Source organism: Lepidochelys kempii, chromosome 1, assembly GCF_965140265.1.
Source record: "Lepidochelys kempii isolate rLepKem1 chromosome 1, rLepKem1.hap2, whole genome shotgun sequence".
Lineage (NCBI taxonomy): Eukaryota > Metazoa > Chordata > Testudines > Cheloniidae > Lepidochelys > Lepidochelys kempii.
The window spans coordinates 301958398-302102576 of record NC_133256.1 but is presented as its reverse complement, the minus strand read 5'-3'; positions in this window follow the sequence as shown (position 1 = coordinate 302102576).

The window sequence follows — 144179 nt, the reverse complement described above, 5'->3', positions numbered from 1 at the left end:
TGAGAGTGCAATCCACACCATCCTCCAGATCATTTATGAAGATATTGAACAAAACCAGCCCCAGGACCAACCTTTGGGGCACTCCACTTGATACCGGCTGCCATCTAGAGATGGAGCCATTGAGCCCTACAATCTAGCCATTGAGCCCGACAATCTAGCCAACTTTTTACCCACCTTATAGTGCATTCATCCATCCCATACTTCTTTAACTTGCTGACAAGAATACTGTGGGAGACTGTGTCAAAAGCTTTGCTAAAGTCAAGAAACAATACATCCATTGCTTTCCCTTCATCCACAGAACCAGTAATCTCATCATAGAAGGCGATTAGATTAGTGAGGCATGACCTTCCCTTGGTGAATCCATGCTGACTGTTCCTGATCACTTTCTTCTCGTGTAAGTGCTTCAGGATTGATTCCTTGAGGACCTTCTCCATGATTTTTCCGGGGCCTGAGGTGAGGCTGACTGGCCTGTAGTCCCAGGATCCTCCTTCTTCCCTTTTTTAAAGATGGGCACTACATTAGCCTTTTTCCAGTCGTCCGGGACTTTCCCCGATCGCCATGAGTTTTCAAAGATAATGGCCAATGGCTCTGCAATCACAGCCGCCAACTCCTTTAGCATTGTCGGATGCAATGCATCCGGCCCCATGGACTTGTGCACGTCCAGCTTTTCTAAATAGTCCCTAACCACTTCTTTCTCCACAGAGGGCTGGCCACCTACTCCCCATGCTGTGTTGCCCAGCGCAGCAGTCTGGGAGCTGACCTTGTTCGTGAAGACAGAGGCAAAAAAAGCATTAGCTTTTTCCACATCCTCTGTCACTACGTTGCCTCCCTCATTCAGTAAGGGGCCCACACTTTCCTTGGCTTTCTTCTTGTTGCCAACATACCTGAAGAAACCCTTCTTGTTACTCTTAATATCTCTTGCTAGCTGCAGCTCCAGGTGCGATTTGGCCCTCCTGATTTCATTCCTACATGCCCGAGCAACATTTTTATACTCTTCCCTAGTCATTTGTCCAATCTTCCACTTCTTGTAAGCTTCTTTTTTATGTTTAAGACCTGCAAGGATTTCACTGTTAAGTCAAGCTGGTCGCCTGCCATATTTACTATTCTTTCGACACATCGGGATGGTTTGTCCTGTAACCTCAATAGGGATTCTTTGAAATACAGCCAGCTCTCCTGGTCTCCTTTCCCCCTCATGTTATTCCCCCAGGTGATCCTACCCATCAGTTCCCTGAGGGAGTCGAAGTCTGGCTTTCCTGAAGTCCAGGGTCCGTATTCTGGTGCTTACCTTTCTTCCCTGTGTCAGGATCCTGAACTTGACCAACTCATGGTCACTGCCTCCCAGATTCCCATCCACTTTTGCTTCCCCTACTAATTCTTCCCGGTTTGTGAGCAGCAGGTCAAGAAAAGCTCTCCCCCTAGTTGGCTCTTCCAGCACTTGCACCAGGAAATTGTCCCCTACATTTTCCAAAAACTTCCTGATTGTCTGTGCACTGCTGTAGTGCTCTCCCAGCAGATATCAGGATGATTAAAGTCACCCATGAGAACCAGGGCGTGCGATCTAGTAGCTTCTGCGAGTTGCTGGAAGAAAGCCTCATCCACCTCATCCCCCTGGTCCAGTGGTCTATAGCAGACTCCCACCACTACATCACTCTTGTTGCTCACACTTCTAAACTTAATCCAGAGACACTCACGTTTTTCTGCAGTTTCATACTGGAGCTCTGAGCAGTCATACTGCTCCCTTACATACAGTGCTACTCCCCCACCTTTTCTGCCCTGCCTGTCCTTCCTGAACAGTTTATAACCACCCATGACAGTACTCCAGTCATGTGAGTTATCCCACCAAGTCTCTGTTATTCCAATGACGTCATAATTCCTAGCCTTCACCAGGACCTCCAGTTCTCCCTGCTTGTTTCCAAGGCTTTGTGCATTTGTATATAGGCACTTGAGATAACCTGCTGATCGCCCCTCATTCTCAGTATGAGGTAGGAGCCCTCCCCTCACAGACGTTCCTGCCTGTGCTTCCTCCCGGTATCCTGCTTGCCCACTTACCTCAGGGCTTTGGTCTCCTTCCCCCGGTGAACCTAGTTTAAAGCCCTCCTCACTAGGTTAGCCAGCCTGCTCGCAAAGATGATCTTCCCTCTCTTCATTAGGTCGAGCCCGTCTCTGCCCAGCACTCCTCCTTCATGGAACACCATCCCATGGTCAAAGAATCCAAAGCCTTCTCTCCGACACCACCTGCATAGCCATTCGTTGACTTCCACGATTCGACGGTCCCTACCCCGGCCTTTTCCTTCCATGGGGAGGATGGATGAGAACACCACTTGCGCCTCAAACCCCTTTATCCTTCTTCCCAGAGCCACGTAGTCCGCAGTGATCCACTCAAGGTCATTCTTGGCAGTATCATTGGTGCCCACATGGAGAAGCAGGAAGGGGTAGCGATCCAAGGGCTTGATGAGTCTCGGCAGTCTCTCCATCACATCGCGCATCTTAGCCCCTGGCAAGTAGCAGACTTCTCTGTTTTCCCGGTCAGGGCGGCAGATAGATGACTCAGTCCCCCTGAGGAGAGAGTCCCCGACCACCACCACCTGCCTCCTTCTCTTGGGAGTGGTGGTCGTGGAATCCCCAACCTCAGGACATCGCATCTCATGCCTTCCAACCAGCAGAGTCTCCTTCTAGCTTTAATCCTTGAGAGTGAAAACGTATCTTAAAATGTTTTGACTCTGTGGTTGATCATTATTAATTTTCTCTATGGTTGGTCATTATGGTGGATGGGGGCACCTGGCAGCTCTTTGAGTTGAGCTTTCTGTATCAAATTACTGTAAGAGATGTTTCTCACAAAATTTCAGCATTATCCCATTTTTCTAAAATAAGGGAAAACCCTTTTAAAAAATCAACACTGATTTCAGAAAGCATCAGAGGACAGTCATGCCTGACTAATCTAATTGCCTTCTATGACGAGATAACTGGCTCTGTGGATGAGGGGAAAGCACTGGACGTGTTGTTCCTTGACTTTAGCAAAGCTTTTGACATGGTCTCCTGCAGTATTCTTGCCAGCAAGTTAAAGAAGTATGGGCTGGATGAATGGACTATAAGGTGGATAGAAAGTTGGCTAGATTGTCGGGCTCAACGGGTAGTGATCAATGGCTCCATGACTAGTTGGCAGATGGTATCAAGTGGAGTGCCCCAAGGGTCAGTCCTGGGGCCGGTTTTGTTCAATATCTTCATAAATGATCTGGAGGATGGTGTGGATTGCACCCTCAGGAAGTTTGCAGATGACACTAAACTGGGAGGAGAGGTAGATACGCTGGAGGGTAGGGATAGGATACACAGGGCCCTTGACAAATTAGAGGATTGGGCCAAAAGAAATCTGATGAGGTTCAACAAGGACAAGTGCAGAGTCCTGCACTTAGGACGGAAGACTCCCATGCACCGCTACAGACTAGGGACCGAATGGCTCAGCAGCAGTTCGGCAGAAAAGGACCTAGGGGTGACAGTGGACGAGAAGCTTGATATGAGTCAACAGTGTGCCCTTGTTGCCAAGAAGGCCAATGGCATTTTGGGATGTATAGGTAGGGGCATTGCCAGCAGATCGAGAGACGTGGTCGTTCTCCTCTTTTCAACATTGGTGAGGCCTCATCTGGAGTACTGTGTCCAGTTTTGGGCCCCACACTTCAAGAAGAATGTAGATAAATTGGAGAGAGTCCAGCGAAGGGCAACAAAAATGATTAGGGGACTGGAACACATGACTTATGAGGAGAGGCTGAGGGAGCTGGGATTGTTTAGGCTGCAGAAGAGAAGAATGAGGGGGGATTTGATAGCTGCTTTCAACTACCTGAAAGGGGGTTCCAAAGAGGATGGCTCTAGACTGTTCTCAATGGTAGCAGATGACAGAACGAGGAGTAATGGTCTCAAGTTGCAGTGGGGGAGGTTTAGATTGGATATTAGGAAAAACTTTTTCACTAAGAGGGTGGTGAAACACTGGAATGAGTTACCTAGGGAGGTGGTAGAATCTCCTTCCTTAGAGGTTTTTAAGGTCAGGCTTGACAAAGCCCTGACTCGGATGATTTAACTGGGAATTGGTCCTGCTTTGAGCAGGGAGTTGGACTAGATGACCTTCTGGGGTCCCTTCCAACCCTGATATTCTATGATTCTATGATTCTATGAACACATGACTTATGAAGAGAGGCTGAGGGAACTGGGATTGTTCAGTCTGCAGAAGAGAAGAATGAGGGCGGATTTGATAGCTGCTTTCAACTACATATAAGGGGTTCCAAAGGGGATGGCTCTAGACTGTTCTCAGTGGTAGCTGATGACAGAACAAGGAGTAATGGTCTCAAGTTGCAGTGGGGGAGGTTTAGGTTGGATATTAGGAAAAACTTTTTTTACTAGGGGGATGGTGAAACACTGAAATGCGTTACCTAGGGAGGTGGTGGAAACTGCTTCCAAAGATATTTTTAAGGTCAGGCTTGACAAAGCCCTGGCTGGGATGATTTAGTTGGGAATTGGTCCTGCTTTGAGCAGGGGGTTGGACTAGATGATCTCCTGAGGTCCCTTCCAACCCTGATATTCTATGATTCAACTGATGTAAATCAACACATCACAGTAGATAGGGTGCATACATTGCATAATGGTGCACTGCATCACGATCTTCTTGTCCTTCAAAGCACTACCAAGCAATGCACTGAAGACATCAGAATGTGAAGTGATAGGTGTCCTGGTCTTCAGGGACATCACTTTTTGTTACAGATCCAGGCTTTCTCACACACACCCCCCCCGGGAACACACACATAAACTCACTCTCCTGCAGGCAATAGCTCATCCAAACTGACTGGTTAAACTTGGATTTAATCTTGGAGAGTGGTCAGTTTGGATGAGCTATTGCCTGCAGGAGAGTGAGTTTATGGGGTGTGTGTGTGTGTCCCCGGGGGGGGGGTGAGAAAGCCTGGATCTGTGCTGGAAATGACCCACCTTGATTACCATGCACATTGTAGGGAGAGTGGTCACTTTGGATGAGCTATTACCAGCAGGAGAGTGAGTTGGTGTGTGTATGGGGGTGGGGGGGTGAGAAAACCTGGATTTATGCTGGAAATGGCCCACCTTGATTATCATGCACATTGTAGGGAGAGTGGTCACTTTGGATAAGCTATTACCAGCAGGAGATTGAGTTTGTGTGTGTGGTTTTTGGAGGGGGGTGAGGGGGTGAGAGAACCTGGATTTGTGCAGGAAATGGCACACCTTGATTATCATACACATTGTGAAGAGATTTCAGAGCAACAGCCGTGTTAGTCTGTATTCGCAAAAAGAAAAGGAGGACTTGTGGCACCTTAGAGACTAACCAATTTATTTGAGCATGAGCTTTCGTGAGCTACAGCTCACTTCATCGGATGCATACCGTGGAAACTGCAGGATAGTGAGTTTGTGTGTGTGGTTTTTGGAGGGGGGTGAGGGGGTGAGAGAACCTGGATTTGTGCAGGAAATGGCCCACCTTGATTATTATGCACATTGTGAAGAGAGTTGTCACTTTGGATGGGCTATTACCAGCAGGAGAGTGAGTTTGTGTTGGGGGGTGGAGGGTGAGAAAATCTGGATTTGTGCTGGAAATGGCCCAACTTGATGATCACTTTAGATAAGCTATTACCAGCAGGACAGTGGGGTGGGAGGAGGTATTGTTTCATGATCTCTGTGTGTGTATATAATGTCTGCTGCAGTTTCCATGGTATGCATCCAATGAAGTGAGCTGTAGCTCACGAAAGCTCATGCTCAAATAAATTGGTTAGTCTCTAAGGTGCCACAAGTACTCCTTTTCTTATTGTGACGAGAGCGGTCACTTTGGATGGGCTATTACCAGCAGGAGAGTGAGTTTGTGGGGGGGTGGGGGGGGCGGAGGGTGAGAAAACCTGGATTTGTGCTAGAAATGGCCCAACTTAATGATCACTTTAGATAAGCTATTACCAGCAGGAGAGTGAGTTTGTGTGTGTATGGGGGTGAGGGGGTGAGAAAACCTGGATTTGTGCTGGAAATGGCCCACCTTGATTATCATGCACATTGTAGGGAGAGTGATCACTTTTGATAAGCTATTACCAGCAGGAGAGTGAGTTTGTGTGTGTGGTTTTTGGAGGGGGGTGAGGGAGTGAGAGAACCTGGATTTGTGCTGGAAATGGCCCAACTTGATGATCACTTTAGATAAGCTATTACCAGCAGGACAGTGGGGTGGGAGGAGGTATTGTTTCATGGTCTCTGTGTGTATATAATGTCTACTGCAGTTTCCACGGTATGCATCCGATGAAGTGAGCTGTAGCTCATGAAAGCTCATGCTCAAATAAATTGGTTAGTCTCTAAGGTGCCACAAGTACTCCTTTTCTTTTTGCAAAGACAGACTAACACTGCTGTTACTCTGAAATGAGAGGAGGAGGGATCCTGGCACTAAAGGAAGAGCTGTCCTAACATCCTAACAGCTTTTGACACGGTCTCCCATAGTATTCTTGTCAGCAAGTTAAGGAAGTATGGGCTGGATGAATGCACCATAAGGTGGGTAGAAAGCTGGCTAAATTGTCGGGCTCAACGGGTAGTGATCAATGGCTCCATGTCTAGTTGGCAGCCGGTATCAAGTGGAGTGCCCCAGGGGTCGGTCCTGGGGCCGGTTTTATTCAATATCTTCATAAATGATCTGGAGGATGGTGTGGATTGCACTCTCAGCAAATTTGCGGATGATACTAAACTGGGAGGAGTGGTAGATACGCTGGAGGGGAGGGATAGGATACAGAAGGACCTAGACCAATTGGAAGATTGGGCCAAAAGGAATCTGATGAGGTTCAATAAGGATAAGTGCAGGGTCCTGCACTTAGGACGGAAGAACCCAATGCACAGCTACAGACTAGGGACCGAATGGCTAGGCAGCAGTTCTGCAGAAAAGGACCTAGGGGTGACAGTGGACGAGAAGCTGGATATGAGTCAGCAGTGTGCCCTTGTTGCCAAGAAGGCCAATGGCATTTTGGGATGTATAAGTAGGGGCATAGCGAGCAGATCGAGGGACGTGATCGTTCCCCTCTATTCGACATTGGTGAGGCCTCATCTGGAGTACTGTGTCCAGTTTTGGGCCCCACACTTCAAGAAGGATGTGGATAAATTGGAGAGAGTCCAGCGAAGGGCAACAAAAATGATTAGGGGACTGGAACACATGAGTTATGAGGAGAGGCTGAGGGAGCTGGGATTGTTTAGCCTGCAGAAGAGAAGAATGAGGGGGGATTTGATAGCTGCTTTCAACTACCTGAAAGGGGGTTCCAAAGAGGATGGCTCTAGACTGTTCTCAATGGTAGCAGATGACAGAACGAGGAGTAATGGTCTCAAGTTGCAGTGGGGGAGGTTTAGATTGGATATTAGGAAAAACTTTTTCACTAAGAGGGTGGTGAAACACTGGAATGCGTTACCTAGGGAGGTGGTAGAATCTCCTTCCTTAGAGGTTTTTAAGGTCAGGCTTGACAAAGCCCTGGCTGGGATGATTTAACTGGGAATTGGTCCTGCTTTGAGCAGGGGGTTGGACTAGATGACCTTCTGGGGTCCCTTCCAACCCTGATATTCTATGATTCTATGATTCTATGATCAAGAGGGATAGATCTAAACAAACACTGTGAGGGTCCCTTGCAGAATTTGACACAATGAGAAGAGACCTACAGAAACAGCATAGTGAAGATAACTCCTGAGTTACTTGTGAGGATCATGTGTAATGCCAGGCATAGCAATCAAACCCAAGTAGATCAACTTAGATGAGAGGGTTCGGAGCCAACTTTATTCATTGTTACTTTTTTACTTACCACATGAAGTCAAACAATTGATTTAATTTGCTGTGCAGCATTTTATTGCTTTCTGAATAATTTGCCATGTAATAAGTTAATGTTTTTCATATGTTTTAAGTGCCTCGCTTTTAAACTGGACAAAGAACAATTCATCACTCTTGACTCTATTCATCTGTATATGCAATTTTGCAAAGCACAGAAATGACACATTTAAAGAAAGATAACAATGAAAGAGATGAGCAAGACTGAGTATTAACCTCATTCTTTGTTGTTATGGTTTATGAAAATCACTACATCTAACTGCATATAACTGGCACTTTTCACACATAAAATTTTCACATGTAGTTTGAATGCTGTTTTCAGTATCAGAAATGCTAAAAAGACATATGCATTTTTCAATTTTATTTCTTCATTATGAAGCCTAATAGCATATTTTCCAGCCTTATTTGCATGTGTAGCTATGAATGATGTTCTCAAATAATGTTTTATTTTTTTTTAAATAGATCATTGACTCTGAGAAGGTAATGTTGTAGGAGTTAAGGGATTTTCTGTGGAATTGTAGCCTGTGGAAAATTACATCAAATCCGCTAATACGTAATGGCATACACTTCAATGAAAACCCAGTAAATAGAATATATGTGTTAGAAAATTCACTTTCTGTGCATGAAACCAAAGATGCCATCACAAAAAGAAAACACATTTAAGTTACATTAACATTATGAAATAAGTCAGGGTGTGCAATTAAAGCATGTTCTTTTTCTTTATTTTATTAATTTTTCTATTTTTGACAATGAGCAATCACAAATGAGTGCATTTATATATTTGAAAAGAGGCAGTACATAATTAGGTGAATTCGTCAACTAATGTTAATGCAACGGTGCACTCTACCCAACAAATCAGACACAGTACTAGATATAACATCGGTATCTGGAGTTATACCAGTGACTGAGAGAGTACATGGGCTTCATACTATACCCAGAAGACTATGTCTACCATTGTCAGACTAATACAAAAGTGAATTTCTGAGTCAATGGCCCTCCACTGACAACACCCTGCCACCTGCTTTTCAGCAATCATATATAGGGATTATTTGCTTGAGGACAACAGCTTTCTCAGCTGCTTTGACAGTGCACAGAAAAAGAAGAGGCTGCTCAGGTAGTAAAGACCAAAACCATACAGAACTTTAGTGATCAATATAAACAGCTTGAACTGCAGCTAGGAGCACACAGAAAAGAAGAACGGGCTTTGTAGCACTCGGAAAATGTGCTCCCTTACTACCAACTCTGCTAAGCAAGCTGGGAACCTCATTCTGTGCCAGCTGTAGCTTCCAAGTGGCCTGCAGATGCAACATATGGTCTACAATACACAAATCAGTAGACTAATATTATGACTGCACCCTATTGTACTTAAGTATTTGAGGATGTACGTTAGGCAGAGTGCATTACTTAGCTCTGCATTTCCTTGCACCTGCAGACATTATTCCACAAGTTTTTGCTTCTTTTTATAACAAAAAGTGGGATTTTAATACATCCAAAATTTTCTATCGAGTCACTTTAGAACTGAATTCAGCCATGTATTTTATCAAAACTCAATATCAGGGCTTAAGTTGTTCTTAACATAATTCAGTGTGCAAAGCCAGATGCAGGTTGTTGGTTTTTTGCCATTGTGTTACATTGGGATACAGCTCCCAGATTCATTGACATTAACAGGAGTAGGAGTCAGTTCATTCAGAGCTTAAAGTGGGCTGCTATATGACATGCACAAGCCATATTTTGGATCATAGTCTCTTCTGATGCCTGGGTTGAACTGCTGTCTCCTGCGTTCTGGGTCCTGGTAAGAAAGAGAAACTTACTGGGCAGATACCTGATCTCTGAAGGAGTCATGCAATGCAGAGATCAAGAATCTAGAGGAGAAGGAGGTGAAGAGCACAGAACAATGAAGGTGAAGCAGAAAGGAAGGCAGAAAAGATGTCATCATGCAAACCCTGATCCTCATAACGGGCTGAATCTCCAAGCCCCGTCTAATCAGTAGTGAAATGGACTTCTGGGTATACGGTTGGTAGTAGAGCTGTGCCAGAAAATTCTCAAAAGTTAGTGAGGAAAAATTGATTTCTGCTCTTGCTGCTCCAATAATCTCAGGTTCAGTCACAGAGACCTCTTGGGGCTGTCACCTGATGTGCTGAAACTACCTCTGAGCCCCTTTTCCCTGTCAGTTTGGGACTCCAGAACCCTGCCTTGTTGAGCCAGACACGCTTCTCCGCTGCAAAACAGACCTAGGGTCTGAACCATGGCCCCAAAGCTGCAGGCTTTAACTGAAAACCACTCAGCAGGTACTCTTGTCTCCAGCACACAGACACCCAGCTCCCAGTGGGATCCAAACAGCTCAGGTGGTAACTAGGGGATTTCTCATGCTGCAGCCCCCTTTGTTCTGTTCCACCCCATTTTATAGCTTTGGCACAAGGCGAGAATCTTTTGTCTCTCTGGGTCCCCACCTCTCCTTCTAAATGGAAAAGCACCAGGTGATATGGTCACATGTCCTGTGAGACCCCAAGCCTCCATTCTTCCCAGCCTGACTTACAGGAACACAGGAAGACTTACAAGTAAACAGAGCCATTTACAACCAATTTTCCTGGTTAATGGGAGCTATCACAATTCCAAGCCATTATTAATGGCCCACACTTTGCGTAGTTACAATAGGACTTCAGAGTAATATTTCACATTTCCAGATTCAGTTACAGGAATGATACATACGTACAAATAGGATGAACACACTCAATAGATTATAAGCTTTGTAATGATACCTTACAAGAGACCTTTTTCATGAAGCATATTCCAGTTACATTATATTCACACTCATTAGCATATTTCCATAAAATATATGGAGTGTAACATCACACCGACATCTTTGCTTAATCAGGGAGCTCCATAGTCATCCCTTGAGAACCAGAATATTTAGGGCAGTAGATCAGATTTCAGTAACATCTAAATTGATTGATTGTCAGTCACTGAAATCAAAATGAAAAGGAGTACTTGTGGCACCTTAGAGACTAACCAATTTATTTGAGCATAAGCTTTCGTGAGCTACAGCTCACTTCATCTCATGAAAGCTTATGCTCAAATAAATTGGTTAGTCTCTAAGGTGCCACAAGTACTCCTTTTCTTTTTGCGAATACAGACTAACACGGCTGCTACTCTGAAACCTGAAATCAAAATGTGGTTCTTCATAGGCTCTGTACTTGCCCCTTCTGAGGTCCTGGCATTGCAATCCTTATTTAAGGTATGAATAGAAGTGACTTTTTTGGGGCCATTCTCTTCATATGGAGAGCAGATTAGCTAGAAGCTGTCTCCTGCCAGTTCTTCTTCCTGGCTTTCCACAGTAATAAAACAGCTTGTGGTCTGGTTCCAAGTTTTATCCCGAAGACTAATTCCAATTTCCAAAGAAATCTGGACATTAATCTCCCTTCCTTTTCACATTGGATCGCTTCAGGTAGACAAAAAAATTGGCGTTTTGGGATGTTTTTAGGACCCTAAAGTTTTACCTACATAGAGTTGCGGAAATCAAGATCTCAGACGCCTTGTTTATCCTATATTATGGCCTCAAAAAAGGTCAGTCCACTTCCTGACTGGCTATTGCTAATTAAATTTGGGTATGAGGGAAACCTAGTTTCTGATCGTTGACCTCCTACAACAGGAAGGGGAAGCCTATCTCTTATCTAGGTTGGAAAAAAATAACCTCCAAAATTCTTCAATGTTTACACATTTCTTCATCTGTTCTATGTTGAGCTAAAGCTGTAACCTCCAAGTAGAAAGTGAAAACAATAAGCTCCAGACCTTCAAAGGTATTTAGGTGCCTAACGCCTACTGACATCAGTAGGATTTAGGGTCCTAAGTATCTTTGAGGATTTGGGCTTAAATTCTAATGCATTGAGATGAGAATTAACTCTACTGTTTAATCCAGTTTCACAAGCTTTGGTATGCCTATAGCACTCTACATTCAATAGTTTGTTATTTAACCTAAAAAGAACAAGTGCTTACATTTGAATTTAAACCATCATGGTGCATCAGGTCATGGACATTCCACTTTTACATTGCATCACACAGTGTAACACAATAGCATGTGAACAATCAAATACAGTACAGTGACTGCAAGGGACACGCTTGTATCTGCATCCAAAGTTGCTCTTACTTCAAATATTGACCTTAAACTCTCATCAAACTAATGTGGCCTGATAAGCCAATGTTTTTGTATTGACTCCTTATGACTGGTAGTCTGTTTCCTGCCCATTGAGAGGAAAGCTTTTGAAATGACTTTGGCTCATGTGATGTCACGGAGTGAGCCATGGGAAGTAGGAGAGTTAATTTTTTACATCTGAAAATCTTGGCCTAAGCGATTTACGTGAGGTCATTCAGAGACTCAGTAACAGAGCCCAGGAGCCCCAGTCTGCTCTACACTTCCTTTTCCTCTCTGTAAAACTGGTTAAGATTCACCAAGTCACATATTTTCTGATTGGTTCTGATGGGGAAAGCAAGGTTAAGCTAAATGTTCATTGGGAATATTTTACAATAGGTGAGGACAACACAATTCATACTCAGAACAAGCGTACTTTTTGTGTCTGAATATGAAAAGTTCAGAGTTACGGGTCACTCATTTGGACAGTAAATTGTCAAGTGACATTTTAATTTTCTGTGTTGTGGTCTGAGTTTTGTGTTTCTCAGCAAAAGGATGTGTGTCTGGGGCCACAGCTGAGTAATTATTAAAAAAAGCTCTTGGGCTAGTGGAATGACAGAAGCTTCATGACAACTCTCAGGAAACAGGGTACGTCTACATGGGGATAAAAGACCTGCAGCATGGCTGACCCATGTCAGCTGGCTTGGGCTTGCAGGGCTTAGGCTATGGGGCTAAAAATTGCTGTGTAGATATTTGGGCTTGGGATGGAGCCACACTCGCAGGGTCCCAGAGCTCAGCTCCAACTCAATCCCAAATCCCAGCAATTTTTAGCCCCAGAGTCCAAGCCCATTGAGCCTGAGTTAGCTGACCTGGGCCAGCCATGCGATTTTGATCCCTGTATACTTACCCTGGGTGACTCAGTAGCAGCATAGGTCATTTGAGGATGCTTATGCAAAATGTACAGGATTAAAATAAATTGATATTTTCCCTTTTTATTCTATCTAATAATCTCCTTAACCCACAACATTAAATCATGTAAGAACCTAAGAAGACAGCTAAATGTGATTATAGTTTCCTGCAGGATACAGGATAAGGCCAGAGCATGGCCATCATCAGAATGAGTGCTCAAGGGAACAGTCTCTTCTCCTTTGTCACCCTCGGGTTTTGCACACTCCTGAGCAATGGACAGCTCCCTCCTTGCATTTCCAGGCCACTAAACTCTTCATGAAGTGATAAGAAAGGAGGCAGAGCCATAGGGCCATCTTGCTCCCCAGCTAACCAGCCAATTCATCTAGCAGGCATGCTGCACCCTCTGGGCTGTGGCAATTGCATATATCCCTCTCCCTGGTGGCATACTCTGGTCCCTAACAATTAAAAATTATGGCCACATTTTCAAATGGGGTTAAATGAGATGATCCTTTGCAATATACATCTAAAACTGGCTCCTTTGCATAAAAGGGAGGGCAGGAGGGAATCTCTAAGACTCCCCCTTCTGCTGTAGAAGTGGTGCCCTGTTCCATATTCTTTTCAATCAGTTGGTTTGCATTTTCCAGGTAATCTTTACAAAGAGACTAAATTCCCAGAATGAAAGCTTCTGTTCATCTTGATAGGGCCCAACATCTGTCTCTATTAAATAAGGGGTCCTCACAAGCCCCCTTTCCCATCAGTGCTATCTTCATTTAGATCTGAATGCTGTTTTCTTAGTAATTAGGAATGCTCCACAGAGCAAAACTACAGCACTATGACAGATATTCAATCCTTCGCACTGAATTTCTCATACAGCGTGTCGTGTCTGCTCTTATTAGCGGCCTGGGAATACCGTGTATTTTAATTTTTGTTTCCTTCTACAATTGTGCTGAATTGCTTTAACTGTGCTACTGAAGAAAATGCAAAGTATTGTAAATAAACATCAGCCTGAGCATATGGGAAAAAATGCTTGCTGTACAATAAATTAATGCAATATTAAAAGTGACAGTGTGTTTCTATGGTCTCCTAATACCTCTGTGTGACAGAATATATCTCTGTGTTCACACCCGATACACTATTGTAATAATCTTTGTACAAAGTATGCCTTGTGAGGTATCATCTGAAAACTCATAATTTGCTGATCATTATTGTCCTGGTAAAATATGTGTGGCAACATTATATGTGAAGTTATAATATTCCACTGTATGGTGTTATCAGCACAGGTTCCACATTGAAGTTGGCAAACTGATCTTAAAGGAATAGGTGCTCTGCTTAATTTGCATTTAAGCAGTAAAGAGAGTAATCAGGCAGGAAGGGAAACAAAGGAAGCTCAAACAGGTAAGAAAAAAGAAGCAGGGAACATTCTTCTACACAGAGTTTTTGTTTCCTGGTACGCAGCTGGAAATGTTTTTCAACAGGGGGACTGAAACTATAAAAAGGAGAGACAAACACCTCAAGGCACCCTCCCCTCCTTCTCTCTGCCCATCCATTCACTGCAGCTGAAGGGACAAAGGAAGCAGCTGTTGGCCTGGGGGGGGGCCTTAAAATATATAGAGGGTCTTAGTTCCAATGTAATATGAATAATTATGATGATGACGATGATTTAAAAGCAATTTAGACTGAAAGCTAAGGAGAAATCACTTAAAGCAGAAAATATGTTTCTTTTATATCTTTTTTAATAGTTTAAACTTATTGCAAATTTAATCCCTTTGGTGTGTTGCTGTTAACATGTTTCTAACCTTTTCTCCTACTTCGCTTTCCTTTTTCTTTGAACTCTTTCCCCCCTTCCTTTCCTAACTATCCCCTACCTGGGCCAGTGTTTCGAGCCTGCAAAAAGTGTGGTCATGGGGCCCCAATTTTGGGGGACTAAGAGACAGTGAGCCACATTTTGAAAAAGAAACTTCTAGTTTGTCACAATGATTTTAAAACATCATGAGTTGTTTATGATTAGTAGCCGCCAAGGGCTGGCTTTTGGGGTCCAAGAAACATGCCGTGGTGGCTGCTTTGCTATTTTGGGTGGGAGTCAGCTGTGGAATGCCAAAGCTCCGGAAGGTAAAAAAAGGAAACTAGGAACAAAGAACTTGCAATACACATGACCTATTGGGAGCTACTTAAACTTTGGAACTACAAAACTTCACAGGTCCCTATGAACTAGTGGTAACCACAGACCCAGAAGTGCTTCTTAGCTCCATGCTGCAGGGAGAGCCTTAGGAAATAGGTTTTCTACAGAATTCCTAAACTTCAGGGCTTGTCTGCACCTTTCTACACTCCTCCAGGGAGTGTCTGAAACCAGTCTCTAATTATTAGGATTAGGATGAGGGCTGTGTGGGTTAAATTATCCTACATCTATTTACTCTTTGATTCTTGCACTTTTTCTTGAAGTGCCTCTTGCTGGCTACAGTCAGAAACAGGATAATGGATTAGAAGAACCAATGGTCTGATCCAGTACGGCAAGTCCTGTGTTCCTATTAGGAGTAGTATTATGGTGGTGACTACAAACACCAATCAAGCCTATTGTGCTAAGACTCTTTCTAAAAACTTGTTTCTCTGAACCAGTTTTTAAAACCTATCAGAACTACATTGTGAGCAAGTCTCTAGCAGCTGGAATCATTCTTCTAACTAATTTAGACAAACCTCTTTGAAGCAGTTTTAGCCATTACAAAAACAGTTCTGCCTGCTGGAACTTGCTCATACTACAGTTCCAAGAGGTCCAGCTCAACTGGTTTTGAAGTCAGTTTGAATTTTTGGGAGTGGTTCCCTGGAGTAGGCCTGGCCATAAAGCACTAAAATGGCTTTTCTCTGATGGTGCTACATGGAAGGCAGAGGGCACTTGAAGGAATTTTCTATTTCAATATAACAAGCTGACAATTTATTTGCTAAGGTGACATTTGTAAGGGAGGGAGTAGAAAGTGAGAGAATAACATATTTGTCAATAAGCACAGCCAGAAAAATACCTTCTAAAATTAGATGGACCTAAAATATAAACAACTAAAACTCCTGCAAATATTGCCGAGTTTTCTTACCTAATAGAGAAATAATAATTGAAGAGTGTTTACAACAGCAACAGTGATTAATGGGAAATCAGACCTTATTATCATTAAGTGTCCCTAGACACTTTAGAAACTGGTTTCAGATATGGAAGCTGGAGTCAGCTGCAACTAAATACACATCAACCTCTGGTGGGTTTTCAATGTCACTACTTACTCCTAAATATCACTGAGGAGTTGCCAACAGGTATGAAAAGGCACCAGCTGCTCAGCCTTGCTTTCAGAAGGAGCAAAAGAAGAGTAAAGTGCAAATTGCACAAGGAAGCATGGGGTTTACAAAGGAAGAATGGGGAGGAGGTGACCAGCCCTCTGTGGAGAAAGAAGTGGTTCGGGACTATTTAGAAAAGCTGGACGAGCACAAGTCCATGGGGCCAGATGTGCTGCATCTGAGAATGCTAAAGGAGTTGGCGGATGTGATTGCAGAGCCATTGGCCATTATCTTTGAAAACTCATGGCGATCGGGGAAAGTCCCGGACGACTGGAAAAAGGCTAATGTAGTGCCCATCTTTAAAAAAGGGAAGAAGGAGGATCCTGGGAACTACAGGCCAGTCAGCCTCACCTCAGTCCCTGCAAAAATCATGGAATGGGTCCTCAAAGAATCAATTCTGAAGCACTTAGAGGAGAGGAAAGTGATCAGGAACAGTCAGCATGGATTCACCAAGGGCAAGTCATGCCTGACTAATCTAATTGCCTTCTATGACGAGATAACTGGCTCTGTGGATGAGGGGAAAGCGCTGGACGTGTTGTTCCTTGACTTTAGCAAAGCTTTTGACATGGTCTCCCACAGTATTCTTGCCAGCAAGTTAAAGAAGTATGGGCTGGATGAATGGACTATAAGGTGGATAGAAAGTTGGCTAGATTGTTGGGCTCAATGGGTAGTGATCAATGGCTCCATGTCTAGTTGGCAGCTGGTATCAATTGGAGTACCCCAAGGGTCGGTCCTGGGGCCGGTTTTGTTCAATATCTTCATAAATGATCTGGAGGATGGTGTGGATTGCACCCTCAGCAAGTTTGCAGATGACACTAAACTGGGAGGAGAGGTAGATATGCTGGAGGGTAGGGATAGGATACACAGGGCCCTTGACAAATTAGAGGATTGGGCCAAAAGAAATCTGATGAGGTTCAACAAGGACAAGTGCAGAGTCCTGCACTTAGGACGGAAGACTCCCATGCACCGCTACAGACTAGGGACCGAATGGCTCAGCAGCAGTTCGGCAGAAAAGGGCCTGGGGGTTACAGTGAACGAGAAGCTGGATATGAGTCAACAGTGTGCCCTTGTTGCCAAGAAGGCCAATGGCATTTTGGGATGTATATGTAGGGGTTTTGCCAGCAGATCGAGGGATTGTTCCCCTCTATTCGACATTGGTGAGGCCTCATTTGGAGTACTGTGTCCAGTTTTGGGCCCCACACTTCAAGAAGAATGTGGAAAAATTGGAAAACGTCCAGTGGAGGGCAACAAAAACGATTAGTGGACTGGAACACATGACTTATGAGGAGAGGCTGAGGAAACTGGGATTGTTTAGTCTGCAGAAGAGAAGAATGAGGGGGGATTTGATAGCTTCTTTCAACTACCTGAATGGGTGTTCTAAAAAGGATGGATCTAGACTGTTCTCAGTGGTGATGACAGAACAAGGAGTAATGGTCTCAAGTTGCAGTGGGGGAGGTTTAGGTTGGATATTAGGAAAAACTTTTTCACTAGGAGGGTGGTGAAACACTGAAATGCGTTACCTAGGGAGGTGGTGGAACCTCCTTCCTTAGATATTTTTAAGGTTAGGCTTGACAAAGCCCTGGCTGGGATGATTTAGTTGGTGATTAGTCCTGCTTTGAGCAGGGGGTTGGACTAGATGACCTCCTGAGGTCCCTTCCAACCCTGATATTCTATGATTCTATGATTGTAAGAAAGAAATATTTTAATAGTACTGTAGCAACATGCATTTCATCAGGTTAAAAGATATCCCTCTTCTTTCTATAGTTTTCTATTGCAGTGTGATTACATTTTAAGCTCCCAGAACCAAATTATGCTGTAATTTACATTGGTGTAAATCAAGACTAGTTCAATTGGCTGACATGGAACTTCTCCAGATTACAGGCAGTGTCCAAGATCAGAATGCGACCCCTAAATCTCTAATCAAAGTAACAAATTGCACCCCACCTTTCAGCCAAGTGAGACTTCATGTTACTCTGTAGCAAGGTCTCATGTTCCAAAGACTTCATTACACTTATAAAACATAGTACAGTGCGTTTGTTAGCACACTGTAAGTCATTATTCTAAATGACTAAAACTATGCTATACTTGTCATAAATTAACAAAGTACAATTTGCAATGCAGTTTCCATGATTTCTTTTATTCCTTCATTTGTTCTCTTACTTGCTAATTCCCTAACTCATTTCTAGTGCCAGTTAGTAAGTGGGTTTAAAAGAACGAATGAGAAATTAAATTAGATTAGTCGCTGGTGAGATGAACATGTGTACGAACTGAGAGGTACTCAGTAAGAGGGATATTTTCTGATATTTGTTTGACATTTACTGAAAATTAAATTATCCTTTTGATTTTATAATTGAAATATCTGAACCCTTTCTCTCTTCCTGTCTGGCTGTTAGAAACGTAACAAATGTCTGCAGGATTCATACGTGAGCTGTGCGGCTTTGGGTCACCATCTGACTCAGAACATCCACTGATGACACTTTTAAGCAGAGGCTGTGGATTTAAGTGGTTTATGTCATGACATCACTACTGAAATCACCTCTGGAGGAAACATAAGCTTGGTGCCCTAGAAAATTATCTTCAGGTCTCAAAAGAGACATCATTAAGTGTATCAAAGGGATTTAGCCCTGAGCAGACTTCTAAAATCTATGCTGACATGCGTATTAAAATGAATCATTTTGTGAAAATCCCATTTGCAGCAAAATTAACTTTCCATCCCACTTTTTGTTTCCTGAAGCACTGACCACAGAATGACAACAAGCTGAATGATGCTGCATCACTATAGGAAAATTATGCCCACTTAAAATTGTGTATTAGATTCCTACTTTCTACACAGGGACAAGGCTACAGTCTCACTGTCAGAAACCCCTCAATTGAATGCAATGGACAGGTGTTAATAGGTTACCATCTTCGTCTACCAAAATGCTGTCACAATAAAATGCCCCCCTCACCCCTGTCCATAGGGTCCTCTGGGTCAGCACCAGCATTGTATATTGCTAACACCTTTATATGCATTGCAAAGTATCTTGGGAAGGGTTAAAGGTGTGAGTGTGGAATGGAAGATTCCTTTGCAGGTTACAAGAAGTTGAAGGGGGAGAAAGGGAGAAAGGAACAGGTTAACTTGATGATCCAGCTAGGCCCAAAGATAAGGAATGAAACTGCAGCCCAAGGCCAGCACACACAAGCAAGCTCTCTGCTTCCAAACAGCCAGAAGCCTGTATCCCAACCCCGGCCAGCCATGTGAAAGGAGAACTTAGCCAGACAGAACTGAAGGGGCTGCAAAACTAATAAGATTGTGAAGGTCAGCGAGTGGGAACACAACAGTCATGCAACCCTGAAACTGGTGTGTCTTAAGGGAGCCATGGAAGGCTGGTTCGGACTGGTACAGAGAGCACGGGGGACAGGGGCCCCTGGACGAAATGCCCCCAGAAGAACAGAGGGCTTAAAACCCTCCCGAGAGCTGAAGCAAGATGGAGATTTACAGCAGACCCTAGATGACCGGTGCACAGGGCAGCAGAACTCTCATCTACCCTTCTCCCCCCTCCCCCGCCCCACTTCTTACGTTATACCCATCCTTGGCCAGCCTTGGGTTGTGCGTGTGTAAGTATGAAAGTGGGTTAGGGCTTGGGCACTAATGTTTTCCTCCTTCCTCTCAGTGACATGGAGCACACCCAGCACTCACTGCTGTTATTTGGTTAATAAAGCTTTAAACTTAGTCACTTGGGGTGCTCCTTCATCTCCTTCCCTAAAGATCCTGCAGCCTCAGCCTAATCACCTGAAGCCCCAGGTAGACTGGTAACATAAACCTGTCATAATGCCACATTTGTATTGCAGGAGGATGCTAGTATATAATATTTAGCAGCTGATACATAGTTTCAGATGTTAAGATGGCAGGAAGAAGAAACTGGCAATTCTAAATATCTTGGGAGACTGTTTGCCAATTTTACATTTAGATATTTCATTGACCTCATTAGAAACTAAAGCGTACCTACCACACACCTGTCGGATACCCAAAATAACCTTTATTTAAAAAAGACAAATAGGCACAAATTGTATTTTCATCTGTGCCCAAAAGATACTTTGAGAATTAGGAACATGTTCTTCTTATTTATAAACTACATCTGTAATATTATGGAACTTAAATAGAATGACAAAAGAATAGAAAATGGAGGTGGAAAATAGTTTGCAGGCCATCTAGTCCATACCTCTGCCAGTGCAGGGTTGTTTCCTATATTCTCCTCCATTAACAGTGGGAGAGATTGACATTAGGCTGGAGAGAATTCACTGCCTGATCTTCTCCTATCAGTCCCATTGCTACAGAGGAGTAAAACTTTGTCTAGTCCCTTTTCTAGCCCATGAGTTCCAAGTGTGGGAGGTTCCAAAGAGTCAATTGTATGGCGTCATCTTATGGCTTTCCCTGTGCTTAATTTTTACTGGTGACAGCAATCTCATTGTAAGACATAGGCAGTTTATTTGTTGCAGAGTAATGAGGTGCACTGTAACTTTTAAGACAAGGTATTTTGAAGGATAACATTTAGGAAGGTCATATCTGCAGTTAGGATGCCAATGGTCATATGCTTGTATTCCAGATTTAATCATTCTGTAGTATACACTACTTTAAGTGAAGCATTTCACATCCCGTCCCCCCCTCCCCAAAGAGCTACTGTTTTTCTAATGCTACACTTAAATGGCCAATATCTTTTTAATATTGTGGCTAATCTATTTTTCAAAATTCACTTCTGTCTAGCTGTAAGTGAAGTCTTCATCAGAGGTTGCATTGGTACCTGCAGCACTGGCATATCAAGCACTATTTGGAAGTCTAAACTTTCAGTGACAGCCATGGTGCTTATCAACAGATCTGTTTTAAAAGGGATATGACTCCCTAAGAACCCCTCAATGCCAACTGGCAAAGGATTTTCTAACAGTAACTCCTGACAAACTCTGCTTTCTTTATATTTAACCAAAGAGGGTCATGTGAGGTCTCTGATAAAAGCTTGTGTCATATAGATCCTCAATCATTGCAGGATGTACAGATGGATGGTATTTAAGGAGTTGTGTATATACATCGACAATATGTTTTAAAGCTGGTGTCCAATGCAGGGTTGACAGGTTTCTCTCAGATAAAGGATGAATATTCACCTATCTGCCTCAGTTCGCATGTAAGTTAAGCATGGTAAGCCAACACAATAGAAGCCCCATTTGCATATGAAGTCAACATGAAATCAGCACACCAGAGAATAAACCCTGACTCTGGGGACCAACAATGAATTTTGGAGGATATAAGGAGAAGGCGAAAGGATACCTTTTTATCCTGCACTGGAGGAAGTAATCAGGCAGTGAAATTACATCTATGACAATGGGATCACAACCTGCCCTGGTTGGAAATGCTGCAAGAAGGCATTAGATGAGAACAGACTGCTTTAGACAGGAAGTTAGCCTGTTAAAGTTAAGTTTAATCTCTAGAAAGCATGTTATGATTTTGTTTTATATGCAACCTCTGTTTCCATTATTATCCTTACTCACTATCTTGTACATCTTAGCCTTTGATAATAAACATGATTCTTTTCACTATAAATATCACAGTGCTGTGGTGTTATACAAGAGATGATCCTCAGCTGAATCAAACAAGCTAGTGTGACAGCAAACCTGGTATTTCTATGAATAGCCAGTGACAGAAACCTGGGTATCACAGGGCAATGCTTCAAAGAGGCTCAGGGATTAGGATACACCTATTGTTCACCTGCAAAGCAAAGCGAGGGCTAGCATTCCCCTAAAGAGAATGTTTGGGTGACTAAAATGCTGGTGTTGTTAGGAAGCCAACACCCAGTTAAGCCCAACAAGTTTCTCTCTCTTTCTCTTAGTAGAGGCAGGTGGGTAACAAGAGGACTCTCAGTCTTGGGCACCCCACAAAAGCATCACAGGCTGATGTAATGCTGATTACATAGGGAAGTTAGGTGTAAATTCTTGCATGATTCACTAAGAAGATTTAAGAACTAGGAGAAGCTTGAGTGTCACGAAGAACAATATAAATTGATGTTGTACATTTTTATATGCTTAAAGTTTAAAAAAATTCTACAATACAAATATAAAGTGTGACACACACATTGCACAGATAAAAGAAAAAAGAGGAAAGTGACACAAATACACATTTCTAGCACAGCAGGAATACTAAATGATAGGGAATATTTTAAGCACTGATATTTTCAGCATATGTCATATTGCTCAAAATGGTAAGTCACCACCATGGAACCTAGTTTAGACTACCAATATGTATTAAATTGTCAGACTTCCAAGGAGAATACTCAGAGTTCTCTGAAATCATCCATGCTCTTTCTAGACTGAAAAACTATTCTTTCTGGGGTGGCCAGTTCACTTTAATTTCTAACCCTATTGCAGTATAGTACAATCAGGTGGTTGCAGTACTCCTGTCAGGTTGTAGCCCTCTGATTGCTGGACTACAAGCCCTACTGCAACTTTCAGCTTCTTCCTCGCCTCCTACAGGCACAGCTCCTTAGCTAATCCCTTTGAGCTTTGCACACCAGCTTCAACCTGTCATACCAACTACAGCCCTAATCCTGAGATAAACTGAGCATGGGGAGTAGGAGAGAGAATGAGTATTCAGTTCCCAGGAATTCCTCTCCAAATCCCTGGGAACAACAGGAGGCACCAGAGAGAGCAAGAAAAGGGTTCTTTGTGTCTCATGATCCTGTTCAGGAGCGTTAGAGAGCAGTAGAAACGACAGCAGGAAAGTTTTTCCATCCCAGTTCTGCGACCCTTAAGACATCAGCTACATTTGCCCACTTCCTGCTGGTTTTAAGAGGAGAGCTATAATCCAGTGGATATTATGCAGTCTACAGGAGCGTGGGGAGGGGGCAATTGCACTCCTACTAATTTCCTAGGCTTTTAAGGGCAGGAACTGGTTTAAACGTTACTTGAACCGTTAAACTAGGCTTAACATCAAGGCTCATCCATTTGCAAACAGCAACTTGTTATTCAATGTTTCTCGCTATCACTACAACCTCTGAGAAAAACATCCACAGAAGAGGACTCTAGTCAAATCTTATCACCAAACATATATAAACTGTACCCTGACATTATTTCCTATTCCATCAGTCAGTCTTTTTCTGTTTTGAAGAATGATGAGCAGAACAAACAGTCGTCAGTAATTTAAATGGCAGGGTTTTTGTTGTGTTTGCTTGTAGTTTTATTTTTAGTGTTTTAAAAGACACAAAAGGATTCATGGTATCATTATACGCTACTGTAAATCAGATGCAAATCAAAGCATTTTTCTCAACCAGAATGGAATTAAGATTCCTGAACTACACTCTAAGATTAAACATAAATGATCAAAGTGTAAAAATCTCAATTCTTATCACAGTTTCCACCAGTTCCATGTCTAACTTGAAAGACATGGCTACAAATCTCCACATCTTAGCTTTGACCTTGAATGAGGACAAACAGAGGCATGGATTTTCAGTGTCTGGCCACAACTGTATTAAAGGTAACACAGTGGAGAAAGTTTACCCACTCTATCACCCACACTCTCACCTCCCAGGCATTTTAAGTGATTCCAGTACAGGGTTAAAGTGCTCCTGACAGGTAGCCCATAACTTGGGGTAAACTCTCTTCAGCCTACCCCTAAGATTCAGCTTGCTCTTTTGAGTCCTACTCCCCCTGCACCCATGAGGGGAACACATGGTACTAATTGAGGCACCTTGGCACACGAAGGACACAAGGTCTCCCCCCTTCCCATAAGCACCAGGCCCATCAGCAAAATCCTAGGTCTTTTACTTCTGGGAACTGTTCCTTTTGTCCTGATGACTGCATTGGAAGTTGGTCACTGAGGGGGCACCAGGGACTAGCTTGGTTGCACCTCCCACCTGCACTACCTGGTATCAGAACTTCTCCCCAATCTATTCCCTTGCTTTCCAGAGCCAGATGTCAGGCCCTCCGTCTGACAAAAGTACTCCCTCATCCGTGAAAAACCCAGACTGATTATCACAGAGGTCCCTGTGATGGGCCACAGAACACTAGTCTCCAAGAACATCCTGGCAACCTCATGGTTTACCTTCTTCTGAGCCTTATCCACATGGGCTGAGTCCACAGCTCCCAATCAAGTCCACCTTGTGATTATTTCTGACCAGTCCAAACTACATGCTGGGTCACAATTGCTTAATCAACCCCATATCCCTGTGAATTCTATCTCTCAAATTCAGTCCAGTGCAGGTCCCAAGATCATTTCCCCCCACCCACAAGGTGAATAACCAGGGCTTTAGGTGGGTCTGTGCTGTTCATCAGTAAGTGCGGAAGAAACATAAGCAGATCCCACAACATGCCTCTCCTGTTGAACCACTGAACACATGTGGCTTCGGCCTTGAAGTCCAGCTGTGATCCACCTGCTTATCTGGCTGTCTTCTTGTTGGCTTAATGCACTACTGAGTTTCCACAAATCCAGATATCTCCTGGAATCAGAAACAGACAGGGTTAGTTACTTCTTGCCAGCCATACATCCTGTAACAATTTGGTTTCCAGCACCCCATAACCTGAAACTTTTGAGTCTAAACCCATCGACATTGCTGCCCCAGTCCTGAAAGAATGTGTACCAAAGTTAGCGGCAAAGACTGCAGTAGGCCAAGATTTTTTTCATTAGTGCAGTGAACAGATATCTTGACAGGAAGCAGCCAACAGTATATAAACAGCTGGCCCAGCTCCTGAGTTCTGCCTCGGATAATTCTGACCGCCCTTAACGGGCACAGGCAATCATCTGTGCGCTCCTGTACTACCACCAAGGCCCCTTCTCCATTCTGGTCTGTTTTAGGGTATCCTATGGGCAGCAACGTTGCACCGGGTGACAACTGTACATCTGATAATTCCAGTGCCTGCCTGTGGTTGCCTGAGGCACTAGCTCACTTACCCTGAAAGTGCCAAAGACGGCCACAATGAATTTTGCCTTAAATGAAATGGCCTCCCTCCCACAACTGCATATCCTGGATAGAGCATTTAGTAACCCTGTAGGAATTTCTATGGTTACAGGTTGCCTGTCATCGCTCTTGTGCCCATCACCTCTGCAGCATCCCTCCAAGAGCTTCTGCACTATAAAATCTCTGCACTATAAAATCTCTGAGAAAACTGCTATCTTACACCAGAAAGATAGGCCAGCAAGTCTACCTGATACAGTGGAAGAAGCTAACTCGTGATGCATAAACTACACTGCATATCTCGCCATCCAGTGCTTAGGGATGGGCCACAGAAGTTGGAGCCCTTCCTGAGCTCTAAATTCTGTGAGCTCAAAAAGGCAGGACCTATCGGCTTTGAACATCCTCAGGGCAGCTGCATTCTCGACTAGCCCTATGGCTGTCCAGAGCCAAGGCTCCACAGATGGTATGGCATCACCATGGATCTCTCCTGGCAAACGGGGTGAGCTCCCAGAATCCGTCATCCTGAAATTGAAACAGAGCGTCGGCAATGAGCCATTGTCTACTACTGGGACATGCACTGCACAGAAACAAATGTTCAACAAGAGGCAGCTCAATACAAAAGCCCTCACTAGCCTCGTTACCCAAGGCTACACCATCAGCAGGTCCACATGTCTCTCGTCCCCCTCCCTCACAAGAGCAGGAAGTGGGGATGCAGGGCAGAGGGAGGGTTAGCAGAACTGTAACTGGTCCAGGCAGAGGGATCCAGGAAGCCAGATGCTCCTACAGTTGAAGTGGCAGCTCCTCATGTCCCTCAACTCATACCCCTACGAGGGGGGAGGGCAGTAGCACCTCACTTAGTCCTTGCAACATCCCCCAGGTTTGAATTTTTGCAGTTCTGGAAGCCAACTTCATCAAACCCGCCCTCAGCAGGACTCCTGCTGCTGAAGTGGCTGTGTCACCAGATTTGGAAACAGTGGTACAATCCCTGCAGCAGGACAGAGATCCCTCTGCCAGAGTGCACCTCCCACAAGCTGGGAACGTAACCCAGAGCTCCTATCTTCCTCCTGGGCACTGCATCTCCTGGGTGTAAAAGTGACCTAAATTTTTCCTTGTCCTGTCATCCTAAATCAGGAAACCTAAATGAATCTTGGAAAACAAAATGACGTAAGGAATCCTGGATCAGGGAACCTAAAGTTTTGCTGAAACAAAGCAAAAAGAAGCTATGTGGGGCACAGGCTAAGGTTTAAATTAATGAGAGTGGAGGGCAAGGGACCAATCAGCTGCCTTCCTCCCCCATCTGGCAAGGGAGTAGCTAGAGACTCTGGAGTGGGAGGAGCCACCCCTTCATTCCCTTCTCTCCCCATCAATCAACTGCTCTCATACCCCATTCAACTGGGGCTGTCTCCAATTACTGCAGGCCCCACCAAATTTCCCACCTGCTGAGGCAGATGGGTGGGATTGTTCTGACAAGCAAAAATGAGATGTATCATGTTTCTCTAAGACAGTAGGATCCCTATTTTGCTCTGTTTATGACCTCCCTCAAGGCCTGTCCTGCAACCACCTTCTCACTCAAAGGAGAATTTCTCTGGGGTAGGGACTATCCTTGTGATGTGTGTACAGTGGGGCTCTGGTCCTTCAATGGGGTTCTACTCCCAATGAAGATTTTGGACTTTACTTCAGTGAGACTAAGACGATACCCATTCTAATTTCATCTACCATGGCAGAAAACCAGACATTGTTATAAATTCATATTTTCTGTTAATATTTGCTGAGTCAGAACTGAATTCAACATTAAGCAGCTTGATTCACTGCATTGTTGCTCCAGTTTTATGCCAGCGTAACTCCACTGAGATCAACACTTATATCAAGCCCCCAAATTGGTTTCTTCTCCCTGCTGTTCATCCTTTCAATTATATAATAGTAGTCCCACAATCATCCTGAGAGAAAATGGATTGCATCTGTTGGACATCAACAAGACATCTCTTTAAGATGAAAAAAGTGTCAAAATTCTGTAGTTGTCTGGACGCTGCTAGGAATGGAATAGTGGGGGTGTGGTACCACACAATAGGAGCCCAAATTACTGTCGCCTTATGTCACAGAAACTATCCTAAGAGAAATCATTGAAAAAAATGGGTTGTGCTAAAAATTGTTTTCTTAATAATCTGTTGACAATCAATTAGAAAATAAATAGTTTGAATGCTGAAGATTTCACCGGAATTTTTTCTATTTCGCTATCCATATGTATCTTGCAAAAGACTTCCTTCAGGCACTTATGGAAAATTGAAAACATGTAGAAATACTTTTTTTTTACTAGTATAAATGATGCAGGTTCCACAAAACAAAGATTTGGGAAACAGATTTTTTTCCCCCTTAAAGTGATTGTTGTTAAACTGCTCTTGAGGCAAGAAGCAATTTTGTATCTCAGCTTTTTCTTTCAGATCAAAGAAGGGACAATGTACATGAGAGACTTTATAACAAATTCGGAATGCCCTCCCATTACTTGATAAATGTTAATATCTTCAAAAGAATTATCCCAGAGAAGAAAACAGAGACTGTATCAGAGACTAAACAAACTCTGTGAGCATGAGACAGAGTGAATGAATTAATATCAGGTCATTCTCTATTTGTACTTAGGCTGATATGCCACTTAAGCCCTATTCTGAGGATTTAAATGGGAATTATCCACCAAAAGACCTATACATTACTTAATGTATTTGCACAGGAGTGAATTTCACTCTTCTTTAATACTAACAATGTTGAATTAGCATGACCATAGCTTCAGAATAATCAGAAGTTGTTTGGAGTCACTTGGCCAGATTTTGCTCACATTGATATCAGTGACAGTGAGAGCAGAATCAGACCCTATTATGTTGCATAGCTGGAACTAAGGGCTCAGACCAAGGATTAATATATTACGATCATAGACGATTTTATTTGCTGGGATCAACATTCTGGAGCGACCTATTTGGAGATGTCGTTTAGTTATCAGGTGCAAGTAGCCTAGTAGTTTAAACTCCCATTCATTTTGCAACAGAATGCCTCATCAATGCAAGCTGAAAGACAAGGGTGGAAAGGCAAAACAGTAGTAGGAAAAAGAAGGAAGGCCAAAACATGGGTCGGTAAAGGGACAGTCCCACTACAGTCATCCTACTGTTATGCAATTATTTAATTATGTAATAAAATGGAAGATAGATCACAGTCTCCTGCCCCTCATCTACTTTAAAAACTGGCTATCCCACAGCTGCCACCCCCAATTCTTGGCAATGCAGAAAGGGAAAAACACATGGCCTACAATGCAGGAAAAAAACCCAGAAAAGGAAGAGCACATGGCCTACACAGAGGTGGTGGGAAATCACAGCATTCATCATTGAAAATGTGTTTTCAATAGCCAGAAAGTAGCACCTTATTATAAAACCTAAATGCAGTACAACTTTAAAGCATCAATAAAATGTGGCAATCACTATTTTCTTTAACATTGGTGAAATTAACTTTAGCGCAGTTATTTCACAGAAGGGGTTATTTGTTGTGTTTTCTGTTTGACTGGGTATTTTACAGCAGAAAAGGACATATATTGTGTCTAAAAATACAAATTATTTAAATCTCATGTTGACCTACATGGACCAAACTTAGTAAGATATAATACAGTGATTGCCACTATAGGGACCTTGGGAACTGGGTGACGGTAGAGCATATTGTCAGGAAACGGATGCATGCCTGGCTGATGCTGGATGTGTGTGCATGCCTCCACTTAGCACTGTGTAGCAAAGTGATCAGATTCCTTGTGACAGCCACTTATCCGAAAGGCAAAATCATTTCCATCCCCCTACCCCCAAGTCTTGAACTAAGGTAACTGGGCAATTCTGTGGAGTTTGGATAAAAGCAGGACTGCACATCGTTGACCTGTAACATAGAACCTAATCCTGGAGAGGACATGAGACAAGCATCATTCACAGTGCATGTAAAATTGCTTTGTAATAGTTGTGAGTGAAGCCAATGTCGCTGAAATGCAAGTAGGAGAACATACAGTTTGGCTACTGATGTTAGGTAGGCTTGGCAATAAGTTAAGGACCAGTGCACCGTGTAGTCGTTCAATATTTAGAAGTGTTTTGGCATAAGGGGCAGCATAAGTAGCTTAACCTAAGGTTATAAGATTTAGCAATAAGTGCTTTGTGAAGGACAAGTTAACCACAAAAGAACACTTTATGCTTGAACGAGCAGATTTCTCGCATGTGTGGGGTTAACCGCATTAATGCTTTGGAAACATTCAGAAATGTATTAATGCACTGTTGACGCAAATAGCTTATGTCAGCTATCCTGATTATGGGTAAGCCACACATGGAAAAAGGGCCAAGCCCTAAGTACTTATGGTCACACAATGTAAATGTGTGAAAAAAGGGCTATACAGACTGATGTATGAATGTTCACAAATGGGATTTGGGGAATGACAAGACTAGGCAGCAGCTCAAATTGTCACTTCCTCTTGTGATGATCTCCACATTTTCTTCTATCTTTCCTGTTGCCAGTCTCTATAATGTTGTAAGAATGTCAACACTGAGGACTGTTCTCTCCTGTACCAGTCATGAGGCTGTAGGTATGCACGATCCAGGGGGTCATTCTGTTTTACTTAGTGTGCTCTATCTTATTTTTCCATGATTTCAACTATACTTCCTAGTACTAAATTCAACTTGAAGTCTTTGTTTGTGCTTTAGCGGTCTCATCTTCTTTACTAACTCTCAGTATCCCCCTGAATAAAGGACCTTTTATTGTCACAAGTGCATTTGTAGCCAAGACTAACCCAAGGCTACAACCCCCAAAGCAAAGAGCAGAAATGGAATAGCTCTGCTTTGGCCTCCATGGTCCAGATCCACAAAAGTACTTAGGCATTGCAACACTGTGTGTCACAGTGCCTAACTTCCTAGAAAAGTCACAGAAACAAGACTGAATCCACAAAAACTGAGTTGGATGCCTAGGCTCCTTATACGATGCATGGGGAGAGAGAGGCACCACAGAATGCAAGCTACAGAAGCCAGCATGGTAGGCAATGCCACATGCAGACAAGAGGATGTGCTAAATCCCATCCACTTCATGAGCCAGGCACCTAAGTCTGGGTTGCAGGGAGGCGCCTATCTCTGCTTAGCAATCCACAAATGGGAACCTGCACCCTGGTTTCAGGCAGCTTAGGTGCCTAAGAAGTTTCTTGCGGGAATCAGTTAAGTGCCCTCCTTACTCTGCACAAAACAGCTGGAGGAAGGTGGTTACAGCGCTCCCCCGGCATGTGGGAGAGCCAGGTTCAATTCATTTCCCTCCTCTGCCTAATAGGTGGAAAACATTTGAACAGGTGCGTACTTGAGCCACTGAGCTATGGGATATTCTGATGTCAGGTTCCTTCAGTCTCTTGAGTTGAAGCTGTTCCACTGTGAATAAATGATGAAAGAGCGATTGGAGCAGGGCGACTGGACCCTGGGTCTCCCACCTCCTAAGGGTTCCCTAACCACTACACTGCATTATCATTTCTCTCTCTCTAGCCCAGTGACCATTCCACTGCAGATAAACACTTAACTAATCCTCAGTTCATGGATTGTTCTGGGGCTTAGGTGGGAGAGAGGTGGCCGGATACCTAGAGGGAAGTAGCAATATGTATACTCAGAAGCAGAAACTTAGGCACTGAGGGAATGTAGGTGCTAAGCAAATTTAGGTGCCTACAGGATTTGGCAGGAATTTTGTGGATCACAGTGGAGCCAAACCTGGAACTTAGGCACTTCAGCCCAAGATTTAGGTGCCTAAGTCTAGGGGTTAGGTATCTAAAGTACCTTTGTCATCCATGTTATACTTCTGCCCTTCTTCACTGGGGAGGATGCCTGAAAGCCCAGGCGTCTTCTGGCTCTATCCCTCTTCCACTCCATCCGTATCAAAACATTCTCACTGCCACATCACGGGAGCTCAGTGAAGCTGCAGTTTCATGCAGAGGATGTACATTCCTCACGCTGCCTTCTCCTATCTTGACAACCCCTTCCCAGTCCCACAGGGAAGTGGAAATACACTGGTTCTGCAGCAAAAGGCACTTCACATTCACCATGATTGGAGCAAAGTTTTCCCCAAATTGCAGCCAGGGTTGTAGGAATAGCTATGCTGTCCCCACCCTTTCAACTGCAATCTGTGATGAGGTTTTTAAAATCTCCAGAAGGAATTCGGGCCACACATTATACCAGTTTTAAAACATGTTATACTGGTATTTACTGATATGGCACTGAAGTAATGTAGTGGTTAATCAGGCTCTGTATGCTTAAACTACAATTCTATATGTCACACACACACTTTACTATTTGGTGTAAACTAGCATTTTAGCTGCAATAATGTATGATTTTTGTCTGTTCCTGGACAGTTCTACTGAGTACATAAGAACATAAGAATAGCCATAGTGGGTTAGACCAAAGGTCCATCTAGCCCAGTATCCTGTCTTCCAACAGTGGCCAATACCAGGTGCCCGAGAGGGAATTAACAGAACAAGTGATCATCAAGTGATCCATCCCGTCGCCAATTCCCAGCTTCTGGCAAACAAAGGCTAGGGACAACATCCCTGTCTATCCTGGCTAATAGCAATTGATGGACCTATCCTCCATGAACTTATCTAGTTCTTTTTTGAATCCTGTTATAGTCTTGGCCTTCACAACATCCTCTGGCAAGGAGTTCCACAGGTTGACTGTGTGTTGTGTGAAAAAATACTTCCTTTTGTTTTAAACCTGCCGCCTATTAATTTCATTTGGTGACCCATAGTTCTTGTGTTATGAGAAGGAGTAAATAACACTTCCTTATTTACTTTCTCAACACCAGTCATGATTTTATAGACTTCAATCATACCCCCTTTAGTCATCTCTTTTCCAAGCTGAAAAGTCTGGCCTTATTAAACTCTCCTCTTATGGCAGCCGTTCCATACCCGTAATCATTTTTGTTGCCCTTTTCTGAACCTTTTCCAATTCATATATATCTTTTTTGAGATGGGGCGACCACATCTGCAAACAGTATTTAAGATGTAGGCATACCATGGATTTATATAGAGGCCATATGATATTTTCTGTCTTATTATCTACCCTTTTCTTAATGGTTCCCAACATCTGTTTGCTTTTTTGACTGCCACTGCACATTGAGAGGATTTCATGCACAATGACTCAAAGATCTCTTTCTTGAGCGGTAATATAGCAGCTATGTGCATACATTGAAGTAATTAACTCTTCCATCTCTGAATTAACACTGTGCAAAGTATATCTTCAAAAGTCACCCAATTTGTGTATTTGTAACTTTCCTACTAGGCTACCAGTGAAATCTTCTTCAGCTGTGTAACTGTGTGCTTCAGAACAGGGCAGCATGAAATGAAGTTCCATCTCTTGGGACTTGGCTCAGAATGACATCACCCAAATCATTGGTTTGTACTGCAGTTTCTGGAAAGGTATGAAATGAAGGGTATTTGGGTTGGTAGTCTTGAAGAAAAAGAATGTATTGTGAGCAGATTCCTTTGAAATGCTGGCACTTATTTGCAAAGTTAAGCCATGGAAATAATACTGAGTCAAACTCAGGGTGGAAAGTTTCCTTTTAATCTTAATTTGACCCACAACCCTCCAGCCAAAATTCATCATACAAACATCCACAAATCACTGGCTAGTTTGAGAGTTTAAAATGCTCCTCTACATCTTTGTTGACTTGGTCCCCAATATTTTACTTTTATATGAACTCCTCATGTCTTGTTGATCTGCTGAGCCACAGTGGAATCCATTGCCAATCAACTTGTTTCACCTAACAACGGTATGTCTGACCAGGTCCCTACAGGTAACACTCTTATGTCACAGTCTAGCCCTAGCAAATGCACTACAGTGGCAGAACTGAGCTCCTCTCCTGAACATCTAGAAGAGACACCTTGCTCCTCCCTGCATTTCAAAGCACCACTTAGCTCTCTAGTGAAGACATCAAATCTTTGGGCCCCAAAAGTAAAAGAGTACAAGAGGAATTGGAGGCGGGGGAGGTTAAAGATCAAAGATGGAGAACTAGGATTTGACAGAAAGAGTCTTGTTCAGGAGTTGAAAGTCTTTCAAAAATTTGCATTCATCTCTGGACCTAATAATGTGGTGTCAAAACATCCAAATATTTACTGATTTATTTTTAAAATATCATGAAATTTGTATAAACATTAGTTGGCTAATACTAAATATTACGTGCTTGGTACTTCATTGACTTCCATTAAAGGGAATCAGTGTAACAAAGACCATGTAACCTTTCTCTTCATCCAAAAAATGCCTGTAGATGAACCACTCACAAGCAAGAAGCATCTCAGGCTATTGGTCATGTAAATAATTTCAAGGAATATCCAACCTATTGGAGAAAATTTGATCCAGGAAGACAGAACGATGACATGGACAAAGTTGCTACAGTGGCTCCACTTATTCCTCTTGCTGTTCAATGATACAAAAAAAAGCTGTAAATTTTGCATCCAGTTATGGCTCAGGAAAAAAAAAGTACTTTCTTAAACTTGATGAGCCAAGTTTTTCTTACACTGCTTTTAAATCCAGAGTCATTCCATCAGTTTCAGTAATGTGTTACTTACTCTAGATCTTTGGAATAATGTTAGGAATATATCAAGATTCACATTTTTTCCCAAGCCACCCACCTACATACAGATAGAAAAACAGAGACCCAAAAAAATATGCATGAGTGCGTAAAAGTCTTTTTGACTAGAAAACGTTGCAATTTTGTTAAGTAAAGAAAGTTGTTGAACTCACAGCTCGAGATTGATATTCTACTTCTTATTCAGAGAACAGATATCTGCACAGTACAGGAAGCGGCTTTGTATGTTTGCCCCTCTTGCTGTTTATTTAAACGTATGAAATAGATGTAAACAAACACCTTAAGGTTCTCAGACATTCTGAAAGAAAAAACCTGTTTCTATATGTTATCCCATGCGATTTTGGATCATCTCTGATGGAGAGGGGCATTCATTCTCCATTGCCCATTAAGTCCTCACTTTCTCCCCACTATACTGTGCCGCAGACAGACCATGTCTACAGGGGTGAGAGTCGTTCAGCTTTGGTATCAACTCAGTCATTGGCCTTTTCACTAAGGATATGTCTACACTGCAGCTGGGAGCGTGCTTCTCAGATTGAGTAGATCAATACATGCTGTACCAACATGCTGCTTGAGAGAATATGTTAAAAATAGCAGTATAACTGGGGGTACCATTGGCAGTAGCTCAGGTTGGCTGCTCATGTACATATCGAAGCAGTCCAGGTGGGTTTGTGCTTAGGTGCCTAGCTCAAGTTGCCAACCATGCTATCCCTGGCTAAACTGCTATTTTTAGCATGCTAGCTTGAGCAGAGCTAGTGCCCATCTGTCTAGCTGAGCAAGGAGGTATGCTATCAGCTGCAGTGTAGATGTACGGGTGACCTGTCAATCCCTGGCAGGGGGACATAATCAGCAGCACTTTGTAATCAAAGGTATAAAACAAATGATAAGTGATCTTTATCCCTTGCCAAAAGCAGATAATTATCTGATTCCATACTGTACCCATAATCCATACTGACTTGAGTCAAAGAGACCTGAGGACTCCAGATGTCAGAGTTAAGTATCATGTTTGATGATACTCCCCCAAAATTGGAGCACTGAGAAACTACAGAGATTATTCAGAAACATCTGATTGAGACAGTGGAGGAGGAACCTCAGAAATAACTGACCTCCAGCCTTTAGAACAAGTCCAGCCTTTCTTACTACTCTAGCCATTGGTACTAATTGCAGTGCATTCTAGGGGATACTCATCAGGGCATGTGGAAGAACACAGTGTAACCATCAGTTTTGCTCTTCTCAGCATTATAGATTGACAGTAACAATTTCAGTAAGATTGTAGGAAACAATACAGTAATAAGTATGTCAGAAGATTCTCTCTCTTGACTAATAGATTCCAGAATGTGTAGGAACCAAGATAAGCATCTAATTCATGGATCCATATCCATCTATAATGATCTGTCCAATTTTAGAGAATCATTCTGTAGATTGATACAGACAATTGAACATGTTTTCTGTTTAGCATTCCATTTGCGAGTTCAAAGGGAGGTGAAAACTGTAGATTTCAGTGCATATTTATAGTAAAAATGGCTAGATTTTTCAAAATTCACAAGAATTTCAAAAAGCAAATAGGAATTTCATAGAAGCTGAAATTTTCAAACATTTTGAAACAATCGTGTTGCAGTAGTGATCATTTCAGGATTCTAAATTGGTAGTTTCAAACTGCTCTGTAAGTGGCACTCATAACTAAATGATGCTTAGCCCTAGGTTGATGGAAACAACTACAAAGATGGAAGAGTGCTGCATTTTTTAAAAACAACACAACCATAATTAATATAATTTAAATGAGAGCACAATGTTAAATCATGCTCTAACTACAAGTAGATGAATAAATAACTCAAAAACTGGACACTTTTATTCAGTACAAGAGCCACAGGGCCAAAGTAAGCTTGTCTTACTCATGCATGTATAGCCAATACATTCGATTATAGTCCCAATCAAGTCAGTTGGGACTACTAGCAGGTAGGATTTAGTTCACAGTTTCAAACTATCATCCTTCAGTTATTCAGCCATTTAACAACTTTACTTATGGCAATATTGAAAACACATTATTATCCACTAAAACTCTGAGAGTTAGGCCCTCATGTAGCAAGATACTTGAGAATCTGTCTAACTTTAAACACATGACTAGTCCCATTGATTAAAAGGCACATATTTGAGTACTTTACTGAATTGTGACCTGTTTAATCAAATCCCTCTTTTCAGTGGGATCTGTGATAGGTTGGGTCACAGAAACTCCCTCAAGACTGTAGGATTTAGTAGGATTTAAGTGGTTTCAAGTAATAACAGACAGAACAAGGTAAGTTACTAAGTAAAATAAATCAAAATATGCAAGGCTAACTTAATACACTAAGGATCTAGTTACAAATACTAATGTCTCACCCTAGATGTTATCTCAGGTACAATCCTTTTCAGACCAACGTTGTAGGTTATGGCCTGGGTCCAGCAATCACTCACACCCCTCTAGTTACAGTCCTTTGTTCCAGTTTATTTCAGGCATCTCTTTGGGGTGGAGAGGCCATCTTTTGAGCCAGCTGAAGACAAAATGGAGAGGCTTCCAGGGCCTTTTATATTCTCTCTCTTGTGGGTGGAAACCTCTTTGTTCTTCTGTGCAAAATCACAGCAACAAGATCAAGTTTGTAGCCACCTGAGCAAGTCACATGTCCATGAATGATTCAGCTTTTTGCAGGCCAACACCATTGTTTACATGTTAGTTTGAACATTCCCAGGAAGGCTCAGATATGGATTAGCAACTCCCAATTACTTGAATAGCCCCTTCACAATATATTGGCCAAATCTCCCTTATGTGTTTCCTACAGCAAACACTTCAAATACAGGCCTAGAGCCAACGCTCATAACTTCAGATATAAAAAAAAGATACATGCATACAAATAGGATGAATGTATTCAGTAGATCATAACCTTTGCAAAGATATGTTACATGGCATATCTAGGATACAGCATATTCCAGTTATGTTATATCCACACTTATAAACATATTTTTTTAAAAAATATGGAGTGCAACATCACAGAATCTTTGAGCACCCCTTCATTTTCTCCCCTTTGTTTCCCATGTCTGTAGATCAGTCATTGCTTTTCAGTGTAAAGAGAGCTAGATTCAACATTAAACCCATCTCAAATACCAACAGTCTTAATCTGTTCATAGTCAATTTAGGGGAAAAAATTGCCTCTGTAGCGCTCTTCAATCCTGCTAGCAGAAGGTGCTCAGGTCTTGCAGTCAGATTCACCCCATGTTGGGCTGTTGTGCCAGAAGGAAAAAACAAAACAAGGACACTTATTGTTCCTCTCAAAGAAAAAAAGTCACTTGTAAAAACAAACATCTTAATTTTGCTTAGTCTATATTGTGTGGAATTGTTACATTAGTTACTTGCCATTATCTCCAAAAATTAAGAACTAAAAGAAAACATTCTCTCTCTAACAGAACTCAATATCCTTGAGGGTTAATCTTTTCTATTTTTAAAGAAAACCCTCCTGGTGTAAGTACCTTACATTAGAATGTAGTATGTGAACATCTCCACTCAGTGACGCCCCCTCCCCCTGACACACACACACAGACTTCCTGAAAGATTATTGCTCCAAAAGCCTACTCAAATTTAACTTTTTCCCCCTAACCGAAAAGGAATCCTCACTAGAACTGGGTGAAATTTTTCATCTCAGACTTTTTTGCTGAAAAATGCAGACTTGGGTTATCTAACATTTTATAAATTGGTACTGATTTCAAACTGTTTTGGTAAATAAAAATCACAACAAAATTCAAAAAATCAAATGTTTTATTGTTGTTTTCAAGCTGAAACATTTTGATTCAAAAGACCTTTGTTTCAAATATTACTTCAATTCTATTTTAAAAGAAAATTATGTTTTAAAAAGCTCAAAAATAAAATGAGATATTTCATTTGATCGAAAACTATTTTCAACCCTTCAATTCACTGATTTTTTTTTTAAAAGTTTGCTTTAGGTCAACCTGAAATTATTCCACTCCCCTACCCCCCCCCCATCCCATTTTTCCAGAACCACCAGTGAATTGGAGGAAGGGGGAGAGAATTATGTGCACAGCTCTAATCTTCCTAATTGTTCTCTCGTCTCTGTATTTGTTGAGTTTTGATGGAACAGGCAAATTCAAAATAGTGTTACATAAGAATTTTTGTTATTATGATTAGCTGAATAGACCACAATGGATATTGGTAGGGAAAGGGTTAAAAAAGTCTTACTGAGCAGTAGAGGAAATCGATATCTGTTCTCACTGCAAAGACTGCAGAAGAGCCTTCATGAGAAGATGAGATGAGGCCTCAGCTGGTAGCTCATTAGAACTAGGATGATAAAAAGCTACTGGAAAGCAAGCTTTCATTAGGAAGAGAAACTATTGCAGTTACTGGACTATTTGCAAGGTCTAGGATAGTATTTAAGACTCAGCTATCGTAGCCTGAATGCCTTTGTTTCACTTATAAATCTAAATAAATAAAATAAAGTTTTATTTAGAGGAGTTACCATGCTAATGAGATGAGGTAATGTTAATATGGAAGAGACAGTTCAAATGTCTATAAAAAGCATCCCCATTGAGAGAGAGTTGAGTATCAAGGTGCCTGACATGACTTATGTGTATACATAATTAATAAAAGTGCTGTTGGAGAACACTTCAGTCTCTCTGGTCACTCAATTACAGACCTAAAAGTTGCAATCCTTGAACAAAAAAACTTTAAAAACAGACTCCAATGAGAGACTGCTGAATTGGAATTAATTTGCAAACTGGATACAATTAATTTAGGCTTGAATAAAGACTGGGCGTGGATGGGTCATTACACAAAGTAAAACTATTTCCCCGTGTTTATTCCTCCCTCCCCCCCCGCCCTGCTGTTCCTCAGATGTTCTTGTCAACTGCTGGAAATGGCCCACCTTGATTATCACTACAAAAGGTTTCCCCCCCACCTCCGCTCTCCTGCTGGTAATAGCTCACCTTACCTGATCACTGTCCTTACAGTGTGTATGGTAACACCCATTGTTTCATGTTCTCTGTGTATATAAAATCTCCCCACTGTATTTTCCACTGCATGCATCTGATGAAGTGAGCTGTAGCTCACGAAAGCTTATGCTCAAATAAATTTGTTAGTCTCTCTAAGGTGCCACAAGTACTCCTTTTCTTTTTGCAGATACAGACTAACACGGCTGCTACTCTGAAACCTACATTAGGGAGGGCTTACACCCTCTAACTTTTCCCTTTTTGTTCTACTCTGTTTGAAGATTGGTGATGCAAAGATGCTTATCTTAGATAACGTAGATCAGACACTTCCTGCAAAGAACTGCTAGTCAACTGGCTATGCCCTTACACTTATGCTTTGAAATTGGGTTTCCAAACAAACGGATTGTGGGTTTATTCACTCTCACCAAGATATGGGAATAACTCCCACACAAATGGAAGTTACATGTGAACATCCAAAAGGCAGTAGCCCCTTTTTTACATTTAAGGGAGAGAATGGTAGTAGAGTTCTGAAAAGAAGAGATTATAATAAAGAGATGCAGACCTTTTGGTGATTACGAGTTATGTATTGTGGATGATAATCTGACTGGAGTTACAGGGACTTCTAATTCATGCAGAATTTAAGTCTATTTTGATGAGATGTTTCGTGACAATACAGATAAAGGAGAAAACCCAATATGGAATGACAGCCTAGTAAGATGTAGTCCTGTTAAATGCAGGTTCACCAAAAAGAGCTTCACTTCCAGATGTTACAATTACTCTTTGCTGTGCAATGAAATCTTCTTTCAGTAAACTCTGGCCGAAGAATTGTGAGATGGCTGACAGATGAGTTGCTGAGGTAATTACTTAGTTCCTTTCCATCCCACTAGCTTTTTGTCTGATAAATGAAGGCTTCAGTTCTGAATTTTACATTCTAATCCCAGTAGCACAATCAGTTACAGTAAAATGCCAATATTTTTTCCATAGTCTGGGCGATTTAAGACTCTTTCCTTCCTGTTTATTGTTTTGGTCAAGGGATGGGATTTATATAAAGTTTATCCAGACAGAGAAGAAAAAAGGAATATAACTAAGAGAGATGCAGCTTTAGCTAATATTGTTGTCATCTACAAAACAATATTTTAAATTCCCTTTTTAAAGTAAGGGATAAGTATAAATACATGTTTTATAACAGATGGATTTGAAGCCAAACGTTTCCTTTTGGCACACACCAAGACTGTGGGTTAGCATTCACAACACACACTCCATATAGCTATAGGACTCCTGGGTCATATTCTTATCTCCAACTCCAGTTTTGCTTTCCTTCTGATTTACACTAGTCACAGGGTTGTTTCGAAATGAGGAGAGGAAAGAACCTATCAAAACTAAAAGTTAAAAAGAAACTCAAATGGTTTTGCAAATAAGTTTAAAACAATGCTAGTAAAAATGTTTTCAGAATCAGTTTGTCATGTGCACAGTAGCACATTCTGGTCTCTGATACCGGCAGTAGTACACTGACAGCCTTGTCCTGCACCACTGAAGTCACTGGGACTGCAACTAGAGCAGGACTGGGACCTAAACAGCATAGGAGCTTCAGAATCCTGTTTGAGGCTCATGCCTTGGTAGGGTTCAAGCACATTTCAGTAAATTGGCTCTGGCACAGTTTAAAGAATTCATATTGTGGGCAGATACAGAAATGCACACATAGAAATGCAGCTGTGGATTAGACCAAATAATTACTTAATAGCTGCCTCCATGGAAGTGTTGCTGGTGTGGCTCATAGCATCATGGGTCAATAGCTTAATCTAAAGCAAACCAATTAGTTCCTACAGATTTTTTAAATGGATGTATTTTGAAACAGTTTTAAAAGACAGTTGAGATTGTAAGTCCTATTGAGCAGCAGCCAGAGCTTTCTTTATGTTTTGTACAACATTGAGCACATTGTCCATGACAACAAATAATAATTAGAGGCTCCTATAAATTCAGCACCAAGATATTACTATGATTGGTTCTCTATACATACATTCTATAAAGTGATAGATATCACAGTTCATGCCATGTTTAATAAAAGAAATGGGATAAGAACAGAAGGGACAATTCCGATGAAGTGAGCTGTAGCTCACGAAAGCTCATGCTCAAATAAATTGGTTAGTCTCTAAGGTGCCACAAGTACTCCTTTTCTTAATTCCGAAGATCTCATCCTCCTCAAAAAGTTTTCAATTCCAGTATGACAGTGGCCCATTGGTCATTCACTACTGTCAGCAACTCTTGTCAGGCCTGACATACTCACTATGTGGAACACTGTTACAACATGCACCCAAAATGTGGCATGTAATATATCACTGGAAAAATAATAACTCACTGATAATTAATATTGTTGTATAATGCATGTATGGCATGTGTACAAAGAATTATAAATATGTGCTAAAATTATGTTCTGAAAATTTGTTTGGAAAGGAATGCAAATCACATTCTGCCTTAAACAAAGGAATGTACTTGCTTGTCTGAGTCAGGCAGAGACAATGAACATGCATTTGCATAAAAGGTAAACAAAGCTAACAAGGGCAGGAGGAAATGACTCAACTATCACCAGAAGCCGAGGAGCCAGCATGAAGCATGGCATCTCTTCCCAGCAGGAGAACAGGGATTTTATCTGAGAATATATTTCAATGGTTTACTGGAGTATAAAGACAGGGAGTCTGAACCTCAAATGATAAGCAGTTGAATCAACTGATTGTATATAATATCACTGTTCTATAAAAGCGTATTGAGTAAAATCTTTTATGAAATGCTGTGACACACTGGTGATTAATATCATTGTGAATTGTCTGTATCAACACTATGAGGAATTATGGATACTCACTGATATTATGCTTAAAGTCTGACAAAACACAGGGAGAAACAGGTTCTCTCCCAGACAGGAGGGAAAGTAGCTATCTATCTGTCCCCAGTGTAAATTAAGCATCATGGAACCAAAACAATGGAAGAAGCCCCATTTACAAGCAATTCAGCAGGGGGATGGTAAGTCAGCAGGAACGGAAGAACAGCAGGAAGTCTTCTTGCCTCTTAATGGGGTCAATGAACTTTGGGAGGTATAAGTGTTATACCAATAAAATAAAAACCAGCAGGATCTTATTAAAGGGGGAAAGGCAAAATACCACATTTACTGTGAATACAGAAAGAATCATAGTAAGCAGTTAGAAAAGGAGTACTTGTGGCACCTTAGAGACTAACCAATTTATTAGAGCATAAGCTTTCGTGAGCTACAGCTCACTTCATCAGATGCATATCGTGGAAACTGCAGCAGACTTTATATATACACAAAGAATATGAACCAATACCTCCTCCCACCCCACTGTCCTGCTGGTAATAGCTTATCTAAAGTGATCATCAGGTGGGCCATTTCCAGCACAAATCCAGGTTTTCTCACCCTCCACCCCCACACACAAATTCACTCTCCTGCTGGGTGGAGGCTTATGCTCTAATAAATTGGTTAGTCTCTAAGGTGCCACAAGTACTCCTTTTCTTTTTGCGAATACAGACTAACACGGCTGTTACTCTGAAACCTGTCAAGTAAGCAATTAGTTATAGCTATAACATTCCATTCAATTTCATATTTATTCTCACATTCATTCATACAAACACACACACACACACACAGGTTCTGCAAGGTTGTTATCATAGTTACCAGCCTTAGAGTTGCTCATGCCAAGCCACTGGCCAGGTGGCCTGGACATGAGGAGGGAGCAGGGCCTCGTCAGATGCACATCTGATGCTCCTGGAAGTTGGTTTGCAGAATCAGACCCCCAAAGTTCTCACTTTCTAGAGTTCATTTTTATAGGAATTTCTTCCTATGGCAGTTTTTGGGAGTTGCTTCATCATGCTGTTGCTGAATCAATCAGCAGATAGCACATTCCTGACGGCTCTGTGCTGCCAGATGTTATCTTGTTCTTTGGTTCTCCCATTCTTGAGACTGTTGGGTGGATTCCTGTCTGCCCTCCGGGGGGTCCTCTGGTTATTTCCACTTGACGCCTTCTTCAGCCGATGGACACTGGATTCTTAGGCTGGCACCTCCCTGATTATTCAGTTATTATCCACACCAAGCATCCGTCCACATACATCCTCTATCTCTATTTTAATCACAGTTGTTAATACAACAAAAGGGCGGGGAGTCTCTGGGTGCTGTTTCTGTTGTTACAGAGTATTGCTTTGAGTCTCTCTCTGTGTGAATTGCTTTGAGAACAGACTCTGTCTTAGAATGTACTAACGCAATTAGCAGCTTGCAAGTTTCACACATAGAGGGAGAGAAACTGTACCAAAAACCAAGAGACCTCTTAATTAGTAATACCCTGGAATTTAAACTATGGGGAATCAAACTCATTTGTGATTTTAATACAGAACTTCTTTAATATGATCCAACATAATCAGTAACAGAAAGTCAGTTTTTGGTATCCATCACTTGAGGGATTCAAGGGGCTAGAGCTCTTGAAATCTCTCAAAGTTGGAACCTTCAACCAAGGGTGTTGAAGTTTCTGGGAACTGAGTTTATGTAAGAAATGTGTTTAGGCAAAGATTGTAACTCGCTGAAATTAAGGTTTAGTCTTAGAAGTCTATTTTTACTTTTGTTTGTTTGTAACCCTTTCTATCTTTATTTCTTATACTTGGTATCACTTAATCCTATGTCCTTTTGTTAAGGAAACTTGTTTTACTATAAACTAATTCAGCGCTGTAACTGAAATAAGTGTGTTAAACCCCAGTTGAGCTAATGAGCGGCAGTGCATTGACTCTTTGAAGGAGCAACAAACAACTTCTGTAAGTGATCCAGGAGAGGGCCGGACACTTCAGAGAGATGTCTCTGGGAAGCTCAGGAGCTGGGGTTTGTTATTTGTTACCAGCAAGGCAAGGTTTGGACTGGCAGAGTCCTGTAGACTTTGCTGGCAAGGCAGACAAGCTGGTATGTCAGGGAATTGCCACACAGTTTAGCAGTAACAAAACTCAGGGCCGGCCCATAACATTTTGGCACCTGAGGCGGGGAGCTCAAATGATGCCCCCATGCCCCCTCGCTTGGGCCAAAACTTTGAAAGGTCTCAATTCTGCCTTCTTCCTGTTCTGCTCCTCTCATGGTACTGCTCTGCTACCTATCCCAATAAAGGAGAACTAACAACTTAAAATACCTTGTTCAAAAATTTTAAGTAACACTTAACTTTCAAACGCCTGAACAGCAAATGTAACTTTTCTTGTCTGCATAGTAAACACTGGCATTTTTATCTGTTTGAATAATCAAAGTGGTGCTTTCCGTGCCTTCCTGCTTGCAAAGATTTGAACTGCTTCCTGAAGGTCCACAGTCTGGGCCAGCTCATGCTCTATTGAGATGGTTGCAAGGCAATCAGCCTCTCCTGTGTTATTGTGGAGAGTAGATGTGTTTTTATTAACTTCAGCATGAAGAAGCTGCGTTCTCCACTGGCAACTGTTACAAGAAGTGTTAGAAGTATGGGCAGAGCAACAAAAGCATTTGGGAAGAGGGTGGTTATCTTATTTCTGCACATAAATTCCAGAACAGCCTTTGGAGTTGATCCTGCTGAAATGTATCTTGAAAGGGCTTTCAGTTCATCACCAAAATCACTCGCATCAATATCGCACATGTCATCATGTGTCACACTGTCTCTAGTGCCCTGCATTGCTGGTGTAGGTCTTCTTCAGGTACAGTGAGGAGTTTTGGAATATCATACAACATCCCAAATATACTGCTGTGTTCCTTGAGCTGCATGAAACGTTCTTCAACTGACTGTATTGCACAATCTAGCACCTGGTTAAAGAATTCAACTTTGAATTGTTATCTGGGGTCTCTTATGGGATTATCCCATGCCTCATAATCAAAATGTCTTCTTCTTCAGTGACTCTTGTATTCCTGAATGAGTGGGAAAGTAGCTTCAGTGTGAAGTTCCTCTGCCAACTTCTGTGCACTCTTCAGAATGTTTTGAAATCCCTCATCTGACCGGTAAGACTGTAGGTATGACTTTGCTTTGTCCAGTTGTTTCATTGCTCCAGATATATTAAGGTCAACACCTTAGAGTCTTTTGCTTACATTTATTTCAAACAGTATGTCATGCCACAACACTAAGCCACACAGAAATTTGAAGTTATGTATGTTTCTGGTGATTCCATTTCCTTCTGCCACTGTTCGCCCACGAACAGTTCCTGCCATAGCATTATCCTCCATAATGGCAATTATGGCATCATCTATCTTCCCAATTTGGTGTTTGATAGGCTTTATCGCCTCCACTTGACTTTCCCATTGTGTGCTACTCAGTGATTTCAGTGTCAGAGAGGATGTTCCCAGATGTTGCTTCAAGATTTGCCATCGATGAGTTAATGCAGAGAAAAATACATAGATGTTTTGAATTAAATTAAAAAATTCAGCAGCTTCCCTAGAAGCTGATGCTGCATCACTGACCACCAAGTTCAATGAATGAGAACTGCATGGGACAAAAAAAGCTTGAGGGTTTAACTCTCAGATCCGTGTCTGCACTCCTCTGTTCTTTCCTCTCATGTTGGCACGATTATCGCAGCCCTGACCTCTCATATCAGCTATCGCAATTCCCATATCTTCCAGCTTTTTAAGAAGCACAGCTCCTGTAGTATCATCAATGTCAATAAATTCTAGAAAATGCTCTCTGACAGTCACCATTGCAGGGACATTTTCACTAAGTTCTGTTGTTGTTACAAAATGCACCAGTAAAGTAATTTGTTCCGTATAGCTGATGTCAGGTGTGCAGTCCAGAATAACAGAGTAATATTTTGCGGACTTCAGATCTGCCACAATCTTCTGTTTGACTTTTGTTGCCAGTAACTGTGTGATCTCATTTTGAATTGTTTTTCCAAGGTAGTGGTATGTGTACATTTCTTGGGTGGTGACTCTTCTTAGATGCTCCTGGAGTACAGCATCAAACTCAGCCATCAGCTCCACAGTTTTATGTAAGTCTCCATTGTTTGGCATATACAGCTGATCTGAAGTGCCACGCAGTGCTAGGTTTTGGGTAGCAAGCATTCTCACAGTGGCAATGAGCCTTTTCAGAACCTTTTGCCAGTAAAGAGACTCTGATGTGCAATCTTCTCTTGATGCTGATCATCTATGGTGGCCTTTAACCTTAGTCTCATCTCAAGCTCTTTCCACCTATGGAATGCTCGCTGGTGATTTGCTGCCTTCTCATGGCATGCCAGATTTCTAGCCAGATTTTTCCAGTCCTTTGTTTCTGTAGAACCCAATGTGGCTGGAACATTAGACTGCAAGTGTTTGCAACAAAAACAGTCAGGCAGCATTCTGGGTTTTTGAGTACATAAGGTATGGCCTCTCCACTTTGTCACCATTGGGGATTTCACACCAGTAATGTGTTGGATGGAAACTTCTATTTTCATTGTCTTTGGGGAACATGAAGTTTTTCACTTGCTGTGGCCCATGGCGTACAAGGAAGTCCCTCAGGCTACTGCTCAAGTGGGTCCACAGTCCTGGATCATCTAGATTTAAGGAACTAAACGCAGCAGCAGCTGTTTCTTGCACCTCCACCACACTCTTCTCTGATCTCCACTTTTCTTCAGGAATGTGCATGGTTACATCCATCTGAGATGGAGATATGGATGCTGCAGTAGCTGCCAGGTCACCTGCACTCTGACTAACTGGAAGATCAGGCATCTCCTCACCACTCACATCCTCACTGGGGCTGGAAGGCTCACCGTGAAAATTTGTGTCTATGTATCTCAGGAGAGCTCCTTCCTGCTCAGATAGAAAAGCTTCCTTTGCTTTCTTTCTTTTTCTGAATGCTGTCCCAGAGGGGCGTTTTCTTCTTTCACTCATGACCTCTGTTCGGTGCCAGCTATAGTGGCTCTCAACACTCAGATGAAGGGGACAAATAAGCAGGCTGGTAGCAGGGCCTGAGTGAGGGAAGATATCAGCGTCTTAAGAACATAAGAACATAAGAATGGCCCTATCTGGCTCCTACTACTTCAGTTGACTGCCTGTTCTCCTCAAGTGGGTTCAGGGAAGCAGCAGGAAACAGGAAGCTCCCTGAGAAGCTGGTGTTAATCAGTTCAGGCTCCTGGGGGTGCTACAGAGGTATGTAAGAGGCTCCTCCTCCTCTCTCTCCCTGCAGCTCCTCCTGCTTTCTCTTATTCCCTCTCACCTTTTCTCCTGCCTGCCTGTTATGTCTCTTGTGCCCTCCTTCCTCCAGCACAGCACTCCACCATCTCTGTGCATCGAGAGCAGAGAGAATACATATGCACCAGCAGCAGACACAATTTTCTACACTCTGGGTCCTGGTAGCGTTCCCCCACAGTCTGGTACCTGAGGCGGCAGCCTTAGTTTGCATCATGGTAAGGCCAGCCCTGGCGAAACTCTCCCTATTGAGGCTGAGAGTGATAACACAGTAACTCACAATTCTGGAAACCTCAGTAGATTGTCACAGTGGTAGACAGTTTGGGAAAATTTCAAGACTAGGAAAATGGTGGGCAGGGCTTAATTTGTGCCAGGGCTTGCCAGGACTGAGCCTCGGCACCTCTAGGCTTTGCAATTCATTGCCCTGGCATCTCTGGGCTTGCTGCATCATTTATGAAAGTAAAAAAAATTGCTTGAGCCCCAACACCTAATTTCTTGAGCCCTGGCACCTCTTATTAGAAATTAAGCATTCGGGGTGAGGCCACTCTGCAAAAAGTAACTGGGTGGTGGAAGCCAGGGTGTGACCTGCATGTTTGTAAGGCTACCTGTTGGTGTCAAGGCTGTGAGCTACGGCACCATAGCATTAAAACAACCAGAGTAGCAGGGTAGATGGTGACAGCCTCTTCCTGGTTTAGGCTGAACATCAGAGTGTCACATCCAAACCTATTCAAATGTTTAATTGGTTTCTTTTGGCTTATTGGAGACTTGAAAAAAAATCTATAGATACTACTTTTGAAGATGAGACGAAGGCTCCTATATCATCTAAGTGCTTTTGAAAATGTTACCCTGGAAATAAATATGATTACTTTATTTTAAAAACTGAAACAAATTCTCAGCCTAGTACCCAGCTTGAGTATGTGGAGTTGGTGCTGGAGAGATTATGAAGAAGGGCAGGAGGCATCATGCCACCACGCCCATGGAATAACCATAGGGCTGTTCCAAGGAGCTTCTGTATTTTCCACTGAATGCATCCAATGAAGTGAGCTGTAGCTCACGAAAGCTCATGCTCAAATAAATTGGTTAGTCTCTAAAGTGCCACAAGTCCTCCTTTTCTTTTTGCAAATACAGACTAACATGGCTGTTACTCTGAAACATGACTGAAATTGTTATGCACATCCCTAATGTAACCACATCACACAGAAGAGGAACAGAACATCCACACATCTCACTTTCCTCCCTTCCCAGCCAGTTGCTGCCCTGCTTGTGCCTCCTTGCTGTACAGTCCTACTAGGACATGTAATCTGAGGATGTGTTCACTCCTGTATCTTCGCTAGATTCCAGTTGCCTCCCTTGCACAACAGAATGGCGCTGGCTGTACTGCCTGAGGTACCTCCATGTTGGAGCGCTGGTTTAGATTTGTGCCTGAACCACTATGCAAAACATTTCTCTATATTCTCCCCATATTCCTTAAGGAAAGAATGGTGTGTATGCACGTCATGAGACACTTACCATGGTAAGTAGCTCACAGGTTGCCAGAGCATAAATTAGACTAATATCTGGTCATTGTTAAATTGTGCACATTCGTTTTTGTAAAATTGTTTTTTGTAAAAAACCTAAACGATTGAGTAAGTAACTTTTCAGAAAAAAAAACCTGTTTATTTCTGCTGATTACACTGTTTTTCTTGGATTAATGCACATTCTTGCATACAGTTAACCCTGTAAGCATCTCTCATACTGATGGTGGATAAGGTACATATTACTTTTGGCAAAGTATTTAGACTCTGATAAACTAATTGTAATTCAGAACTTCCCGAAGAGTCCATATAACTGAAACAAAAATTGCAACAGTATATATGAGATAATTTGCACACAACATTTGATGAAATAACACTTTGGTCGTCATGGTTTGAGCAGGGCATTCTACACACAGAGCCAGATGCTCAGTTGGTGCTAATTGCTGTTGCTCCACTGAAGTTAGTGGTGGGCCACTGATTTGCATTAACTGAGGACATGTCTCTTAAAAGTTGTACACACATGATATATTTACAAAAATCTCAACAAGAAATACAAACCTGGATAATTCGAAGCTACACTTTGAACACTTACAGGTTATTATAATTTCTATTTAGTAAGGAAAGTAATACTTTTATTATGTCCTTATCTTTCAGTGTTAAATTTTTTTCTACTCAGTAACCAGAGTCAAACCATAAGCTGTTCAAATCTATGACATTCTTATAAGTATAACTTCCACTCTATCCTTTATGTTGACATTTACCATTAATTCATCACAAACTGAGATTCTATTTAGTGTGTGTCCATGTGATACTTCCATAGAGATCAAAGATGCAAAATTAAAGCCTACTCATGCATAATTTGGAACCTAAAAATTCTCGAATATGTTGGCATTGTCCCTTATACAAAGGGTGACTTTGGTCACACAGTCTATTTGTGCTCCCAGTTTGCACTATGTGTGGAGAAAATCCTTGGGATAATGGATCAGATTCTCATTTTCACAAAGGCCTTTTACTGCCAAAATAACATAAATTGGCCTCAGGGTAAATGAGAATCAGGTCCAATATTGGGGATATAATTTCTTATCTCAGCCAATGGTGCCTAGGTTTCTATCTTCATGTTCTTGGGACAATCACCAGGAAAACTCTTGCACTCATAAATCTCACATTTTGGTTGACATTTCTATTGTTCCACTGTCTACAGGGACACAAAGATGTCATATCCATCGCGGATTTTCAGGGAGTTGTAATTGTGTTGTATGAATGGTCTGGGTTAACCTAATCACTGATTGAGTCAGTCTAAATATTAATGGAAACCCCATGCAATAGCTTTTCTTTAACTAAGAATTTTTAATTTTTAAATGAACTCTCACCATACCTTTTTCATTAGATCCTGGTGATTAAAAAAGTAGGCTTTAAGGAAAGGTGGAGGCCAGAATGAGCACAGGTATTAAAAAAGTAATTACTCAGGATAAACACACAATTTCTCAGATGATTTATATTTAGCCTAGTTTATGCCTTAAGTTAAATTAATTTTGTTTTAACAAACTAATATTTGTAGTTCCTGAACAACCTCTACACCAGACGCTATTATTTTTTAGAGAAAGAAAGAAGCAAGTAAAAGAGGAATATGGATGTGTTTTACTCTGTACTATGGGCCACAGTGGTTCAATTCAATGCCCTTCTTTTGAATGCTGTTAGCTTCAGAAAGAGGAGAGAGTCATATCAAATATAGATTAGGACTACCATTATTTGCATAATGACAGTAGTTGAGTCCCATTTGAAAACAGAACACAAATTTCCACATATCTAATATCCTGGTAAATCTTGGAGACAGATTTTCTGAAGGGGATAGGTTCTTTTAAAGTCTGAGCTGGACGAGGGGTAAAGAGCAAGAGTTATCTACACGTGTCCTCTTGCTCTGCTGTGTGGACAGGATTAATGTCCATATTCTCTTTGAATGGGGGCTAGATTCAAGCTGCCATATGGATTGCAACTGTTTTAGGAATAGATACAGTGGGTGAATAGTAACTTCAATGCATAGTCACTTTACCATTATGTACTACAAGGCACACTTGTATGGGATGGTAGAACTGGTTCAAGCAAAATAAAAATATTTGTTTAACCTTTTCTCATCCCCTCCCCTTTTAAATTAAATGAGCCTCTGAATCCTGTGTCAAATTGCTGAAATGTAGAACCTGACAGCTAAACACCGACTCACTTAATAAATATACTGAACATTGCCAACATTTTCACTTCAAGAAAGAGTAAGGATGATGAAACCTCAACTTTAAAGCTTTGGTTTTTAATATATGCATGTGACCAGTGTTCTCCTCAGTAACCAGAGTCAAACCATAAACTGCTCAAATCTATGACATTCTTGTAAGTATAACTTCCACTCTATCCTTTACATTGACATTACCATTAACTGGAACAGTGGCCAATGGGAGCTGCGGGGGCAGAGCCTATGGGCTCAGGCAGCACAAACCACGCAGAGCGCCTGGCTGCACCTCCGTCTAGGGGCCAGAAATGCCGGCCACTTCCAGGAGCAGCGTGGAGCCAGGGCAGGCAGGGAACCTGCTTTAGCCCTGCTGTGCCACCGACTGGGAACTGCCTGAGGTAAGCGCTGCTCGGTCGGAGCCCACACCCCAAACCCCCTACCCCAGGTTGGAACCCCCTCTTTCATCTTAACTGCCTCCCAGAGCCCACACCCTGAATCCCCTGCCCCAGGTCAGGACCCCCTCACACACCCTAACTCCCTCCCAGAGCCCACACGCCCTCCCGCACTCCAAACCCCTACCCCATCCCAGAGCACATACCCTCAGCTGGAGGCTGCACCCTTTCTTGCACCTCAACCCCCCACCCCAGCCCTGAGCCCACTCCCATACTCCAAACCCCTGATCTCCAGCCCTACCCCAGAGCCCACACATCCAGCTGGAGCCCTCACCCCCTCCTGCACCCCAAAACCCTGCCCCAGTTTGGAGCCCACTCCCACACCCTGAACCCCTCATTTCTGGTCCCACTCTGGAGCTTGCACCCCCAGCTGGAGCCCTCAACCCCTACTGCACCCCAACCCTGTGCCCCACACAGTTAAAGTGAGTGAGGAGGGGGCGGGAGCTGGAGTGAGTAGGGGACGGGGCCTTGAGGAAGGGGCAAGGGCGGGGCAATGTTGTTCGGTTTTGCACAATTAGAAAGTTGGCAACCCTACTGGATGGAGGTATGTGTAAGATCTAGTATAAGCCATATTTCTTGCACATAATTTTCAAGCATTTTCTTGGACTCTTCACCCCCTTTTCTGTATCCAGTAGTTTTATTTCTATATACTTATATAACCTGACAGGTTTCCACACCCCATTTTTGCCTTATGGCCTACATCATTTGTCTTGTGTCCAGCCCCTAGGTTCCGTTTTTGGACACGTGCATTTTTATCATGGTGGCCATTTTGAAAACAAAGTTTTTTTAAAAGATTATGCAATTTAATCTTTACTTGGGGCAATTAAAATGAGAGTAAATAGAGATTTTATGCCTCTTCCTTGTGATGGCGTCCAGTTTGCAAATTAATTCCAGTTCTGCAGTTTCAAGCTGGAGTCTGTTTCTGAAGTGTTTTTGTTGAAGAATTGCCACTTTTAGGTCTGTTATTGAGTGACCAGGGAGATTGAAGTGTTCTCCTATTGGTTTTTGAATGTTATAATTCCTGATGTCAGATTTGTGTCCATTTATTCTTTTGCGTAGAGACTGACACCATCAAATTAGGCCTAATAAAGACTGGGAGTGGTTGGGTCATTATAAAACCTAATTTCCCCCATACTCTTACTCACACCTTCTTGTCAACTGCTTGAAATGGGCCACTCTCATTACCACTACAAAAGTGATTTTTCCTCCCTTGGTATCCTAATGTTAATTGAATTGTCTTGTTGGACTGACCTCCCACTTGATAAGGCAACTCCCATCTTTTCATGTGCTGTGTATTTATACCTGCTACTGTATTTTCCACTCCATGCATTTGACGAAGTGGTTTCTAGCCCACGAAAGCTTATGCCCAAATAAATTTGTTAGTCTCTAAGGTGCCACAAGGACTCCCCATTGTTTTTGCATAACCTAAATATGAGTCTACAGTGTAACACTGTTACAAAAAAAGTGAACATCATTCTGGGATGTTTTAGCAGGAGTGTTGTAAGCAAGACATGAGAATTAATTCTTCCACTCTACACCACGCTAATTAGGCCTCAACTGGAGTATTGTGTCCACTTTGGGGCACCACATTTCAGGAAAAATGTGGACAAATTGGAGAAAGTCCAGAGAAGAGCAACAAAAATGATTAAAGCTCTAGAAAACATGACCTATGAGGGAAGATTGAAAAAATTGGGTTTGTTTAGTCTGGAGAAGAGAAGACTGAGAGGGGACATGATAACAGTTTTCAATTACATAAAAGATTGTTACAAGGAGGAGGAAGAAGAATTGTTCTTCTTAACCTCTGAGGATAGGACAAGAAGCAGTGGGCTTAAATTGCAGTAAGGAAGGTCTAGGTTAGACATTAGGAAAAACTTCCTAACTGTCAGGGTGGTTAAGCACTGGAATAAATTGTCTAGGGAGGTTGTGGAATCTCCATCATTGGAGATTTTTAAGAGCAGGTTAGACAAACACCTATGAGGGATGATCTAGATCAGCGTTTCTCAAACTGGGGTCCGGTACTCCAGGGGGTCTGTGGGTCCTACTGATCAACTTCTCCCCCTCCGTCCCTCAGCTCCTCCCCCTCCCTCCCAGTGCCTTCTGCATTCCAGGGAACAGCTCTTCAGCAGCATGCAGGAGGTCCTGGGAGAGAGGGGGATGAGTGGGAATGTGATGTGCTTGAGGGAGGGGAAACAGGTGCAGGGAACAGGGGAAGAAGAGGTGCAGTGGTGGAGTGGGGATGGGAAGAGGTGGGGTGGGGCCTTGGGGAAAGGGGTGGAGGGCTTGGGGAGTCTGTGAAAATTTTTAAATCAAAATGGGAGTCCTCAGGTTGCTCACGTCTGACAACCACTGGTCTAGATAATACTTAGTCCTGCCATGAGTGCATGGGACTGGACTAGATGACCCCTCGAGGTCCCTTCCAGTCCTGTGAATCTATACATACAGTATTGGGACTGAAATATATACATATAAATATAAAAAAGCACAGGGATTGCAGTGATGATAGCCCATTATATGGGATGCATCAGCTGAGGGACTCTTTTTGTACCTTATCCCACATTCCCATGTAAGGGTCTCAGATAATCTAGCCTTTATGTTTTAATGTAGTGTGTTCCACAGCATATCAGAATTTCCTGTGGAATGGAAATTCTGGTTTCTAAACAGCTCTAGATTTGGGTAATATTTGCCTTTCTTTTAGATTGTGAGCTCTTCAGGGCAGACATTTTGTCTTTATCCGTATCTTGTACAGAACCTGCAGAACTGTCAGCATTTTACAAATAAGTAACAGCAATTGTATAAATTAGAGGCTCATAACTAGAGCTGGAGGAAGTGGGAGGAAGTCTACACATGTCAATGGAGTTGCATCCTCTTACACCAGGTCTGAATTGGGCCAATAGATACATTCCCCAGGGTATAATGTTCTTTGTTACTGAAACAAAATGAATTAGACTAGTTTTTTCAGTGTGACTTTCACAGTTGAAAGACTAATAGTTTTCCAGGTTCTAACATTAAAATTTTTGACACTACTATATTATGATTTTTCTTTCCCTGTTAACTAGTACAGTTCAGTTAGTGTTCATTTTGTATGAAATAACATTATTAGCCTCTCATGCTGTACGAATTTCATTTTCAAACATTGATAAGTACTGATTGGCATTTGTATTCAAGTTGCAAGTGATTTGTATTGAACCTAATGCAATGTTTGACAAATCAAAATCTAAACTTCTCATAGCTGTTTTCTATCTCTCAGCAGTGCTGTTAACATTAGGTTTTAGAAAAAATTTAAAGGAATTAACAGATGTATACTATTTGCACACTGTCTCAGCTGAAAGTCCTATTTTCTTCAGTTAGTTGCTTTAGAACCGGAGGCTTCATGAAAGGCCAATTTAGTGCATTATATAATTCTTTGAAATTTTGTTATGAATCACTTTCTCTCTTTACAATAAAGATATTCATTACACTTCAGTACAGAGTACACATTTCATTGTCAGCCATGACATTCTCTTAGCCCTTTGACATATTAAATAATATGGAACTCAAATTGCAATCTGTTAAGTACACCTTTTAAATTGGCCCAGCTAAGCAGTCTCATAGCTTACATTTTATGGTTAAAAGAATCCTGTCAACCTTTTTTATCTTAATTGTGATCATCACAATTCAAAGTTAATCAGGGTCATGAAGTGACAAAGTCAGTACTATTGCTTTTACTTTCTCTGACTTCAGTTATGTTCAAAATGAAAGGTCGGTGTCCTATAGTAAGGCAACAGTCATCCCAGATAGGACTATACACTACATTCCACCTCAAGTAATGAAAGAAGGAAAGTAGAAAAGGATTTGTTGGCTTACTAAAGTAAATAACAGGTATGGCTCCATAAGATCGCATTAACATGTATGAGCCTGCATTAGGCCTTGCAATCAACGACTTTCTAAAGCCAAGCCAATAGAAGTGGGAATGAGGATGATGGAAAAGGTGAAGGATCTTTTCACACTTTATAGAAGTTCCCTCCGGTGGTTTTAATATAGACCTAGTACCCCAAACCTTAGACTGCTGTTCTCCTAAAGGAGGACTTTGAGATCCCTTCTGTTTTTGATCTCCTCTCACTCCTGTGGAGAAAACACATTGTCTTATGAAGCACAACAGAGTGAACCCTTCTAGCATAGATTTAAAGTCAACAAAACAACTTTATTATAAAAAGGTCATTTTTGTACTGAAGGGAGAAGACAGACCATAGAATGACTCATAGAATGAAAACTTATCCTAGATAACCTAACAGGAATTGTACTTCTCTATCCTCTAGCCAGAGCAGATTGTTCCCTACAATAGCTGTTCTTGTTCTTTGGACGAAACAGTCTCTAGACAAAGAAATAAACAATACACCACACATTGGAGAGTTTAATATGTGCATTTTGGAAATGCTACTTGAGGATATGTCTACACTGGAGATGGAGATGTAATTTCCAGCTCAGGTAGACATGCCCACACCCGAGCAGGAACTTGCACCTTCAGCTCCAGTGTAGACATACCCTTAAATTGAGCAGGTGGTGAAATACGATTGGATGCATCTAGTAAAGATGGTGGCCATTTCCTACTGTTTCCAAACTGAAACAACAGTCTGCCGTCAGGCAGGATGGCTGCCATGTCCCTAAAGTCTTGCCATGTGACAAGAGGCTGCCTCCAGCAAAGGTGGCAACATTTTCCATTGTTCCCTTTGATTGAAGACTGCTACCTTTTCACTAAAGCCACTCAACCTTCAAATCTGCCAACAGGTGACAAAAGCATTACAACCACAGCAACATTAGCAGATATTCAATGTTGACATGCACTAGTTAAGTGCGTGGTGTGTTAATTATGTGTGATGGAAGTAAGGGGGTCACAATTCAGGCTTTGCGTTACACTCGGAGGGAGATTAATATTTGTATGGAGTGTATTTTCTTGCATGCCGGAGGCAGAGAACATGTTGAGTTGTTATTGTTAGTGGAAAAGAATTATAGGGGCATTAGAGTACAGTTAAGAGGTGTCCCATAACTTGCGATTTCCTTGAGAGGATGTCACACTTACCCTACCTTAATTCCTTCTCAAACTATTTTTAATAACGGTGGCCCCCATATTCAACGTATAAATATCCATATAAATGTGTATGCATGTGCACATACAGTTCCAGACAAACACTGTCTTAACATAGAATTAAAACCCCATCCATCCCCTTGGTCCACTCTATCAGTTGGCATCAGGAGGTTCCTGGGTCACAGCTGAGAGTATGTATCAAATGTAAAGCTAGAAATCTTAAAGGGATGCTGTAATCATCCCCAAATCATGCATTACTAATTCCGAAAACTCAGAGTTAAGGATACCCGTAAAATAAATCCAAACATGTTAAGAAATGAACAGTTATGGCATTATAGTCTTAACTCTGTCTTGCAGGAATGCCATGCAATGAGCATATGATTATGATTAAAGCATTTTTGTGTTTGTAATTCCACATAAGGTTAAGTTGGTTTTAAAATAATCATTTGATTTTTCATATTTCTGACCTTGATGACATCACTACAATTCATAACCATCACATATGTTGTGTGTGAGATTACAGATGTGTACATGTTAATTTTCATATAAGGCTAGATACCTAAGCATATGAAACAAGGCCTATTAATAGATGTAGCTATTTTTAATAAGTATGAACTTTTAGAAAAAAGAACAAAAGATATTCAGTATTAAGTCGATTTATATGGGTTGATGAGTTACAGTAAGTCAAGAATAGTTTGTAGTTGATGGTGGAATTCTCTTATTAAGTCCTATCTGGGGTTCTGTGTTTTCAGGGGTTGGTGCCTTATTTTAGTCAATTTTTTTCTTTTGATAGCCTTGTTATGACAAATAAATGAACACGGGACTAAATGAACCTGAAGTCAGAAGGCCAGCATGTCTACTGCACTGAGCTTCTGCACTATCTTCTAGACATGCAAGCCTACTTCATTTCTTTTAAGGATACATATCCAAATTTTTTACTATCACTAAACCAGGATAGTATCCATGTCATAATAAATCACTACCATAGCAGTGACAGTGACAAAACAAACACTGGATTGTGACATCACTGAGTGGGTCAAACAGGCTGATTAAAATAAAATGATACATCTATTTATACCATAGTATGGTTGTAACTCAACAAAGCATTTAAGCATATGCTTCACTCTAAATATGTTTAAGCTTGCTTAAATTTATTGCTGAATTGGGGTTTATATTAGTAAATCAGCAGTACAGAGAAAGGATAAACCAAGAAGGATATGACATTTCAATAGGATTCTGGTAAAATGTAACCAATCAGTTCATCTGCTGGTGACTTCTTAATTAGATGTACTAAGTAAGCGAACAAAAGTACTAGATATACATAGAAAAATCTGCATAGTGGCCTAAATTTGTTTATCTTTTGCAGAACTATTTTAGATGGTAGCTATCTGAAAAGGCTGGTTCTTTATGGAATGTTCACTTCACTATCTAAGGCCAGCTATATGGTAAAGCAGATCAACTTTTATCACAGCTGAGTCAACATTTATTTCATTCAAAAACTTATCATTCACTTGAAAGAACTTGGCATCTGGAAAACCCTATTATCAATCACTTTACTTTTATAAATTATGGAAGTATCTGAGCCTCATATTTGTTGTACTGTAAATAGGGGTGTGGGGGGGAGAAAAAGGAAGATTTAATACTTAAAACTGTGAGATGGTCTAATTTGATAGAGAGAGAGCCATGAAATGCCTAAAGGAATTTAAACATGGGAGAACTGCAGTTTTCAATTACTAGTGTTAGAGATTTCTGCTGTTTTGCTGTCATATTGCATTGATGTGTGCAGGGTGTGAAGGAAGTCCCAAAGGGTTTTCTTTAAATGGAATAAGTAAAAGTGCCACCACAGGTTTTTTCACCTTTCCAATGAGCAGAAAGTTGATTCCATTTCATTTAAGCCAGCATGCGAAGGCAACAAAGAATACCAAAAGGGATACAAAAAAAAAGCAAAACCGTAGAGTAAGGCAAGTTATATTGCTTCTATAATGGAACCTCCAGGTAAATTACCCACATGTGTCTAACTCACATGCTAGTCCCATTGATGTGTGTTTACTCTATATTTCTCTTTAAGTTTCACAAGACTTTTTAATCTTGCATTGTGGCCATAAAAGCAAGTTTCAAAGTTCTGAAACCTGCAAACGTGGATCCAAGGGGACTACTTCTATCAGTAAAGTTAAACAAGTGTTTAAACATTTGCAGGATCAGGGCCCATGACTGTTGGGTGACTGTCTTCTGATCCTTGATTCCAGTGGGAGTTTTGCCTGAGTAAGGACTCTGGGTCCAGGCCCCAAGTTTTTAAATATACAACTCCTTTTTGCAGCCTAAAGTCAGTTATTTCATTGGCCAATATAATGGTACAGTGGGGGGAAATACACATCTGATCTTGCAAAAAATTCCTGTATTTTGTGTCAAAGAGGCATAGGACATCAACATTATCAACATTTTGAACTCTGCAGTGGTTTTACTTTATTGATATAATGTGAGATACAGAAATATAGCGAAGCCTAAAGAAAAATTAAACTCACGAAGTGAAAACAGTTTATACAGAGATAACAACTGATCTGCATAGTTCTTTATTTTACATTAATGGTTTTCCTAACTATGATAGAATGAACATAATGTTGATTAGAGAAAAGATTTCAGAAAATTATTTAAAAGGCTGTAGGCCATTCCTCTACAATGCCCATGCACATTTCCAAGATAATAAATCCTTAAACGCTGTGAAAGTGATGCATTAGTGAGTGTCAAAATTATCATTTGTCCCAGACAAGCTGGTAGTGAGTGTGCATATGTTATTAGTATGTGGTCTGATATAAATCGGTGAAAAATGACTTTGAGCAAAGAGTCACTCCAGTAAAACATATTTTATAATGCTTTTTTTCCTGGAGATTGGATGACAAGAGCAAAACTTGGGACATGAAAAATATTTAAAAAATGAAACCAATTGAGCAAAGGAGACTTTTTTAAGACTAGCCCTAGGAGAAAAGGTTCCTTTACACCTTAAAAAAGACGTGTTATGCACCACGGTATCCTGTGGAAATGTTTAGGATAGGGTATCTAGGGTATCAGGCCAAATTTGCTCCTGATGGAACTCCTCTGAAGTCAATGTATTTACAGCAGGGATGAATATGGCTCGTTGTCTTTTTGACTTTCATATCACTCAAATAAGCAATAAAAGGGAAAGAGCTAGATGAGAAAGCACAGCTTAGTCAGAGAATGATGTGGCACACAGCTTACTTTTTATGAATTTTAAGAGAGCTATAAACAGAAATATAAAATCAGCATAACTTCACTTTTGAAAGGGGGTTCTTTGTTAGGGATAATACAGAAGTAGACAGAAAAACTGAAAATCTGTACGGACCAGTTCAGTGGCTCATTCATGTGGATAACAGAGGGTTTCTGTGCTGCCACCCTTTTGTTCTGTATGCATCCGAGGCCAATCTGAGGAGTTAGTGAGGAAATTAGGTTTCCGTATGCTGATAATATCCATCTTTAGATGTCCACCTTGTCCTCTTCAGAAGCAGCAATAAAATCTCCTTCTCCGTGTTTTGGATTTTTTAGAATTTAGGGCCTAGATGAGAGTGAGTTGACTGAGAATGAGTCCAGAGGTGATGATGATCAGAAGGTAGCAGGTGATGATGATCAGGAGAAAGCAGCTGGAGGATGGGCCTGAGATAAGAGCTGCTCTATGACTAAGAGTGGAGGTCCATCAAAATTTATACCATATGGGACTACTTGGATTCTCAGCTGCTTCTAGATGAGCAAGTAGCAGCACTGACCAGGATAGTTTTCTTCCATCTGCATTTGAGCAGGTGACATTGACCTTTTGTTTTGCTTTCAGACCTCACTATTACAATCTATGCCTGTCATATCTCCAGATTAGATTATTGAAAGGTGTTCTTCATGTGGCTTCACTTTAAAATCAGTTCAGAAATTGATTTAGGGGCAGGTCCTCAGCTGATATGAAATTGTCCTTAACTCCACCGCAGTCAATGGAGTCATGATGAACACATGAAACTGCTGATCTGGGAGCTGGAGTGGCTGTGCGTTGTTTTGGGATAGAGTTTGAAGTGTTGAATTTGACTTATTGTTAATATTTGTATTACAGTATTTGGGCTCGGCCCATTTAGGCTCAGCCCCCATGGTACTAAGTGCTGTACAAATACATACAAAGAGATGGCCCATGTCCCTTCAGCTATTTACCTAGCTTATGTAACCCTTCTGCCAGGTGGAACCGGCAGCAACCCGGGCTGGGTTCAATATCTAGGGGTTCCTTTTCAACAATACAACATAGGACCGGCTCGAGCCCCCACCCAGTAACCTGGGAAAATTACACACCACCCCTGGGCAACTCTGAGAGGCAATACTTCCCCACTCACAAGCACAGAGCCTGAGTGTAGAAAATAAACTTTTAATGAAAGGAGGGAAGTCACCTGACATTAACTAGGGAAAATGCCACAAGTGGGATTCATAATCATAAAACTGTGAGCAGGACACCCACCCCAGAGTGCGTGGGACAGTGCCTTCCGCCTCATGTTCTAGAGTTCTACAACCAAAAGTTCCTTTCCTGTGCCCCTCTCTGCTCCCTCACCATACTCCACTCATGGTGTGTGTCCTTGGTCAGAGAGGACCCCGGGGTTCAGAGGCACATCTGTGTGAGTTCACCTCCCACCCAGGGAAGAAGGCACCTTGCTTTCTCCGCCATCTGAGCACTTGGTTTGGCTGGCCACCCTGCCAGCCACTGCTCCTCGCTGTCCTGCCAGCCACGTTGCCTCACCAGCCACTCGTTCACTGGCCAACTGTCAGCCACCTTCTGCTGCCACCTGTCGTGACCTCTGCACATCAGCGCTCAATGATATTTAGCTCTTAGCAGACTGGACAGAAACACAATCCCACCACAACTGATCTCAGCTGATTGAGCATTTAAAATAACAAAGAGGCTCCTAATGAAGCCTATTGAGCTCTTTCTTTGAACAGTGGGGAGGAAACAGGTTAAACCAGGTTAAACCCCTAGAGAGAGTCCACCACCTGGCTGTGACATTTGTCCCCAATGCTCTTACTTGCACAGGGCTCTGGCATTCAAGCCCCTGGCTTAACAAGGTCCTTTCAACTGAGGGTGACCCCCCACAGTTGGGACAGGTTAAGCACAGTTCTGCTCCCTTTCATTCATGCCATAATGCCAAAATGTTGATAACAGCATTTCACTACCCCTGCATTCCATACTAGAGTGATTTGTAACCCAACAGCAGCCAAAGTTGATTATTTTCAGCAACACTGCTCTATCTGCTGGGTATCTAAGTAGAGTAGGTGCGTTCATGTAAATACAGTTTGCTCCTGAAGTCTCTCCCCATCCCAGCTAGCTTTCAAGGGAGAATTTATTCAGTTCATTCAGATCCTGCTTACACTTACAGTCCAAGAAATCCATTAAAGTTGATAAAGACATAAATGACCTAGATTAGCCTACCCAGAAAACTGCATATCCCTAAGTGACCCTGCCAGTGTTACAATCATTGGACACACTTGAGCTGGAGCTTCTTAGGTTTAAAGTAGAGGGAGATGTTGCCCCCGAGTGTTCTCTGAGAGGGCCTCTTGGCTTTAAATTAATTATCCCGTGATAGGGAGCTCATAGGGACAGGCAGCCTAGTAGTTACTGCACCCAACCTCTAGTCCTAGCCCTTTCTGTCAGGGTGGTAAAGATACCTGTTCCTGATCATAAGCCAGGGATCTTTGGCTTTCCACTCACATCTGGATCCACTGGGTCCCAGCCCAGTCCCATCCTCACATTCCACTGGGTCCCAGCCCAGGACCTGTGTAAGTGACACTGGCAAGGTCCTCCCTGCAGAGACTCTAAATTGCTTCCCTCGGCTACTTCCTACCTATAGAGCCCTTCAGTTTGAGGCATGGCCCCTATAGCTCAAGCAGTCAATTGCCTTACAACAAAAGATTCCAAAGCAGCAGGGCACTGGGAGTTCTCAAATTGGTGGTGGTTAGAGAAGGCTCTGCCTGAGGGTATTACCTGCTCTGCAATCCCCTCTCAGGCTCACTCCTCTATCTGGCTTCCTTGAGAAGGATTCTTCTCTCCTGAGGCCTGTTCATCACCTGTTGTCCAGGCTTCTGAGTGCCTTTTAACTCACTCCTCCAGTCAGAGCATGCTTGGTAGGCCCAGAGGGGCAGGGCTATCTGGGCTCAGTATTGTCTTTCAATCCCTTTGGGCTCAGTGTGGGGTTTGCATACCCTCTCACATCGCCTTTCCTGGATCCAAAATAGCCTGAATTTGTTCATGCAAAGGGCATTCTGCAAAAATATCTTTTTGAACATGCCTTTGTGGAAGGCTGAAGTATGAGGGGATTTCTTATGGCAATGTGAGGGGTTGGGAGATTTTTTTGGTCATGTTCCTTACTGACTGACTGATTTATGATGAGGATGGGTGTGTGAGAAATCTACTCCTGTTTTATTTTTATGGCTTGTGTTTTTAATAGATGGCGGGATGCATAGAGCCTAGAATAGATGTCTTATAATGTGAAATCAAAACAAAGAAAATAATTTGATTGCAAGTCACAGAAGTTACAAATATAAAGAGAAGTAGACAGATGAAAACATTTCCTGTTAAAGAAGCTTAAAACCTAGGTATTTTTGATGGTACTCAGGTGAACTAAATTTAGTTCCATCTGACATACCAAGTTAAGATTCTATTTTTAAAAAATAGCAATGAAATTAATTGTCTTGTTCCCCGACTCTATCTTGTGATGCATTGTCAGTTGAGATGCCATGAAATTATACATATTAATGTCAGTGTGAAGTGATTTCCATTTACCATGTGCTTTACCTGCAGTACAGGATGCACAATATTGCCGCTGAAGACTTGATGAGTAACACCTTTATTTATTATATCCATTGATTTGCCCCAAATTAGAATGGAACACCCATAGTGGTACACATGGCATCTGCATTAATATAAAATGAACTCCTCTTATCAGTGCTATTTATAATAAATAGCACATAAATTCATGATGGCAAAACACTTTCTGTCTCTGACCCATTTATCAACTGTGTAGAATACAAAAGCTACTTGCTACTTGGGAAAATAATTTTACTACCTAATGTTTAGAAAGTACCTTCCTCCAAAAGAACACCCACACGCTCCATAAAGGTATGTAGAAGCACATGCTAAAACTCTTGCAAAAGTCCCTGGACACACTACTGAAATGCAGTGACCTCTGAGGTGGAGCATGGCAGTTGCGTAGATTTGCTATAGGCTGCTGAAGTGAAGAAATGTATCTATATGTAGAAGTGCCATGGCCTTCAATGACTAGCGAGTTATACTTTTAAATTTAAAGGTGGCATCTGTGCCTTTTCATTACCTCTAAACATCCTACATTGGTTTAATGCTGGCCTACTGTACACGCATCGCCTGCCCTTGAACACTCAAGCAGGAGCAGGCACAATCTCATTCTGGACTTCAGAAACTAGGCCTGGAGAGTCTATTCAATCCTAACTAGGGGGCGGGATAGCTCGGTGGTTTGAGCATTGGCCTACTAAACCCAGGGTTATGAGTTCAATCCTTGAGGGGGGCATTTAGGGATCTGGGGCAAAAATTGGGGATTGGTCCTGCTTTGAGCAGGGGGTTGGACTAGATGGCCTCCTGAGGTCCCTTCCAACCCTGATATTCTATGGTCATATAACAGACATGACTTTCACCTATGATCATTTTGTCTCATACTAGCAGCATTCAGATTATTGATATATAGGTTTTTCTATGACATGCATTGTTGTAGTATCTGAGCACTTCAAAACATTAATGAATTCATCCTCATGCCATCTCTGGAGTAGGAAAATATTATCCCCATTTAATGGAGAAATAGGGATATAAAGAAATTAATTATGTCCTGAGTTTCGGAGGTGCTGAGCACTCACAACTGCATTTGAAATCAACAGGACTCAGGCACCTGGCCTTTTTTATCTTGTCCAAGACTGCAGAGCCTGGAATAGAGCCCAGATCTCCTGAGGCCCACTCCAGCATTTTTACCAAAAGACATCCCATTCCTCTCGGAATATCAGTCATGCCCTAATGGCACTTTCAGACACATACTACTGTATCAATTTTGCTAGTAGTTAAAGAATAGAAAACTTAGAATTAAAAGTTACTAAGAGAATGCTTTTGACACACAAGCTCTGTTTCAACTGCACAGTGAAGTGGTTTATTGACAAATTTGATTTTGTTGCAAGGACCTAAGCGCTCATTGTTTACTGAATACCAACAGTGTATCTGGTATCTGACATGAGAAAAACATGGTTCCTAACTCCAAAGTGTTTACAGTCCAAATCCTTATGTAAAGTAGTGTTACCCCCTTTATACCCAAATAGCTATTCAAATTTCAAATTCGAAGGAGTCTGGTATTGTCTTTGATGGAATCTTGTTTATTTATAAGGAACATACAAAACTTCGCTTCTCTGAATGTAGGAGGAACCCAGAACAAAAAGGATCAGTTTCTTAACTTACAGCCCTATACCTCTTCACCAACACCAGACCCAAAAGCTCTCTCACCTTTTTTCCAGGGTCACACTATGCTCAGTAGTTATTGCTTGGCTTACTTGCTTTTTGCTCTGTTGCTCTCTCTCTGTTCTTGTCTTTTCTCAGTTTGAATGTTCTCTAACCCCTCTCTCTCCTCTACCCAAACACTCAGCAAAACCCCTCCAACCACTCAGTTCAAAGACTCCTGGGTGGGTTCAAAGACTCCTTTTGTCTTAGGTGGGAACTTGTGATTTACTTATCCTTACAGTTATGTTAATTGAAGGATGTGTTCTCACCCATCAGTCTCAGTGAGGTTTTATCTCTACCAATACAAGGTTTTCACCCCTCTCATAACGGTAGCAATGCCTTTGGATAACTAAGGTCTGGTCTAAACTAGAATTAGGTTGACACAAGGCAGCTTAGATCAACCTAACTATTGATGTGTCTACACTTAAACTTTGCTCCCGCCAACAAAACTGGCCTGCTACACTGACTTAATAACTCCACCTCCACGAGCGGTGTAGGGTCAAGATCGATGTAGTTATGTCAACGCAGTGTCATTGTAGATCCTGTGTTTTTTACATTGATTGTTACTGGCTTTTAGGAGCCATCCCACAATGCCCCACACTGACAGTCTGATCTATACAAGCGCTCCTGGTGAGGACATGCACCGCTGACACAAGGAGCAAATTGTAGTCATGCACAGGCAATGTAGTTACTGCAGTGGCTGTATGCCAACGTAAGTTAGGTTGACTTAATTTTGTAGTGCAGACGTGGCCTTATATACAGTCTGTCTTTTGTATACAGAACTAACATGCATGAGATAAACATGTTAAAAAGTTCTAGAAATATGTTACCATAAAGTTGAATGCAATTTACATAGCCAGATGATGAAAAGTTGTCTTAAAATCTGACTAAAATACACTGATAAATGGGTTACTAGTGTTCTTTTTCATTAGAAGAGTTTATAATAGGATCCCAGAGAAAATGGTCATGTGTCAGGCATATCATTGTTCTAAAAATATCTTCATTCTGATATCATTTGTAAAAAATGTATCTAATTCCAAAGTGCCACTTGTGCCCAGGTAACATTTTCCAGTTTATAGAATTATGTGATTTTTATTCTGAAATAGTAAGTCTGAAGAATGTCTAAAACACAAACCCCAAGTTTCAGAACATTGAAGTACCTTATCTTTTGGAGGTGTGGGAAGGATTTCTAATAGCATGATTGTACACCAGCATTACAATTTAGAGTACTCTTGTCTTGAGCAAAATTTTGGCACAGTCTAGAGAATTTGACAATCTTTATTGCATTGCCTGAAAAGCAATTTAACTTGAAAGGCTTCATCTTCCCCAAATTGATACAAGTCGAACACATAAAAGAAGCTTTAGTTACTGCATGAAATTGACAGTTGGACTCTGAAGAAAAATTAAATATAGTCTACAAAAGACATTAAAATACATAATAAGCATAAGACAATCTCTAAATAGCAAAAGATACATTTCCATTTGTACCCAGAAATACTGGAATACAAAAAAAAAAAGTTTTAACTATGGTAAATTAAACTCAGTGATGAGTAGTGTTGGTTGTTCCCGAACTTATACAATATTGTTCTTTTTATACTATTTAGGACTGATCCCAATCTAACCTACTGTTTATTAAACCCAAACATTTTGTTAAAAAAACCCTATCATCTATTTTTATAGAAATAATCTGATTAACTATAATTTAGTTAAGTGCTTTGACTTGCATCTATTTGGCTATATTTCATACTTCTATGGAATTACGTATTGTGCTTCTATTAAGGGATGTTTAAAAAGTAACAAAAGTCTTTGCCACTGGTTGGTTCATACTAAATCATTTGGCCTCTTGCACATACATTTTCAATGCTTGTTATGCTTTGAAAACTAAATGTATTCTGAGATTCACTGCAGGATCAACTTGTTCATAAATTAACGCAAAGAATGAGATACTACAGGTTGGCTGTATTAAAATCTATAAAACTATCACTCAGTCCTAGAACGCAGGAGATACTATAGCTTCAGGTTTTTATTTCTTTTTAAGTCAACGTAATTGGCTGATTGATAGAAGGGGCAGAGCAGAAAATCAAGAAAAATAGAAAAAAGTACTTTCTTTCATTCGTGAAATATACACCTGCAGTGGCATGGTGGGTGATTACCATTTAAAGTATAAAAACTGTGAAATAACACAAGCTTTTTGTCTCTTTAAAATATTGCAGTTGCAGATCTAATTAGTTATCTTAGAAGATAAAAATGTATCGATCTATTCCTGAATTCTGCATTTCATAATCCAATGAATCACATGGCATAACAAGACCTTATCATTTACCACTATGTGTAACTTACTTTGTTGACAGTTTTTAGCTGAGTAAAGTTTGCTCTTATATATGCTAAGTAATAAACTCTGGGGCTTACTCTAGGTGATTATTCTGGGTTGCCTTCATGTATTATTCTTTTGTCTTCTTTGCAATGAAGAAGCCTGCATAAGGCCATGAAAGCTCTGGAAACCGGCTCCACATCAGTTTGATTGAGTCAGCAAGTAATCAACTTGTAGGGAAGAGCTCCAGATTTAACTGGATGAATAATCACCTCAAAAAGAATATTAGGTATAAGCAGATTAGAAGGGAAGAAGAGATTGATCAGTAAAGAAAGCAACATCTTGGAGGTTTAAGAATGTAGGGATAAAGTGAGTTTGGCAATTCTGAGTTAGATCTTTCAAAGGAAATTAAAATAAACAGTAGAAGATTCTTTAGCCATATACATAGAAAGAGAAGAAGTGGGGCCAGTATGCAGCCAAGATGGGGTACAGATCAAAGATAATGTAGGAATAGCTGGAAATCTAAGTGCCTCAGTCTTCAGTAAAAATGATAATGCAGAACATGGGAGCAAAGATAGGATGGCAAATGAGAATGAGTGTATAGAAGTGGAAATTACCACATGTGATGTGGGGAAAAAAGCTCAGCGTTTAATGGTCTGAAATTAAGGAAACCAGACAATCTCTGTCCCGGAATACTTGGAACTGCAAGTCTAGCAGCAAGGAGTTTTAATAACTATAAAATTGGGGGTGATACCATATGACTGGAGAATAGCAAAGGTAGTACCTATATTTAAGAAAGGAAAAAAGTGATCTGAGCAAGTACAGACCCATTAGTCTGAATTCAGTAAAACACAAGGCTGTAGAAAATGTTTTGAAGGAAATAATCTGGGACATGTTGGTAAATGGAAACTGGGATGAAATGCAACAGGGGTTTACCAAAGGTGGATTGTGCTAGACTAATCTGATATCTATCTTTGAGATGACTGATTCCTTAGACAAGAAAAATTCAACTGAGCTAATCTATGTGGACAACTATAAAGCATTTGACATGGTACCACATGAGAAATTAGATCATAGAATCATAGAATATCAGGATTGGAAGGGACCTCAGGAGGTCATCTAGTCCAACCCCCTGCTCAAAGCAGGACCAATCCCCAATTAAATCATCCCAGCCAGGGCTTTGTCAAGCCTGACCTTAAAAACTTCTAAGGAAGGAGATTCTACCACCTCCCTAGGTAACGCATTCCAGTGTTTCACCACCCTCCTAGTGAAAAAGTTTTTCCTAATATCCAACCTAAACCTCCCACACTGCAACTTGAGACCATTACTCCTTGTCCTGTCCTCTTCTACCACTGAGAATAGTCTAGAACCATCCTCTCTGGAACCACCTCTCAGGTAGTTGAAAGCAGCTATCAAATCCCCCCTCATTCTTCTCTTCTGCAGACTAAACAATCCCAGTTCCCTCAGCCTCTCTTCATAAGTCATGTGTTCCAGACCCCTAATCATTTTTGTTGCCCTTCGCTGGACTCTCTCCAATTTATCCACATCCTTCTTGTAGTGTGGGGCCCAAAACTGGACACAGTACTCCAGATGAGGCCTCACCAATGTCGAAACTGAAGACAGGGATTAATACAGAAAGAACTGGCTAAAGGGAGATGACAAGATTGTCCTGAAAGGAGAGCTATCATTGAAGGTCTGGGAGGAGGTTACTGGTGGAGTTCCTCAAGTATTGTCTTGGGATATTTTACTTAATATTTTCATTAATGACCTTTGCACAAAAAGTAGGGGTGTGCTAATGAAGTTTGCTGATGACAGAAATTTGGAGGCATCGTCAATACAGAAGAGAGTTGGATAATTATACGGGATGAACTGGAAGATCTAGAGGACTGGAGCAATAGAAATGGGATGAAATGTAACAGTACAAAGTGTAAGATTGTGCACTTTGGGACTAACAACAAGAATTTGTGCTGTAAAATGGGGGCTTATCAGTTGGAAACAGCAGAGGAGGAGAATGACCTGGATGTATTAACTGATCACAGTATGACTGTGAGCCAACAATGTGATCTGGTGGTGGGGAGGCATGGGAAAGAGAAGGCAGATGCAAACTTAGGATGTATCATGTGAGGTGTTTCCAGTAGACATAGGGAAGCATTAATGTCATTGTACAAAGTCATTATCGGGAACACTGTACAGTTCTGGTTACCCATGTTCAAGAAAGATGAATTCAAACTGGAACAGGTGCAGAGAAGGTCTATTAGGATGATCAGGAGGATGGAGAGCCTATCTTACCAGAGGAGACTCTTGGTATGACAACACAGGAATAAAAGACAGGTGGCACTGCCATGGCCGGCCCAAGTCAGCTGATTGGGCTCACAGTGCTAAAAATCACTGTGTAGAAATTTAAGCTCCTGGAAGTGGCCATCACACCCCTGTGGCCCCTGGGGGGGCGCATGTGGCTCAGCACACTGCCCCTCTCTGCAAACACCACCCCCGCAGATCCCACTGGCCGCAGTTCCTCATTCCCGGCCAATGGGAGCTGCGGAGGCGGTGCTTGCAGGCAGGAGCAGTGCACATAGACCCATGCCCCCTCCCTTCCCCCAGGGCCTCAGGGCATGCTGGCCAGTTCCAGGAGCAGCGCGTGGCCAGGGCAGGCAGGGAGCCTGCCTTAGCCCTGCTGTGCCACCGGACTTTTAGTGGCTGGAGATTGCGAATGACTGGCAGAGGCCCAGGATTGACCAGTCAATTGCGATCTACTGGTTGGTGACCACTGATATGCAGGATGAATGCAGAATGACCACCATAGCTTCTACTTAAGGATGCTTTACCACACATAGTAGAAAGTCCTTTAACATAAGGAAAACAAGGAGACTCCATACGTTGATTTAATGTAATCTGTGGAATCCTCTTATTATACTAAATTGCTATGTTGTATAAAGGAATTGAGATAGGAGGTAGGAAAAGCTACAGCAGCTGAAGTGATGACAGGAAACATAAGAATTGTCCTTGGCTGTCAGGATTGTTATGTTTGAACATTTAAAACCAATGGAATCTCCAGAAGTAGCAGACCAAGGAAGCCCATAGAGCCTCATTGCACAGATAAGCCACAAAGCCTGCCAATTGTTTATCAGTGTCAGGATTGTTTAATTTGCGTGCCCTAAAGTTAAGATCCTAAATATACATTTAAGTGAATAAAAGAAACCTGATTTTCAGAGCTGTTGAGATTCTGTTGAAGTCAGAGGTACCTAGCACCTCTGAAAAAATCAGGTGAAAGCTTTTAATTAGGTGCTTAAATATGGATTTAGGTGATTAACTTCCAGATTTAGAAACTTTAGCCTAGAATCTTACTGCAAACCTGCCATGGACAACAATGATTAATTGGTTTCAAGTCTTCATTCAGAAAGCTGTGCACAGGATCTACTGTATGATAAAAGCTTGGTACAGTATATCAAAAGTACTTTAGCAGAGCTTTGCCAAGTAAGAAGACATGTCCCCTGACCATTGATAAAAGACAGCTTTAGTGCTACAGCAACAGGATTTGGATGAATAACCTATTGGGCTCTGCTTGCATGAGCAAGAAACAAAACAAACAAACAAACAAACAATATTACAGGAGAAAGATGGAGAGAGCACAAGAACAGCATATCATGGAAATGTTGCACAAAATATATTTTATGGATGATAAACTAATGCCAAAGCTGAAATAAAGTGCAAAGACAGGATAATAATCTCTTTTTTATTTTAATGTCTATTAATATGCTGTACTCTGTATAATGCCATGAGAGGGATACAAATATATTAAGTGTTATATAATAACAGTGATCTTTAAACACAAAGTCTTTATTCAGGTAGAACTCCTCTTGGCTAACTGAGTGTCTAGAAGCAGGACAGAATTCAGTCAGGCCCCACAAGACTATGTGCCACTTTGTCGAACAGGAGACTAATGCCTTCAAAAGAGGGTGAAGTCGTATTTCTTTCCAGTTCTTCAAAATCTTTTCCTCTTTCTCTCAGTAAAGGTAAGAAACTCATATCAATTACAATAACTTCGCTGAAATTGTATGTACATTTTCTGTTTTAAGCAGCATGGAATTATTGGCCCAGATTTTCAGCTGCATTCAGGGAATGTAGAACACAGATGAGATGGGGTATAGAGACAGGTGGCTTTAAGCCACACCAGCATTCCCTTGATCCTGAAGTTCCTCTGCAGTGGTCCAGTCCCACAACATAATTTAGCGCAGTCTACTCTAACTTTTGCCTACTGCATGTACCCCCCAAGGGGTAGTTCCAACAACCGAGGATTACTGGGTGCAGGAATGCACCAGCTATTATCTTTTCTCCTGGCCAATCCTTCAACAGCTTCAGGCAGTAGGGGTGGTATAGAAAACACTACCGGGGCTCTAGGCCCCCTGAGGATTCCTTACACGGGTCCTGCTGAGATGGCAGCTTTATGGTTTATTATCAGTGAAGTTGCAGTTGTTCAAGGTGAGCAATGCAGGTTAAAGAAAATGTTTGACAATTACCTTTCAAACTGACCAGGAAAATATTGTGAGAACTTGCCTGAAAGTTGTCTAATAGAATCTATACCTTACTTATAATTAAGAGGCACTCTGAAGCAAGATCCACAAAGTCATTTTGGTGTCCAGCTGCCTCTTTAGGCACCTAAATTCACCATTAGACACCACTGACATTCTCAAAACTCCTTTCTAGCTGCCATCTAATCCCATAGGTGCCTGATTTTCTACTTGTCAGTATTCGCAGCCACCTAAGGGCTAACGCCACTCCACAGCTAACTTCAGAGCTCTAGTTCAAGTCAAGCTCAAATGTCATTCTGGGACATATTAACAGGAGTGTTGTATGTAAGACATGGAGGTAATTGTTCCACTCTACTAGGCAATGGAAAGATCTCAGCTAGGATATTACATCCAGTTTCCGGCACCACACTTTTGGAAAGATGTGAACAAATTGGAAAGAATCCAAAGGAAAGCAACAAGAGTGAGAAGAGATTTGGAAAACATGACCCATGAGAAAATGTTGAAAGAATTGGGCACATTTTGTCTAGAGAAGACAGCTGAGGGATGAGGGGAACCTGGTACAGTCTTCAAAAATGTAAAATGTTGTTGTAAAGAATTCGGTCATTAGTTGTTCTCCATGTCCACTGAGGGTAGGACAAGAAGTCATCAGCTTTGTTTGCAGCAAGGAAAGTTGAGGTTAGATATTGAAGTTTTTTCTCACTATATGGATAGTTAAGCACTGGAACAGGTTACCTAGGGAGGCTGTGGAATCCCCACCATTGGAGGTTTTTAAGAACAGGTTAGACAAATGCCTGCCAGGGATGGTCTAGGTTTACTTAGTCCTGCCTCGGTGCAGGGGGGTGGACTAGAGGCTTCTTGAGGTCCCTTCTAGCTCTATATTTCTATGCTTCTAAAATGAATCCCAAAGCGGGATTCTCAAATTAGGCACCCCCCAGCCTATTTACCAGCAGAGCTATCCCTTTCCTCTGCATTTCAGTCTTGACTAGTTTAGGCAGCTCCCTGCTCAGCTTGCTGGCTTCTGAGGATCCCTTTCCAATGCACCTAACTCTTTCTATATATGGGGAGCCTGGGTGCCTAGCTCAGGGTTGAGGATTCCAGGGTGCCTACAAGTTAGGCATTGCAATGCTAAGCAGAGCAACAACCAAGCACCTTTGTGGTTCTGGCCGCCCCTGCCTTTTCTCAAGTTCACACTGGGTTTCAGTAAAGCAGCTGGCACTTAAACAAAAATGAGTGATTTGAACAAGGGATGTTATTTGTTTAGTTGGCTATTGAGCACTAATTTTTATTTCTTTTTATTTTCTGAATTTAGAAAAATCTGGATGGTTAGATAGAAAGTTATTGGCATCAAATGTGTGACCTCGGACCCGAGACCAAGAAGAAATGGATGCCGGTGATTCAAACAGGTCCACCTGTGTGACATTATTAACATGAACTGGGACCGTATAGATCACTATTGCAACCAAGGTCCTATAGTTGCACCAAATCTTGTACAAATGAGGTCAAGTAAGGTGTCTATGAAAAGGTTGTAATTTGCTGCTTATGATTATGCTGTCTATATGTGTGTATCATTTTTGTATGTGAAGTTATAAATATGGGCTATGTACTTGTATGTCAATGTGCTGGATTCTAAGTAGCATTAGTGAAGCATTTGGTTAGCTTCTTGAGAAAGAATTCTTCAGATTAAGTGCCCAATCAAGAAACACTTAACTGACTATGGACCTTGGGAGACTCCAATCCACACATGAAGAACGTTCAAGGTAACATATGAGCAATGGCTGCTCTACCTATAAAGAATTGAGTCATGCATGGACATGTGACTTGCCTATGTAACTCCAAACTCCATCTTGCTGTTGTGATTTTCCACCATAAGAACAAAGGGGTTTCCTTCCACGTGGCAGAGGATATAAAAGACCCTGGAAATCCCTCCATTTGGTCTTCAATCCTGCTTCTGACCTCTGGAGGAACAGTGCTTGAAACTGAAGCTTTGAACAAAGGATTGGATGACCCATCCAAACTGCGATGTTTGTACTTCAGAGACTTGATTGGTTTAAATCAGCAGTAATCCCATCAAGCCTAAAGCAAGCCTGAAACAAGCCTGAACTAAGAACTTTGCAATTGTTGTATGTGTATTTGATTCCATTTAACCAATTTTAACTCTATCTATATTTCTTTCTTTTTATGAATAAACCTTTAGATTTTAGATTCTAAAGAATTGGCATTGGCATGATTTGTGGGTAAGATCTGACTGCTATATTGACCTGGGTCTGGGGCTTGGTCCTTTGGGACCGGGGGAACCTTTTTCTTTTACTGAGGTATTGGTTTTCAGAACCATTCATCCCCATAAGGAGTGGTGTTGGTGGTGATACAGGAAAACTGAAGTGTCTGAGGGAATTGCTTGTATGACTTCTGGTTAGCCAGTGGGGTAAAACCAAAGTCCTCTCTGTTTGGCTGGTTTAGTGTGCCTTAGTAGTGAAAGACCCCGAGCCTTGGGCTATGACTGCCCTGCTCTAAGCTATTTGTTCTGAATTGATACTCAGTAGTGTCCCGTGAAAGGCTGCTTTGTTACAACCTGAAAATAAGTTAATATTAATCAATAGTTTCAACAGACTGATGTAGGTGTGTTTAGAATAATGCCTCACTGCTTTGATGGCATTCTTTCCCTTGGTGATGGTTCTTCTAGAATGACTGACCAGAAACAAGACAACATAGAATCATAGAATCATAGAATATCAGGGTTGGAAGGGACCTCAGGAGGTCATCTAGTCCAACCCTCTGCTCAAAAGCAGGGACCCATCCCCAATTAAATCATCCCAGCCAGGGCTTTGTCAAGCCTGACCTTAAAAACTTCTAAGGAAGGAGATTCCACCACCTCCCTAGGCAACGCTTCACTGTATTAGGACTCCAGAAATGTAGGTTCTATTCCCTGCATGACACATTGACTTTCTGTGCAATTTTTCCCTCCCATCCTTTGTCTGTCTTGTCAATTCAGACTTATCTCTTTGGGGCAGGAAATGTTGGCACAATGCCTAGCATACTGGACTGCTAGGCACTACTGCAATATAAATAATAATGAATAGGAGAAGGCCGTGCTCATGGCTTTGGAAGCCATGGTCAAACAGTGGTCAAAATGATGGTCAAACACCACAAAGTTCAGTTGAATGCAGTGAGTTCAATGTGGTTCGTATTGAATTATATGAATTATATGAGTTTTACAATTACAATAACATTAATTGACTGTAACCATAACATCACTTGTGGATGGAGTGTATGTGTACTTCAAAGTGTTCTAACGACAATCAAAGGAATGTTAGATAAAAAAAATAGGTGTAGCCTGAAGCCAGTTTGTCATCTGGGCTTATGCCCTCTGAAGCCTGCGGGTGTTTAACCCTTACGTTTGTGTATTTATCCTCTCTAATGTAATAGTGGATGGTTTTGTTAACCACATAACAAATTTTGTTTGAGTCCTACTAAACTTTTAGCCTCAACTGATATTGTGACAGTGAATTCCTTAAGTTAATCAAGCAGTTCCTTTTATCAGTTATAAGTTTGTTTCAGATTGAAGTAACAACTAAATATTAGCATCAGTTTATAAAAGATGTCAGACTTGTGTCTCGCTACCGTCATCTGGGAAGATGATTAAATACTGATCTGGGGACGCTATTTGCCCTGTTTGCTCCCTGCGATGATTTTGATTATTTATCGTTTGCCATATGTCACTTCATTGTCAAAAAATGGAACAAGGTCTCTGATTCAAAACTTGACATCTAAATAGACAGACATATAAACAAGGAATGGGACAAAAAGTGTTGAGGGGGGAGAAGAGAGTGATTGAGCAGTGAAGTTAAACAAACAGCATGTTTATCCCCATGATTCTTAATGAGTGGTCTATTAAACTTCGATGACAGCAAGCCTAGGGTTAATGGCCTATCAGTATTTCCCTCACAGAATCATGACCCACCAAACTTTCAAATATTTTACTGTACATTGAAAGCAGACCACACAATTGAAAATATGACCATTTTAAGGTTGTGTAACAGTCCAGATTATCTGATGTCAGATTAATTGGGGCACAGTTAGTCCAAGTGGGGTCAGAGGGAGCTGTGAAACTCAACGTTGAAAAAACAAAAATTCAGAAAAACATCTACAAGACACAAGAACAAGCATTTTTCGTCTGAAAATCCAGATAACGTTTTTGTATTGGTTCTTGCCAGCCTATCAGATGAGCTTCCTACTTTATGTGGGAAAAACATAATCAAAACAAATGATTAAATAAATGAAAGTTTGGAGCCTGAATAACTTTGGGGATCTGAGTCTTCATTCTCAGAGAAAATATGTATCTTCTCGCCAAACAATTCCCCCCAACTCCTATTAAAAATCCCCCATTGGGGCTGTTCCAGTCTCTCTCCTTTAATGTGGCTCAGATTATCTAATGGCCATTTGCTAGATGAAGAGAATTAGCCTTCAATGACCAGTTGAAAAGGGGTAACACTCACCTCAAGCAAGCGCCCCCCCTAACTGGGTGCATGTGCCTGCATTCTTTTAGTCTACAGTGACCTTTGTCAGTGGTTTCTCAGGTGGGTTTCAGTGACTCAGCCCTCCAGTGACTTGGCTGGAGGGCTGAGTCACTGAAACCCACCTGAGAAACCACTGACAAAGGTCACTGCAGACTTCCGGGGTTTACAGTCCAATGGGGCCTATCCCAGTACCTCTCCTTTGGCAACATTGATGTCGCCCTCCCCAGGCTCAGTCTTTAAATAGTCTGGCCCTAGTATGGGGTAGTACCCCCCAGGGCTTCCTCCCTATAGACAATGTCTTCCTGCAGCCCTTCCTGCGGCTCAGTCTTAATCAGTCCTGCAACCCCTTCTGGGCTAGCCTTCAAATAGTCCTTTGACACTGGTATGGGGCCATGCCCCCCAGGGCTTCCTCCCTGGAGACTCTTCACCCTCTCTGTTGCTTTCTGGCCCTAGCTGTTCTTCTATCTTCAGTCCCAGCAGCCAGCCAGGAGCTCCCTCTTGCTCCCCCAGTCCCTGCCAGCAACTGATCTGTTCATGGTCCTGCTGTTCCTTCAGCCTGATGGCCAGGAATGTAGTCCTCACTCTTCCAGCTCCAGGCAGCAACTGCCTGACTCTGGCTCTGCAGCTCCTTTTATATGGCACTCCTGGGCCGTGATTGACTGATCCCTGCAGACCTTCTCATTGTCTGCTTCCCTTGAAGCCACTCTAGGCAGCCTGGAGGACTTCTCTTCTGCTCCTTTCTGGGCTAGGGTGTGGTAGGCTCCTGAGGCCTCCAGCAGGGGGCCTCAGGGCCTAGTCCACCCATCACACCATCAGTTACATTTTCACCTGTGCTATTTGCAAATCCCTGGCAATTCTATCTTGTCAAATTAGAGTTTTCTGAATGATTCCCCACTGACAGAGCTCTTCCACTTGGAATAAAGCCTTTGCTCACCAGTTTCTCTGTTTATTTCATGGATGGTACGAGAAACCCTCAATATGGCAACATTTTTATTATACATCCATAGGATTCTATTGTAAATTGTTACATTATCTGCAGCCGCTGGTTCCTCTTATGTGATAAATACCAGGGTCATGGATTTTATGGTGCTTATGTGCTGCCTTCTTAAAATCAGGTTTGTTTGTTTCTTTGTTTGTTTCTTTGTTTGTTTCTGAGGTGCTTTAATTGACACTACAGAGCTCCATTTAAAACCAGAATTTTCCTGCTTCAGGACTATTTTTGATTCAGGGCCTTTTGGTTCTAGTTGAGAGCAGGCCATGAAAGGCAGTATAATTCTGTTGCTACAGAGCATAGCTGGGGCTATAACTTCATTTATATATTAAAGCTGGAACTGCCTAGGTTCCTTTTTAGAGTTACTCTAACATGTACACATGTGAACAATGTGACCCAGCCACCTGCAAAGATTGGACTCCCTTACTCTAGAACAGGGGTGGGCAAACATTTTGGCCCGAGGGCCACATCAGGGAATAGAAATTGTATGGTGGGTCATGAAAATGCTCACACAATTGGGGTTTGGGTGCGTGGGGTGGTGTGTGCTCTTGGGTGGGGCTGGGGATGAGGAGTTTGGGGTGTAGGAGCGTGCTCTGGGCTGGGACCAAGGGATTCGGAGTGCAGGAAGGGGATCAGGGCTGGGGCAGGGGTGCAGGAAAGAGTGCAGGTTCTGGCTGGGGATACAGACTCTGGGGTGGGGCTGGGGATGAGAGGTTTGGGGTGCAGGAGGGTGCTCCAGGCTGGAATCGAGTGGTTTGGAGAGCAGGAGGGGGATCAGGGCTGGGGCAGGGGTTTGGGGCATGGGGAGAGGTTCAGGGAATGCAGGCTCCAAGCAGCCCTTACCTCAAGTGGCTCCCGGAAGCAGTGGCATGTCCCGTCTCCGACTCCTACGCAGAGGTGCGGCCAGGCAGCTCTGCATGCTGCCCCATCTGCAGGCACTGTCCCTGCAGCTCCCAATGGAGCACATAGGAGCCGGAGCGGGGTCATGCTTCAGCTTCCGGAAGCGGCGTGATCCAGCCCCTGACCCAGCGCCCTGGTCAAAGTGCCGGAGCAGGACCGAGCCATGTACCGAGCCATGTGGTCCGGCCCCTGACCCAGTGCCCCGGCCAGAGCGGGGCCCAGCTGCATGGTGTGGCTCGCAGGCCAGCTTAAAATGACTCATGGGTCGGATCCGGCCTGTGGGCCGTAGTTTCTCCACCCCTGCTCTAGAATAACAAAAACTGTGCGTAAATGAGACTGGAAGTCTTGCATGAAAAGCCATTCTCACACAAATTACAACATTGTCTGCTTAAGTTTCCAGATAACAGAAAAGGAATTGTGCAAGTCCTGTTTCCATTACAGCAAAACCTAGGAAAGCCAGAGACACAGAGGGGAAAATATAAATTGTTAATAGTAAAGGCCTGTAATCCCCCATCCTCCTCTACTCTCAGAAATGACAGAACAGGTCACCTTTGTGAAGAGGAAAGCCTGGAAAAATTCAGACCATCCTCTCTTTGTCCCCTCCAAATACAAAATTAGGAACATGTGAACACAAAGGATTACAATGGAAACTGTTTTGTAACCTTAACCACCATAGCTGATGCTATCAGGTCTCTGCTTTAGTTCTCGCCTTTTTTGTTTTAATTAATAGGGAAACTGAATGGCAAGGATGAGTAGGGGTTGGTTTCAAGTCATCCTTGATTTCTCTGCCAGCTCCACCTATAATTAATCTAATGAAACAAACAGGAGTCCTAGAGGAATTTTGAAACAATTGCAATATCTTAATTAACACTGTCTTTGAGAGCCAGCATCTGAATTCTCCACAGTACCAGATTCTTTCCTACTGGGAGTGTAAGTGGGGGTTTATTGTCCTATAAGCCGCTTTTGGAGCAAAAGAAGCAGAGAAATAATTATCATAGCCTCAAGGAGTGGGAGACTGACTAGTCTGGCTTCACAATGTTGCGTTTTAGATGACAAGAAGACTTTTAGAATCTGTGTTGTCCCTTGCATATTGTATTTTTCTGTTCATTGGTGACAGATTGGCTTGATGGGCATTAACCATTGTAATGAAAAGTGAGAATATTCACCCTCACTACGTTACAGGTGTGCCATGAACAAAGGATTTCTTCTGCAGCTTTCTAGCTTTCCATGTTCAATGCATATCACAGAGAACAATATTTGAATTTCTTTCGTGTCATGTAAGAGATAATGTGGCTTCATAGGAAGCAAACAAATGCTTTGCAGATAGTGGAGGGCACTGAAGTAGGGCCTTTTGAGCGGATTTTGTGTGAATGCTTGAAAATACTCACTGAGAAAGTAGTGTTTTGGATGCAGGGATGGGGAGGAGGGAGTAATTTATGAAGTTAGAGGAGGAGAGATCAGGAACGGTTGTGAAAAAATATTTCCTGGAGACCTTTAGAGAAGACACTAAAGAAGTCATTAGCATTGTAGATTGAATAAGTTGAAAAGAGACTCTTCATCTTCCATAAATAGGGGAGACACAAAAGTAGTGGGTGAACTCTAGGCCCTAAATCTTTATTTCATCATTCCAATAACAATTATGTGAAGGTGTAAAATTGACACTTTTGTGTTGCTTTTCTGTCTTAGCCCCTTTTTTTTGTAAAATGCTAGTAGCTAGTTAAAGCAGATAAGCAGAATCTATTTGTTCACTTTAAAATAATAATAGATATGCCATATGTAAAAAGAAAGATTCAGTATATTTTTATATTTCCAAAAGTTCATCCCAAACTTCATCCAAAAACCAGATTACCAAAATGACTATGGAAAATAACCAGATAGTATGGGAAATACCAGTGTAGAGTAGGAAAAGAAAGAGGAAAAGGGAAGGATTACTAATTGCTACCAACAACTCCAAGACCTTGGGGTCCATCTTGCTCCCATTCACAGCAATGACAGAATTCCTATTAACTACTCTGGTGCAGGAGCCGTGCCCTTGCATCTGTTTAATATATATGCCCATGACTGCAGTCTGTACACATATACAGAGGGAGGACCCACCCAACTCATTCTTCCTTGTATTCTTCTGAGGCCAAAAGTTCCCCAAACTCAAGGCTGTGTTTAGGGTCAGAACCATCTTTTGCTAATGGCACTTCTTATACGAGGGCAAAGGAAAGAAGAGACCTTAAAAGTGTGATCAACGTCCTCCATGTGAGTAATAATGACCTCTAAATATATCTAGTATCAGGAAATGCCTATTCAATCAGTGTTGTAGGGTTCACCTGTTAAAAGGAAAGGAGAAGGATTGCAAAACAGAGAGATGCTGAAAGACAGTGAGCATGACCTTTGCAACACTAAGGGATGCAATCTCAATTAGCCATGATCCCAAAAGCCATGCCTAATTTGGATATAGACATTTATGGGAGATAACAAATCCACACTCATATTTCTGTGTAATCTGTGATAGTCTGTGGTAGTAATAGGGTCAAATAACATAGAGCCTGAATTTGATCTAAACTTCATCAAATTGGATGTACATGCATCATGGGTTGTACTCAGCTCTTGAGCATCCCCTTGCCATCCAGGCATGGTTCATTCTCTTCAGCTCCTAGCAGCCCCTGAAGGCTGTCAGCCTACCTCTGCAGGTCTTCTGTCACTCAGCCCTCCAGCCAGGCCACACAGTCTAAAATTCCTTCTAGGGTATAACAAACTCAAAATAGAAGCGGTTCTTGCCTTTCAGGGCCAACACTAAACAAGACAGTTTCTTGCTCTTCTTGGCTAAGTTGCCACTCTGGACATGAAAAAAGGCATTCGGGTATTTTAGGGGGAAAACATAGATTTATATTCATCTTTTTATCAGAACGAAGACATACATAAGAACACAAACACAAAACTCCATGAAGGAGAAGATAATTCTTAAGAGAAATATTTATGTGGCATAGTGAAAGATGCTGAAAATGTCATTTCTGAATATCTATGCATATACAGTATATGTCTTGTTGACCTACCCACAGTGTGAACTTGTGTAATGAACAAAAAATATCTATGTGAGTAGCCATGAAATGTTCACTAAAAACAGTTAATACTGCTGAATTACAATCCAAGGTGAAGAAAGCTGTAGCCTCGAGGGTGGGATAAACAAGTTAACACAGACATGTATTTTCTGTCAACTACTGAATAACTGGACAAGTCTAAAAATCTAAAGACAATCTACTGCAACTGGCACTGAATCAATTAGTGGTGAAACTTGGCTGAGATTGAAATAGATAAGGAAACAGCAGCCCACTATTCTAGAACCTAGCTAGTGACTAGGAACAGAAATATTCACTCAGTTCTTCCACATTAGGCCAAATCATGGCAAAAGTACAGTATATAGCACCTTATTAAAGTTTGGAACATAAATTTTAAAAGACTATGAACATTATCACCCAAGATGTAGAAGACAGACCTCTGTTGAAAAAGGAGGCACATTATTGGCTGGAATAAGTTTAAAAATTCATATATTATTTTTTCTCAATCACGTTTACTTCATCTACTTAGGTCAGGGACTCAGTAAATTTACTCTTACTTCTGAAATAATCCAGAAAGTTCTTTGGAGATAACTGCAGACTGTAAAAAATAAAGGGATAGATCCTCATCTAGTGTGAATTTTGTCATAGTTCTATTGACTTCAGTAGAGCTAGGACAATTTGATCAGCTGAGGATCTCCCCCAAAGTAATTTGTTCAAACTGTTCTTTCAAAAGTGGGCATATCACTGGATATATAAGCAAATGTATTAGTTCATGGGAATATTGCAGCATGTGCCTTTAGATTTCGTGAAGCATGGTCAGATAGACCTAATCTACTTTCTGATGGTAATGACATTGGCAATGAACTAGGAGAAGAATCCAGCCAGAATGAGAGCACTAAAAGAAAATCACTTTAGAAACTCTTTGATACATACACAAATAAGAAATGAATGGAACAAATGCACTTAAAACTTTTAAATGGATTTCTAATTTGACTGTGATTTAAAAACAATCTTATCTCACACTAACATATATTGAAGGACAAAATTGCATTCCTTAATTTCTGATTTAGAAAGTAGCCTTTATACGTTTATGCATTTTGTGTGAAAGCAACTTCATTCACTGCCAAATCTTGCCAACATTTGTTCTAAAGTCTTTTAAGATTCCGTTAAAGATTGATTGCTATAATGTTGTGATAGATGTCTCATGATTTTTTTTGTAATGTGTGTGTGAGAGAGGGAATAGCACAATTTATTTATTTATATACCAATGTGCATAAGTATTTGAAAGCTATTATTTATAATACTATTGTCTTAAATTACAATAGTGTGTCATGGAAGAATGGTTAAACAAAGTCAAGTTTGCTGTAACATTTGCATTCTTTTGTGTGTCTGAGTTATGACTGCAAAAGTAATGAAAAAGGGAGGTTTGTGGTTGTTGTTTTTTAAAATAAGCTAGAGCCATCTGTCATTTTTGGTGGTATGGATGTACTGCAGTTTACAGAGGCAGGGGTAGAGAGTTTATTTATAAACAGATTGCTCCTTAGTTATTCTTAGGGGAAGCATATGTGCACCACAGAAATGCCAGAAAATCATTTACAGTGAACTTGGTGGTAGCAAGAGTACTGACACTGCTAATTGAGTCAGTGTGTGCATTTTAGCCAAAGACAAAGAGGGTGCAAAATTCATTTTAGCACGTATTGCAATCCTGTCCAAATTATTATGGGGTTAAGGCACTAAAAATCAGAGGAGGGAAAAAAAGATGTTAGACACTTCTAAAAGCATCCTTTGGAAAGGGTGTAAATCAGAGAATTCATAAGTAAGAAAAATAAATCCTCAAGCTTACATTTCAGTGCAAAACTATTTACATTTCAATAATAGATGTTATTGTCAAAAGATCGAATCATCCTTAAAATGAAAAATATGGGGCCCAATTCTGGTCCTATTAAAGTCAGTGGGGCAACTCATTTTGACAACAATGGATCCAAGCTATAGAACTATTCCAACATATTTTCTCATAAACTGCTTTTCTGGCATCTTTCATTTAATGCATGGCTGCAAAATATTTAACTTCAAAGTGCAAACATTTGAAAATTGTCCTTTTTCAGCTTTGTGGAGTTTCTCCAAAATATGTTTCCTGTTAAATTTTTAGCATCAGAAAAATGTTAGTTGAAGTTGGTTACATTTTAGTGCACTATAGGACATTAATGAAAAATTCAGTGCAGTTTTTCATGGGATATTTGAGTTTCAAGACCGCTTGATGGTTGGGTTTAGTCATATGGCACTTTTTGGGTTCCCTAATTGGCTGATCCTACTCTGAGTTCTCAGAACAGTTGGTAGTGGCCTATTAGACTTGCTTTTTCATGCCTTCATGGGTTGGAGAAGATATGCTCCTCAAATATACAAGTGGAGGAATAGGCGCTGGATAGGAATATCAAGCTACCAGTCCTCCCCACATACAAAACCCCATCGTAGGTAAGAGGGTTTATGGTTATCAAGAGAAAGTGGAAAAGGAAACTGTGACAGACCCTTATTTTCATTAACTAGAATAAGCCAACTTCATGTGATGATGAGACAGAATCACAGAAAAAGTTGCTTTCCTCAAACGATGAACAAGGAACTTTATTAGAAAATATAAACCTGTATTATCCCCAAGAGCTACATGATCCATCTGAGTCACTGTAATGCTTCTGCTTAGAACCTAACTTAGCTCCCTTTTGACTTGCTTCCTGTTACAGATTTAAAGAACATATTTCCTTACACCTCCCTGGTTGCCCCATTCCCCAGGCATTGCAAGGCAACTGTCCTCAGCAAGCACAACAAAACAAAGCAAACATGGAGTCTGCAGACCAAGCCATTTTGGAAGTATGCTGGGCCAAAAAAAGAGTCAGGGACAACTTTGCAAAAGAGTTAATGGCAGGTACTTTTTTTAAAAAAAAAAAACACCCTTGGGTGAATACTCAACCTTGTCTGAGCTCTGGGTGCCATGGGAGAGTAAGGGGATCTGCAGAAAGCTGGTTGCAATTCCCTGAATCAGCCCTAGACGGAGTTAGAGCAGCTGGGCACTAGCTCTAACTCACACCAGTGTAGAACTAGCTTAGCAGAGCTTTGGTCCACTCTGGCTCTGCCCCTCCTTATGCACTTTGTGCTGGTGGGGAGATTGGCACAGGAGCTGCCTCCATCAGCCATATGTGAGCGATATTCAATGGCTATTTCTGGCCAGATCCCATCCACTTTGCACTGTCTGAGCAATGCAAAGTCCATAGAGTAGACAGGACATAATCCAGCTCTAATAATATAAAACCTCTTTTCTGATTTATTTTCAAGTGATGAGAGGTAACATGGAGAATTACAGGAGGGGTTGGGGCTTTTCGGGAAGATTTGGAGGAAGGGCTTGTAAATGAGCTTATAACGGAAAACTAACTTCAATCTGGCTAGCACAACTCCATAATATTACACATATGGCCTATAATTGAATGTTAGAATGTTATTTATTCTCTGAAACATTTGTGGTATCCTGCTGTAGAGATGGGCTTATTTGCTGCTGCTTCTGCTCAATATTATTTTATTATACTTTAATTTGCTAGTGTTCAGTCTTGTGATTAACTGTGTGCAGTGCCCAATCTGCATGCGTCATATTCAGTAATGCTTAGGCTACACATTAAAAACAGTGGGAAAGAATCCAGATGGGTTTTATAGACTTCCAGTTTTGAGAGTTCAAATAATCACTGAAATGTTCAGATGCTTATGTGATCATTTTGTGCACAGAGCATTTTGCGCTTTGACCATCTTTGATCATCTACAGAAAGTCAATTTGTCTTGAATGCTACTGATTATAGATTGGGAAAGGCATACTTATCTAGCAGTGAAATATTGCAAGCTCTTTATGCAGGCATCACGTCTGCCTTGGTGTTTCTTCAGCATCTAGCACACTGGTTTCTTCTTAATATTGGCACAGTGAATGTTTCAGCATCCAGCCCCATTCAGATTGGGTCATCTGGGAGCCATTGTAATATAAGTTATAAATAATAATAAAAGCTTTAGCAATACCCTCTAGAACTCCAGAGTTTTCATATTGCTAGCCATAAAGGACTTGATTCAAAGCCCATTAAAGTCAATGGAAAGGCTCCCATTGATTTCAATGAGCATTGGATCAAGCCTTCATAAAAAAGAGAGTCCTGTCTATCTTTACTTGCTATAATGATATCTGAAAAGTACATAGCTTTGAAGTAGCTAGGCATTTACATAAAATATGAAGTAGCCAAGTCAAATAATGCTGCATCAATCATTTCATTTTCACCCAATCTATGGCCAGCTAGCTTCAAATCTCTCCATTTGTTGATAATGCTGTGGGCAATGGTAGGAAAAATTTTCACACACCACTGTAGGGTATTGAATCTTTTGCAAATATTGAAAAATGTGTGTTCTGTTCTATTCAGATTATTATATCATGCCCATCACCATGGAGAGTACCTCCTAATATGCATTAAGCAATATGACTAACTTATGCTTCCTGTGGGTCTGTGATGCTGTCTAAACAGGTGACCAGCTCTATGATGAAGAAAGACCAGCTCAAATCAGAGCAAAAGGACAATTCAATTGTGTATGAATATCAAAGAAGGGTTGAGTGTGTCAATATGTATCCAGGCCAATTAACTTGTGCTGATCGAAATCAAGAGAGATGTTGATAATATTGTTTTCATCTGTCTGTATCCTGTACTTAATTTGTCTAAGACTGAAATGGGTGTTAGGGTTTAGAGTGGCAAGATGCACAGGAGAGCCTAAGGGGACTGTCTGTGGCTCCATGGTAAGGCTAACATAGTAATCCAGGAGTGCACACTTGTTACTGGTTTGGTAAAATCTAATTATAGAACATACCATCAGTTTGGGGTGCCTGCCCTGTTTTCTGACAGTCTGACCTGAGTTTGTCACTGTCAATTGTGAGACACATACTAGACATCGTGACAGGTGACCGCACCCAGTGGAGTGACCTGCAAAGGAAAATAAATTGGCTTCGTAATTTTGTTTGTTTTGTTTTGTTTGCTTCTTAATGATACATAAAGAAGGACTGAATGGATGTTTTTCTTTTCAAGGTTGGTGGTTTGTGGGCTTCCCCCACCCCCTTCTCTGTCTCTGTGAAAGATAGATGTTGCCTATTTTATTTTATTTTTTTGCTGGAAGTCTTTACAGACAGTCAGAAAACCAGAAGGATTAGGACTACACAACTACCAAGCAAGTGAGCATTAGCAAAGTCAGTACAAACTAAAATTTCACATATACAATGACTTGTTTATATGCTCTATATGCTGAAATATAAGTACAACATTCATATTCTAATTAATTTATTTTATAATTATATGGTAAAAATGAGAATTTTTTCAGTAATAGTGTGCAGTGACACTTTTGTATTTTCATGTCGGATTTTGTAAGCAAGTAGTTTTTAAGTGAAGTGAAACTTGGTGTACTCAAGACAATTCAGACTCCTGAAAGGGGTACAGTAGTCTGGAAATATTTGGAGCCACTGCTTTATAGGAAGGATGATCTTGTGGGTAAGCACAACTGGTGATTGAAAGACCTACGTTCTATTGCTGGCTTTGCCAAAGACTTTAAATCAATGAAAACATTGCCCTTAACAGATACAGTTGGAGCCCTTAACACACTATGCCTCATTTTCCTCATCTGTAAAACAGGGCTAATAAGATTTACCTAACTCATAGGGTGTTGCCTTTATGAATTAGCTTCTATAAATAAAGCATTTTAATATTCCTAGATTAAAGGTGCTATCTAACTGCAAGATTTTATAATCACTTCTGGAGGCATTTCCTCAAAAGCTGATCTGAATTATAAAATGAAACCAAGAAATCCTACCAATTGTAAAAAATATTCATTAATTTTTCTTAAATTAGGCTGAAATTCAGTCTCCATTTGTATCAGACAGTTCAGAAGACACTGAATCAGAATGTAGTAATGGCAAGACGTAACGTTCGTGAATGTAATTACAATGCATTTGTCACAGTTCAGGGCAACTGCACCCGGATTCCCACTATTTGGTCTAGCAACGGTACCCACTCCTTCTGGCTCCCAAGTGTTTCCTCTCTTGGGCGAAGATACACATCTCTCTCCTGAGTGGGCTGCACAGTTCTCTGACTGTACTGTGCATTCCCTAGCAAAACCAGACTGCCTCAGCAGGCCTGCTTTCCTTTTCTCCTCAGAGATGGTAAACAGTGTAATGGCTACAATTCCTTCTAAGCAAACACATTTATTCTTATGGTAAAAGCATTACAGAGAAAACATATTAAAACAATAAAAGAATCTACACACATGCTAATAAGCTTACCAGAGATCACCCCCTGGTTCTAACAACAGTTCTGGCCAGTGAACAGTCCTTCAATTCACACCCAGAGGTTTTCCTATGATTACAAGTTCACAACTCCTTTTGCTCAGAACAAGAACCCTCATGAATGTGAGAGCCACTCCTTTATCCATTTTTGGGTCTCTGAAGAGACTGTGACTAGGCAGACAATAGATTTCTGCTCAAGATGCAGCTTCAAAAGGCTAGATCAGGAGGTAGGTCATTGGCACTCCCCTCCCAAGTATTTCCTAGGAATCCCACTTAACTTTATTTGTGTAGCACATCGTTTCAAAGAGTACTTGGAAGCTTATAACTCTCCTCAGTGTTTATATTAGCCATGTCCCCCTTTAAAGAAGTTACAAACAATTCCAGAATAATACATAAGCACTTGCATTCTTAATACAATGAACTCCTAAAATATTTAAATTTAATTCAGTAGGTTTTAACTTAATTCAGTAAGGTTTGTCCAGGACATTGCAGGAAATTCCCACACCTGTCACAGTATTCTCATAAGCTAAGTTTCATAACTGCTACAATTAAAGTGCTGATGATCCCTCGGAGTTTGAGGATGTTTGTCTTCAATAAAATGATAGCCAGTTATCGCTGGTTGATCCACAGATGGTTAATGACACCGATCTGGGATCCACAGATCTTGTCACAATTGGGGCAGACATTTCCCAGTGGAAGGGGTGGATCTGGATTGTTGAGTCAGGTTGCGGAACATTCTTTCCTCCTTCCCCATTTCTCCATTTCCTGTTATCTCCATTAGATCTTGAAGTATTGGGATCCTTGGTTGGCTGAGGGCTTGAGTTTCACATGAGTTTATGTCAATATTACACTTCTTCATGTTGGCTTTGAGGTTGTCTTTGAAGTGCTTTTTTTGCCTGTCCACCATCTGTTGGCCATGACTCAGCTGTGAGAACATGACTTACTTCAGAAGTCAATTTTCTGGAGTACAAAGAACATGACCAGCCCAACGGAGATGGTGGTGGATGATATGATCATAGCTTCAGTGGTGGAGGTTTTGGCTTGGGACAGAACACAGAACACTGATGATAATGTGTCGGTCATCCCACTTGATTTGGAAGAGCTTGCAGAGGCACTGTTTATGATATCATTCAAGAATCTTGAGGTGTCTATTATACATGACCCAGGTTTAGACATCGTACAAGAGGGCAGGGATAACAACAGCCTGGTACAGGAGAAGCCTGCTTTGATTGTTGATGTCATGATCTTCAAAGACATGTTTTCTCAAGCATCTGAGAGCTACACTGGTGCATTGAAGGTGGTGTTGAATTTCCTCATCAATGTCAGCTTTCTGCAACAGATAGCTCCTGAGGTAAATGAAGTGCTCGACATTCTCTAGGGTCTCTTTATTGATCTGAATTATGGGATCAGGATCCTGGTGATTTGGAGCATGTTGGTGAGTACTTTAGGTTTTTTTGGTCTTGAGTGTGAGGCCGAGTTGGTTGTAAGCCTCAGAGAAAGTCGATTATTTTTGGAAGATCAATTAAATAGTAGAAGTATGGCTATTTGCACCACTTGTTGGGGTAGGCTAATGGTATTCTTGTTCCTGTGGAAATATCTAGTTCATTAAGGGAAGCAAGCAAAGATTACCTTTGTTTTAGGATCTGTTGGGCCAGATCCTGGGGTCCTGACAAGTGGCACACAGCACAGATTACAGGCTGGTGATATAAAGGTGGTATAAACCTCAGCTTTGCACTCTTCTGATCCTAAAGCAACTGTCTGCAGAGTCATCACCCCCCCAACCCCTCCACCCCCAGTGTATTTTAGAGCAGCCCTGAGACTGCTCTAACTCACATTGGCAAAAACAGCATGGTGTCACACATCCTCTCCAGAACAATCACTATTAGAGCTATTTTAGAGCCTATGTTTGAATTAAGACTGCCTTCCCAGTGGGTAACTCTTACCTGCTCTCTCCCAAGCTAGGTTTGTGGGCCCAGGATAATCCAATTTACAGAGCTGTTCACCAGTCAGGGTGAACTAGTTTATCATTTTAAATCTATACCTACCATCCTCTGATGCTTTAAGACCTGCTCTTTGTTATGATAGCCACAACCTTGTAATTTACTGTCTTGTGTACTGTCCTCTGCTGGATGGAATGTCAGACCTGCTCAGGGGTGTGTGATTACGTCACTCACTTGGGCTGCTCCACACAGAAATTAAACCCTAATCTTAGTACAACTAATAGAGAATATGGGCCGGATTCTTATTTCTGTGAGAGGGAAAATGCTAGAAAAAAAGGTGGCAGAGCCCTTTCCGGCACAGCTGCTCTCCCCTCCCCTCATGTAGGGTGCATGTCATAGGAAGGAAGGGTCATGTTAGGGGAAGGTGTGGGGAATGGCTGAGCTTCGTTCCACTATGCCCAATCCTCCATTGCCATAAGGTTCTATAGGGCCCATACTCCAGTGACATAAATTAACCCGAAGACTGCTCTAGTTTATGTGGTGCTGGGTCAGTGTAAACCAGTTTATAGGACAGAGAACTATAATTGGCTCCCTGATGTACTCCCTACCTCAGCCCTCACAAAGGGAAAATGTATCCATGACTCTTTTAGAGACCTCTGTTTTTAAAGTAAAATCCTGAGTTCCATCTCACATTTAATTCAAAGTCTTAGGTCTGATCTACAGGACACTTCAAGTGCTGAGTCCAAGTTACCTCAATGTATGGCCATCCAAGACAGCTATGCTTCATTCCTTTCCCTTGTTATCAGGCATTCCAGACAATTTCCACTTCACTGCACCATGTGAATATTGTGGCTAAAGTAAGGCTCCTAAACCAATATTTAGGGACCTACATGAATGGCTTGATTTCCACAATGGGAGCTGTTGTGTGCCCAGTGTTTCTGAAAAATCAGGCCATGTACAGACAACCCATCAAATCATTCAGACACCCCTTTAGAACTACCTCCAATGTGAATAAAATTTTAAGTAGGCTCTCAAAATATTCTAGAGTGTCTATTATCTTACCCTAGAGTTCTAAGTAATCTCTATCTCTTCCAAAGTCAATACTTTAATTTACACTATTTGCATTTCTGAATCATTTTCTTGAATAAATAAATTGCTAACATCTGTTTAAATACCAGTCCATTAGCTCTGCAACCACATGGAATTTTTACCCAAATCTGATAGTTTAGAGCTAAAATGTGAGCTTTAAAATGACACTTATCCTGAGCTTGTGCTAACAGCAATCTTTTAAACGAGGGATAAACTGCTGTCATACTGGAGAAAGAAAGCTGGTTCAAAGCATTAATTATTTGGGAAATGAGAGCACTCTTAAATCCATCAGCATATTTTCAATGAACTCTTAGGGTGTTTTTACAAAGACGCTAACTTTTCCTAAATACAGCTGTCTGTGTCAATGTAACCATCTCTGGCTTTGTCTCTAGAGTTTGTAAACAAGATTCTGCCATTTATTTTTAAATTAATAATGTTATAATTTTGCTTTGAAAGAAAGAAAAACATTCTGGAAGTATTGCATAAATGCTTTTTATCATTGCTTTCAGCCTCAGATTCCATCATATAATTAATAATTAACAGATTTGTATTTTGGGGAGGTAGTTCTTCCTAGTGAAGGAGTGTGGCTTTTGGTGGGAACCTAACATAACTGAGAAAGCAATGCTGATCATAATCAAGAATCAGTTTTAAAAAATAATCACTGGAGGGGGAAAATCCACAGAAAATTGCAAATTGCATGTAGGCCCTTCATGTGGAATACACATATTCTTCACATACTGTGCTGTAACTTTCACCCTGAATGCTCTCCGCTGTCCACTTCTCGGTCACATAGGACCTAATCCAAAGCCCACTGGAGGCAAAGCAAAGATACCTGTTGACTTTGGGTCACGCCCATATAGTAGCAACATGGAGAGTGGCTTTTTTCTGTGCATAGTTTCATGCAGTGTGGGAATGTGGGTTGCAGACACATCCCTCTTTCTGCAGGGATATGGGTGGTAGACCCACTAGCTCCAGCTCCTCCCAAATTACACCCAAACCAACTTGTATGCTGTGGCATAGCTAGGTCCCGCCCCAGCACAGCAGATTTGCACCAGTTGTTCTGTGGTTGTGCTGAAGCCTCCAATCAACCATTGGTTGATTTATAAAAAATGATTGTTTTCAAGTAAGTTTGGCCATGTATTCATGAGATGGAAAGGCATTGACTGGCTCTCTGAGCTAATAGACTGATATGCTGACAAAGCTTTCCCTGTCTGTACCCTGGTGGGGGCAGCACAGCTATAATCTGACACACTTTCTTCCCCCCTCTGAAGAGGTAGGAAGGGAGGCATACTCACATTGGGCCATATGCTCCCCTTTGTAGTAAAAGGGATGGAAACTGCTAAGATCAACACCAAGTTTCCATGAAACTGATCTGCATAAATTAATACCCATCCTGCCAACTAGTAATGAGGAAAACAAAACATTTTTACCAACCGGCAATGGACCTAGCTAGAAACACCTGCTGAGGAAATGGTAACACTGTGGATATTGTATTGGAAGATGGGTAGGGCACTATGACACACAGAAAAATCTGTAGTAAAAGGACATTAAAAGGATGATAAGTTCACAGCTCTTTGGAGTCTCTAGTTCATGAGTGGCAAAGTGGCATAGCAGCATCCCAAATAACAGAGTTGCTACACTTTAGAGCACACTAGCCATGGATCACATGGCTCTTTAGTGTTATAATTTAAATGCTCATGGCCAGATATTGCTTCCCAGACTAATGTGTGGAGACAACTATCTCCAGGTGGAAAGGGATAGGGGTGGTAAGGAGAGGGTGATACCAGGCCATCTTACACTCTGTCTATCTTGGCATCATTATTATTATTTTTATTACTATAGCACCTAAAAGCCACAACCATGGACCAGCAACCCATTGTGCTAGATGCTGTACAAACACAGAAAAAATAAAAGATAGTTCCTGCCTCAAAGAGCTAATAATCTAACAGATGGCTATAACAGATGGATATAAACAGTTGAGGGATCACAAGGAAACAATGTGGCAGTATTGGACAGCATGGTAGTTGTACTCTCAGCTTGACAAGCAGTGTGGTCAGCATACCAGAAGACAGTTACGTTTATTGTAGTCATCCCGACAAAGGAACGTTCTAAGGAAGTATTAGAAGGATGATAATAAGGTAGCTTTGTGGATGTTTACAGAGAGCTCTGTCCAACCATGAGGGGCAGCATGGGAAAAAGCACAAAGATGCTGTTTTGAAAATTTAACAAATGGGAGATGAAGACTGGCATCATGGGCCAATAAGTGATGGGAATCACTATTTTGATAGTAAATGAGAGATTATAGTTAGGGTGGAGCTAGGCAGGAAAGGGCCTTGAAAGTGAAGACAAGCAGCTTGTGTTAGATATGAAAGGGAAGGGGGAGTGGAGGATGCAAAGAGAGGGGGTGACAGGGCCAAAGTGATTGGTTAAGAATATTGTCTGCAGCAGCATTCTGGCTGGATATAACTGGGGAAAGATTGTATGTATCAAGGTCAGAGAAAAGTATGTTGCAGTAATTGAGACACAAGTGTAAGAGTCTGCAGGTCTTGAATCTGTGCCCATGGGTTCCCAGGCAGTCCTCATACCCTGGCTGCCAGTAGGCAGCTCACCAGAACTATTGGAAGTGAGGAGCTAGCAGTACTTGAGATATCAGAGAGACAGCACGAAATGTTAGTTTGGAACAGAAAGGTAGATCCGTGAGCCATCTGCATAGAGATGGTAGTTAAATTTTTGTTTGTGGATGAGATTAGCCAGAGATAAGGTGTAGAGAGAGAAAAGGACCAAGCACAGAGTCTTGTGAAATCTCCATAGAAAGATGGAGGGCAGATGAAGAGAATCCTATGACGGACACACTGAAGGAGTGCTCAGAGAGATAGGAGGAGAACCAGGAATGGACAGAGTCATGGAAGCCAAAGGAAGACAAGATTTCAAAGAAGGAGAGCATAGTTAACAGTGTGAAACGTGGATTGACAAGTCAAGGAAGAGGAGGCCGGAGTATCAGTTCTGAGCTCTATGGCTCCTCATCCCCATAGTGGCTCATGCTCTTCTTTGCACCATCCCACTTCCTGGAACCCCCTGGTTAGCTTTCTCTGCGATGCCAGGATCCATGTTGTGAGAAGGCACAGGCTGGGATAGAGTGAGTGCTATGCAGAATACGAGGAAATGGCAATACAGCTCTAGTCTCTATTACCTTCAACACAGAGCCCCTCTATTCTTGGGCATACTTCCCTCTCTTGGAAATGTGGGGGTGGGAGGCAGGGGGAGCTACAGTGGCTACATACTGGGGAAGTTCTACCAGCATAGTGTGTTGGACCTTCATGGACAGTGAACAACTACCTCATCTTGACAGATCAGAATCTTCCTTCCCACTGGGGGTGGTGAGCAGCCAAAGCTGGTCTGCCCCCAAAGGCACCTGAACTCCCTAAGTTTTCCTCGAACAAGCCACCCAAATAACTGGCCCAGTCACCCATGAGTTGATCCAATAGTACAATCCCCTGATGTCCACTACCATTGATGCCTTGGCCCAGGCTGTCCACTCCCACCACACCAACCAAGGAGATCACTGTGATTCATAGCTGAACTACTGCACATGAAGCATACAGGCAGAAAGTTAGCATGCCAGTGGTGCAAAAACCTCTCCGAATGCCCCTGCCAGCAGTAAAATAACACTTACAGGACTATGCCACTGCAGTAAAGGAAGTAAAATGAGCCATCTCCTCCTCTGCAATCAACACAACAGAATCATGACTGACTAATCAACCCAGACTACATGGCCCAGACACCAGACCCAAACATTAACCGCTGTGAGGAGCTGTCAGTGATGCTTCAATGATAAGATCAACTGAATACATATGGATGTAACTGGGAAATAAAATTCCACCCTGATCAGATTGTATTATCCATCCCACCACCCTGACTGAGTTTGGGCCCCATCCCACAGGCCTAAGTTCAAGAAGCCCTGAAAAATATTAGAGACTGTAAAATGGATTTATGCTCCTCCTGACTGTTTAAAGACAGTGAAATAATTATGCTGAGTTCTGAAGGAAATAATCAATGCCATTTTCAGAGAAGCACACCTACCAAACTCCTTGAAAAATGCGATAGTTTTCCCAATCCTCAAGAAGCCAACACTCAACTCTGAAGAGTTCTCCAACTACCATCCCATCTCCAACCTACCATTCCTGGGCAAAATAACTGAGAAAATAGGAACCTCCAACACCATGTGAGCTCAGCCAACATCCTGGATGCCTTAAAATCAGGGTTCAGACCAGGTCAACCGCCTACCAACTCCCTCTTACCCCCCAGAGAACACACCTACCACAAGCAGAGTTCTGACCCCCAAAAGGTAGAAATAACAAACTCCATGAAACACACCAGGGATTTCACTTTCATTATTGATTTTATGAAGAGGGCGCTCAGATACTACAGTGATGGGCAGCAAAAAACCTTAAGATAGATAGCCAGTGGCTTGATAGCCAAGGTGGAGATATGGGGCCTTTTCGCATATGTCCATTGCTTCCTGCAGATCAAGTATATTTTTGGATATTATAGGTACCATAGAAAGTGGCCACATTTATTTAGAACGCAGCCCTCTGTACAACTTCTGTTTCCATATTTACAAAGGGAATGATTGTTCTTTATTTGTTTAGTGGACTAATCAAATAGCTTTTTAGGCTAATGGTATTTGGGGTATTTGCTAGGTTCACTTTTCTACAAAATAAATGTATGCAGTGAACAGAAATCTAATAGCTGGCTTGACAGCTCTGTAATGACTTTGCACAGAAACCTTCATTTTATTATAAATCTGAATATGGTACCTGTGAGATTCTTCATCTGCACACAAGGCAGGGTAGGTAGTACCCTTAGACTACCTGAGATGCATCTTAATATACTTTGTGAAAAATGCATCCAAGCTATGCTTAAAATGCCACTCTTCATAAACCCAAGCTACTTGATAACCTTTTTCCAGCTCTTTGGTGCACCATCTACCTGTCAGAGCTGTTTTCATTAAAATGCCGACATTGCCAAAACTGTTGTATTGTCTCAGTCCTTGAATAATATTGAGGCAAGGCTGTTTATCACCTACTCTAACAAGTATTAGAAGGAAAAGGAGTTGCTATGGAGGATATTCTCTAATTTTCATGAGCCCACTGTGTTATGTCAGTAATCTAGCTGTAAATAATTTCAGGGAAGTCAAGAACTGGTTACTATTTGAATAACAGAAAAATTGTACTCTGCTGGCCAGCCACCCTGAAATTACTTATAAATTGAGTTTTTTATGGGTCTGCAAAGAAAATACAAAATCACATACTACCATCGAAATAAAAAATCTGAGCGGTCTATGGAAACCATCATCTTCGAAGTAATGAGTTGCAATGGGAACTACAGGAGCTCAGTACCTCTGAAATTCAGGCCACTTAATTAGGGGCTGGATTGTCCCTTCCATCTCATGGTAAAATCTTCATAAAGAGGAATCTCCACAAGTTTCCACTCATGGCGATACTCAACATCATTCCATGGTGAGTAGAGGGGTAGGCCCCTAAGTCTGCCCCCAGGCCAGGATCTCTATGAATTCTAGAGGGAAAACAGGAAGCCAGAACAGAGGTAGGAAGCATGGTCTAGTGCAGTGGTGGGCAACCTGTGGCTCTCAGGCCGCAGGTTGCCCGCCACTGCTCTAGTGGATAAAAACCATTGGTTTTTTGAGTCCCATTCCCAGTTCTGCTACAGACTTCCTGTGTGACTGTGGGCAAATCAGGTATTCTACCACAGGCCTTCATTTTTAACCTGTAAAATTGGGATAATACCTCCCTACCTTTTAGGGGTGCTATGAGGATAAATTCATTGCAGACTGAGAGGTATTCAGATACTACCGTGATGAGGGCCATATAAATACCTCGATAGTATTCTGACCCCTGCTGCCTGCCCAGAGTCTCCCTCTGGCCATAGCTTTTCTGGGACCTCCCACTGAGTCTCAGGCAGTGTTAATTGTTTCTTGTAAGCACCACGGAAGAAGAGATTCCCACTCTTTCCTCAGCCTGCTTGGCCCTCTGTGACTTTCCTGACATGCAATGAGACCTATGTGGGGTTCAGAGGAAGAGATGTGCCCTAGAATATATGAACCCCTCTTTCACACAGGCTAGGGAAGATTCATCGCCCCCACTCCATGCATGATGTGTAAGCATGGATTTAAATAAACCATTTGACATTTTGGCCTATATCTGTGGGCTTTTATTTCAGCAAACAAGCCCCGAGATCCCAATCATTTAAGCCATTAACCCGTGCAAGAAGAAATCTGCCAGGCCATTTTCTGCTTTACTCAGGACTGAGAAAGGGTCTCCTCCTCAGCCCCCTTTCAAGATGGAAAATTTGCCTCCTAGAGGTCTGGATCTTATGAACAAATTGAGACACAGGTCATGTGAAAAGGAAGGAGGAGGAAAGAACCTGCTGAGAGAGAGAGATACAAGCTCTTCAGGAGTGTCCATGACTGTGCTGGCTCTCTACTCCACTCCCTGCTAGCAGAGCAGAGGCTCTCCCCTAGGTGTTAGGGCTTGCAGATAGCCTCTCGCTATAAAGCCAATCACATGCTGTCTACTTCTTCAACCAGCAGCTACACAAGTACACTGCCTGCCAGTTCCATTTATTTTGTCTGGTTTCACAGATGGGACATTTATGAAGTGCATAAATCACATGAAAGTCACACAGTACTGAAGTAGGCTACAGACTGCTGAGTCATCAAAGCAGACTTCATGTTCCTACCCTGGAAAGACTCCACAGTTCTCTCCCGTGCTGTTGGTACTCGGAGACCATGCCTCTGATCAAGAGCCCACTTATGCTCTAAAGACCTCTTCTGCCCATCCCCAGTAGAAACACTGCAATCACCTTGTTTGGGGGAGATAGAATTGTTCACCATCTGGGAGATTATGAGCCTTGCATCTTGTTATGGATTTCAATGGAGTCAAAATAATAATACTGTATATGATTAATGTAAATGTTATTGTTCCGCCTTGTTTTAACAGTTTGATTAATGGTAACATGTGCTGCTTCTTTTGCTTTGTTTTGGGGATGGACTCTTTTTCAGACATAGTTAAAGAATGCATTTTGAAAAATGTCCCAGTGACTAAATAGCCATGCTGACAGTGTAACAGAGGCTTTGTGTAATTTCAAAATGACTTAGTGGCTAATCTTTGTAAAAAAATGTAGAATAAAGCTTTAATTAAAAAAAAAAGATTCAGTGCAGCCACAGTAAACACCAACAGCCACAACCAACAGCAAGCCCACCCACTGCTAAAGGCCCCTCCCCTAGCCTAGCGGGAGGGACCACTGGACCCAGGGACCAACTGATTATGGGGGACAACTAATGAAAAACAGGGACAGGAGTGAGGGTCAAAGTTTCAAAATAAGGATGCCGGATGAGGACACCGAGCAGAGAACCCCGGACAGTGCCCACTGCTCCTCAAAGCTGTCGAGGGACCCAGCGGACGCTGGCCAGTGGAACTTGCCCGGATGCATGAAACTAGGGAGGAACGGAAATAGGCCCCGCAGTCGCAGAGCACCCCCTCGTACAACATCCTCCTCCTGGTATTGTAGATGGAGACTTTGGCCAGAGCCAGGAGGAGGTTGACGAGGAGGTCTCGCGACTTCGTGGGGCCACGGATAGGGTGTGCGAAAAGGAACAAGTGTGGGGAAAAGTGCAGCCAGAACCTCAACAAGAGGTGCCCTGATTAGCCTGCCTGTCTTAATTGATTCTGGCAGCTTCTTGATTGGCTGCAGGTGTTCTAATCAGCCTGTCCACCTTAATTGTTTCCAGAAAGTTCCTGATTGTTCTGGAACCTTCCCAGTTACCTTACCCAGGGAAAAGGGACCTACTTAACCTGGGGCTAATATATCTGCCTTCTATCACTCTTTTGTAGCCATCTGGCCTGACCCTGTCACAATATATGTCCTCTAGACTGTTTTGAAAATCTCAACTAGTCTGGTATTTTCTGTGATGCTTTCTTGTTTATTAACAAAGAATGTGCAATTTCCTGCTTCTCCAAGGACGGGGGGAACCAAAACCAAAAAAGAGCTGTATCTCAGCTTACAGCTCCAGTTTCTTTTAGCCAGAGCCTCCACTCCACAAACTTTCTCTGGGCTTCTTCCAATGTGACACCGTGCTTATAGGCTGCTGCGTGGCTTTCTTGCTCTGCCTCAGAGTCTCAGTTTCTTAACACACACACACCTGGTCAGAACAGTACCTTCTACCCACATGGTGCTAGTTTCCATGCAAACTCCAATATACATTGTTCTAGATGTGTCCCTTTAACTGTCTCTAAAACCACCTTACATGAAGAGCACATTCACACATCAGTTTCAACTCAACCCCTTTAATCCAGCTCATAACACTTTAATAAATGTTAAAATACAGGAGTCCTTAATTTTATTATGTTAGTGTTACAGCATTCCTATTTATATAACTTTATAGCATTGCTTTAGCTAGCCTTCCAATATTTCAATGCCCTTGTTCCAGCACCATATGTCCATCATATATCAGGTTTACTTTTAAAACTATATCACATAAATAAAAGTTATGTTAATATTTCTCTGTGGACTATGGCTTACTCTTCAGTAGGATTATCTGTTTATGAGAAACACTTGCTCATGGTAGGAAGCACTACTGAGCCATTTATGTTTTGGTTAGTTATGCATGTTTAATATAATAAAATGTTCATTGTGTAAGGGTTTACAGCCAACTTTCTTCTAAATACTACTTTAAAAACATGTCTCAATCATTCTACAGGTAAAATGTAAGAATGATAGATGATTATTTTGTTTAATTTTAAATCTAAATCAAGTATGAACTCATGGACTTTATAGGAGGTATTATAAAGTAGAAATTCATTATTCTACTCTATCTCATATTAATTTCAAAACATTGTTAATGTAAGGTTTATGAAATAAAAAAGACCATCCTTCTCCTAAACTTCATGAGATTGTATTATGCTAATTTATTCTGATGTGTAGTCTTATTTTTCTGCCTTACATATTTTAATACAAACAATTATAATAAGAATCTTCTGCAATTATCATGTGATAAGAGCAAAGTACTGAGCTGCAGGATACTAGTGCCATCCTGAATATTTTTTTCTGAATACTGCTACATAAAGGTCATCGAAATCTGAGGACTGGATATTGATTTATATTGGTCTTCAGAATGAGTACTCTGAACAAATTATAACTGAGCTTTTAGTCATTTAGATGGATATTTCCAGCCAGACCAAGGCCTACCCACCTTGTATGCAGGCATAATTTAGTTCATATTTTGAACTGAGTGCTCAATCTGAGTACCTGTAATTCTAAAACATTGATTTTTACCTTCTAGCAATCTGGTAACCAAAGGGCAGCTACTCAGAATTGAACTGCAGGTGTAAATTTTGCAAGCTTAAATTGCAGCCTCAGAAGTGATCCCACCCTTCTGGAAATGTACCTCTTCTGCCACATTTGTTTTTTTGCCTAATGTCTAAAATGCTCTTCTGAAGTCAGATTGAGTGGTCAGTGTTTAAATAGAACACCACTGATCACAATGGAGAATTCTGGTTAAAAATGGATGGTATTATAAGATGCAGAGATAATCATTGCAAGAGAAATGATAAGCCCTTTTTTTAGACTGCACTGCCTTACCTCTCCTACCTGACTGTCCTCCCCTTAATTCTCACAGACGTGACTGTAACCCCACTTGTGCTCTGGTCCTATTCCCCAAATGACAGCCCCACTTTCTTTTGCCTGCCCAGCATTTATTTGTGCTGTCAAAGATTCCATTCTCTCCATGTCCTACTACTGAATGGTCTTTCTGCCACATGTGAGTTCTATTTCCTTCCCTAGATTCTCACTGGCAAAGCTTCCATTTCCTTCAAACCCGTACTGCCTGCTAGACCCATCTGCTCCTTTGCCTATATCTTGCTCTGAAGGCCAGTGAGCAGTCATTCAGCAGGAGGGTTAGATGGACTTGTACTGGAGTGAAGAGGAAGTGGTGAGGTATACAGCAGGCTGGCCATATTAATCAGACTTCAAAGAAAAGAGCATGTATACAGCAGCAAAGAGAAGTGTAGTACCCCTTGCTCCATTTTAATGGTTATGTGTCACGACCAGGATGTGGGTGGTCTGACCTAATGGTCGGCATGGCATTCAGGAGCCAGTCTGGGTCAGATACCAGAAGATCAGAATCAGATATATGCCAGAGGGCAGACTGAGTCAGGTATCAGGAGGCAGGAAAGGTCAGGTTACCAGGAGATCAGAATCAGGCAGTAGGAGTAGGTAGTACAAGGGAAGCAGTCCTAAGTCTGGAAAACTCAGCTGCATGGACAACAACCTGTTCTTGTGCTCAGTTTAAATACAAGCAGAGAACCAATCAGGACCACCCAGAGTTCCGCCTCTCCGATCCCGGGACTGGAGTCCTGTCAGAATTCAGCATCTAGTTCTGATGACTGGTGGCAGGTTTGAACTTACTGGCTTGTAAGAGCCCTGTGAATCAAGGTTTGAGACCTGTGGTCTCTGATGCTATGTGATAATTTATTTCAATTGACTTTCCGTAGCTAGAATAATGCCTCATTATCATGGTGTTTTCACTGTTGTTGTAGCTGTGTTCAGACCTGAAGAGCTCTGTGCAGCTCAAAAGCATGTCTTTCAGCAACAGATGTTGGTCCAAAAAAAGATATTACCTCACCCACCTTATCTCTCATTATGTTGTGTAATACTGCACAGGAAAATAATGTAATAAAATAATGCATTTGCTGGGGCATCTTCTTGTGATAAGAGTTTCATTCTGTGAGTCACTGTCCAAGCAGTTTGTTTGGAGAATATTATTTTTCAGTCTTTAATTTATTATTGTTTTACCCTGCCACTGACAGAGATGCTGCTTTTCAAATTCATTATCATTGCTGCTTCTCAACATTTCCCAAATGAAACGATGGTACGATACAGCTCCATGCTCCCATTTTCCTGGTAATAGCTTTCTCCAAGGAAACTGATAGGTTTTAAATTTATGTTGATAATGAAGGTACTATTTGTCAACAAATATCTTAATAAAGCCATTTTTTGCAGCACAGTGCTCTTTGTGCTTTCCAGGTCACTGAAAATGGGACAGAATGCTCTGAGCTATGTGCTTTTCTGAGTGGAACTGTTTTGTTTACGTGCACTGATGCTCCACTTGTAAGGAAACCAAAAAAAAAAAAAATGCAATCTGTAAAATGCACAAGACCATGTTATTTTATGCTCCAAGTTTAACAAAATAAACACATACAACCCTCCTCACTGATATTTGAAATGCTTTGCAGTCTTGGTCAGCTGCTGAGCATTCCATTTTGTTAATGCATTTAATCATTTTTAGAGCCCTTCAAGTCTAGCGCTCATGTGAAGCCATTTTATTTATGCTACAGCACTTTAATATGATAGTGCTGTCCAGAGCAGAAATTATTTCTTTTTAGATTTTTTTCTCCATATCAAGGAATTAAATGTTTCTAATTTGAAAAGAGAAAAATAATAAAACTAAAAATATTTTATGAAACCGTGCAACATCACTGAATTAATTATAAGAAGTGTGTACTCTATAGTGCCTTTCATTTTAAAGAATCCCATAGTTCCATATAGTTTATACCAGGGAATACACTGATTACTGGGCGGGCAGAGGCGCAACAGAAGAAAAGTTGGGGTGAGGAGAAACCTGGATTGAAACTGCACAAGATGTATGGAAAAGGGTATCACGAAAACAGTAATAAGCTAGAGGCAGGCTTGCACCTATTCTGGGTGGAGGGACTGTGAGTGTGTATGGAACAAAACAGATTTTTTAACAGCACACAGTAATGCTACAAGACAAGAAGAATTCCACAGTGGTTGTGGTAGGTCCAGAAAAGGAAGCGACAGACGAAAATTAAAGGTTCAAAAAGTTCTGCAAAATGCCAGGTGCTTTTAATTTTACCATCCAAAAAAATAGCAGGAGTTACAATTAGGGCTGTCGATTAATCACAGTTAACTCATGCGATCAACTCAAAAAAATTAATCATGATTAATTGCACTGTTAAATAATAGAATAACAACTGAAATTTATTAAATATTTTTGGATGTTTTTCTACATTTTCAAATATATTGATTTCAATTACAACAGAGAATGCAACGTGTACAGTGTTCACTTTATTTTATTTTTATTTCAAATATTTTCACTGTAAAAGTGATAAACAAAATAAATAGTATTTTTCAATTCACCTCATACAAGTACCATAGTGCAATCTCTTTATCATGAAAGTGCAACTTACAAATGTAGGGTTTTTTGTTACATAAACTGCACTCAAAAACAGAACAATGTAAAACTTTAGAGCCTACAAGTCCACTCAGTCCTACTTTATGGGAGATAATGCTGCCCACCTCTTAATTACAATGTCACCCGAAAGTGAGAACAGGAGTTCGCATGGCACAGTTGTAGCTCGCATCACAAGATATTTACATGCCAGATGCGCTAAAGATTCATATGCATCTTCATGCTTCAGCCATCGTTCCAGAGGACATGCTTCCATGCTGGTGAAACTCGTTAAAAAAATTATCCACTAATTAAATTTGTGACTGAACTTCTTGGGGGAGAATTTTATGTCTCCTGTTCTGGTTTACCTGCATTCTGCAGTACATTTCATGTCATAGCAGTCTCGGATGATGACCCAGCACATGTTTGTTTTAAGAACACTTGCACTGAAAATCTGACAAAATGCAAAGAAGGTACCCATGTGAGATTTCTAAACATAGCTACAGCACTCGACCCAAGGTTTAAGAATCTAAAGTGCCTTCCAAAATCTGAGAGGGATGAGGTGTGGAGCATCTTTCAGAAGTCTTAAAAGAGCAACACTCTGATGCGGAAACTACAGAACCCAAACACCAAAAAAGAAAATCAACCTTCTGCTGGAGGCTTCTGACTCAGATGATGAAAGTGAACATGAAACAGTCCGCACTGCTTTGGATTGTTATCGAGAAGAACCCGTCATCAGCATGTCCTCTGGAATGGTGGTTGAAGCATCAAGGGACATATGAATCTTTAGCGCATCTGGCACGTAAATATCTTGCGATGCCAGCTACAACAGTGCCATGCAAATGTCTGTTCTCACTTTCAATTGACATTGTAAACAAGAAGCAGGCAGCATTATCTTCTGCAAAAATAAACAAACTTGTTTGCGCAATTGGCTGAAAAAGAAATAGGACTGATTGGACTTGTAGGCTCTAAAATTTTACATTGTTTTATTTTTGAACGCAGCTTTTTTTGTACATAATAAGTTCAAATTAAATGATAAAGAGATTGCACTTCAGAACTTGTATGAGGTGAACTGAAAAATACTATTTTTTTGTTTTTTACAGTGCAAATATTTATAATAAAAAATAAATATAAAGTGAGCACAGTACACTTTGTATTCTGTGTTGTAATTGAAATCAATATATTTGAAAAAGTAGAAAACATCCAAAAATATTTAAATAAACGGTAGTCTATCATTGTTTAACATCACGATTAATCGTGCAATTAATTTTTTTCATCACGATTAATTTTTTTAATTGCTTGACAGCCCCAGTTACAATTATAAACCAGTAATTCCATTGCACAAAAGACACTAAAAGCACATTTTGATAGGTAGTACATAAAATAAATGAGAAAAATCCTCTTTTACAGACTGTAAATAACACCAAATTTTCCCATTGTGGACTTTGAGTCTTCACAAGCCCCACAGCCTGCATACGAAGTCAGCAAATAACCTCCCTATCTGCAGGGAACTGGCACTTATATAAAAATATACATGTTCAAAACATTGTACAGTCATTAACTAATTAATTCTCATAACACCCTGTAGTGGGGTCGGGACTCACCCCTGCAGCGCCTCCTGCTGTTTTCAGCCTCCGGAGCGCCCTCTGAAGGCTGGTGCCCTCTCCCAGGGCTGATTTCAAGCCCTTCAGGGCAGGACCGGGTGACCACCCCGCTACACACCCCCGTAGGCAGATGGGTAAATATTATGCTGATTTTATTGATGGTGAAACAAACCAACCAGTGAAGTGATTTCCCAAGGTCTCAGAGTGAGTTAGTGACAGAACCAGGGTTAGGATGCCACCTAAATCCCATTGCTATAATCTTTTCTCCAGACCACAGTACCCTCCCCAGGGCCACCAGACCCAGTTACGCAGAGGATATCTACTCTCAAGAATGAATCAGCCTATGGTATATCCGCAAGTCATCCATATAGTGAGTATCCAAAGTGCTTCGCTCAAATTCCGTAACAGCGTAGTTGTACAGTAATTGGTGATTGTCTATACATATAGATGGACTAAATTTTCCAAATGACTATTGATTTTGGTGTCCCACCTAGAGGTACCTTAAAAGGGTTTGATTTTTAGAGGGTGGGTGAAGAGCATTTTCTGAAAATGAGGTGTCTCAAGTTGAGCACCCAGCAAGTGAAGGCATCCAATATCACTCATCTCTTTTGGAAATACAGACCATCTGTATATCACTTATTGCCTGCCTTACTTGTTTCTCGCTCCCCTTTCTCCTACCCTCCATCTCTGTCTATTCGTTTGGTCTTTTTTTGCCGTGCAAAGCATTGGGCTGGGGTTGTTGTGCCTTTTTATTTTTTTTGTAGTTGTGCAGTGTCTATCACATTGCGGGTGCTACCAGAAACAAACAATAACAATAAAAATCCAAATGAACTATCGGACGAATTTAAGTAAGCAGAATATCACCCAAATTGGAAATTGGCCAGAACACCAAGGCTAGGAACTCTAGTCTAACGTAAAATGACACAGGATTATGAGCTCCATCCTACAAGGTACTGAGCTCTTTGGCCCCACTCCAGCAAAGCACTTGAGCACATGTTTAACTTTAAGCACATAAGTAGTCCCATTTTCATCAATTTTCATTTTTTCAGGGCTAGAATGCTCAGTACCTTGCAGAAATGAACCCTGAATTAACAGTTTTATAGGTTCACTGTTGCAGTGTTTAAGGCCAGAAAAGACCACCAGATCACCCAGTCTGAGCTTCTGTATATCACATGTCACCAACACCGCATAGCCACCCACCCACTACACCCAGCAACCAAAGACTACATCCCTCAGGAGACTAAACTATTGTGTGCCACAGGCAGAGAATAGGAGGCATCAAAGTGCTCCAGTGTCTGAGGTCCTTCAATGGCATGGAATTAGCTAAAATATACCCAGATGATCCTTGCAAGCGACCCACACTCCATGCTGTAGAGGAGGGCAAAACAAGGTCACTGTCAATCTGACCTGGGGGAAACATTCTTTCTCAACCTAACATATAGCGATCAGTTAGACCCTGTGCAAGTGGCTAAGAATCAGCCAGCCAAGCACCTGAAAGAGAGAGAATTATCCGTATCACCTCGGAGCACCAGCCTACCGTGCCCAGGGTTCCATCATCCCATCTCTAGCTGTGGCCATTTCTGACGCTTCAGAGGGCAGGGAAGGAGGAGGGAAGCCACAACAACCCCAGGGTAGATTGGGGAGGAGGGAATCCCTTCCTGATTGCTGCAGGTTACTATCTGAAGCATATTTTAGGAACATAAGATATGAACAGGAAGGGACCTCCAGGGCAGCTGAGCTCAGTCACCCAGAGGATGGTATCTCCAGCAGTATATTGTCCCCAACCTCTATTTAAGAACATTATTTCACTCATGGGGAAGAGTTCCACCTTCTGAATCACTAATATCATTGCCTCTATCCATTAGATATTTTTGGAGGTCTTCCAATCAATAACTAACCAAGACCTGAGCCTGTTAAGCTTGGGAAATATGATGAGATCTCAGCCTACAGTGGTATGGTGGCAAGCTTCCAGAATTATACATTTGATTTTCAGATAAGGAAAGAAATCAATATATTTTGATGATATAAACATAACCAAGGAATCCGTGGATCTTTATCAAGCTTGAACATAGAAGTGTAACAAAATGAATTTAATTTAATCAAATTTTATTACTTATTCTGCATTTTTTTTCTGCAGGAGAAATAGCAGCTCATCCTTTATCATGTGCACAGAAAGCTTTGATGCTTAACCTGCATTTTAGGCCAACCCATCTAACCAGGAGCTTTAATTCGAGGCACGCTTTAGTTTTTAAAATTCTCCCCAGGCGCTCCAGTAAAGAATCTCTTTGATTCTCTGCAAAACTGAGTCTGACATAGCTTTTTATGAATAAATACCTCATTTTTAAAAAAAAAAAACATACAGAATGACTCCAGGACATAAGGAAAGTATCTGCAAACTTAAAAAAATCTTGTCAACAATTAGACTATAGCTCTTCTGCAAATGCAGTTGACAAAATTGAAATAATATTTTATAATAGCAATGAAGTTTTCAAGTAGCTGTGAGAAGAGTCTATGAACGTGCCCCAGCTACAGGTCCCTCAGCTGGAAAATGTAGAGATTTTACAAAATTGCCATGCTCTCCCTAACGCTCTTGGGAGAAATTGGTTGGAGATCTGAACATAAGACCATCTGTGCCCCTTAAGCTCTGTGGTTATGCTGGCAGGTAGAGCATTTGTGAAGTGAGTCTTTCAGGAATAAACCCAAATAGGTCAGTGTGGAAGACATTTTATAAGTGGAGCTACTGCAGTCAAGATTATGTGGATCCAATGTCTCAAAAATCAATACAGCAGAGTTGCAGCCATTTACAACTCAGCAGAGTTGCAGCCATTTACAACAGGCCTGAATTTGGTTCAGTAGCTCTTTATGCTTCTTCCCGTTTCTACTTACACCCCTTTCCTGTTATGAAGGCAATAGAGTGTTCCCATTAACTCACTGAAGCAACACTAAATATTATGATTGTGTCTCAGCACACTAGAAAACTGTCAAATTGATAGTAAAAATCCCATAGGAATTTCTCTTCTCTTTTTTCTCCCCTCATCCAGAACACTGCAGGGAATTCCCCAGATTTAAGCTGAACATTTGGGAGTACCTCACACAGTGCAAAATACTAGCAGAATCCACAGGGAATTGATGAGAGTGTTGCATATATTGGTTTCCTCCTTGCCTTTGGTTGCTTGATAGCACTCTGTGCACTGTAAGCTTGGAGGCAAGTGTTGAAAGCACTCAGAGCACTAGGTCCCTCAGTCTCTAGCCGTAGGCAGGTTCTAAACACAAACACACGAGCGCTTTACCAGGGCTGCCAAAAAGTAAGAGGTGCAGATGCCATAGGCACAATTGATATAATGGTTAAAAATAGGATCAAACCACCAGTTCTTAACCCAGTCCCTAAGGATTGCCCAGTGCTGTGGACGAGCACAAGAGCTGTTATGTCAAGGCCTGTACACTCAAGTTGTCCAAGGTAAAAGAAGCCCAGCTCAGCAAGCTGTGTAAAGTTGTGTATAGAAGTAAGCAAGAGTTAAAAATACAGAGCCTGGTACAAACTGCATTACTGAAGTTAGGAGAACTGTGATAAGGGATCTTCAAGGTTCCTGGTAAAGTTACAGATTAGCATAACAATGAGATGAAAAGGTTCAGAAATGGAAGAAATGTTTAGAGTTAATCAACACAATGTGTTCTGATTGATTCATTTTAATAGGATGAGGTTGCCAGCCCTTCTTGGACTTAATCGTGGGATGCATGGGCTGTAAGAAGCGAGTTATACAACCATCATCTCCTGGGACCCAGGATCCACCATAACACCTTGGGCATTAGTCAGCCTGACCCTGGAAGGCACCCTGACTGGACCAGGCTAGAGAGAGGGAACCAGACAACATCACCACCTCCACCAGCTTTGGATAAATCCAGCTTTGGCGCCGAGCCTGTCGTTCCTACTGTTGTGCCCACCCCAATGTGTCATTTTCCTTCCCCACCTTATTTGTCCTTTTTCACCCTTCCTCATCTCTTCCTTTTGTCTTCTGTCTAATAAGAGTCTGGCTTAGCTCTCAGGTCAGCTTCTGCATCAGCACGGTGAGGCTCTGACCGGAGAGGCTAGCTAAAAGCAATATGTTAAACAGTCTGACACTGGTCAATATTTGCCAGTTCTGGAAGTGGCTGATAAGGTCATGTGCTGGGCTGTATTTCTCTAATAGCAAGGATGCAAATAAAAGCCAGCACCAGAGACAGAAGCTGCATTTTCTATCTTGGTAATTCTTTTCTCTCCCCTTTTGTGGATTTGTCTTGTCAAAAAGGAAACAGGATCAGTTTCCAACAACAGCTCCAGACCATCTAAACTTTCTCTCTTTCCCCTCCAAATTAATGGCTAATACCACATAAAAAGACTTAAGGAAAAGAGAACAAGTGAACTTCTTAAAATGAAAGCCTTCCTTAATACTTGCTTTAAGCATGTAACTTTCTCTTTTTTTCTGGGTGTTGAATGAAAGGGTAAAGATTTTAACGGTGCTTGTAACAATGGAAGTGAGCTTGACATGAAAATCCAGACCACATCTCACTGCTTAATGCTGTAACAGTGAACAAGGGTTTTATTATCACCTGACTCCTTGCTGGGCCTTGAGACATCCATCTCCCTATCAACACAACACCACATCCTTGGGGCTACTCAGCCCACTGCCGTGGGTGCTCCTGCAGATGAGACTGCCAGCCCCTTGCGGGCAGTAGGCGAAAGGCTGCTTCCTTTGCCTTTCAGTGACAGCTCTCAGGCTGCCTGCTGCTCAGCCTCCCACATACAACCAGCTCCCAGGCTGATACCTCCAGCCTACTGCTCCTGCTTTCACACAGCCTCTGACTTGCGTCTGAACTTCCCACCCAGGCACTCAGTTTGGATTTCCCTTTTCTGTATGCTAGGAATTACGGAGGCTTCTACTGGGCGGAAGTTGAACTGCAGGGGGTAACAGTGCTCTGTAATGAGCCAGCAGGTTCAGTAAAATACTCCTTTTCGTACACAGAGCTGTTTCTTGAGGGGGAGTGAAGGGGTGCTTGCTGCTTAGGAGAGGCCAGACCCCTCAGGCCAGTATGGTTCAGTGAGAGTGGGGTGAATGTCTCACTTTACTGACCCTTTAAGAGGTAATGCATGCACACACCTAGCAATTGCAACGTCCTATGGTATATGCCCTAGGGATCCAGGGCACCTGACCACACTCTGATGAGACTGATGTGCCAGCTGGGTGGTAGCCTGTCAATCACCTTGCTGCTGAAAAGGGTTGTAGTGGCGAGAAGAATCCTGTACCCTGTCCCACCAATAGCACAAATGCTTAGCAGGGGTCAGCTTATCTGTTTGTTTTTAATAGCATGCAACTCCGTAATGGTTACATTGGCTTAGAAACTCCATTTTTGGCTTACTCATTTACATGTAGGTAAACGAGGATGTGAGACAGTGTGCAGTTAGGCCCTTTTACTCATTAATTATCCCTAAACATTACAATAATTCAGAAAATGGAACTTTGTGCAGCTTGGAGTGGGTTAAGAAGCAAAACAAGTCTGTTTTACACTGGCACTCATTAGGTTTGGAGAAAAAAAGCCCAGTGCTACATGGATACTTTTGACATTTCTATGATCACCATGCAGAAAGAGGAGTTCAAATTACTTTAGCAGCATTATGCAAACAGACAGATCAAGTGTAAAATGTTAGTCTAACAATTATGAGAGCAGTGAGAGAGTGGAAGATGAAACAGACTTTACATGGTCACCAGGAAAGCATCACTATTCTGAGGAAATATGGGGACAATTGATCTTTAGATCATGTTAACTTAAAGTCACTGCTGGTGCATTTTTAAGAATGCATTCAGTTAAAATCAATTTAACACAACAGATGCCAGTGCCTGTTCCATGCAAAACTTTTTTAAATAATAAACATGGAGAGATGGTGTGATTTTCTACCAGGGAAGCAGTTTGAAGAGTTCTGGAGAAATTCTCTGGCTCTTTGTGAACGCTCTCCCTTTGTTTGCAGAAATGTAAAGGTGAATTAAGCCTGTTTGAACTGATAGAAACAGTTTGTAGACAAAAAGTGTTTGTACATTTCTGACATGTCAACAACATCTGCTTTCTTCTTAAATGAGCCACTGAACGAATGCCCGCATACAGTACCACTGAAGCATGCAACATGGCTGTACTAAAAGCCTTTTCCTGCCCCCTGGATACACTTAAGAAAATAATTCTAAGTGACAAGATGATATACCCAACAGCTAAAGGGAATGCAATCAAATTCCGAGAAGATAAAAAATTAAATAAATCATAAGCAGTGATCTGCATTTCTGGTAAGTCCCAAATTCCCTTGCTTTCTGCAATTCCACCAAGATCACCTTGCGGGGCAGACTCCAAAATGTGCCCAGAGCCTTTGGATTGGAGTATAGTCTTTGGCTCCAAATTCCTTAGCAGTGAAACCCCATTTCTTCAGAATGCAGTCAGTGTAGTCTGGGGAAGATCACTAGAAACATTTGGAACATGGTGAAGCCATGTATTTCTTCCCCAGGGAGTAACAGACTGAGGCAAGACAGTCCTGAAGTTTGGGAGAGTCAGCCTGGTGAACTCCAAAGAAGTGGAGGGCTCAGCCAGGTCTCTCAGCTTATCAACTGCAAGCTCTCTTCAGAGTGGCCCTGCCAAGCAGACCTGGCTGTTGACATAAAAGATTATACTTCTGGCAAAGACCCAGAGAAAATTCCAGACTAGAGACCTGGCTCTGAATAAAGAGAGAAGAGACACTTACAAGGAGAAAGAGTAAAAGCTGTGTTAGTCTGTATTCGCAAAAAGAAAAGGAGTACTTGTGGCACCTTAGAGACTAACCAATTTATTTGAGCATAAGCTTTCGTGAGCTACAGCATCCGATGAAGTGAGCTGTAGCTCACGAAAGCTTATGCTCAAATTAATTGGTTAGTCTCTAAGGTGCCACAAGTACTCCTTTTCTTTTTACAAGGAGAAAGTAGCTGTCTTATGCTGCCTTCTCAGAAAGCACCAGAATCCCTTCACTAGCCAGGAGTCAGGAAACTAAGGGCCCTGAGTAATGTCTGACAATAGTCATTGGAGTAGGTTCCAGAGCCTCAGTGATACACAGAGACTCAATGTTTCCTGAGGGAACTCCATCCTGCATGCATCGTTTTAGCTTATCACTAGAGTGTTTGGCATGAAGCAATGAGCCCCACTGTATACAAGCCACCCAACGTGTGTGCATTTAAGACTATGTTTTTGTAATGAAGGACTCAGCATCCAAAGCTAACCCAGATGGGTGCTAGATGGGAGTTAGCCCTTTTGCCACTGGATCTATTCAGTAGGGGTATTTGTGGGATTTGATAGTAATGGACTATTTGCATTCCATTTCTACATCTTCCTCCTTTCAGTTTTCCTCCTGGTTTAGTTTAAATAAAACTATTCAACGTGGACTGCCCACTCCCTGTGTTATTTCTTTCCACTTGTAAACTCTCTGTAACCTCCTTACATTGCAAGCATCACTCCTATCACGGTATGTGAGTTACTCTGAAATTCCCTGTCAAGTTTCCTTGGGAAATAAAACAGTCATGATGTGAAGACTGTGTCTCCAAATGGAGACACAACGCATTCTCCAGTCTGGTACCAGATATATCCTCCTGGAGAAGCCTCCCACCACAAGTTTCTAGTAGCTCCATTTGTCCTGCTTAAAGCTTAAAGATTGCTGCTCAGAAAACATCCTTGCCCTTGCCAAGACGTAAGTGGGTGTAGTCCCAGGAGTTACAGTGCTATGCAGTTGGACCAAATTAATCAATGCCATAACTCCATTTATATCAGAAAATTTAGCACAGGGATTAATTTTAATTGGACAATCCCACACACCTTTCTGAGATGAACTATTTTGGAACACCTGTTTTTTGTGACACTTCCTTTATCACTATTAGCTAGAGCCAGGTGGGAACTGGATTTTCCATGGAGCAGTAAATTGTGATTTTGAATTTTTTTCAATTCCAAAATGGAAAAATTGAAATTCCCCACAAACTGAGATTTAAAAAAAAACAACAACCAGTGTCAGGTCAATTGAAACATTTTAAAAAGTTAAATCAAATATATATACAAATAATGATTTTTGTTTCAAAACTAACAAAAAAAATGAGATGTTCTATACCGAAAAAAGTCAAAATGAGAGGTTTCAATATTATCAGAATGCTGCGTTTCAGGTTTTTTTCCTATACAAAACTGTCAAAATTGACACATTTTGACCAAAACAGCATTTTTAGTCTAAACCATTTTGATGAAAAATTTCCAACCAGCTCTACTATTAACACTTTGAAGGAATGAACAGAGATAAATTCCTACCTAGGCAAGCAGAACATTACCCAAACTGGAGACCATATACTTTGAGAGGCTATATAAAGTGCTCAGTGGAACTCTTTCCCATTCCTTTCAAATGAAGTGCTACTGATTATAACTCACCCTTCTCTTTTAGCTCTGTAACATCTTGACTGTTTTGACCCCACTCACACTGCAGCAAAGACAGCACTAGCAGTTCAAACAGTACATTCTTAAATCACCAAATGTGAAATTCCTTGTATACGCTTCTAGGTCAGAAGTAAGATTTTTTTTTAATTCTTTTCTCCTCCCCATGAGCAAGAGCCAGATTTTTTTAAAATGTGAAGTCCTATGGTAAATTCTCTGGGTAGGTCTTTGTCCCCTGCAGAGTTTCCACCTCCTCAATAAAAATGGCGCAGTTATTTAAGGCTGTGGCATACAAAGCTTCCCACTCCGTCTCTTAAATGCCCTGACTTTTCTTCCTTTAAAAAAAGAGATTCTGTTAAAATCTAGTCTATTGCTTAGATTGAAAGTCAGAGAGACTAACTAGAACAGCTTCCTGCAAGCAGGTGCCAGGCTAAGGGTATGTCCACACTGGCAGAGTTACAGCACCGGGAGTTACAGCGCTGCTCAGAGAGCGCTGAAGGGAAACCGCTGTTGTGTGTTCACACTATCAGCTGCCTGCGCAATAGCATGTTCACACTTGCGGCACTTGTAGTGGTATTCGGAGCAGTGCACTCTGGGCAGCTATCCCACAGAGCATCTCTTCCTCTTTTGCCACTAAGAGTTGTGGGAAGGTGGAGGGGGTCGCGGGTCATCCTGGCTCCTGTCCCAATGCCCCGTGGTACATTGCTTCACATCTCAGAAATCCCTGTGCTTCCATCCACCTTTAGCGCCCTCTTTCAACGGTTTGTGTACTGTGCAATCTGCCTCTTCTGTCTGCAGGAATGGATCCCGCACTGTTGACCAGTATGCTGCTCGCTCTGACTAACATGTCATGAGTGGCAGTGGAGTTATTCCTTAAACTACAAAGGAAAGAGGAGTGTGACACTGATCTTGCCACGCATAGTAGCTACGACACGAAATTGCTTGTGGCATTCACGGAAATGCTGACCACAGTGGAACACTGTTTTTGGGCTTGGGAATCAAGCACTGAGTGGTGGGATTACATCGCTGTGCATGTCTGGAATGACGAGCCATGGCTGCAGAACTTTTGGATGAGGAAAGCCACATTCATGGGACTGTGTAATGAGGTCGCCCCAGCCCTGCGGTGCAAGGACACGAGAATGAGAGCTGCCCTGCCATTGGAGAAGGGTGTGGCAATCGCACTGTGGAAGCTGGCTACTCCAGACTGCTACCGACGGATCGCTAATCAGTTCAGAGGAAAGTTGACAGTTGGAGCCATGTTGATGGAAGTGTGCAGGGCCATTCATCACATCCTGCTCCAAAAAACCATGACTCTGGGCAATGTGTGTCACATGGTGGATGGCTTTGCACAAATGGGCTTTCCTAACTGCGGAGGGGCAATAGATGGGATGCATATTCCAATTCTGGCACCAGACCACTTAGCCACCAAGTACATTAATCGGAAGGGATATTTCTCTATGGTTCTCCAGGTGCTTGTGGAGCACCAGGGGCATTTCATGGACATTAACGCAGGCTGGTCTGGAAAGGTGTATGATGCACGCATCTTTTGAAACACTGGCCTGTTCAGGAAGCTGCAAGCAGGGACTTTCTTCCCTGATCAGAAGATCACTGAAAGGGAAGTCGAAATGCCCATTGTGATCCTGGGAGACTCCACTACCCCTTAATGCCGTGGCTTATGAAGCCATACACACGGCACCTTGACAGCAGCAAGGAGCAGTTCAACAGGCTGAGCAAGTGCAGCATGACTGTTGAGTGTACTTTTGGCCATTTAAAGGCCCACTGGTGCTGCCTATATGGGAACATGGACCTGGCCAATGACAATATTCCTATACTTATAGCCGCATGCTCTAGGCTCCATAACATTTGTGAAGGGAAGGGTGAAAGCTTCACTCAGCGCTGGACCACTGAGGCTCAGCACCTGAGGCTGAATTTGAACAGCCAGAGACCAGGGCTATTAGAGGGGCGCAGCGCGGGGCCATAAGGATCAGGGATTTGAGGCAGCAATTTGAAGCTGAAAGCCACTAATATTTGTTGCTGTGTTTGGGAGTGCAGTGCTTGTAATGCTAGGAGGTGATTGTGATTGGTGCAGACAATGCACTATGAAGGTTTAAGATAATTGTCTGTTGCTTTGCAGGGTTCTGTTTGCTTTCAATTAATAAAATAAAGATTGCTTTCAAACCAACACAATTCTTTTATTAAAAAACAACCACCGGAGGAGAGAGACAAACAAAAAACCACATCAGAACTGAAGGGGATGGGGGAAGGAAAGGTCCCAGCAGGCGGTGAGGTCACGGGACGGTTAAAGATTTGTGTATGTCCAGGGATCATATTCAGTCTTTTCCTTTGGGGTACAGTGCAGTGGGTACTATAATTCAGCAGGGGTAAACTTCAGAGGGACAGGTGTTCAGTGGAGAGGGAGTCTGCAGTGCTGGTCTGTGACGGAGGAGGAGTAGAATGCCGCAGGTACAGACTGGAGCCAGGAGGTTGATAAGAGTGTGTTGGCGGTGTCTGGGGGGTGCATGGGAAAGAATTTTGCGACAGCGGTTGCAGGGGAGGGTGGACACGGAGCTGCTTGGTTTGCAGTGCCAGTATCACCGGGAGCACGTCTGCTTGGCGCTTCATAACATTTAAGAGCCGCTCCGTGGCTTCACTCTGACACACCGCATTCTCCTTTCGGTCCCTCTTCTCACTGTCCTGCCACTCTTTCAATTCCTGTTATTTAGCTGTGAAGTGCATCATAACCTCATACAGAAAGTCCTCCTTAGTTCTTTGTGGCCGCTTTCTAATTCTGTGAAGCCATTCAGCTGTTGATAACAAAGAGGGAGACTGGGCTCTCAAGGTCATCTCTGTGAAGCCAAAACGCCACATTTTACAGAAGCAGTATTGTTCGCAACACACAGAACACTGATTCAGTGATTTAAAACACAGCCACTATTCACATACCTGTCACTAACTGGCTGACCCCAGGCAAGCACACATGAGCCACAAGACCCTCAAAATTGTGAGTAGCCACAAGGGAAATCAGTGTTCCCGGATCCTACTGTACACTCTTGGGGAGAGCCAGCACTCTAGGAGGGGCCTGATAATCATTCCTGTCCTCACATTTTCCACAGGCTATGTTCATTATGAAAGATATCTCACTGCTGAGGGTGAGCAGGGAATCAAGGGAGGGTCTTCTCCAAGACTGTGGCTTCTGCCCTGGTCCTTATGCGGCTCGCCTCTGTGCAGCAATACTCCCTCCCCGCCCCCCTGCCCCGAAAAGTGAGGCACAGTCGTGCAGGAAAGTTACACTTAATGGGGCAAGAAACAAAGCAGCTCTGCCAAAGAACCTGCGGCACTGGATTGCCCAGTATCTCTATGAGAGTTTCCTGGAGATCTTTGAGGCAGATTCCTGTGAAGTGAGGGAGTCAATCAACACCCTGGTCGCTCAGACTAGGCACGTGGTAGTAAGTGCATCATACAGACAGAAGCCTGCTTTCTGCAACCCTTCTTCCCCCAACAACTCACTTCAGCAATTCCCAAAATCAAATCCACTTACCAGGGGCCTCCTCTCCTGTTTGCGCTTTGCCAAGATCCGACAGCTGTGACTGCCTAGCCTCCTCCAGGGTAGAAAAGAGCTCCTGGCTGCATGCATCTCTGACCGCCGAGTCATCCTCTGCCTCTGGGTTCCCCCGCCCCTCCACATCCTCGTCCAAGATTTCCTCCTCCTGGCTCGGTACACTCTCGACTGGCATGCGAGCCAATGAAGTAACCACAGTGGTCTTCACAGTGGAGGTAGGGTCGCCACCAAGTATTGCATACAGCTCTTTGTAGAACTGGCAGCTCGTGGGCGCAGCACCGAAGTAACGGTTTGCCTCCTGCGCCTTGTGGTAGGCGTTCCGCAGCTCCTTCACTTTGACCCTGCACTGCAGTGTGTCCCGGTCATGGCCCCTTTCTGTCATGCATCATGAAATCTGACCATAGGTATCATAATTCCTACAGCTGGAGCACAGGTAGGAGTGGACAGCTTCCTCTCCCCAAGTGCTGATGAGGTCCAGCAACTCAGCATTGCTCTAAGCGGGGGACCGCCTGGAGCGTGGAGCAGGCATGTATAAGGGGACTGTTGCCCCCTTACTAACATTCAGTGGGGGTGTTTTGTTTGGCTAGCTCCCAGTACTAAAAGGGGAAGGGTCTATGGGAGATCAGGACCATGAGACTGATAGTCCCCAGGAACAATGGGGAGAGGCCAATGCTCCAGGTCAGCCTGAATGACAGGGCGGGCAGGCTAATCAGGGAGTCAGTAGGCCAGGGGGGGTCCCATCCTCCGTGTGAGCTGGATTTGCCTGGGTCAGACAGAGTGGGGCCAAGCTAAGGAGAAAGCAAGGGCCCAAGCTAAGCTGGGGAGCAGAGCTGTGCCAGATCCGGAGGGACCAGAAAAGCAGCCCAGAGAGAGCAGACCCTGTCCTGGGAGGAGAGCTGCAGCAACCAGAGCCAGAGGGGCCAGAAAAGCAGCCCACGAAGCAGGTCAGTGCTGGGAGCAGAGTCGCAGAAGCAGCCTGCAGAGCAGACCTGTCCTGGGAGTGGAGCTGTAGCAACCAGAGGCGGAAGAGACAAAGAAGCAGCCCAGGGACCTGGAGGCAGAGCAGCAGCAGCAGCAGCGCTGAGACAGAGTGGTGGAGCTGGGGCTGGAGCAGTCCGGAGCTGGGTGCGGTGAGCAGCTGGGAAGAGCCAGGGGGACCCTGGGCAGCGGACCCAGCACAGGGAGACGCCTCAGCCAAGAGGCTCTGCAGGCCAGGCTTGGATCATAACCCTGACAGGGCGGGGGCGACACTGGGAAGAAGGGTCCTACCACTTAGAGCCTGAGAGCGTGTGACCACCACCAGAGCAAGTGTCCAACCCACAGCATCCCCGCAGGCAGGGCCTGAGAAGAAGGCCTGGGACTTACAAGGAACAGACTGTGAACTGCCCTGACATGACAGAGACACTGTTTGTGAAGTTCCCTGCCACAGAGCGGGTTGATGTGTTTCCTTTAACCTTTCCCATTTTTCCTTATTCTTTTTAAATTTAATTGTTGATTAAATAACTTGCATTCGCTTTAAATTATATGTAATGATCAGTGGGTCAGAGAAGTACCCAGTACAGAGAGAGTACCCCGGAGTGGGGACACCCTAGCCCCTGTCCTAGGTGACCACAGCAGGGCCCAGCCTTGTTGGGGTTACGAGGACTCTGACAGACAGGAGAATGGAAGGGGAGTCCTCAAGGGCAGGGAGGCCACTGGGTAAAGTAAGTGGGAGCGAGGACTCAGATCCTTTCGCTAGCCCACTTCACCGGGGTAGTGCAGAAGTCAGCAAAGTTCCCCACAATAGTGGGACTATTCCCCCACTTGCACATGGACACCCAGAAAGATGCACTGAGACCACTGCACGTATCACTGAGCAAACAGGAAGGGGACTTTCAGAATTCCAAAGGAATTTACGGGGTGGGGATGATGGTTGGTCACCTGAGGCCAGGGCAGTAGAGTTCAAACTCATGACCAGAGAGGCAAGAACAGGAATTGTGGGACACCTCCCGGAGGCCAATTGCACTGCTGTAATCGACCAGGGTGTCTACATTGGCACCGCAGCGCTGTACCTCCAGCGCAGAAAGCGGTGTGCCTCTCATCGGGGTGGTTTTTTACTGCTCTGCAACTGCGCAGTTTCTGCACACTAAGTGACTTGGCAGCGTGTACACCTCGGGAGTTACAGCGCAGAAAGTTGCTTTCCTGCACAGAAACTTGCTGGTGTAGACAAGGCCTAATATTTCAAAGTGATGTTGCTTTCTGGATTGAATGGCACCGATCAGAAGGAACTGGAAATGTCAGCCTGTGTATGGAATAAAATGGTGATGGGTTGTCAAGAATCTATTTGGGAGAGTGTGACACTGACAGGCCCAGACATGCCCCAGCAGGTGTATTACCCTGTGTCCAACCATCTTCTTAATATTTCACTGAAGGGGGTTGTGTGTTGCCTCTGCCAAAAGCTAAGAACTAGCTGATTGTCATGGTTATTGTGTGACGCTTGTATGGGGAAAATAACTGTAGAGTTATGTAACGTGTAGGATATTGTGTTACAAAAGTGTTTGGAGTGAAACTTGTCACCTGAGGCACAGGAGTCTCAGAGCTGACTCAATCAACACTGAGAACAATTAACATCATGGAGCGAGGGACAGGCTTGAGCATTTACAAACACAAAAGAACCCTATGTCTGTGATTAGGTGACACACTGGGCTAAGAGACAATAGTCTGTAATTGTGTAAGAGAAGAGGAGAGTGCACAAGATGTTATCCATTACAGAGGAGACTCTCTGCCAGTGGGAGTGTCTCATGGAAGGTGGATCTCAGCTTTCTGGAAAGGACAAGCACTGTAAGGACTGATCATGGGTGAAAAATCCTCAAAGAAACTTGTTTATAAGTGTAGAGAAGGCAATAGGTTGTGTTTTATGTTTTTCTTTTATCTGTAACCTTATGTTTCCAAACCCTTATACTTGCTGTTATTTGAATCTAGATCAAACTCTGTTAAATTAACTTCAGTTTGGTTTTACTATAGCCTCATTGAAGTGCCCTAGCTAAGGAGAGTGTTGAAATGAGTTGAAACCAGTGAAGTGGGGTGCATTGCTTTCACAGAGGCAGTGGATTGGTTTATATTGTGGCTGTCCAGAAGACAAAGGTCTGGGCACTTGAGTGTAATAAAGACAGGTGTGTAAATTGCTAGTCTGTATTGGGAAAGAGCAGGGTTGTGGAGCCCAGAGTGGAGTGGCCTTGTGTTGCCAACAGTCAGTAGTGGGGGAAGGTTTCCCCAGGTGGGCACAGACAAGGCTCCCTCCCGCAGTGCGCAGGTGGTAGCGATTCACCCTGGACACCTTAGTTAACCCTGAAAAGGGTCACAGATATACAGCTATACAAGTTATTAAAGTACCTTCTTAGGGTGTCAAGGTTCCTCCCCCACTCTGAACGCTAGGGTACAGATGTGGGGACCTGCATGAAAACCTCCTAAGCTTATCTTTACCAGCTTAGGTCAAAAACTTCCCCAAGGTACAAAATATTCCACCCTTTGTCCTTGGATTGGCCGCTACCACCACGAAACAAATACTGGTTACTGGGGAAGAGCTGTTTGGAAACGTCTTTTCCCCCAAAATACTTCCCAAAACCTTGCACCCCACTTCCTGGACAAGGTTTGGTAAAAAGCCTCACCAATTTGCCTAGGTGACCACAGACCCAAACCCTTGGATCTGAGAACAATGAAAAAGCATTCTGTTTTCTTACAAGAAGACTTTTAATAGAAATAGGAGTAAATAGAAGTAAAGAAATCCCCTCTGTAAAATCAGGATGGTAGATACCTTACAGGGTAATTAGATTCAAAACATAGAGAATCCCTCTAGGCAAAACCTTAAGTTATAAAAAAGATAGACAGAAATAGTTATTCTATTCAGCACAATTCTTTTCTCAGCCATTTAAAGAAATCATAATCTAACGCATACCTAGCTAGATTACTTACTAAAAGTTCTAAGACTCCATTCCTGTTCTATCCCCGACAAAAGCAGCATATAGACAGACAGAGACCCTTTGTTTCTCTCCCTCCTCCCAGCTTTTGAAAGTATCTTGTCTCCTCATTGGTCATTTTGGTCAGGTGCCAGCGAGGTTACTTTTAGCTTCTTAACCCTTTACAGGTGAGAGGAGTTTTCCTCTGGCCAGGAGGGATTTTAAAGGGGTTTACCCTTCCCTTTATATTTATGACATAGGGGGAAAAGGCTTTGTGTCTGATGGTAGGGAAAGGCTAGAGAGAGGAGTTGCATAAGAAAAGAAGTTTGACAAGGATTACTATTTGGGTTTGGTTTAGGTCCCTCACAAAGGGTAGCTGGCTTCTCTTCTCACTTGCACCCGTGTAAACCAGGAGTAACACCCCTGAAGTTGGTGCAATTACACTGGAATAAAACTGGTGTAAATGAGAGGTGAATAATATCTTCTGCCTCTACAGGGAATTTCTGAAAGTAAAATCTTTTCCCTTCTGGACTACATAAACCTTGCTCGAGGCATCATTTCTAGAAAACTTAAGCTAGTGTAAAATTTATTGGCTGGGTGGTTTAAATTTCATTTTGTGTTCCCATATTCCCACACAGTAATAGTATGTGTACTCTAAGTTGTGAAAGAGCAATCCAGAACCTTATCTGGCTCATGTGATTGCTTCTGCGCCTCATCTGGGGGATGGGGAGTTTCACTCATCCTGTACTGAAAAATACCATTCTCATTATGACAGGTTTCAGAGTAGCAGCCGTGTTAGTCTGTATCCGCAAAAAGAAAAGGAGGACTTGTGGCACCTTAGAGACTAACAAATTTATTTGAGCATAAGCTTTCGTGAGCATCTGATGAAATGAGCTGTAGCTCACGAAAGCTTATGCTCAAATCAATTTGTTAGTCTCTAAGGTGCCACAAGTCCTCCATTTCTTTCTGCATTCTCATTATGCAAGTTTAAAATTTGCTATCCTCAGATATGCAAGCTTTCCATGACCATTCATGTGAATAAATCTCAAAATCAGTTTCTCCAATCATTTGTGAGTGTTATTCTCTATCACTCAACATCTGAAGAAAGAGACCACAAAAAGGGGTGGGAGGTGGGGGCATTAGCATGGCCAAAGGGGATTTCATCTTAAATTCACTGGGTTGGAAAATTCCTAGAGTACTTACCCAACTCTATCATATAGACACAAATAAGGATATTCACATTAACAGCATTTGGGGTTTATCCTTTTAGTATTGCATAAAATTGCTGTAAAAAAGCAAGCCTTGACTGAAGGTAACATCTTTGCAAATACGTTTATTGTGAAACATTCATTTTAAAAGGCGTTTTCTTATGCCTCCTCTGTTTCTTCCAGCAGTGAAAGTGATAACATTATTAGGTCTGCACAGTGGGATTATGTGGACATCCCAAACACAGCTTCTTTATCTGTGAAAGAGTCAGATAAAGCTAGAACAGGCCTGATTTATCAATATGTCTGGGCACAGTATCTTAAAGATTTAAGGGATAACCAGTCTAAAGGGATATATGTAATACTGATTTTATAAATGAATTCAGGTTAACCAGATCTGACTGCAGAATCTCCTACCATCTGTCCCACTGGAGAGACACTCTACAGCAGCGCTGAGGATTCTATAAATTTGTGTCACATCTCATGCTTGGGTTCTTCAGGCTACTTTCTCCTCCTGCATGCTGTCAATTTCATTTGCATTTGTTTTTATTCTGAACATTCTGCATCCTCCTCTCCACAAAGGAACAGACTTCTGAATAAATGTCCTATGGCATTGCCATGGGCAGATGATTTCTATTTTAGCCTATCCTTTGCTGCACTGGAATCCTGGATTATTTGTTTTTAAGGATTTGGTCAGATGTCTTTTAGGCCTTCAGTATAACAATATTTTACACAATTATGCCTTATAACTGCGCTAGGAGACAGGGAAGTATTACTGAATGTCTCAAAAATGTTTTTGTGACTATTCAGTTGAATACAAAATTGAATTCACTTCACCTATGTTTACGCCTTTTTTGTGTATACTTTTCACACTGATTTAGAGCAGGAATATTTGCGGAAAAGCTTTTAAGACAATATTAGAAAATACTCATGAAAAGTAAATTCTGAATTTGTCAATGTGAGTATTCACATGGGACTCTTCATTTTTCTGTTACATTTATCCATCTAGGGGTTTAAATCCTGGCTCCACTGAAGTCATAGCCATATGGTTATAGCTACCCACTTCTGGACCAGCACAACTGCCCTCAAGAGTGTGTCCAGATGCTGGAGGTTTGGGAAAGTTGCTCACAAAGCTCTAGAAGTGTAGTTATCTTCATGCAACTGTTCTGGACCCATTGCTGGCTCATCACAGGTCCACACAATGTTGTGATCTTGCTAGTCTGTGCTTGTTGCCCTGCTCCAGAAGCGCCGGTCTACACAGAGGACATCAAACGGTTATACCAAGAGTCAGGAGGTGCATCAGCCAGTTCAAGTCTGCCATGTCTGTATCACCCTCCTCCTCCTCCAACAGTTGCCTTCAATAAGTCAGAAAACACCATCAAAATGTCCACCAGCATCTACTGGATGCTATATTCGTTTCCTGACAATGGAGTGGAAGCTCAAGCAAGGCAAATTTTTCAAATGGTGATTCCTCCACATTGCTGGCTCCGGTTGCTAGAAGCATGTAGACTCAAAAGGCTTGTCATCTGCAAGTGCTGGTGGGCTGCAACAACTTCCTGTAAAGTGTCATGGGATGGACAGCCAACTTTTCCCACAGTGCACCACAAACAAAGGGCTAGAGCAGCTACAGCTGGGGACGGCACTAGGAAACCTGGGATATGCTGGTATGCAGGGCCATCCTTAGGCATACATAGCATACGTGGCTGCATAGGGCACCTGAAAATTTAGGGCACCACCGGGACTATAAGTGCTGACTTCTCATCCTGCCAGGGGGCATGTTCAACGCCTCACCTCCTCTCCAGGCCCCGCCCCGCCTCTTCCCGCCCCTGCTCCACCCTCACCCTGCCTCTTCCACACCTCCATCCCCGAGCGTGCCCCATCCCAGCTCCTCCCTCTCCCTCCCAGAGCTTGAACACCGTGAATCAGCTGTTCGCAGCACTCCAGAAGCACTGGGAGGGAGGGGGAGCAGTTGATAAGTGCAGGACTGCTGACATGCAAGAGGCATGGGGGGAAGTGGGCAGAAAGGGGGAGTTTGGTGTCAGTGGGTGCTCTGCACCCAATAATTTTTCCCCATGGGTGCACCAGCCCTGGAGCACCCACTCACAGAGTCCGTGCCTATGACCAGGACAGCAGGTAAGAGAGGGTCGGCTCCCACACACCCAGTGTGCACTGCAGTCTCCTTACTAGGGGGTCAATGTGATGGTGTCTCCAGCTGTATAAAGGGTGTGTGTGTGTGTGAGAGAGAGAAAATACTATTTCTTTTGTTTTTTACAGTGCAAATATTTGTAACCAAAAACATAAAGTGAGCACTCTACACTTTGTATTCTGTGTTGTAATTGAGAGAGAGAATAGTTACACACCCCTGGAGAACACTGTAGAATACCGTAAGCTTATATTTGTGTTGCTAAGAGCAAGTCAGGCAAAGGGTCAGCAGTTTAATAATACTTGTGTAGGGCCCCCAAAATCCTAAGGATGGCCCTGCTGGTATGACTTGGGTCTCAGGTGCACTGTGGACACGAGTGTAGGTGTGAGACCCGGGTCCAGAAATTAAAAAACTAGGGTTAATTTTCAGTGTGAATGCTCAAGCCCTGGCTTTCAAACACCAAGCCTGTGGGCTCAAGTTCCACAGACCTGGGCTTACATTGCAGAGTAAACATACTTTATGTTTCATAGAGTTTAATGCCAGAATGGACCACCAGATCATCTAGTCTGATTCCCTGCATATCATAGGCCATTAATATAACCCAGCCACCTCCACATCAAGTCCAGCAACCGGAATTAGACCAAAATATTACAACCTTCAGGAGACTAAACTATTGTATGCCACAGGCAGAGAACAGAAGGGACTGAGGTGCACCAAAGGCTGAGTCCCCTGCAATGGCAAGGAATTGATTAAATGACACATATCCACAGTTTTCTCTGTCTGTAACAAAAACTGGCAAATTAGTCATTGAATTATGGGTGCTGAATACTCACAATGAACAATCTAAAATATGTTGGTGTCTAAGGTTTACAAAATTCTGGCTTTTTGTAAACCTGTGAATCTAGCTGTCTTCATATATGACATGGGCTGTAGTGCAAAGTATACATCTCCATATTTCTCCGGGGACAGACAACTTAACCAAAGAAGAGGAAGAGTTGACTTGGGAACACAGTAAATAAATACATACACAGGGAGAAGATTTCTGTTTGCAGAGGGCTCTTTGATCTAGAAGACAAAGACAAAACAAGAAATTCAGACTGGAAAAAAGACAAATATTTAACAGGGTGATTAACTGTTGGAACAACTTATTAAGGAATATGGCAGATTCTTCATCACTTGCAGTCTTTAAATTAAGATTGGATTTCTTTCTTTTAAAAAAGGCTCTTCTTCAAAACAGAAGTTACTGGGCTTAATAAAAAATTAATAGGTGAAAATCTGTGGCCTATGCTACACAGACGGTCAGTCTAGATGATAATTCATAGATTCAGAGCCCAAAACAGACAATTGTGATCAGCTAGTCTGACCTCCTGCATAACACAGGCCACAGAACTTCGCCAGAAGAACTCCTTTAGAACTAGACTACGTCTTTAAAAATATATATCCTGATTTTAAAATCACCAGAGATGGAGAATCCACAAAACTTGACAAGTTGTTGCAATGGTTAATTTATACCTTAAATCTGAATTTGTCTTGCTTCACCTTCCAGCCAGATTGAAAAACCCCTTAGCAAATATTTGTTCCATATGTAGGCATTTATAGACTGTGATTAAAATCACCCCTTAATCTTTTTCTTTGTTAAACTAAACAGATTGAGCTCCTGGAGTTTATCACTATAAGGCATGTTTCTAATTCTTTAATCCATCTCATGACTCTTCTCTGACCTCTCTCCAATTTATCAAGATGCTAACTGAATTGTGGGCACCAGAACTGGACAATATTCCAGCAACAGTCACACCAGTACCAGATATAGTGGTAAAATAACCTCTCTGCTCCTACTCAAGATCCTCCTGTTTATGGATCCCAGAATTGCATTAGCCCTTTTGGCCCCAGCATTGCGCGGAGGGTTCATGTTCAGGTGATTATCCATCATGATCCCCAGGTCTTTTTTTAGAGTCACTGCTGCCAAGGATAGAATCCCCCATCATGTAAGTAAGGCCTAAAATCTTTGTTCCTAGGTGGATACATTTACATTTAGCCACATTAAAATGCATATTGTTTGCTTGCATCCAATTTAACAGGTGCTCTGGATCATTTTGAATCAGTAACTTGTCCTCTTCATTGTTTATCACTTCTCTAATTGTTGGGTCATGTGCAAACTTTATCAGCGATGATTTCATGTTTTCTTCCATATCATTCATAAAGATGTTAAATAGCCATATGAACACTTTCACACACTTTCAGGTGACATTGTGAACAAGAAGTGCGCAGTATTATCTCTTGCAAATGTAAACGAACTTGTTTGCCTGAGCAATTGACTGAACAAGAAATATGAATGAGTGGATGTGTAGGCTCTAAAGTTTTACATTGTTTTATTTCTGAATGCAGTTATTTTTTGTACATAATTCTACAGTTGTAAGTTCAACTTTCATGATAAAAAGATTGCACTACAATGCTTGTCTGAGGTGAATCAAAAAATACTATGTCTTTTGTTTTTTACAGTGCAAATATTTGTAACCAAAAACATAAAGTGAGCACTCTACTCTTCGTATTCTGTGTTGTAATTGAAATCAATATATTTGAAAATGTAGACAACATCCATAAATATTTAAATAAATGGTATTCTATTATTAACAGCGCGATTAATCATACAATTATGTTTTTGTAATTGCACGATTAATCATGATTAAGTTTTTAAATTGTTTGACAGCCCTAATTTATACTAAAGAGTCCAGAGTAACTTTTCTGTGGTTACAGAAGTTGTTAGAAAACTATTCTCAGGGGTCATGTCTGGCCCATTCATTTCCCTTTTACATGTTCCCCAATAGGAAAAGAACTATCTAGGAAGCTCTCTGCCATGGTTCCCAAAAGTGTGATCTGTTACTTTTTGGAAGGCACAGATCATTCTCAAAAGAGTGGAGTGTCAAGTTCCACGGATTCATTGCTCACAGGCCGACTCCCAATTTGTCCACCTCAACAGGACTCTTCCATGCAACTGCGTATCTGACAATGTCTGGGTTTGCTCAGCAAATCAGTATGCCTATATCATCAATTTTAATTTAGTAACAGTACAAAGTAATATGTCAATGCACAAATCCTACAGAAGAATTCAGCATTGAAATGTTTATTCTCAATTAACAGAACAGCTCTGTTGCAGCAAGAGTGCTTTAAAGATGAGATATTTTATGAGACTGTCAGATAAATAAACTGGTAGATAGAACCAGGTAGATATTTAGATTTTTAAATGCTGTCATTTCTAATGTTGTAACCCTTATCTTCCTTAGTTTTGTTGATGAATAGAAGATTAGTGGGAGTGAGAGAATGCTTTACATCCTGTTTGAACATTAATGGTATGTCAGATCAGCAGTTTATCAACTGTTTCTATCTTTGCAGGAAGACTAACCTTAAAACTAAGCTACTCCCCAGGAGCTAGAGATAAGCAGTAGGAGTTGTGTAATTTCCTCAACTATGAAATGGACAAAGCTGGCTCTTTTGCAATTTACTTTCTTTATGCAATGACAGGTGCAGTGTGGCAGAGTGGCATCCCTTCAGACTTGAGAGTGAGGGACCATGACCTTCTGCCTGGTGGGCGGTGCCAAATCTGCCCCATCCCCCTCACCAGAGGTACCAGGACAGGGCAGGAAGTATAAAGGGAGGACCTTATTGCTCAGTTGAGTCGGAGCCACGGAATGAGGCAGACATCACCAATCTGCTGCAGAACTCTGTGAAGCGAAAGCAAAACTGTACTGTGCAGCACCCTGCCCCTGGAGGAGACTGACCCTGGAGAGGAGTTACCAGGACTGCCATCAACCATGTACTCCAAAGAGACGGAGGACTCTTGGACTATGGAGCCCTACATCCAGATTGTGGTAGGAAGTAGCCCAGGGAAACCAGACTGTAGTCCGGTTTTTCTGCAAGTCTGTGTGTTTCAGTGGGATCCCTGCTGATGCAGTGGCGGAACCATCCGCCGCTGTTAGGGCCCTGGGCTGGGACTCAGTAGAGTGGGGTGGGCCTGGGTCCCCCTACCCCCTACCCCCTGCCACCAACCCCACCTCTGTGGTGGTGGCTGACTCCACCTTGGCTGGAAATCCTGTGCTGTGTTTTTGGCTTCCCCAGCCAGAAGGCAGGGGAGCCTCAAACTGTGTTTGCTGGTTGCCTTAGCCCAGAGGCTTAGGCCAAAGCCTGCACCCTGCTCTGCCCCACCTAGAGGGCCAGAGCCCTAGACTGTTGAGTCCTGTCAGTCCTAGCCAGGAGACTCAGGAAAAAAGACTGCTTATTGCTCTGCCCTGCCTGGAGGGGGCAGAGCTCCAGACTGTTAACAGTTGTTTGCCCTGCCAGGACGCTACGAGCTATAGACTGCTTGTGGCTTGGCCCCAGACAAGGGTACCTGTGCTCGACTACTGCTGCCTTATGCCATCAGTCGGAGTGGCCTCCCTCCCCACTTGAGAGGAGGGAACACTACAACAGGTAATGTAAGTGGCATATATCAGCAGTCTCCTGCTCTCTACTGAGATACCTATATGGTACTGTTATAGGCAGCATTGGGCTAATTGTTAAGGTTAGGTTGCTCAATGTTTCCCATTATAAGATGTTGTTTTCACTTGCTTATAACTGCCAAACTTTGACTGCAGGCACTGAGCAGGACCTCCCCTCCAATTGCTGTTCCTGGATGCTATGGGTGGCTGTAGCCTCAGGTGCAGAGTCATTGTTCTTGTTCCTGTCTCTCCTGTGCTCTCAATACTCCCCATGTTGGATACCAGGCACCATGGAAGATGAAAACCCTTGATATGAGTGCAGAGGGGGACAACAGATGGACATGGGAGGGAGAGAGTGAGGAAGTAGATGGGGACAAGAAGCAGGGACAGAGGGAGACTTGGACTAGTAGTTCATGGGATGAGGTGGTGGGAAGTTGTGACTGGCTGGGCAAGGAGATTGGGATTGGGATGAGAAGCCAGGAGGGAGTGAAGACAAAGAGAATAACCCAAATGATATTTTTGGCATGGCATATACTTTAATATTCTTTGTCTTAAATAGAATTTATAATGACATGATCTAAAACAGCTCTCTGATTTTGGGTTAACAGTTGCTAGGAGTAAGACATGACCCTTCACCCAGTAAAAGCCAGCAAAAGTTAGTTTCCCAATTCCATGTCTGGTGAAGGGGCAATGTGACAGTTACCAGGAGGCATCCCATGTATTTGAAGGAATACTAAGAGGACACATGAAGATGTAAGAGTGGGCAAATGACAGTGACTGTTCGTTAAGCTGTTAGTTATACTCATGAATGTGTCAAGGCCTTCCACCAGATGCCAGGGGCCATCTCGTACCCTCCACACATTACTGCAAAAGGCTAAAGCAGCTTCTTCAAAGTGGCCTCCTGTTTGTCCTACTCTTTTTATATTTTTAGAGCCCACTGTGCTTGCAGTTGTCACAAGGGTATTGTAGAAGAACTGCCAGTTTAATGGGGCCTTTCAAAACTAACCAAAGGTCAAGCTTGCCTACCTTGATAAGGATTGGACCATATTGTTGGGGCTTAAGACCTGTCATGCCCTATGATTTGCTGAGATGACCACCCAGGAAAGTGCCAGAGTAGAGTAACCTTAAAGGCCAAAGTGAATGTGGAAGATTGTGTGTTGTTCTTGGGCCACCATGACATCCAGAAAGGTCAACACCCCTACTTTCCAAGGCTAGTCCTATGAACAGACAACTTCAGGCCACATGCATCGCCCCACCTCAGAGCCCAGAAGACCCCAACAAAGTGTGGTACTGACCAGAAATGATATTACCTCGTCCCCTAAGCTGCAGCCCTGACTCTGATGACAAGTCCAAAGACCATGGAAGTCATGGAGTTTGACCCTTTTTTCTTTACCTTAAAGTATCTTTTTTTCTCTTTCGAGAGAGGGAGACATCCCTTATAATCTTTTTTTCTAATTCTTTTGGGGTGTGAACACAAATGAATGCATTTGAATCCTAGCACATGCACATAAAGACACAGTAATAATTCCCTAAACTTAAAATCCTAAGCAAGTCCTGCTTTTAAAATCATCTGAGTGTATTCCTGCTTTAAGGAGAAGCATCAGTGAGACAAAGCTATACTTTATAAGAGGAAGTGAAAGCAAAAGCTGATGGCAGTGTGGCCTTAATGGCTAGAGCACAGAAGACCTCTGTTCTATTCCTAGCTCTGCCAGAAGTGTGTTGGGAGACCTTGGGCAAGAAACTTGCACCTCTCTGAGCCTATCTGTAAAATGGGGGAAATGATATTAACCTCCTTTGCAAAGTGCTTTGAGCTCTACTGATAAGTACTAACTAAGCAATAGGTGTTATTACTGAATCAAAAGTCATATTTAGGACAGGGGAGCAAACAGGATTGTCACTAAACATATGGTAACTTTAGGAGGAATCTAAACTTACTTCAGGGACTGAGAGGGAAACTATTTTGGTTTTGATTTTAAAATGTTCAATCAGTTCAGCTGATTTCCTTGCCATCAGCAAGGTCCTGTAATTGGGATTTGGAAATAAATGGACGCCTACCTCCTTCAATTCTTGGGATTAGGGGGTGTACAATCAGACCTTTCCTAACAAGGGGCCAACTTGGCTCCAGAGATTTCTCCTCCACACACTCCATCTTCCAGCCCCAAGTTCTCCCCCTGCTGCTTCCCTATATCCAGTCCTGAGCTGTCTCATGCTGACTCTGCATTCAGGTCCACATACACTCACCTCCTGCTGCCCCACATCCAGGCCTGCACTCTTCCCCCCACACTGCCCTGCACCCAGTCCTGCAGACTCCCTGCCCCAAGCTCTTACTCAGAGAGGTGGTCAGACTGAAAAGAACCATCCACACTAGGGACCAGGCAGTTCTGGGTGCAGCAGACCCATCCTACTTCTACATCTCTGCTTCCTCAGGAAGCATCAAAAGCCTGGATTCAGTCTCCCAGTCTCTTGGGAGTTCCTAGTGCCCCCTGCTATGTTTCTCCTTGGGGGCAGGTAGTGCTTGGTGCTCACGTGTGCTGGAAGGACTGCAAAGATGGAGGGCCAAGCAGGTGCACAGGGTTACACAGCTGCTCAAATTTGGCCCAGCCATCACTGCGTCAGGAGAGGACAGAGGGGCAGTTGGGCCAAAATTCTAGCTCTGGTCAGGGCGAGGGCTGCCCCATACTTGTGAAATTTATTCTCTGCTGTATTAACTTTATGATTTGATTATTGGCTGTGTTAATCTGATTTCCATTGTAAATCTGTTGATTTGATTTCAGTTGTAGCCTTAATTTAATAATTGTACTGTCTAATTCTTAGTTAATTGAGTAAAAGTTTATAGTAGTTATCCACAGCAATAAGCTTGTTTGATCTGAAGTTTGCTTGTTTATTAACTTTTAATAAAAACCATAAAAGTATACAGAGGCTGTTTTTCTTTCAAATTAATAATTTGGGCCAGAATCTTCTAGAGTTCAGGTAAATTAGCCAAATTATATGAGAGCCACTCAGATCTTTCCCTAAACTAAACCTTTATTTCTCACAAGACACGGGAATAGGGCAGAAGGATCAGTAACAGCTACAACACACTCCCTCCAGAACCAAAATTGAAATCCAAGAGTTCTCAGCCTCATCATTCCTTTGCTGTCAGTAAATATCAGTGAAGCCCACTGGCAAACTGTGAATCTCATCTCTTTCTAGTGTTGTCCAAAATACAGGATGGCAACAAACTACTGCTACCAGTAACTGCTAGTTCAAGTGGCAGAGGTTTGTGGTGGATTTAAAGGTTCCAACCATGCTGATGACCTATATGGGTGTCAATGATATCACATAATGGAATCCATCAGTTTGCTTGTTTAATAAACCATGAAATAGCACACCCAAGAACTACATTAAAAGAATGTACAGATTGTAAAGTCAAGTACACAAAAGTTAGGAAATGCAAGAATTAAAATTGCCCAGGGTAGACCAGGCTCTGGGTCTGAATCAGGGTTGTGTAGTGAAAGAGGTTGTTGTCTGTAGAACCTTTGCCTCATTTGTTGCAGAAGTTGGAAGGCATGTAGTTAATGAGAAAGGGGACTGCCAAAAGAGAAATGATGATCTCATGGTTAAGGCACTTGAATGTTATCCTGGGAGAATAAGATTGTATCCCATTCACTTCTCCGGAGTTTTAGGTGATGCAAGACAAAGAACAATCCTGTCCTGATAATATCTAACAGCCCAAAAGCACCTTATTTCAGTGTGACTAGTTTGAATGTAAGGATGTGACCATATGCTTCCCAGTTTATGGCTGCCTCTGCCGCTTAGCCAGAGGCCTTAGCCTAAGAACAGGGCCTCAGACTGCCACAGTAAGAGAAGGCCCTTACACCAGCAGACAGTGATTTTTATTCTTGTTTTGTATCTCTATAACTAGCTAAGTGATAACTAGCTCTATAACTAGCTAAGTGATAACAATACACCTAAATTCTTAAAGTATAGGCCTTTACAGACAGGCCTGAATATCTATATCCTAATAGCATGCTGTTATCCCATCTATATTCTTATTCTTCTGGTGAAAGAAGATTGCAATGAAGCATGTGATGATACCCACTGGCATCTGTGGGTAGAGGAGGCAAATGATCAGTACTAAGAATTATTTTTCTGGTTGAAAAATGCTGGTTCTATTTATATGGAGAAATTTGTAATATGTCAAAGAGGATGGGAAAGGCACTTTTCATTTTCTATAACTAAATCCAGGTCCAGCCTTTTGCTCAGAACCAGAAGAGCTGATGCACAAATACTGTAAGAGAAAGCATTACAACAAAGTGAAAAAAAGTGACTTTTGTGGAGGTTTGTGGTTCAAAAGCAAAAGTGCTCGGTCACAATGAAGCTGGTGCCAGAGAAATCTGGAAGTTAATGTGGAGCTGTTTAATATCACATTTGTTTATTTTATTATTTTCATTTCAGGGCTGCCTAATTGTCTGATTGTTTTCATGTTGCCGCTCTAAACTATCAGCATAAAAATCAATTACAACATTACATTTTCCTGTTTAAAAATGTTATCCATGAATCAGAAGCATAGTGCTGAAACAGCAGAAGTATTTTACTGGAGAAATAACCTTTTCTGCAGCAGTTTCTTAACTTACATTTTAAAATTATGAAAAAGATATCAGGTTCATTCTAAATTTCTGTACTGGTCTCTTGTGATTCTTTTCTCTGAAAAATTGCAGCTGCAAGGGCCATCCCACAAACTATAGCACTTTATTACCCCTATTAATCTAGGCTTTAATATTCAGAAGTGACTAGTTAACTTGCTGTTCATCTAAAAGGTGCCAAAAAGTGCCATGCAACAATCTTCTGAAAGTGAGTCCCCTTTAAGCTGTTTCAAGTTGGGCACTGAAAAAAAATCGATGCATTCAAAAAATCACTAGTCACATTTGAAAACAAACCTTTCAGCTGGGGATAGCTTTAGTATAGTGGCATTTGTATGGGATAGGAGTCAGGAAATGTTGGTTCTAGCTGACCAGAAACCCAGGCATGCCTCCCTATCTATCCATTAGTTACTAGTGATCTATCCATTATCCATCTATCCATTAGTTACTAATGATTAGTATAAGGCACATAGCAGCCAACCAGGAGGGCTAGAATTTTACTCTTTTTTTAAAATGAAAGCTGAAATTCTGAGGTAATGTGATTCCAGCAGCAGGAGCTTAATGAAAAAACACCAACTAATCACAAGAATTAGCAGTACTATATTTATTTCTTCTTCTAGTAGATTGAGATATCAGACTCTTTAAATTGTGATACTCTAATGCATAAGAAAGCTATTAGAGGTTTCTACATTTTAGTTATATTTTGTTTCCAAGGCTGGTAAAGTGGTTACTAAGTCAGCATGGCTTTTATAAGCAGAGGAATAAAAAAAAAGTATAAAAAATTGTATAATTTTAATGTTTCTTAAATAGTATCTATAAGATGATGCCTATACATGATGGTGTGTGGTGTTACATAGGATTTATTAGCATTAATTTGGGATGATCTGTCTAATTTACTCATGGCTTCATCATCTCCAAGTAATGTGCATGCCACCAATTAAGTTGATAAAATCTTTATATGTATGCCTCACTATTATGTGTGAAATATGTAATCTCAGAAACAGTAAATGTTTGGAAAATATGTTTGTTTCTCACTATAAAAGGTTTATCTGTGCAGTCAGAGAGACTCTGAGAGATCTGACAAGTCTGATATAGGATTTAATACTTCCTTTTGGTGAAATATTTCTGCATGATGTTTGATAAAGAACAAGGCTGGATTCTGATGAAGTATTTGTATGTGGTACACTGTAACATTTTTACAATAGGAATCCTTTAGCAATGAAACAGTTCACTACTTAAGAGTTCTTTTAATAACACAAGACCCACCAAAATAGGTTGCTGTGCTTAATCTAAAAGGGTATTGAATAGATTCCCAGTCAAAGGACTTGGATATCTGTTCCATTAACAGATGGTACTGATATTAGCTGCATAATTCAGATTCAGCTTGCATTGAGTCCTATTGTATAGTGCCAATTGTGTTGTTGCACTCCATATGATTTTATGCTAAAAATATGCTAAAAAGTGTGAATATAATGTAACTGGAATATGCTTCATGCAAAAGATCTCTTGTAAGGTATCATTACAAAGCTTATAATCTACTGAGTGTGTTCATCCTATTTGTATGAAAGTATCATTCTTTTATCTGAAACTATGAAATATAAAATTTAACTCTGAGGTCCTACTGTAATTACGCAAAGTGTGGACCATTAATGGTGGTTTGGAATTTTGATGGCTCTCATTAACCAGAATAATTGACTGTAGATGGCTCTGTTTATTTGCAAGCCTTCCTGTGAGTCAGGCCGGAAAGAATGAAGGCTTGGGGTCTCACAGGACATGTGACCATGTCACCTGGTACTGGAATCCATCTTAAACCTGGTGCTTTTCCATTTAAAAAAAGAGGGGTGGGGACCCAGAGAAACAAAAGATTTTTGCCTTGTGCCAAAGCTATAAAAGGGGATGGAACAGAACAAAGAGGGCTGCAGTCATGAGAAATCCCCTAGCTACCACCTGAGCTGGAACAAGGACTATACCAGGGGAAAGGACTGGGCCCAGACTAGAAAGGAGTCTAGTCTGTGAAAGAAACTTATTGGAATATCTCTGAGGGTGAGATTTCATCTGTATTCAGTTTCCTACTGTATTAGGCTTTGACTTGGGTGTTTTATTTTATTTTGCTTGGTAACTTACTTTTTTCTGTCTGTTATTACTTGGAACCACTTAAATCCTACTTTTCATATTTAATAAAAATCACCTTTTGCTTATCACTGAACCCAGAGTTAGTGACTAATATCTGGGGGAGTAAAGAGCTGTGCATATCTCTCTATCAGTGTTACAGAGGGCAGACAATTTATGAGTTTACCCTGTGTAAGCTTTATACAGAGTAAAACGGATTTATTTGGAGTTTGGACCCCATTGGGAATTGGGTATCTGGGTGCTAGAGACAGGAGCACTTTCTAAGCTTTTTTCTGTTAAGTCTGCAGATTTTGGGGGATGTGGTTCAGACCTGGGTCTGTGTTTGCAGCAGGCTGGCTTGTCTGGCTCAACAAGGCAGGGTTCTGGAGTCCCAAGCTGCCAGGGAAAACGGGCTTAAAGGTAGTCTCAGCACATCAGGTGGCAGTCCCAAGGGGGCTTGTGTGACCCAATCCGTCACACCAATGAAACATCTTTAATGTAGAAAAAATGACTAATATTGCCCTATTATCATTTAGTGTTTATTAAGATTTGACTGTGCTGTACAGAACAAAGGAGATGTATGGCGCTGTCCACAGGAAAATACAGAAACAATATTTGTAGTCTGCCTATTTCCTAGTAGATGGGTGTCCACATCTCAAAAATCACCACCACACTTGCCAATCCCTGTGAAAGAATCAAGGATTGAATGTAAAGATGGAGATTCAACTACCCTCTTTCTCCTACAGATAGTCTCTCCTGGTTAAGGCTGAAGTACATTAGAGAGACAGTGTAGAGAGCACTGAATTGATGTTGCATGTGATGTACCTGTTATGTGTGTGCTGTAAGGACTTCAGTCAGCCTTCCACAAGCACTAGGAATACTTTAAAAAATGTTAAAGGAAAAGATATCTTATTTTAGTGCCTAAACATGGGTTTAATAGCTTATGTATGGCCCAAGTTTGAAAACTTTGGCCAGTGTTCTTTAGCTCAGAAGCTAAAGCAAGTGGGTCATATATCCAGTAAACCCCCAAAACCCATAAGCCAAACTCAGATGTCTTGTGGTATAGTGCTAAAAATTATTAGGGCTAAACTCAGCCCTGATAGAGTTAGGCACAACTCTGTTGACTTCAATCCACATACACCAAGACTGAACTCAGTCCCCTGACATTATGAAGATTTAAAAAATTGATTCTAAAAATAAAGAAAGTTGTCCAATATTGTCCTCATAATCTGACTGCAGTCTAGAAATTATATTAAATATCTCTAGAGAGAAAGAATGGAATGTTTTATGAGCTGCTAGACCACTATATTGAGCATTCATTGTTGAGGTGTCACACTGAAATTTGGTAAAACTGCTATTTCTCAGATTGTCTGAAATTGAATAAAGCTATACTATAGAGCCCGGTTAACAAAGTGTTCCTATAGAGGCTTTCACTTGATAAGGATTAAAAGTAAATTACTGCATAATGCAATACACCCCAACTATAGCACAGCTGTAAGAGAAGTCATTTTGATCTACTGGATTAGATTACAGAATAATCTATGACTAAAGTAATAGTACTGGATGAAAAAGCTAAAGTAAGTTTTTGAAAGAGAGAGGCTCTAGTGTAAGATGTTCCAGAGCTATGTTCCGCTAAGCAGGACAGACACCAAGAGAAGAGAGTGCTTTTGTTTGTTTGTTTGTTTGTTTTAACATTTAATTTGTTTTCAGGAGATAGGACAGGTTGACCGTGCCTTCTAAATTTATGTCCCAGAAGAACAGAATACAGCAAAAGGGAAGTTCTATGCATTTCGCTCTATAGCTCCCTGAAATATGATTTTTTGGAACAAAGACTCTCCCAAGCAACTTGAGGATCCAGTTGTACCTTCAGATGCTCAGTACAGCAGGAGTTGTATCCATATAACTGAGGGCAGAACTGGACAAAAAACCAGAGCTAGTCAGAAAATGGTTTCCCCCTCCCTGATGAAAACTGAGTTTTTTGCAAAAAAAAAAAAAAAATCAAACTCAAAAATATTTTGATGTTGAAATGCTGTTGCTGGGCATTGTAGGAACAGTATGTGAGTGCCTCATACTCCCATTCTCCTGTCTAGGCTGGGCTGATGGTTATTTCTCCCATGATGCACCACAGCCTACCCTCACCCCACTGTGCATTATAGCAGTGAGACAGCCATGGCACATCTTGAGGAATGAAATCTGTCTGGGGAGTCTGGCGTAGAGGAGAATGGAAGCTAGAAGCACCTGAACTACAGCTTGTTAGGCTATCGATATTCAGACCTGTCGGTGAAGGCCTGTACTCGAAGAATTTAGGTGTATTCTTATCACTTCGCTAGTTATAGAGGTATAAAAGAAAGAATCAAAATCACTGTCTGACAGTATAAAGCCTTTTCTCACTATGACAGTCTGAGGCCCTGTTCTTAGGCTAAGGCCTCTGGCTAAGCAGCAGAGGCAGCCATAAGCTGGGAAGCGAACGGTCACATCTTTACATTCCAAACTAGTCCCACTGAAATAAGGTGCTATTGGGCTGTTAGGAATACAATCCTCCCCTGATAATGCCTATCACCTCTAGAAAAAGGGAAGTGCCTAGAAAATGTAAAAGGAAACTTAGTTTGATAGCATCCTGTCTGTCAAGAACTCACTTATCAATAGCTGGGATGTGAAATCCTCATTTCTGTGTTGTTCTATCATTGTAGTCCCCATTTCCCTATTGTTTGTCTGTATAATCTCTGTCTGATTCTGTGATTGTTTCTGTCTGCTGTATAATGAATTTTGCTGGGTGTAAACTAATTAAGGTGGTGGGATATAATTGGTTAAATAATCGTGTTACAATATGTTAGGATTGGTTAGTTAAATTTCAGGAAAATGATTGGTTAAGATATAGCTAAGCAGAACTCAAGTTTTACTATATAGTCTGCAGTCAATCAGGAAGTAAGGGGGGGGAATAGGAACAGGGAATGGAGGTGGGTGAATTGGAATCATGTTTTGCTAAGGTGGGGAATGGGAACAGGGACACGGGTAAGGCTCTGTGGTGTCAGAGCTGGGAAGGGGCACACTAAGGAAGGAAACGGGAATCATGCTTGCTGGAAGTTCGCCCCAATAAACATTGAATTGTTTGCACCTTTGGACTTCGTGTATTGTTGCTCTCTGTTCATGCGAGAAGGACCAGGGAAGTAGGCGGGTGAAGGAAAAAGCCCCCTAACACAACTCCCATGAGGTATTATGGTGGTGGTGGTTTAGAATGAAACTATTTCTGTTCGGGGGCATTCTGTTTTTTGTTTTGGGGGTACGGGGGTGGGGGATCAAAGCCTGCCATAGAAAACTGAAGACATTTCCATACAAACACTTTGTGAAAGATTTTGTTTTGTCAAAAACCACAATTTTCAATTAAAAAAAAAGGTTAAAATGAAAATTTCAGCCATCCCTACCCAATATTTGTCCTGCTATGGAAGCTGTAGCAAAAGTGAATAGTTGTCTAGAAAAAGCACCTTATTTTCTCAGCAGAAGAAACCTAGAGGAAAGGTAGTTTTTCCTCTAATGTCAAGACATTCTACCCTGCCTTTTACACTAATTGTAAACAATCTTTTAACTAATTGATGGCTATAACCAAACTGTTTAAAAGAATAAAAATTTAAATTAATTTAGTTAATCTAAGCCTCATGGCAATACAGAAACAATTTGGATGCTGTGGCATCCAGTACTTCCATGTGTGAAATCCTATCTTTTGTAATCTGACAGTGTAGTAATAAATCCCAAATATAATCTCAATCAGGGAATAAGATCTATTATTTCTTGCTGAGTTGGAAAATACTGAAATATTACACAAAATAGTATTCTTGAATGGATTTTAAATAAAAAAAAATCTCCGAAAGCTAAAGCAAATTGAAATAAAATTGAGTAAATTCTAGGCAAATAAACCTGAAGAAATTCAGGAAGGTACACACCTTAAATAATAGGAGTGTGAAACTGCAGCATTGACATAGATAAATAGGTTGCCTAATAAGTTGTCTACTGTGTTATTGGACATCAAGCATGATAAAGCAAGCGGAAAAGGGACTGCATAAGTTTTATCTCCTTAACAACCAACAGGAGAACAATTACAAAAGAGCATGGAAAAGCCACCTTCACAAAATAGGCTTTAACCTTAAAGCAGTGACGAGCGACATAGCACAATGATGCTGATGTCTAAATAAGAGAAGGCAGGGAGCCAAACAAAGAACAGGAGCATTTGAATCTTGCACCAGTTTGCTGGTCGAGCTGAAATAACATATGCGCAAAACTAACTAACAGCAATCTAAAGCAATAAGATCAGATATTTTAAAAAAGAATGCAGTGGTGAGCAATACTTTATTGAGGAAGAAACATAACATAGCAGTAAGTGATTGCTCTCCTGTCAAAATATATCTGTATATCCAGAAGACATTGACATGACTAAAATGAAAGAAAATCACTGACTTAATGCTGAATAAAAATACATTTACTTCAGGGTTTATGCCATTTTAAAATTAGTTACTTTTTTCAAAAGCCTGACAATTCAAAAATCCCTTGATTACATTTTAACCTAACTAGATGAGCCTCGTTACTGATTTTAACAAGAAAGGCTGCATTCAAAGCATCTTGAAAGAGTTATTTTATTTCAATCAGAGAAGAGACGGACATCTAGATGCATAAAAGTCATTCCTTTAGCGCCTGAACCTACTCCCATTGAAGTTCCAGGCAAAACTCCCCCTGACTTCAATGAGCACAGAGTCAGGCCCTTAGGTTTTATGAATTATGTTTCTTGATGTATGTTAAACTACACCTAGGGAAAAATTGTGGCTTTAAGACAAAGTCTCTCAGTAAGGAGGGGTCTGGAGGAGCACCACGCCAGAAGGACTCCTAGGGCATTGTACCTAACCCAGGTACAATGCTTCCTAGGGTAGGCCTACAGTGCAATTAAAAACCCACAGCTGGCCAATACCTCTCACCTTGCAGGGTCCTAGAACCCAGGCTCCAGCCCAAGGCTGATAATTGCACTGCAATTAAACAGCCCTTAGCCCGAGCCCAGCAAGCGCTAGTCAGGTGGCACAGGACAGCCACATATGTCTAACTACAGTGTAGACATACCCCTAGACACTAGGAAAGGAGAGCTCCTACTGTTCAGGAGAGAAGAGCTGCTACATCACCCTACTCCAGAGTGGAGTACAAGCACTCCCCTGACAAGGCTCAGCTCCAGGGCTGGCTAGAAAATGAAGACACCATTGCATGAATAATTTTGAAGTTGTTTTTGTGTCTCAGAATGGAATAATTTTATTTTGGGTGATTTTTATATCAATATGGTTACTTGTGGTTTTTGTTTACAGAAAATTGGGTTCTCAGTGAACAAAAATCTGTGCCAATGGTGACAATTGTTCCCAAAAGCTCACATTTGGAAGAAGTGGCCATCTTTCAGTCTTAAACATTTTCATTCCCCTCCCCCCCCAAAAAAAAATTCCAGTCAGCTCTGACCAGCTCTCCTGGCCAGTGCAGAAGGGATGGGGGCCATTGCCCTGCCCTTCCCACTTTGAAGGTCCCAGTGCAGTACTAGCCTGGACTAGTCCTTGTGCTCAGGAGAGCATGCTTGGCTTCACTGCCAGCACAGAAGCATAAAGACAGGAAGCCTGAGTCCCCTGGTCCATGTGCCTGTGCTTTCATGTAGGACTGGCCAGTGGCCAGATTTAGCCCATTACATTTAACTCAGCTGCTACAGTTAACTAACCTTAACCTACTTGAAGAACTTTATAAACATTTCTAACCTAAATGCCAGTTAAGAGTTTTTATACAGATGCACTATGAGTTTGTGTACAAATCAAACACATTCATGGTGGGTATAACTGCAACACTTCACAAATATGTATGTAGAGATTCATTCCAATACTGTTCATCCAAGATATTATTTATTCCTCTTTTCCTTTCCACCATATGTCGCAGTAAAGCCATGGTTCTTGTATTACCTGTGCCAAAATATTTTATTTGCTAAATCCTTTCCCTAAAATGATGCATTTAGACTACAGTAATCAAAGATCTGAGGGTGTTAATGTTCAGTACAATACACCTTATACATATCACCCCAGTGATATTGTCACACAAAGTAAATATTACTTCTTTCAGTCTACTGAAGTTAATCATTTATATCAATAGTTAAACCCTTTTCAGGAGCAGATTTGATGTTTCACTATTGGTCAAAAGAGCCCTCTATTAAGGGTTTACCATGTTGCTTCTTATTAATTACAAGTATTTATAAGGCATTGATCACTGTGGCATCTAGACAAACTTCACACCAGTAAGAACAGAATTAAATATCACCACAGAATTATAGAACACATACTGCACAACCCTCCAAGGGCATGACTTCACTGCAGAGTTAACTCTCCTAACTCCCTTCCCATTCACACACAAAACTTTCATCTGAGTTTAGTGGTGCTTTAAGCACAGGATAGCTGGCCCAGTTGACAGTATGGGTTAGAGCCTGGGTGCCACTGTCACCCAGGCTGGTAACCTGCCCACTTGCAGTGAGGAGACAGGCTAAATTACTCAAGGGCTGATAATTCCCTCCTTCCCCACCTTGCCTTTCCACAATTCCCCACCTTTACCCAGGATGGACCAGCTCTCCCATAATTCACTGGGAAAGAATCAGAGGGCTCGGTTTACCGCAGCACAAAGAACCCTGGGATGTCCCCAGAAGTTTTAGCAACACAGAGAAGAAGTGTAGCACCAGTAAGGATATAGTAACTTGAGTAGAGCTTTGCAGTGCGGCGGCTCACACCTGAGCTAAGCTAACCCAGGTGCTGATCACCCACATTAACTCTGAAGTGAAGGCATACCCAAAGTGGCTGACTGAGCTTCCTTGAAAGTTTCCATGAAGATGGATAGGAGCAACCAGCAGATAAAAATATCATGATCTGCAAGAGCATGCAGTTATTATAAATCCTGGACATAGGGGTATCTTACTGCTTACCCTATATATGGCCAGATTCAGAAGTCTTTATCACAAATGTATTCAGGAGATTAGTATTCACCACTGAGAATGCCCTAACACTAACTCCAGCAGCTTTCAAATAATGAATGATTTACAAAGTTACTGTGTGGTACTCTTATTGAAATGGTTGAGCTGAAAAAACTTGGAGCAGCACTATTAGATTTTGCCATTCAGATAATTTGGATGCCCTTTCCCTCATTGTTGGCATACAAATATTTATTTTGTAACTATAAAATATACAAGTGTACATAAGTTCTTGTGATTGAATATTACATCTATTGGTATTTCTCATTTGTAAGCACTGAGTCTTTTTCATCGCTGGTACACATAAATTTGCCCCACACTCCATTTAAACAATTCACATCATTATTTCATTAGAGTCTAAAGTATATATTGTATTTATATAGCTTATGTGAGGTTAATTTTGGATAAGATATAAGCAATAACTGGTAGCGGATCTCATTTATCTTCACAAGGGACTTGGAAATTCTTGTTTTTCCTCACAAGAGAAAATAAATGTCAAAGAGTGGAACCTCATATGGCTAGATAGATCTCAAAACAGCATTTGTTAATATTTTCTTTCACTGTGAAGCAATAAAAGGTAATACACACTTACACTTTTAATAACTTTTTCAGTTATGTCAGTGCTCTTGTGGTTGATCTAGTGTCATCAGAAGAAATTCTCCGATTTGTACATGTAGCCTTATAAGCAAGCAAAAATCAGAAACTGAAGAAAAATTTGACAAAATCTGTGAGGGCTAGAGCTGGTTGGAAAATGCCAGTTTGTCGAACTTGAAATTTCTTGCGAATGGGAGTTGGCTTTGACAAACTTTTGACAAACTACACACAGGGTTCTTACAGAGCCCTGTTTGCAAAGCAGGTTGAAACCTGCCTGCTTCCCCATTAGCTCTTCTGACAGGGTGCTCCACTATATATGCTGCCTTGGGGCCAGAGACATCAGGGGTTCCAGGGTCCACAGCTCCAGTGCAGCCTTCTCGATGCCAAGGTTTCCAGGCCCCTTGCTATGGCTCTGGAAGCCCTGGGAGACCCAGCTCTAGCTGGAATTCTCAAACTCTAGGCTTCCTGCTCCACAGCAGGGAGCCTGGAAATCCAGGAGGCTCTCAGGCTCCCTGCCTCAGAGATGGGAGATCCTGGGATGAGATCTAGGGTCTGTGGTGTCAGAGCAGCCCTGCCATGCAAACAGCCCCAGGGACAGGACTCCAGAGCTTCCAGATTCCTGGGCCAGCTGGCTCCCCAGACTGCCCACTCAAGCAACTACCTAGAAATTTGGAAATCCTAGGATCTCCAGCCTCAGGGCAATCTGCATAGTAAGGCTGTCCTGAGGCTGCAGCAGCAGCTGACTGAAATTGACATTTTTGTTGGTGTCACTCAGCAGCTGCCCATCCAGGGGAGCAAATTTTGTTTCAGAACCACCATGTGTCAGTATTTCCCAAATAAAATTTGGGGACGGAAGGATTTCCTGTTTGTGAGAAGTGTTGTTAAGTTTGGTTTCAGTCCTATTTGTAAATAACCGACATTTCTAAATGCCAAAATTTCTCATAAAACACTGGAAATCCCAAGTTTTGGCCAGCTCTAGTGAGGACTGCCTTCCAAAGCGCATGGAATTTCCAAGATTTGTTATTAGGCATTGTGCTTGGCCTTACTGTTAGTTTTTAAATACCAGATGTCATTGTAAGACAACTACTATTCACAGATAAAATATGCATTAACTTAGTAGACTGACCATTAAGTTTACAACATTCACCCGTGGCTAACAGTAGTCTGCAGATGTTTCTGCCAAGTGTTGGTGGGATATTACATCAACATCTTGTTTTAAACATATATTTTAAAGGGACATCGGACAGTGAGAAGGCCCAGGCACCCAGCCTACTTCCTCATATAATTGCATCGCTTTTCAGCCCATGCAGGGAGGGAAGCACCTGGCCCTTATATATTAAGGCTAGATTAAGAGTTTACTTTCCTTCTGTGGAGCACCGCCACAGGAGCCGACCAAGAAAGGAACTGTAATGCTCAGAGTCACAGTTCCTCCATAGGTTCCCCCTTACTGCAGTGAGGACAAGGCAACTGCTACTGGTCTTCCACTTGCAGAGAAGCTGACTACCCCTACAGTGCCAGCTCAGCAACACTGGTGGCTTGCTGGCAGGGGGCGGAGGCAGAAGGAGGTTGCAGAGTGATTGCATCCACCTGCACAGGATGTAACATGGTGGTCCCATGGAGGTTGCTCTCCCACTTACCCTATGACGCAGATAGCCAACACAAGGGAGTAAGGAGGTACCTTACAACCTCTTACTCTCCTCTATGGCCTTGGAGGGAAAGGCATAATATTGTCCTAAGTGTCAGATCCTGATCGCACTTGCTGCTATGAGTCATTGACCTCACTGGCTCTAGTAACATGACCAAGAAGCATTACACCCAGTTTATTGTCACAAGAGCCTTGGGAGTTCAGGCTCTAAGGTCCAAAGTCAACACTCCATTAAGATTAATGGAAAAAGTTCGCCCATTCTTGCTGCCCTCCCCATTTGTCAGGATTAGCAATGTGCCCAAA